Source organism: Gopherus flavomarginatus, chromosome 12, assembly GCF_025201925.1.
Source record: "Gopherus flavomarginatus isolate rGopFla2 chromosome 12, rGopFla2.mat.asm, whole genome shotgun sequence".
NCBI lineage: Eukaryota > Metazoa > Chordata > Testudines > Testudinidae > Gopherus > Gopherus flavomarginatus.
The window spans coordinates 29,553,227-29,675,122 of NC_066628.1; the positions used below are offsets into that span (position 1 = coordinate 29,553,227).

Here is a 121,896-nt window from a genome sequence, read left to right on the forward strand (position 1 = left end):
TCATTAAGCCAAGTGCATATCATTTTATTTACAGCTCTTTTATGAGTGCTGCTACTATTGCATGTTAAACGTGCCAAAATATTTAGTTTGCTTGCAGCTACCACTCTCATGGTTTGTAAAACTTTAAGCCTGAACTAGCAAACTATATTGAAACACCCACTAAGCATTAAACCCCATTCCTCTGAAAAGGAAGGAGGTAAACTTTTGAAAGATGGTATAACTACTACACTGACACTACACTCAACCTTAGCCTGAAGGGCAAAAAGACTCATGACCCATTTTTAGTTAGGTCTAATATGGACCTTTTGGTGAGGTCAGCCAAATCATTTTTATTTTGTAGGTGCCTATAAAGAAAACTATGCTGGAATTTGCATGCGTTTGAGATTATAAATTGGACAAATCTCGGGGGCTCTTTAAAGTTACTCATTTACCAGCCCCTGAGAAGTGCAGATACATTCCTGTCCAAATGCACTGAATAGTGTATTCTAAAAATACAGGTTGCCCAAACTTACCCCAATCAAAAGGGTGTAGAAAGTGCCATGTTTAACTTGCACAAAATAAAGAAGGTAGCAGCTATCTTTTGAAAGATATAAAAGATGGTGCTCTAGCCATCTCTATCCTTAATATGGAGATGCAGTCTGCACAAGTCCAGGTAGAGGAAGGATAGCACTGTGGTTTCAGCAGTGTCCTGGGACTTTGGAGATCTAGATTCAGCTCCGCCACAAACACCTTGTGTGACACTGGGCAAGTCATTCCATCTTTCTGTGCAGACGATGCTACTTCCCAACCTTACAAGGATGATTTACTAAAGTTTGTAATACTCCAGTGATGGGGACTATATGGGTGGGATTTTCAAATGCACTCAGCCTGGGCCTTAACTGTGCTCCCACAGAAGTCAATGATTCTATTGATTACAATGGAAGCAGTTCAGTCCAGTGCTAAGCATTTTTGTGAATACCATGCTACAAGTATACACACAGGTCACCTGCCTGCATTACTGCATACTGATCCAAGCAGAGGCTACTCAGATCAAGATGAAACAGATGGTCCTCAGAGGCCCAAGGACGCACTATGTCAAAGATAAGCCACATGATGCTTTGTTGAATTCAGTGAGCCAACATTTGGGGGTGTACTCCAGCCACCCTTTTAAAAATATTGACTATAAGGAAGCCCAGTTATTTGTCAACACTGTCTTCACAGTCACCTAAACAATTATACCCCTAGCTAAACAACCACCATAAATATCTAGCTCTTACAGGGGTTTTAATCCATAGACCTCAAAGCCCTTTACAAAGTATCATTTACGGACAGGGAAAACTGAGGTGCAGGAAGGGAAAGTGACTTGTCCAAAGTCATCCAGCAGGCCAGTGGCAGAGGAAGCCAAGTCTTCTGAGATCACCTAGTGCTCTATCCACTAGACTACACTGCCATCATAAACATGTGCAGTCTATGGCTGTGTCTACATTATGGACGTTATGTCGGCACAGCCTCCTAATGTAGATGCTGCCTACGCTAACAAAAGGGGTTTTTCTGTCCATGCAGGGACAGCACTTCCCCAAATATATTAGCTAGATCAACAGAAGCACTTCTGGTGACATAGCTGCATCCACACTAGGGGTTGTGTCGCCAGAGCTATCTTTTTTCACACCCCTGACCAACGTAGCTATGCCAATATAATTTTTCACTGCTGACCAAGCCTACAGCAAGACTGATTTTAGAGGTCAAACTAAAGCCAACAGGGTGTTTCTTTCATTAATAATCCTTATTTGTTGAAAACTGAGCCTGGGAGGGATGGTTTCTTACTGACTTTAGTGCACTGTAAATATTTAAAAATTGATTAGACTGTGCTAAGATACAGCTCCCACCGTCAGCTGCTATAGCTCTGAGAAATGTGCATCCAAATTCTGCCTTTGGATTAAAAACTAAATTGCAGTTATTTTAGCAAACGCACATCTCAAAAGGCCTTCCACTTGGATTTGGGAAACGTAATGATTAAGTTAAAAAATGCTACAAATATTTACTATAAATTAATCTTAAGAAAATAAAAGATTTATAAAACATAGTCTTGATACACAGCTTTCCAAGCAAATATGTACAGTCTATTCCATCACTTAGGAATTATTAGTCATTCCTGGGCATTTCTTTCCCTCCTGCCTAATAATTTCACCTTTGTACTCTGAATTTGTTCTACTGCAGAACAGCTGATCAAATATGATTGTGTTACCAATTCCTACTGAAGGTCTCATCTTTCATAGCTTTCACTAGCCAGTCCCTTTCCTTCTCCTCGTCAGAGTCACTCTCATCACTAGGATCTGCAGCCAGGAGACGAGAATAATTAATTTTTTTCTGCCGAGGCAACTTAGACTGGACAATCAGGAACAAGATTAACCACAGTGCCAAACTTATAGAGCATGCCCTATACAGAACTGCCAAGCCAAAGTGGCTCACAACAAATCCGCCTGCAAAGCTTCCCAGGCTAGCTCCACAACCATATGAGAGGCCCTGAAGGACGATGTGCAGAGCTCTCTCTGTCCCAGGACTGGCTACATCGTCAACCAACATATTAACTGCCCACCATAAGGCACCATTGCTGAAGGCACACAACATCTGAATAGGCAGTACTGACCATGCATTCCATAGGAATGAATAGTACAGAAGCTGTGCTGAAAGGCAGCTTAAACTCAGTGCGACAGTACCATTACTTGAGAGAGCCCTTAGTAACTTGCTTTTAAAGACATAAAGCACAATTTCAGCAATCAGTCCAATAGCCACTGAGACACCCATGTATAATTCACTGCTGCCTTGGTCCTGCATTTGCCAGAAGAGAAAATTCTGCACAGTAGATCCAATGACTCCTGTAAGGAAGACGGTGACAGCAGAAAGAATTGTTCGGCCATCACTTCCAATGAGGTTCAAAGCTTTGACAGTTTTGTTCACATGCTCTGTTTTCTTGGAAACATGGATAGGAAGAAAGACACTGATGAGCAATGTGAGTGTGATCAGTACAGCATAGCCATAGAAGTGCACAGCGAGACGAGAGATTTTAGCACTGAGGAAGCAGTTCAACTGATCTACAAATATGGTGATACCACAGGCTCCTCCAGATGCACCCAAATAACTCCAAATCCAAAGCTTCCCATATCGGTCAGTTGCATCAACAAAGTCAAGATATTCATAAAGACTGTCATCAACCATCCATTCGAGAGGTGCAGCCAACAGCTCCCAAAACACAACAGCACCTAGCACCATGAGAAAAATCTGGTGCTCACGGTCAAGAAAGTTAATATCTTGTAGAAGCTCAAAGTTGACATCCCGAACTTTCTCCCAGTGACTCGACAGATTTTCAAAAACATAAACAGCTCGATCAGCAGGGTGAGGGTTTGTTTGAAGTAAAGAAAATTCAGTACTTCCACCAATAGAAAGGTTTTTCTCAGGATTACTATTCACATTCAGCAGCCCAGCCTCTGGAGTTTTGGTTTCCTTCTCAAGCCTATGGATTGGTGTTTCATTTGAAGTGAGTGTCTCAAGTTCTTGTATCATCTCGTTAATTGCATTCATAGAAGAGGCTATCTTGCCAAAAGGCCTACTATTGTAATGGTCTGCAGTTATTTCCACTTCACCAGTTATTTTACCATTCTTCTTCTGTGCATCTGTAAAGTTAAACAACTCTTGGAAAGCTGAACTTGTTAGTGGTGGCTTTCCACTCGTCACCGAAACATCTGTAGCTGTTCTTAGTGTTTCTGCGGACACCATTTCTTTATTGGTAACTGTACTGGGATTTACAGCACTCAGATTGTTCAGACTCATGTCAGGCATCTCGACTGAATTCAATAAGCTACTTGATTGCTGGCTTATATTACAATATTTGTACACAACATCCTTACTCAAAGGTGGGACAACTGTAAGCAGCAAACCGGTTCCCACTGAACACAGCAATGATCCAGTAATGAGAACTTTCCTTTTCCTGTGGCTCTTTGCAAAGTAGGAGCATAGTGGAGCCCAGAGAGATGATATTAAGTGCTTAATTCCAATGATAATACCTACTAAAGGGGCAGTCAGCCCCAGCTGCCGGAAGTAAAGAGTTAAAAATGGAATCACACAGGCATTTCCTGCACTGGAAAAAAAATGGAAGAGGCTGGCAACAGCCAGCGCTTTGTTAACATCCCACTGTTTATTTGTACTCATGGCTTTGGTTGCATGCTTTCCGAAAGGGACCTGAAAATAAATAAGACAAAAACAAACCCTTTTTGAGTATTTTGTAAATAACAGGTAAGAAGTTAGAAGAGAAACAGACTTTTCATAAAGTGTCAAATATTTCACTACTTATAAGCCTGCCCGTTCAAATGCCAAGCTCCGAATGTTTAAATTGAAAAGTTTAAAAATGAAGTTCATTCACAAAGAGATTAGACTCATAGACTTTAAGGTCAGAAGGGACCAGCGTTATCATCTAGCTCTAGGGTGACCAGACAGCAAGTGTGAAAAATCGGGACCGGGGTGGGGGATAATAGAAGCCTATATAAGAAAGAACCAAAAATTGGGACTGTCCCTATAAAATCAGGACATCTGGTCCCCCTATCTAGCTCTAGTCTGACCTCCTGCACATTGCAGGCCACAGAACCTCCCCTCTCCCCTACTTAATAGACCCCTAGCCTCTGGCTGAGTTACTTAAGTCCTCAAATCATAGTATAAAAACTTCAAGTTACAGACATTAGAGATATTAGTCCAAATGAAAAGACTGAACATAAGAATGGCCATATTGGGTCCATCTAGCCTAGTATCCTGTCTTCCAACAATGGCCAATACCAGGTGCTTCAGAGGTGAACAAATAGAACAGGCAATCACTGAGTGATCCATCCCCTTGTCCACTCCCTGCTTCTGACAATCAGAGGCTAGGAACACCCAGAGCATGGGGCTGTATTCCTGACCATCTTATCAAATAGTTGGACCCCACCAAATCCACGGCTGTGAAAAATGAGTCACGGACCATGAAATCAAATCTCCTCCGTAAAATCTAGCTATTGGAGGAGAGGGGCAGGGCTGGGGGCACTGGGACTCCTACCAGGCTCTAGCTGCTAGTCCCAGCAGGGGTGGGGAGGGACAGGATTTCCTGTTCCCCTGCATGGCCGCTCTCAGGAGGAGACCAGACCCAGCTCTGGGTACCTCCCCCAGCTGCACGAAACTCCATGGTGCCTGCCTTCAGAGCCCAGCTCTGAAGGAAATGCAGAAGTGAGGGTGGCAATCCAGTGACCGAGCCCTACGACAGCTCTGCGACCCCCTATGGCCCCATTTTGGGTCAGGACTCCCATGGTTAAAACACAGTGGAATTTCAGATGTAAACATCTGAAACTATGAAATTGACTAATTTTAAAATCCTATGACTATGAAATTGACCAAAATGGACCTTGAATTTGGTAGTGCCCTATTGATAGCCATTGATAGACCTGTCTTCCATGAATTTATCTAATTATTTCTTGAACCTCATTGTAGTTTTGGCCTTCAGAACCTCCCCTGGCAATGAGTTTCACTGGTTGACTGTGTGTTGTGTGAAGAAGAAACTGCTTTTGTTAGTTAGTTATAAACCTGCTGCCTATTAATTTCATTGGGTGACTCCTGGTCCCTGTCGTATGTGAAGGAGTAAATAACACTTCCTTATTCACTTTCTCCACATCATTCATCATTTTATAAACCTCTATCACCTCTCCCCTTAGTTGTCTCTTTTCCAAGTTGAAAGTCCTAGTCTTTTTAATCTCTCTGTATATGGAAGCTCTTCCATACACTTAAATCATTTCTGTTGCCCTTCTCTGTACCTTATCCAATTCTAACAAAACAATTGGTAACAAAACAACACAAAGTTCAGGTGCTGTCCCCATTCCTCAGTTTACTGTAATAGAGCTAAAAGACACTTAAGAAATGCTATCAGCATATCTAGTATTTGTGATCTAGCCAGTTTTGCAGCTACACTTGAAAAAACTCCACGAACTGTACTTTGTTCTACATCAATGAGGAGGAAAATCATCTCAAATTCTTTGTATTTTGTGCCAGAAGTATTTTTCAAACTGTTTATAGATTTATGATACCTGGCGCTCCATGTAAACTCTGAAATTTCCTTTGACAAATCCTCACTGTACACTGTCCTGAATTTTCCTAAAAGAGGAGGCAACATATTTCTGTAGCTCTGCTGGGAATTAGATGCATCTGGAAATGTTTTAAAGTCTCCACACCCAGCAGCTAGCAGGGCAGAATGATACTGTAAAAGGATGTAAAAGATTTCAGAAAAAAGTACTCTTGTTCTTTGTGCGGATACAGACTAACACGGCTGCTACTCTGAAACCTTAGATTCCAGAGGATTATTAACATAGTATTTACTATTTGTTTAACAGTGGCAGCATGAAAGTTTCCAATGCAAAATGGTCAATGAATGGCACAAAGACTCTGTACTGGTAAGTGATAAGAACACATGTGAGTAAGCAACTTACACAATATTTCTATGGTGCTGGGATCAGGAAGCAGAGTGTGCATGACAGAGTCTGAATCTGGTGACACTTACATCACTGTGAATCAGAAATAATTCCATTAATCAAAGAGTTATACATTTGCATGCACGAGACCAGACTCAGGCCCAGACGTACTCCAAGACTATTGCTGCTGGATACTGGGAACACAAGTCCCTAATCTGTTTCCTGTTCTAAGGAGAATTATACAGGGATATGGCACACAGGTAAGCACTGGACCAGGGCTCCCTAGGAAGGTTGGGCAATCTCTGGAGATTTCTAAGAACAGGCTAGACAAATACCATCGGGGATGGTCCAGGGTCACGAGGTCCCGCCAGGCGTGCGGGGGCTAGACTAGACAACCTCTCAAGGCCCCTTCCAGCCCCCCATTCCCGATCGTGAGTTTCTGTGCGATGGCAGCTCTTCGACCCACCCCTGGGTCGGGGCAGGGCAGGGGCACCGCGACTGCCCCCCAATGCCCATCGTCAACCCGCCCACTGGGCCATGAGGTCACCAGGGAGAGCCCGCCAGCCAGCCAGGCCCTGCAGGGCCACCAGGGGCCTGCTCTGGGCTAGGAACAGGGGGCTCTGCCAGGCCCCACGGGGGGGGCGACTACGTGGGTGGAGGTGGGAAGGGGGGCTTCCCCCCGCCCGTTTCCTCATCCCTGGGTGACCTCCCCTCCCGCCGGGCAGCCGCCTAGAGACCAGCCCCCGCCGCTGGTCCTGTACCTGAGGGTTGGGGCCGGCTCCTCACGCGCTGCGCCGTACGGGCTCACCCCGGCCACGCACTGCGCACGCGTCACCTGCGCGGGCGTGGCCCCGCCTCCTGCACCTGTGGAGGGCGGGCCCTCGCTCGCGCCGCTTCTGACACCTGCCCAGGGGGCCGGGCCCGGCTGCTGCCCGACCCCGCGGACAACGCGCGGCGGCCGCGGCAGCGAGGAGGCTGCTGCTAGGAGACGGCCAGAGACCATCGAGCTGCTCGGCTCACGAGGGCTAGAGGGGCCGGCGGCGCGGGGGGCACGGGCAGAGCGCAGCGCCCCCTGCTGGAGGGGCGAGCGAACTGCAGCCCGGACCCGCTCCGACTTTTCTGCCCTCCCCTTCCCCTGCCCCTGCCCCACTTCCCTCTCACACCATCTCTCCCCCTTCCCTTCCCCCCTCACATCACCCGTCCTCCTTCCCCCACAGGACCTTCCCCCCCCATCACATCTCCCCTTCTCTTTCCCACCCCCACAGGCCTTCCCCCTCACACCACCCCTCCCCCTTCCTCCACAAGACCTTCCCTTCTCTATCACATCACCTGTCCCCCTACTCCTCCCCTTCAGGCCCTTCCCATCCCCATCACATCACGCATCCCCCTTCCCTTCCCCACAGGACCTTCCCCTCCCCCTCACATCACCCCTCCTCCTTTCTCCGCAGGCCCTTCCCCCCTCACATCACCCATCCCACTTCCCTTCACCCACAGGACCTTCCCCTCACATCACTCCTTCCCTTCCTCTCCCCCACAGGACTTTCCCCTCCCCATCACATCACTGTAGTAAGTGAAGGCCCTGATAAAGGCCCAGTATGAGGCCTGAGGCCTGAACTAAAGTAATGGTCAAGACTTAGCTAAAAAGCAAAGTCAAGCTGTGAGCTGGAAGCCGGCTCGGTTCACAGATGCTGGCAAGGAAAGGGCTGATGATGCATAAACATATATTCACCTAGCATATTGAAGTATAAACACGGTACCAGAACACCTTATACTGGAACATTCCACAGATAAGGAACAGGCCGACCCATCCCAGTGACAGGGGCAAAAGGGTAAAATGATGGATAGAGTTGTTTTGATCGAACCAACATGTACAAGGTGAGAGGCGGCACCTTACTACGTAGAGGGGTTGCACCTTACTGCATAAAGGGGTTGCACCTCAGTACGTCAGGTGTGATGTGTAACTTGTTTATACCTGTGTATAAGAGTACATCCCTGGGGCGGTGTCTTTGTCCAGCCTAGGGGGCAGTGGAAAGTCCCGCCACTGACTGAGCTGAGTCCATTGTCAAGGAGCACATATGTACTAGCTAGCTGTATCTTAGCAGCACCTTGGACTACGTTTGCCGGGGAGCTGGAGCCTGTGCTTTTCTTCGACAATAAACCTGGCCAACGTGCCTTTGCATCTTACTAGACTCTGTGGTCATTGCAGAGGCGTAGTGAGCACCCTCCATACCCTCCGACCGGAGGGGGCCCCGCAAGGAAAGGGGCCCCTAAAAGTGGCAAAATAAATGTAAGGTATAACTAGGTAAGTGACATTTATTGACGCTATTGCACAATCCATGTCAGTTTTACTGACAAAACCGTGAAGTCATTATGATACATCATAATGCTATTGGCTACATCAGTTGTCTGTCGGTCAGTTTCGAATTTTAGTTGGACCCATTCAAAGAATGTGTATTTGCATTCATAATGGCAGTCGGCGGATAAATGTTATTAATTTAGTTGTTTAGTTTTTTATCGTTTCCAATGCAGAAGCGTGCTTTGTGATGTCTAAGAGAATGTATAAGAGCGGAGCTAGTAAACGAAAGGCAGCAAAAGATGCCGAGAAGGAACTTGAGAAAATTCCAAAGTTGTCAATGTATTTTGCGCTGCAATCCAACATACAGGTACAGGCACATGAAACAGACAGCGCTAGCAGCGATGAATCGTATCCAGAAGTATCCAGAAGTGCTTCAAGTGAGGTCGAAGGTGAAGCCAGTTGTTCTACCAAACAAAATGTGACAGATATTCCAGCTGCTGCTGGGAAAGAAGTATCTGAATCTGAACCACTGACTGATAATCCAGGAGATTGGCCATCTATAATATCGGACAGGCAAGTGTGTGACATTGTTGCACGTGGCCCACCGCAGCAGAATGAAAGTTACGAATTACCATTTAACGAGGAAAGACGGAGGTTCACAAGTACTCATTTCTATCGAACCATGGCAAATGGCGAGAAAATAAGACATTCATGGTTAATGTACTCAGTTCAGAAAGATGCAATTTTTTGTTTTTGTTGTAAATTATTTGGCACTGGTGACATACCGCTACGTCATGGAACATCTGCTTGGAAAGCACTGTCAAAAAGACTTCAGCAGCATGAAACAGGCAAAGGTCATCAAGACTGTATGGTGAAATGGTTTGACCTTCGGTCAGGCATAGTAAACCATACATCTATTGACCAACTCGAATTGCAGGCTTTTCTGAAAGAAAGAGATTTCTGGAGAAATGTTGTCAAATGCATGGTTGATGTCATTATTTTCTTGTCCGAAAGAAACTTGGCATTTCGAAGAAGTAATGAAAAGCTCGGCGATCCTTTGAATGGCAACTTTTTAGGACTGTTTGAATTGCTTGCAAAGTATGATACTGTCCTCAGCGAACTTTTACAGAGGATTAAGAAGGCAGAGACACATGTTCAGTACCTCAGTCCACAGATCCAAAACGAGCTGATTCAACTTGTTGCCAGTAACATTCAAGAGGCCAACATAGCGCAGCTTAAAAAGCAAAATATTATTCAGTTATTTTGGACTGTACTCCCGACGTGTCACATGAAGAACAGATGTCTGTGGTGTTACGCTTTGTTGAATGCAACGGTGAAGATGGTGTCAATATTCGTGAAGCGTTTGTTGGTTTTCTTAATGTTCATGATACAACTGGCGAGGGCTTGTTGGAAGCGTTTCTTGAAAAGGCAAACAACTTAGGAATAGACATTGCTGACATGAGAGGCCAAGCTTATGATAACGGCGCAAATATGAGAGGAAAGAATAAAGGAGTTCAAGCCCACATGCTAGAAATAAATAACCGTGCCTTTTATGTACCATGTGGAGCTCACGCTTGGAATCTTGTGCTCTCAGATGCGGCAAAGTCATCGAAATATGCTGTTGACTTTTTCGGTCTGATTAACAGAATATACGTTATCTTTTCTTCTTCACCTTCACGTTGGGATATACTTCAAGAACATATGCCAATATCTGTTAAAGGGTTATCAGACACTCTTTGGGAGTCGAGAATTGATGCTGTTAAGCCATTGCGTTATCACCTTGAAGAATTGTGCAATGCTTTGTCATCTTTGCAAGAATATGCGCTCGAAAAGAAAGATGGCAATACAGCAACAGAAGCCGGTGCGCTTTTAGACCATGTTACTACGTGGCCTTTTGTTCTGACTGTGTACACGTGGTACGAAATACTATTTCACATCAATAAAACCAGCAAATTAATTCAGTCACCAGATGTGTCAATTGACGTACAGCAGGCAGAAGTCGGTGCTACAATGAAGGTTTTGGAAGACTATCGAAATACAGGATATAACTCTGTGGTCACAAATGCACGTGAAATAGCAGAGCATATGGGTATTGAGCAGGTGTTTCCAGAAACCAGGGTGCGACGTAAGAAGAGAATGTTTGATTATGAATGTGCTGATGATTCGAGTCGTCTTTCTGCCGAAGAAAAATTCAAATCGCAGTTCTTTCTTGTTCTCACTGATCAGGCCATATCTTCTGTTTCATCGCGATTTGACCAACTCGTGGAGTGGTATAAGTTGTTTGGATTTCTGTACAACGCTAACAGCCTGAAGCAGTGTCACAGAGAAAATGAACTGGAGAATCACTGCAAAAATTTTGAAAGAAAAATGGGAGACATTGATGCCAACGAACTCATAATGGAATTGAATTGTTTTATTTATGTCATCGAGAAAGAGAGAGGACTTGTCATGGCAAACAATTTTTTAACGTACATATACAAGAACAGCCTTCAGGAGATATATCCAAATCTTTGCATTTGCATCAGAATTCTTCTGACCACACCAGTTACTGTCGCTGGTGCTGAAAGGAGCTTCAGCAGAATGAAACTGATCAAGAATATCCTGTGCTCAACCATGACAGATGACAGGCTTTCTGCGCTTGCAGTTATCTCAGTCAAAAACAAGATTGCCAGATCTCTGGATGAGACCCATTGATTAACCAATTTGCAGAGAACAAGGCTCGAAAGAAGCGCTTTGCGTAAATACGGAATACATGTACACTGTAGGCCAAGGTATACATAATATGAACCCTGTATATTGTATAAAATAAATACCACATTCCAGTTTCTGCACTGTAAGGGGCCCCGGACATATGTTCGGAGGGGGCCACGTTCTTTGTTGCTACGGCCCTGGGTCATTGGGGGTTCTTTTCGGGTCTGCTGCATCAGCTATCTGCAGAGCTGGGGCAGCACACGGGGTGAGCACACGCACGCAGCCGAGTGATACCAACATTGGAGAGAGCAGAGCGCCACACCGGTGGCATCTAACAACACCTCTGACAACAATCACCTCTTCATCCACAGCCCTTCCCTCCCATCTCACACCTCCCCGTCCTTCCCTCAGTCCAGCTGGGGCCTGGCGCAGAAGGAGGTGTTGCAGGCCATCACCATACCATCCTAACCCCAAGCCAGATCAGAGAATGGTGTTTGCCCTCTCTCGGCTGGGTCACCTGTGTGTCCCATGGCTGCATGGAGGCGCTGGAAGGGGCAAGCACCAAGGGCAGGAGTGGTGCTATGGGCGGGCCAGTAGTGGCGTTAACCTCCTTTGAACTGGGACTGTCCCGCTAGCTTCAAGCAGGGGCAGGGCCAGGAGCTAGCCTGGCCTATGCTGAGGGATGACAGGGAACCATACCAAGCACAGGGGAGAGCAGCAGGCACCCACCTCTGGGGTATGGCAGGGTAGCCTGAGTGATGATAGGCCTAGCAGTCACTTGCAGCCTTTGTGTGAGGTCAGCGGGTGGCCCCTTTCCAGGGACAGAGATAACAGGCTCACCAATGCAGCGTGGTCAGTGATAAAAGTGTGATGCCTGTCAAAATCTAGGGAGCAGCAGCTTTGGTAAGATAATGCTTACAGTTCTACCGGCTCAGTTAAAAAATATTGTCACCTTTTGTGCCTCTTCCCTCCCATTCTACACATATATTAAGCACTGAGCGTGGCCTCTTCAGAGACAGCAGCTTTCTGTACTCCACAGAGACAACAGGTCCCAACACAACCTGAGACCTTGTGATCCATATATTACTATATATTTAATAAATGAGGGTAACCCATAGGTGACAGCACACAGACCATCATGTGCAAGGACCCGCTGTCTCTGCATAGATCAGCATGTATTCTTGCATGATGGGAACTAGCGGCTGCAGATTCTACTTCTGGGTTAAAGAGGAGGGGGTGAAGGGCATCTCTGTAGGGCCCTTTTGACAGCTTTCTTGACTATACGTTAGCCACCCCTACAATAGACAAACCCACAGAGGTGAAAGTAAGCAGGTACGGGCAGGTACGGAGGACTGGTAGGAAAAGGTGCAGTTACTACTGGCAAGAAAATGGAGCACTCTCTCCCTCTCTGACTCTTCCTCCTGGCTCCAGCAAAACTGAGGGTCCAGAAGTCCGGCTCCATGAATGTTCGTGGCTGGGTCTCCCCCCTGCTGCCCCCTCGCGCCTCCCCTGAGTGTGCCACGGTCCCCCTTTGCTGTGCCCATGCACCTCCCCAGGTCCTGGAGCAGAGCATTTGTCTCTCCCCATCCCTTGCAGCTCCATGCTGCCTGCCTGCATTAACTGCCACCAGAGGGTCCTAGTGGTCCCTTCCACTCCTGCAGGGTAGGCTGCCCTTCCCTCTCGGACCCTTTCATTTTCCAGTGGGACCCTCCACCAGTACAGCTGCCCCCATGCCTGCAATCACTGCTTTTGCCCCATGCTGGGCAAGGGGCAGCCCCAGTGAAGCTACAGTGAGGGGCAGCAGCACTGGAGGAGGTGCACATGTGATGGCAGACCCTCCCACCGGCATGGCACCCACCACAGGGGAGGCGAGGGGGATTCCTGGACAGAAGAGGGGCCCTAGGAGCATGTGCAGTGATGGGGGGGTGAGTGTGCTTCCAGGGGGGGGAGAAGGGGGTCCCTACCCCAGAGCTCGCTGCTGCCAGCAGGGAGAGGGCTGAGGGGAGTCCTTCTTTCTGGCTCCAGTCCCAGGGCAGCCTGCCTGCACCCCAAAGTCATCCCCAGCCCTGCCCCACCCCAGAGTCCACACCCCCAGCCAGAGCCCTCATCCCCCCCACACCCCAACCCTCTGGAGCCTAGCCCTGAGCCTCTCCAACATCCCAAACCCCTCATCTCCAGCCCCAGCCAGAGCCCTCATTCCTCTGCACCCTAACCTTCTGCCTCAGCCCTGAGTCCCCTCCCACACCCCAAACCCCTCATCCCCAGCCTCAGCCCACAGCCCTCACCCCTGCACCTCCTCCCTCCACACCCCCTCTTATCCCCAAACTCCCTCCCAGTATGTGCACCGCCTCCCTCCACACTCCTTCCCATCCCCAAACTCCCTCCCAGAGCCTGCACCCTGCACTCCTCCTGCACCCCAGTCCCCTGCCCAGCCCAGGACCTGCACCCCAGACCTCCTTCCTCACCCAAACTCCCTCCCAGTGTTGGACAGGTGGGGGAATAGAGTTTGGGGGGGGCAGAGTTTAGGCAGGGGCAAGTTCTGGGCACCATCAAAATTTCTACAAACCTACTACCCCTGCCGGCAAGAGCTGGTGCACCCCCCCCCCCGGGTAGCGGCTGCGGGGCTCAAGTGGCAATTTAAAGGGCCCAGGGCTCCTGCAACCACTACTGCCCCGGGCCCCACTGCTACTATCCCAGGGCTCCAGATACAATTTAAAGGGCCCCCAGAGCCTGCCAGAGCCCTGGGGTAGTGGCAGCAGGGCTCTGGTGGCTATTGAAAGGGTTCAGGGCTCCAGCTGCCTCTACCACTCCAGGTCCTTTAAATAGCCATAGGAGCCCTGCTGCCGCTGCCCCAGGGCTCTGGCAGCAGGGCTCCGGAGATGATTTAAAGGGCCCTAGAGGGTAGTGGCAGCTGGAGCCCCGGGACCTGCTGCTGGAGTCCTGGGGCTCAGTTGGCAATTTAAAGGGCTGGGGCTCTGCTGCGGTAGCAGCAGCTAGAGCCCTGGGTCCTTTAAATGGCCCCATTTAAATTGCCCCCAAACCCCAGGGCTCCCAGCCACCTCTGCAGCTGGGAGCTCAGGGTGCGATTTAAAGGGCCTGGGGCTTCCAGCTGCTGCTACCACAGCCCTAGCCCCGGGCCCTTTAAATCCTGATTTAAAGGGCCTGGAGATTTAAAGGCTCCACCTCTTCCGGTGGAGGCCATGCCCCTCCTCAGGATTCCGGAGTACCGGCAAGTCCTTTAAGTTACTTTCACCCCTGCAAACTCATCATGTTAGACAAGCAGCGCTGGGGGAGACCCTGCTACTCTTACTTCTTTACCTCCTTATCTTTTGATCTCTCCATTTTCCCATTGCTAGGATTAGCTCTAGTAAATTGTATTCTTATTTAGCAATACATGACCAATAAGTGGGATTCTAGTGGCATTAGGCTCTCTTTGGTTTGGGAACATTTTATCTAGAGCTAGTCAAAAAAATTCATTTAGAAAATGAACCTTTTTTTGCTTTTTAATTTTTTCATTTAAGATGAAAAGTTGATTTTCAAAAACAATCTTGAAGCTGAATTATTGAATAATACTTATAATTTTCTGACCATCTTTTTGAAGGCTGTATTTGGCTGGCTTGCTGGATAAGGCCCAGGACTGGTTAGAAAACTGGGTGGCCTTTAGCAAGTCACTTAATCTTTCTGTGCCTCAGTTTCCTGAACTGTATAAATGGGGATAATGACACTTATTCAATACAGTTAAACACATTAAGATCTTATTTGAGGCAGTGCAAATAGGGATGTCTATAGTTAAAGGTAGTTTGATGCATTTAATTATAAAACCCTGTTTTCGGTTGCTTATTAACTTTGCCCAACTTTAACCATTTAGCTGAACTTGTGAGCTGACTTTTTCCATGCTAAATGTCTGCCTAAGGCTAAAGATTTTTTGGAAATGTTTAGCAAAAATAGTTCACCTATTTCTCAGGAAGAATTTAAGGAAAAATATTATTTTGCCCATTTTGTAAAATTCTGAAAATTGTTTTGTTGAGAAATCCTGGTGCTTCTGTTCTTTGGAGCAGGGAGTTGGAATTTGTCCTGAGGGTCACCTTGGTGTCAGGGATATTCCTTTTGCTGTCCACCTGAAAAAAAACGCCCAAGGTCGGCAAGAAGCACACATGCACAAACATGTTCCAACAAGCAATTTTTTTTTTACTTTGGAACTTGGACTGAGGCGGATATGCTGTGCATGTTCATGTCAAGGCCAAAAAGCCCTAAAACCTCACATTTTATTTGTTGTGTGACTATGAACAAAACTACTCTGCTAGATCCTACAAGCCTGATTCTGGTCTCCCCTTATTTTTACACCAGAATAAGTAAATGACGTTACTTCTGATTTATGCCATTATGAGAGGAGAATCAGGATTTACATTCCCCCTCCCACATACCTTTTCACAAAACCATTGTAAAGTTCCAACACCCCCAGGTTTCCTTCCTCCACAGTGACTGAGATGCTTTGACACAGATATGTCTGCTGTACGCAGCAATCACAAATGGAGATTGCTGAACAGAACATAGAGTTTATCAGCTGTTGTGACGAACTGGGAATGTTCTTAATGTTTTCTCTGAATACTGTGTTGGTGCCTCAGTGTCCCCATGGCAGTTCTTAAGTATCTAGCAGAGCAAAGGGCCAGTGCACCTAAATGCCTGACCCTCTGTCTCCTAGCAACTGATGGCCTGGGCCCCTCCTCTGCAAAGGTGCCAACTGAAGGTGTTGGAGACAAAGGGATCAGGTGACCTCCTGGCCCGGGAAAGGAGCTGAGCAGAAAGGAGGGGCTGGAAGAGGTGGTTAGTCTGGAGCTGGCTGGGGTTGAGGAGTGAAGTGCAAATGTGAGAGGTCTGGCTCACTGCCCCCCAGAATGGACCCGGCTGAGGGGTCCGGTTCGCTGTATCTACAAGCTCTGTTTTAGACCCTGTTCCTGTCATCGAATAAACCTCTGTTTTACTGGCTGAGTCATGTCTGACTGCAAAGTGAGGGTGCAGGACCATGTGGCTTCCCCAGGACCCCGCTGGGGCAGGCTCGCTGTGGGAAGCGCACGGAGGGGCAGAGGATGCTGAATGCTCCAAGGAGAGACCCAGGAGGTGAAGACGTGTGAGCTTTTTGCCCTGAACAAGTCTGCTCCAAGGGAGAGAAGGCTCCCCAAAGTCCTAACTGGCTTGGTCGGGAGCAGTTCCAGAGCATCGCCCAGTGACTCCGTGACAACTGGTGGCAGCGGCGGGACATACTGCACCCCGTGAATGGCGCTGCTTGCAGTAAGTGACTGGGGAGCAGTAAAACAAAGGAGGGATAATGAGGACCAGGCATGCTGAAGGCTCAGAGAGGGACGGTTTCAGGGGGCGGTTAACCTCTGGGAGTGTGTGACCAGCGAGAAGGACTGTTGGAGTAACAGGGTCCCCCTGAGGACTGCAGCGAGCTGTCTCAGGGGCGGAGGAGCTTGCCGCTCGACCCTGGGAGAGAGAAGGAGTTTTGCAGTAGCAGGGTTCCCCTGGGGATTGCAGGAGCAGTCCCAGGGGCGGAGGAGTCTGCAGCTCGACCCTGGCAAAGAGGTGGTGATCACGAGAAGGGCTGGCACACCAGGAGTTCTTCCTGGAAACCATGGGGGAGCCAAGAGCACAAAGGCCTGTGAGTCCAGAGCCACTTGGGAACGGTGAAGTGATGGCCTATCACCATCTCCTTAAGAAGGACATTGTGATCCTGTGCACAAAGAGAGGGTTACGCATGGGGAAATTCACCAAGGCACAGTTAATCGTGCAGTTGGAGGAGAAGGACCGCTCTGAGGAGCAGATTCCTGGCCCAGATGAGGCTACAAGAGGATCTGAGAGCAGCTGGAGCATCAGCCAGGCATCCTCGGGAGTCTGGTCCCCAACCAGACGAGGGTCTTCACGATCGGGTTCCCCATCAGGGGATCGGAGACAGATGGGATGGGAGCAGAGCCCGAGAGAGCGAGAGCCTGAGGATAAACTGCAGGAGAAGCAGCAGCAGCATGGACTGTCGATGGTGGAGCAGAGAGACATAGGGGGCTGCCCAGGGGTCAGGGGGGAAACAAGCCTGCGGGGGCAAGACCCTGGGACAGAGAGAACTGTGGTGGTGCAGCCCCAGATGCTGAGGGACTGTGGGACCTGGGTGAAGTTCCCTGGGGTGAGGCCCCTCGCCCTGCCTATGGCCCAGATCCCTGTGCAGACCCAGGAGGCGTCGGGCTGGCTGGTGGTTGGGGTTCTCCAGGATATCGGCTGGGAGGCCCTGTTGGGGGGTGACTGTCTCCCCATGGGACAGGATCCAAGCCCCGCACCTGTGACGGCCAAGGGTTTGAATTCAAATCCAGGGAACCAATTGGCTAGGATGGAAATGGTCAGTGAAAATGCAAATAACCTGGCTGGCAGGGGGGAGGGGCTGCTGGGCTCAGGATACCTGCCTACCTGTAACCAGCCTCCTGGGGCTGAGTGGGAGGGAGAGATGCTCCCTGTCCCCCTGCACACCGGAGAGGGGGCTCACGCTGGTTCTGATGCTGTGACCAGAGCAGAGAGCTCACTGCCTGCCCCCACTGGGACAGCAAGGGCAGCGCTGAGCACGGGGGGAGCTGAGAACCCAATTGAGTGCAGGGACACCCAGGCAGGGCAGGTCAGCTGCCAAACAGGTTTGCCTGGTCCAGACGTGCTGCTGGGAAGTGATTCCACAGCAGAGAGGGAGCTACCAGGGACAGGGCTCAGGGGGGCTGTGACCCCAGGCCCTGCCAGCGAGAGGGAGCAGGTCCCACTCCCTGCCCCAGCAGCTGAATCCCAGACCAAGATGCAGAGGGATCCCTCCTTGGAGAAGCTGAGGGAACTTGCTGGCCACAGCGCTGCAAACCCCCTTGGGGAAGGCTGCAGGGACAGAGTCCTGCAGGAGAGGGGATTCCTGTACCGGGAATGGGCTCCCCAAGGGGAAGTAGAACTGGGGGGAATCGGGAGGAAGCTGGTGGTGCCCCAGGAATCCACAGGGTTCTTCCAGTTCAAGCTGCTGGATGGGAGGAGAGTGAGGGGATCCCTGGACCCGGAAAGGAAGGATTGGGAGGAGAAGGGGGAAGACCCCCTGGGGGATGTCTTCCCTGAGGTGGGAGCCAATCTCCCCATCAGGTGTTCCCCATTCAGAGTCACTGGGAAAGCAGCCCAGAACCTGGAGAGAGAGGTCAAGGACCTGCTGGCTTTAGATGTGATCCGGCCGTTTTACAGCCCATGGGCCTCACCCGTGAGGCTGATCCCCAAGGGAGACAGGATGATCTGGTTTTGTGGGGGCTATCGGAAGCTTAAAGCCATCACAGCGTCTGATACCGACCCCATGCCTAGGCCTGGGGAGACTCTAAAGAAGCAAAGGGCGATGGAGAACTTGGCCCTGGCAGACACTGAGAACATGTGCATCTTTAGCCAGACCTGGGAGGAACAGGTGTCCCAGGTGAAGAGGGGGCTGGGCTGCCTCAAGGAGGTGGGACTGACGGTAAAAACTGGAAAGTGTAAGGGGGGAAGGCAGAGGCGTTGTGTCTGGGGCACAAAGTGGGAAGCGGCTGCCCAAGCCCAGAGCTGGCAAAGGCCAAGATGGGGGCTCTTAACCAAGACAGCCCGAATTGCAGCCCAGAGTGCTGGGAGAAGACCTTGTCCCAGTTTGAACCCCAGGGGTATTGGGGATAGCAAAAGGGTTCAAGCCGCATAAACCTTCTCACCTGCGGCCTGCAAGTGCCATCAAGCACACCCGACCTAAGGGAGGGCGTGAGACTGTACTGTCCTGGTGTAACTCACACCAAGGAATGGGAGAGATTCTGGTGCATCCATGGGAACCTTGGTGGGTTCGAACTTCCCCAGGTCACTGGCTGAAGTGACCTCGCTCAGTTCGGTCTCGAAGGGGGGAGAGATGTGATGAACTGGGAATGTAAAACTTCTGTTTTATTGGCTGGCTGAGTCATGTCTGACTGCAAAGTGAGGGTGCAGGACCCTGTGGCTTCCCCAGGATCCTGCTGGGGCAGGCTCGCTGTGGGAAGCGCACGGAGGGGCAGAGGATGCTGAATGCTCCAAGGAGAGACCCAGGAGGTGAAGATGTGTGAGCTTCTTGCCCTGAACAAGTCTGCTCCAAGGGAGAGGAGGCTCCCCAAAGTCCTAACGGGCTTGGTGGGGAGCAGTTCCAGAGCATCGCCCGGTGACTCCGTGACAGCTATAGGCCAGAGATTCTGATCCTATAACAAGGCAGACTGGGCTTTGATCTTACCTGACTCCCTGAAAATTTCTCACACTCTAAATCTCTCCTCCTGGATGAGGATCAAAAAACCCACAAAAGCAAGTATTGCCTTGGCCAACAGAGGGTAATTCTGAAATCAAATTAAACATTTGGCTTAGGATAATTGTGGAAATCATATCACAGGTTGGCTGGATGTGCAGCAAACTTCTTTCAGCTTGAAGGTGTGGGTGGTGGGCTTCCATCAGAGCCACTTACCCCTCTACACGCTGATTCATGACTCACTCCCCCCCACACACACACAGTGTTTGCAATGTAAAGAAATCTCAGATAAATGGAATTATAATAAATTTCACCCAAAGACACTTGTATCTTTTTTTTTCAATTTGAGAGTGTATTTGCATCACTGGAAAATACTTTTCATGTAGGAGTCTTATTTTTGCTACTATACATTGCATATTAAGAAAGTGATCTTGCATTTTTACAGTGCTTTCCATCCAATTGGACCCCTAAGTGCTTTGCATATTGTGCTGTCTATACAAAACTGTATTTACAAGAGTAACTATACACTACTGAAATGCAGCTACCTCTAGGATAGAATTTCAGCTACTGTTAAAAAGCAAAAAACAACACAATCTAGCTGTTTAAGACAGGAAACAAGGAATAGCCTATCCAATTGAAATTACAGAGGGAATTAAGACAGACAGAATATGGCTAGTCCAAACTGAAATTTGGCCCGCATCCCAGGGTAGTGCTATGGAATTTTCAATTATCACAAAGAGTCACAGAACAGCTTTCTGTAAGAAGCTTGCCCTTGTTTTGGACCAGCACTGACTCAAAGGGAAGCACCTGTCACCTTCTTAAAAAGAAATCACACACCATCCCTCATCACTGACTTGTAGCTTAGAACCCAGCAGAACATCAGAATTGATTGAGTTGGAAATGAGGTTGTGGTGGCATTACACTTTCACTCATTTTGAGAGACCGTTATTATCTTCTGTTCTCTTTAGGGTCTTATGCTGAGCTCATCACCATAGTATCAGACTGTTCTTAAGTTGCCCGTTGAACGGATGGGCGCAAAATTGTCTGCTTTGGGTGGTGTATGTATGTAGCAAGTTCAGGCAGCTTCCCTGACATAGGAAGGAGAGTTCTGGCTGAGTAGGAGGAAGCTGAGAATCATTTCAGTGGGTGTATTAAATATTGATGGGGTTTTTTTAACATTGATGTCACTGATTTATTTAAGGAGCTCTGCAGCATGCTGCTGGTGATAAATCTTTCAGATGCCAAGCTCATCCAGCTGTAACTGTGTTCTGGAACTGAAAGTCTTTTACTACATGTATTTCTGCTGTTAAGTCCAGTTCACATGTGGAATGTCATAGCTGATGGAAAACACGGGGCATGCTTGAATTCTCCACCTCTGCTGTGAAAATGGTCTATGCAATAATTTATATTGCCTTATGTAATTTCTAACATGACTGCCTCAGTGATTAGTTTCTCTCAGGAGTGAGGCATTTTGGGGCAGGATGTTCTATGGGAAAGAGATGACTCTTTCATATGTTGTTTAATAATTCACCGTTGATGAGCCTGTGCTTTTTGTCTTTCAACCGACCAAATCTGTCCTGTCTTAAAGGCGGCGCAGGTGGGTTTTATGAAATAATTATAGGAGGAATATTCAGATTCCAGACTAGTTGTTCTGATGGACAGCAGGGGAATTACACTGGTGGGAGGTGAAAAAAAAGTCACAATACTGATATAACTGTTCTATTTATCAAATAATCCACTCAATGAATGATGAGGCGTACTTGTGGCACCTCAGAGACTAACAAATTTATTTGGGCATAAGCTTTCTTGGGATAAAACCCACTTCATCAGATGCATGGAGTGGAAAATACAGTAGGCAGGTATATATTCACAGTACATGAAAAGATGGGAGTTGCCTTACCAAGTGGGGGGTAGGTGCTAATGAGACAATTCAACTAAAGTGGAATTGGGCTATTCTCAACAGTAGAATATCAAGGGAGGAAAAATCACTTTGTAGTGTTAATGAGGCCAATGTAATCAGGGTGGCCCATTTCAAACTGTTGACAAGAAGGCGTGAGTAACAGTTGGGGGAGATGTCGGAGAACACTTCAATCTGCCTGGACACTCAATAACAGACCTAAAGTGGCAATTCAACCAAAACAAAACAAAACAAAACAAAACAAAACAAAACAAAACAAAACAAAACAAAACAAAAAAAAAGCAGACTCCAGTGAGAAACTGCAGAACTGGAATTAATTTGCAAACTGGACACCATCAAATTAGGCTTGACTAAAGACTGGGAGTGGATGGGTCTCTACAAAAACTTATTTCCCCCTACTGTTAGTCACACCTTCTTGTCAACTGTTTGAAATGGGCCACTCTGATTACAATGGCCTCATTAACACTATCAAGGGAGGGGAAAAAAAATCACTTTTGTATTCTACTGTTGAGAATAGCCACGAAGACTCCTCCTTGTTTTTGTTGATACAGACTACCACTCTGAAACCTGTCACTGCTCTGAATGGTGGATGTCAGGTTTCAAGATGCCATGTGGAGGTGCTGACTATCCAGACCAAATAGGGTTAATCATCTCTAGAGAAGATGTTCATGCACTGCAGTGGTGAATATGGTATAAAGTTCTAAAGAGGTAGGAGTAGAAAAGGCTGTTTCTCTCCCAGCTAGAATGAAGGAATGATAGGAACTCCTGCTAAGTGAAACTCTAGGATCAGCCATCTCAAGCAGTAATGCACGTTGAGGTTTATGTTTGTAAGTACAGGTCTGTCGCATCTTAGGCGTGTTTAACATGCGCGATTTCAGCTTTACGCAGTCAGCAAAAACAAGAAAAAAACAAAAAAAGAAAAACAATTTAAATACTGTTTCTGTAGTGCTGGCGATTCCGCCTGCCATTACACTCAATGTAATTTTGACTATAAGCGATTTTCGCTTTACATGCTGACTGCGGAACGTAACCCCAGCGTAAGATGAGACAGACCTGTACAAGCCTGCCTCAGGGCTTTGTTACATATCTGGTCCATTAACCAAGTGCGTGTATTCACCATTTGTTCCTGCTCACCTTCCAGTAATCTGGTCAGATTCCCATCTGCTACTAGAAGACAAGTAGTTGCAATAGCTAGGATTACTCTCTACTATGAGCCTTGCAACAGCCATCCATGCCTTTGTCACCATGCAACATGCTACATGTTGGTCTTCATCTTAACACTGAAGTTGGTTCAGAAGGCAGCAGCTTGCTTGCTAAGAGTATATTACCATAAGCATCTATGGTACTGATGCTCCAGGATCTGCACTGGCTGGCTGTGGTTTCCAGGCAAAAATTTAACCTAATACCCCCAAATGGATTAGGAGTAAAGGTGGTCAATAATCTTCTGACAGAACAGTTTTCCATTAGAAAATGTGGATTCAACAGAATTAAAACATTTTGTGGGAATGTATTAATTTCATTAACATTTTTATAGGAAATCATCAATACATGTCATTTATAAAAAAGTGAAAGTGACAAGATCAAAATGAAGTATTTTCTGTAAGGCGCTCAGTCTCACACACACACACACACATACACACACACACACACAGGCCCTCACACTCACATACACTCTGCCTCTCATGAGTCACAGTCCCCCCAACACAGATTGTCACACACACACAGTCACACACCACAACACAGTCACACAGTCCCGCAACACACAGTCACACTGTCTCTCTCTCTCTCTCTCTCTCTCACACACACACACACACACACACACACACACACTCGCTTGTATTATTGTTATTAATGATTGGTACTTCCTGTCAAAATGCTCTGGTGAGCCAGGAGTGCCGAGGGGCTGCAAGAGGGCCGTGGGCTCTGGCAAGATGCAGCCCTGCTGTGACAGCGTGAAGCCTGCCTTGAGCCACTGCTGCAGTGTTTGCTGCGTACAAAGCTCGATGTGTGTCAGCAATGGGGGTGGGGAGGGGGAGTTCTGGGGGTCCATGGGCAGGGATGGTGGCTGTGCCCCCTTAACACACCGGGGCAGTGGCGCCAGCTGCGGACCACGTTCAATGAAGCATAGGGGCACCAGTTTAATAATACTGTGTAGGGCCCCATAAATCCTAAGGACGGCCCTGCTCAGTATATTTTGTTTAGTGAAAAATACTGAGATTGACTTTTTGTTCTGATTTGGAACAAAACTTTTAAATCTCAGCATTTCCCACAGGACAGAAGTTCCATTTTTCATCCACCATTAATTAGGAGCTATGTACCAGAGAGTCGTTTCTTTCTCTCTGCGGAGTTACCACAGTTGAGATCAGCAGAGGCACTTGAGCTAAAACCTGTTGTTTGAATGAGAAGAGACTGCTAACAGGATGTTCTCTTGGGTTGCCCTGTGAATGTGTAAATAAGTTAAACATATGAGTGAGTTGGGACTATAATCCATTATATGTGTGTGCTGCATTGGGAGCAAGATAAGGACTCACTCATTTACATCTTTGTATTTCCAGGGCACCGGTCTCCAAGATATCCAGACATTATAGAAGGCTGTAAGATTGCAGAAGGGAAAATGTGAGCTTTATATATATTTCAAGGCCACTTGTACACAGACCCCTAAAACATAAATGAAACAGTCTTCATAGGCAGCCTGGTTCTTCTTTGGCAGTGTAGACATCGCTGCCTACATGTTGCAGAATTTGCAAGTAAAAATGTTGAGCAATATTTTCAAAACTACTGATGGGATAGTTTCACCAAAGGACATAGGTTCGTAACCCCCACCTTAGCTGCTGAAATCCCAGAGTCAGGCCCCACTGGAATTCACATACCACCACCCCCACCCCCCTCAGCTGCTGCCAAGTCTGTAGGTGCCTAAACTCGCTTGGTACCTACATTTATGCAGTAAAAGATCCCTAGGCACCTATGTTTGTGCCTCTGTGCATGCGCAGGCATCTGGATGTCTAAATCCTAGAGCAAAGCAAAACCCAGGGGAAAGATAGGCATTCCTCCGCCTAACTCGCTTGCAGGCCCCTAGCCAGTAAGCATGCTTAGAGCTCACCTACTGGATCAGCCCCCTATAGGCAAGAATACACAAAAAAGTGGGGTCCGGGAAGCTCTCTCATATCTTTTAGCCTAATGCAGTGCTTCTCAAACTTTTGTACTGGTGATCCCTTTCACACAGCAAGCCTCTGAGTGAGACACCCCCCCCCCCCCGTATACATTTAAATCACTTTTTTATATTTTTAACACTATTATAAATGCTGGAGGCAAAGCGGGGTTTGGGGTGGAGGCTGACAGCTCGTGACCCCCCTCCCCTCCATGTAATAGCCTCAGAACCCCCTGAGGGGTCCCAACCCCCAGTTTGAGAACCCCTTGCCTAGTGGTTAGAGTACTTACTTGGGATGTGGGAAGCATCCAGTTCTCCCTCCCTGTGGGGGAGAAGGTATTTGAACAGGAGTCTGCCACCTTTCAGGTGAGTGCCCAAGCCCCGTGGGCTATGGGATATTCTAGTGTGTGGTTCCTCAGCATCTCCTGTCGAAGCTTTGCATGCTGAATAAATTTCAGTAATTCATTGAAGCAAGGGGCCTGGATCCTGGGTTCCCAGTTGAGTGCTCTGACCATTACACTCCAGAATCACTCATGCTTGTGTTCTCTCTGTCCAAATCGTTCTTTCATTATTTACCCACAGGAGAGACTGAGGGAGCCCCACATTGGAATATCCTATAGCTCAGTGGTTCGGTCACCCTTCTCCTTCCCCTCCCCCTCAAGGCTTCTTGCAAAAACAGCCTAGGCACCTAGCCCCAAGAGAGGGTTGACAATCCCAAATAGAGGGAGGTGCCCCCCTTGCCGCCCAGATTTAAGTGCTGAACATCATGAGAGCAGCAGTGCTTAGCACACACCCCTTGGCTTGGCATCTCCCATTTAGGCAGGAAGCCACCTAGCTTTTGTGAATCTCTTTCTGAGGCACCTCCCTCTCCCCATTCATTGTATGGGGGAGGAGGTGCCGAACTCAGGCTTCGTGGATCCCTGTGAATTTCTGGGGACCTAAAAGGTAGGTGCGGCAAAGCTCAGCAACCCCAGGCCTACATTTCTTTGTGGATCTAGCCCTAAGCGATTTAGGGGGGTGAGTCACAATGAAGGTCAATAGACTCTTAAGTCACTTTTGAAAACAGCACTTAAGCTTCTCAGTCACTTAGGCATTTTTGAAAGGGTCACCTGTTAGCTTTGTTTATCCAGCCTCTATTAACAGCCAAAGTCTGCTCACTCTGACCCCTTGCCACTTCCCCGGACTTCTTCCTACCTTGGCTTGTGTCTAGGCCCTTTCCCCTAGCACCTTTCCAGGCTCTGTAGAATCCTTTCCATCTCTAGTAACAAGCAAACGCTTTCCTCATGGAGATCCAGCACCTGCCCTTTCAGCCAGGCTACTCCTTGGCTCCACCCCTGTGATCACTCCATGGCTCTCCTAGCACATTAGCAGAGTTCTCTCTCAGGAGACAATCCCAAGGCCAAGTAGCCTCTTTCCCTCGGCTTCTTTCCTCCTTCTGCCCTGAAACCCTTCCTGTATGTTAATTCGTCACCCAGTTCCTCCTCATGGGGTCTCATCCTTAACTGAGTCTGACACACCCTGGAGTTGCCACCAGGTGCCATAGCTGAGCTCTTCAGCTCCCCTTAACCCTTTCAGTGCCTATGTGGGTATGCACCCCATTATACCATCCCCAAACCCCGCCCCATCTCTCTACTTTGGAGATTTAACAGAGATGCCCAGAATTAGAGAGAAACTAGGTCCTGGGAGCTTCTGCACCCTGGCTTCTCACATACTGACGCACAGGGACTTATGCGTACTCCTCTAAGGGCGAACTGCTTGGAAATGGATTCCATCCCCTAATGCAGGGTGTTACAATCTCTCACAATAGGGACAGCAGAGGAAAGACATGGAGAACAAAACGTACTTGGCCACTTGGATAAGTGACCTCTTTCTACCCAGACCATCTCCCCCTGTACACACATGCGCGCACACACACACGCGCGCACACACACACACCCATTAGCACCCATTTGGGTTTCTTTAACGTCATGTAATCAAACAGGTAAAAAGATTGCACTTTCCAATATATATAATCCATGACGCCTGTACAAATAATTTATAATCTATCTACATCATATACAACTATACACAGTTAATACCTATATACATCACTACAAATTCAAAGCTACTGCACAAGTCTCTGGTTATGTCTAGAGTGCCAGGCAAGGTGAACTTATAGTTAAATCCCAAGACAGGAGGACATGTGAGGAGCTGTTTGTCAGCCTCTCAAATTACTGCCCTACATAGCAGCTCTTAGGAAGAGAAGTGCTGGCTTCATTCAGGCATTTCTTGACCTCCTTTGCCATCACTAGTCACAGGGTCTCCTTTGTATGTGTCTCCTGGGGCCAAATTCATCTTTTTTCCACATAAACTTTATGTTCTTGCTTGTCAATAATTTACAATAAACCATGAGTAAACTGAGGTTAAAGACAATGCTGTTTATGCTGAAGAAATGAAAGCCCTGTTGCTGAATGCTTCTGGCTTTGTTTATCTTGTATCCCCTCCCTACAGCTCAGGAGGCTGAGGTTAGCTGAACTTGGAATGAGGTGGCTAAATCTTCTAGCATAACAAAAATATTTCCTTCAGTGGCTCTGGTGAGATCCGAATACAAGGAAGTGCAGTGCAGTAGAGGTGAAAGAAAATTTCCTGGATTAAATTTTTGGATTATTTTTGTAACCCCAGTGATAATGGAACAACAATAGGGCTTGGCTTTTTTTTCCCCTGGAGGAAAAAGTCCAATATACAGTTTTCATAAGTAGAATAAAACACCTTGGGGAGTATAGCTTTTCGTGAAATCAGAGTACTTGAGTCACTTGGCAGTACAGTGAATACACACCCAAGCCATCAGTGTCTCATAATAAGTGAGGATGCCCCCATGGTGTGGGTGAGATTCTCATACACACGTTTACTTTTTTTTGTAATTAAATGATTCTGGGGGAGCTGCCAGGATCTCTTGTTGCTAGGGAGCCTCTCACCTGCCATCAGTTTTAAAAGTGATTTGCCAGCAGGCAGTTTATTTCAATAGAGCTTCCCAGGGAATTGTTTTTATGTTTATGTTTTATGCAATACGCTAAGCTGGGAGTTTGTAAAACTTTAGCTAGAAAGTAAAAGATAAAAACGCTTGCAGTGAGGGGAGAGAGTAAGTGGTTGTTTGATCTTAAAAATCGCAGAGCAGGCAGTGATGGGAGCTGCAGGAGGATTGAGACGATCTTTAAAGCTTACATGGGGGAAAATTTAACCCAAACTTCCCCCATGTCCACAGAGCCTAAATGTCCAAGAAATCCTAATGTTATCAAAATCTTTGGGCCTTAATCAAGGCAGTTCTGTGAAGGGTTATTTAGAGAGGCCTGATCTAAACATTGCAGCCCAACATTTCAAACTTGGATACCTAAAGTTTGGTTGGATACATTCTCATTCCACATGTAGGCACTAAATTAAGTAGCCCCTGATTGTCAGAGGAACAGTTCCCATTGGCCAGACAAAAGTCACATCCCAGCCTGGCCAGCTGTTCCATGATAGGAGTATGGAGTCCCCAGTGGGGGTAGGGGGATGTTGTTTTCCCTGCTATACTCCTGTAGGGATTCTGCTGGGGGGTGCAGCTTAAAATTCCACCAGCAGCTCTTGTGAGAGTCTTGCTGGCTTACCCCTCAGTTGGGATGCACTGACTCAGCACTCCCCTACGGTTATCTTCATCAGACAGCACCATCCCCTGTTCGGGCTGCTTTGGCTATGAGCAGAATCTCTTGGGGAGCACGTGCTGCACTTGAGACCTTATGGAACTGCAAATTAACCTGGCCCAGTACGCACTACATGACAACGCATTACCACCTGTAAATTGCCCTGGGCTCTCAGGCACTTCTCACCAAACAGAAAGCACATGAAGGCCAGGAAACTAGAGAAGCCACTGATGGATTCTTTGGGTAGCTGTTTCTGGTGACAAAGCAACACTGGCAATGAGGTGTGGGAGCAGAGAACAATTTGGGGTTTGTGTAACCCAGTGTTTAGGAGCAGACCCAGAGTCTCACGCAAGGAAGGTCTAATGATCACATCTATCGGGATGTAAGGGAAGCCATGTTAGCACTGTCCTGGACATTTTGGATTAGATCTGACAAGTTACTGAATCTACACTGGGTATCTGAAATGACTTCAGCTGGCAACGAGCAAGAATCAAGATAGGAACTTGTGCACCTGCTGCTGTGGGAGCTTTGTTTGATCCTAGCCAAAGTCACTAGCATGGAAGTCCCTGGCAGTTTTTCCCACAGATCTCAGTAGGAGCTCGACAGACCCTAGTGATGCACATGTTCTACCCAATTCCAATCAGCCCTTACAAGCTTTCTTCTTTGCTAAGTGAATGTTTGGAGCCAATTGCCTGTGTCCCCAAGGTGACTCAAATATATTGCTTTGGAACAGTGACCGTGGCTTCAGGTCTATCTGTGCAGCACCCAGCACAATGGGCCCTGATTAGGGGTTTCAGACACTATTGTAATATAAAATATTAAATAATAATAATTGCACCTTGTGCCCCACCTAAAGCAAGCAGAAGCCAAACTCTGCCAGCTTGTCTCCAATCCTTCTCCCGAAGAAACTCCTCCTCCCCTCTGACACACAAAGAGGAATAATGGTCTGACTCCTCTGTGCTCAGTTCCCCAGCCCAGCCTCACTCTCCAGCATTACAGGAATTCCCTGCTCTTCTACCTTCTCTCAGGCTCTGTTCCTTGGCTCCCACCTAAGCCACGGCATTATAACAGTTGGCCTGATTTTTACTTTCTTCTTTGAGCCCTAACTTCCCGTACAGTTGTAGCTTTACAACAGAAATTGTTGTGAAGTCACTGTAGGTGGCTTTTAGTGTGTTCTTCGGTCCTCGTTCTATTGTGACCCAACCAGGGATTCTTACAAATGCCTCTCATGTCAATTTTTTCTTATCTTCTTCACTGGATGATGCCTGCAAATGTGTTGATGGGCAACAGCAAAGATTTGGGCATGTATTTGGCCAGTCCCACATCCTCCGGCTCATGCAGGCTGAATTTCATTTTCCTTGTCTTGTGCAAGCAATAGCTGGGTTCCAGGCAAGGAGAAACTTCCACACTGAAAGAGAAGAAAGATACTTCTACTAAACATGCTGAATCATGGGCCAAATACTGATCTCAGTTACACCAGTGTATATCCAGAATAACTCTATTGGCTTTGGCTGTTGCTTTGGATTTACATCCATGTAACTAAGATTTATAATGTTTGCAATCTTGCACTGATTTTCTAGCAAAAAAGATTATCTAATTCATTGTTATTATTATTGTTATTACACAGTGCCTTAGGGTAGCCTTAGTTTGATTCAGGGGAATGCAAACTGTATGTACTACAGATAGGCCTGAATCAAAACTCCACCTTCAAACTCCCCAGATCTTGAAAGGCATTTGAAATCCAAACTCAGATCCAAATTTTGCATTTGACTCCAGTCACAATCCTTGAATCCAATTCCCTTGAACTTTGGGAGATTCAAATTCCAGATCCAAATGTTGAGGCTTGAGCCTGTCTAATATATAAACACTTCACTTCTCCATCACTGAAAGGCAGTCACTGCTTATGCAGGATGTGGCAGCATTTAATGGTGCATACAACACTGCCTAGTGGTTTTAGGACAGGAAACGAAGGAGAAAACTGCCTCAGTTTGAAACTGCTGGAGGAAATTTACTAATGCAGAATGTAATTACTCAGAGTGGACTTCTGCCATGACTCCAAAGCTAACACCCTGGTGTTTGCACAAAAAGTGCCACAGGACCTTTATGAAGACAAGAAGCAAGAACTTTGGTTTTACACTTCCTCCGAAGATGGCAGTCTCCCCAACACAAGCTTTTACCCAGAGGGGAGGAAAGCACCATCTCTGAACTGTGTTTCTCACAGCAACCAGTTTGCTCCCTCTCCAACTTCTTGAAGGCCTCATTTGTGGTCTCTGCAAACGTTTCACACACTGCACCATTATCTGTGAGCTTCACACAATGTTTCGCCTGGTGAGGTTTGTAAGAAACTGCTGTTGAGTCTTTTTTGCCTGCTGGGCCCCAAATCTTTGAGGTTACACTGTTGCCAGAGAGTAGTGGCTAGAGGTGAACTAGGCAGCTGTGTATGGCATCAGATTTCTGGGCACCTGCCTAAGGTGACCTATTTGGCCCAACCGCCCCTCCATTATGACGGAGGCGCGACTGGGCCAAATTTGAATGGAGTTGTGACTGAGAATACCAGGTCTCAATGCCACTCAATCAATCAGATTTGGCCCAGCCACCCCTCTGTCATGGAGGGGCAGCCAGCCAAATCTACTGCCCTAGGCTTACAGGGAGGAGAGGGCGGCACACTGAAGTTTTGCCTAGGGTGGCAGATTGTCTTTGGTGGCCTCTGGCTGTTGCCATGGGAAATCCCTTCCTCCAGGCTTGGAGGGAAGCACATCCCATCCACAGGGCTTTTTACAGATCACTAGCCTGTCTCTGACACCCAGCTGTTCCCCCTGATGGGCAACCCAGAATCACAAACAGCTTTCTTGGAAGGGAGTTCCCTCAAAATCCTCTTCAACGGCGGAAAAGAAACACAGATAGAAAGAAACAGAATAAGACTCGCTGTTGGCTATGTGTAATGAGGGAGAGAGAAAACAGGAGGAGAGGGCAAAAGAGGAGGGTAGCCAGAAACTAGGAAAATCAGAGATTTCAATAACCTTTGCCCTAAATAAGAAATAGAGCTTCACTTTCAGGCCTTACATCGTGAGCACCCAAACTGGCCTGTCTGCATGCCAACTGCCATCTCTATGCACTAATACTCATGCACAAATACCAGTTTGCACACCCGGCTATCAGAGCTGCATGTGCACACGCAGCATTTATGTGCACAGTTATGTGAGTATTTGTAATGCTCTGGTCTAGTGTATGATCACATCTCCTCCAAGTGGCTGATTTGTGACTGTACAGCCAACTTCTGTCACACAAAGGGCCAGTTTAAAAAAGGGACACATTTTCATACACAAAAAAGAATCTTCCTTTTCTTTGTCAAATAATTTTGACTGTTGACATTTTCCAACCAGCTCTACTCAAGTGGTAGCTTGCGTTTTTGGGCTTAGAGTCCTGGGTTCAAACCCCTGCAGATGACTTTGGTGGCTGCATATGAATTGGTTCATCATACGTTTTTGTTGGTGGTGCTACTTGGGGCAAAATTATGAAACTGTGGTTCTTAAAATACAAATCCAGCCTGCACAAATTCTTGAAAGAACCTCATTTTTTGCTGCTATATTATCAAAGTTGCTCACACAGACTACCCACTCCCACCTTCAGATTTCTACAGTGCCTTTTATCCTGAAGGATCTCCAATCACTCTATAAGCTGTAGAGAAGAATCATTTCCACCACCACAGAAATGCAGCCACTGCTGAGGTAGAACTCAAGAAACTCTTTAACAGTAAATAACATTCTACGACAGTTTCAAGCAAGAAATGAAGATTCCTGTATTCATATCCAGTGCATCATGTGCAAACACGCACTAGGATAATGCTTTCTATCCATGAATCTCAAAGAAGAGCTCTGTGGAGCTTGAAAGCTTGTCTCTTTCACCAACAGAAGTTGGTCCAATAAAAGATGTTAGCTCACCCGCTTTGTCTTTCACAAGCATTAATGAGTTAGACTTAAGAACCCCCCTATGGGAACTAGGAGAGTATAATCCGCACCTTACAAATGGGAAGGTGGGAATGCTGAGATATTGTGGAAGTCTGTGGCAGTGTTGGGAAATGAGCCAGATCTCCTAACCCCCAGCCATCTGCTCAAGCCACTCTCTTTTATTATTTAATATATATGATAAAATAGTTTGCATTGACTTAGTGTTTTCCAGGCAAAGATCTCAAAACACTTTACAAAGGAAGGTCAATATCACTGACTTCATTTTACTCTGGTGTTAGCAGGCACAGGGAGGCCATGTGATTCACCCAGGGCCTCTCACCAAGTTAGAAGCAGAGTTAAGACTAGAACCCGTATCTCCTGACTTCCAGGCCTGGGCACTAGCCAACATCACGTCCTCTGTAGTCTTAATAACCCTTGTGAAAAGACATGTTGTGTCTCCGGGGAAGTCAAACTTTAAATCGATAGCTTGATGCTTATTTAAAGCCTTGCAGCTAAGTCGCCTTACCCGACTACGTTCGTGTAGGTCCTTCTGAAGTTCTTGTCCAGGCACAGGTTGAAGGTCCTTTGTTCCATGCTCTGGATTTTGATATTACGTGTTCTGATCTTGTTTGTTGCTGACTGGAACAACAGGGAAGAAAAAGCCCTATTGAATTTTTCACTTGCCTTCTTAAGGCTGCACCAAGACAGATGGTGAATGTGTGTGTGTGCACACATCTATTTTTGAACCTTGGACCACAAGACACGACTGCTGGAATAGAGAGGGAACTGGCTCCTTCCTTTTATTTCCCCTGGCACAAATTGGCCAATATTTTCAAAAGCAGCCAGTGATTTGGGTGCCTACCTTGAGGCTCCTTAAAGGACACCCCATAGCCCCAACTGAAGTTTGTGAGAGATGCAGATGCTCAACAACTCTGAAATTCAGGCCCCTTTAAGGTGTCCCAAATTAGGTCTCCAAAATCACTGGCCAGAGTCCACAGTAACCGGGAAGGCCTGGTGCTCAAGCAGCCTTACAAGGGATCACTAGTGTTAGTGTCTTGGGGTGAGACCTCCCACCCCCAACTCTAAACCCTTTATGCCAGCGTGGGAAGGTTTCCCCGACACAGGCACTGCAAAACTGCTTTCTGAGGCTCCCTTTGCAAGCCCTGGTGTAGCCTGGGGTCATGCTGGGGGTGGGACAGGAAGGGTGAGTCGGGGCAGGGCTACAATGCTCAGTGCTGCAGAGATTCTAGGCAGCACTGTGACTTGGCGGAGATGGGGGAGGCTGCCACAACCTTGACAGGCCCCTAGGGCTGTTTAAGGTTCACTGAAGTCCCCAGAGCAGCCCAGGTTTAGGTGGGCAGAAAGGTGGCTTATAGCCCCCCTTCCCTTGGGCTGTGAGTCACTGAATCTCACCTGGGATGCCTGAAATATATGGAAATAGGTGATAAAGAACAGGCCCTTGGTCCATTTGGCCCTACAGGACCTGATTCTCAGGATATGTCTACACTGCAATTGGAGGTGTGATTGCCACTCATGTAGGCACACCCAGACTAGCTTTAAGCTAGCTAGTGAAGATCATGTGGCACTGGCTGTACGAGCCTGTGTTCCTAGCTCACAACAGGGTCTGTGCTGCTGCAGCTGCACTGCCAGATTAGAGCTAGCACCGGGGAGCCCACACAAGCTGCCCTCATACCTTCAGTTATACCAAGCCCTCTTTGCACCATTCCGGCGGGGCAAAGGGGCCTGTAAACAAGGATCAAACCCTATATCTAGTGGATGTTTGTCCTCTGGATCATAATATCTACTACACACCAAGACACGCTGCTCCAATGGCAGAGTCTTGCAGAGGAGAAATGCTAATACACCGTGTTCCATCTGGGCAGTACTGAGGGACAGTGACAGACCTGCTTGGGTTTCCAGCAAAAAGCTGAAATTTGACAGGGGAGAAAAACTGAAACCACTTTCTGAGCAGCTCTATGCAGTATCTCCTCCTCCTTTTGTAGAGCAACGAGGGATTTCCTTCTTCAGTCTTTGCAGTAGCAAGAAGTAAAATCTCTAATAAACATGCTTCTAATTACGTTTCTCCATCTACATCATTCATTCCAAAGGATCCTGAGCAATGGGCCAGATCCCGCAAACCCTGCTGAGCACACCATTTCCTACAGTGAGTAGCTTCCTGGCCAGTAGCAGGCTGTTCATGGTAGCAAGCAGTACCTCAGTAGCATCTGCGGGGTCAGGCACTCTAAGTGGACAGGTGGACCCATCACTGAGAGCACTGGGAGTCTAGGGTGCTGTCTTCCTTTTTTTAACACCCTTATTCTGCAATGTGGACAGGACCCTTACACCATGTCTGTGAAGCCAGGCTGGCTGGTCCTCCTTCCTCTGCAGCTGTCTGGGATTTCCTGGGAGACCTCTCATTCAAGCACTAGCTTGGCCCAACATTGCTCAGCTAGTGATTCTGAATCACCACCTCCAAGGGATGGGACACCAGGGGTCCTCCCACTTTTTACTGGCCATAAGGGCAAGCGATCGGTGGGAAGGGGCAGAGAGGAGTGAGTGGGAGGCAGGGTTACAGGGGGAAGGGGCAGTGTGAGGGGTGGGGCCATAGTTCAGGAGCCTGTGCCTCCCCCCCTCTTTTAGGATGCTTCCACCACTCCTGCCAGGGGCTCACAGCTACTTACAGAAAATGATCTTCCCGACAGGTTGGAGGTTTTGACGACTTCAGCAATATTTACATTCAAGCACGCCAGATCTGCAACAAAATCGGGGCATTAGACTGAGACTAGAGCACAGGTCAGCCCAGCCTGCTTTGTCTTGCCTGGGTGAGGTCTTCTGGAATTCTCCACTGCTAACTCTTCTTGGTGGGCTCCCCATTACCCCCAAAGGAACTATGTTAGAATGAGCTTCTCTCTGCTTGGAGTGCCTGGGTACAGCTCCTAGCATCAGCCCGAGGGGGCCCCGGAAAGCAACACAAGTTACTCCTGTCTTATTCCCTTGCACTACATAAGGCTGAGAGCACTGCCTGTGTAGTGACTCCATCCTCTGTCACCCCAAGGGGGTATCTCCATTGGGGTTCATAGGGCAGACACAAAGGAGGAGCTATGACAGCTGAAGGTCTATCCCCCAAAGACATCTCTTTCTCTCTTCCTCCCTTCCTCCTTGGTCACACAAATGCAGAAGAGGTGGGATATAATGGCACAAAGAAGCATAACTGAGTCCAATGATGCATCCTCAGTTACTGGGAGCTCCCTAAAAGTGAGGCATGAGACTCAACAGCCAGATACTTGACCATGAGCTGTAGTGATCATGTCTGCAGCACACGGATATGCATGCAGCAAGGACTCAGCTCCCGCAGCCCAGCCAAAGCATGCACTGAGCATTCTGAGATGGATTCTCTGGGGGTCAACCTCTTCTTTGGCTGTTCCAAGGTCCTGCTCAGGAGTCCTCAAAACCCTGAATTGCCTGAATAATTGGCAGCTCAGCAAACAGTGCCCCACCAGGAGAATCCTCACCTTCTGTTTCACTGGAGGGAATGGCTTTCATCACCAGGCCGGTAGATCGCAGCAAGACTTCTACCTCCTTCTTCCGATTACTCAGCAAAACCTGCACAAGAGACACATTTCACTCAGTTACATGTTAGGGATCAACATGTTAGGCCTGAATGAAACCAACTGGGTGCCTGATCCAGAGCACACTGGGACAGGCTAAATTTGTTTTTTCATTTGATTTCTCTCTCCCCTCCCCCTCCTCTCTGCTCCTACATTCACATTTTTCCTCTGTTTGTTTTTCACTTTGCTCCACTTTCTGCTCCACTTTTCACCCCACTGGATTTCCTCCCTCTGCAGCTTTTCTCACAGCCTCTCCTAAGCAAACCTGAGAGCATTCACGTTCCAGCTGAGCTTTCAAACCCGCAATATTTGGGTGGGTTCGAAACGAGGCAAGACACGGTCACTCAGCCCGTGGTTAAACCCCAAAAGACACCCTGCCAGCCCCTTTTAATGACAGAAAAAGCATAAGATTAGGAGTGGGGAAAACCCATCTAAATTGAGAGGAAAAAAGGTGGGAAAATTATAAATATAAAGGGCCATGTTAAAAAGAAACAGATTCTAAGCTGCTCAGGCAGAACAGGGAATCACCGAATCGTAGGACACAAAGGGACCTCGAAAGCTCTTCTAATCCAGCCCCCTGCACTCAAAGCAGGATTAACTATTATCTAGACCAGCCCTGACGGGTGTCTGTCTATCCTGCTTTTAAAAATCTCCGGTAACGGAGATTCCACAACCTCTCTGGGCAATTTATTCCAGAGCTTGCACATGTGTCTGCGTATTTAGCACCAGATTCTGTCTCTCTAATTCAGGCTCAAAAATGTCTTACTCAGTGAGTAGCATCACGGACTTCAGTGAGACTGGCCGCTGAGTAAAGCACTACGCAATCTAAATAAAGGTGGCAGAACTGGGCCCGTAGGCTTTGTCTAGACTAGGAAAAAGATGTGTGTTCTGAATAAAGTGTCAGCTAACATGATTTGAAACACTGCTTAGGGGCTAGTGTGGGGGGATGAACACCTTTACAAACACATTAGCTGGACACGGGCAACGCTCAGAGACTCAAAACAAAGGGAAACGATTACTACAATAGATAATAATAATGGAGATATCCCTATCTCCTGGAACTGGAAGGGACCCCAAAGGGTCATCGAGTCCAGCCCCCCGCCTTCACTACCAGGACCAAGTACTGATTTTGCCCCAGATCCCTGGGTGGCCCCCTCAAGGGCTGAACTCACAACCCTGGGTTTAGCAGGCCAAAGCTCAAACCACTGAGCTATCCCTCCAAGTGTTCATTGAAAAGTACCCCTCCTCTGTAGATGTGCAATAGGAGGGGAAAAAAGGGCCCATTAGACGTCATAATCCCATAGGCTAGACTTTACAGTTAACCAGTAAGGGGTCTTCTGTGTCCTAATCAATATTTCCAGGACAGGGGGGACTGGATGTCCCAGGAACAGCTGGCTCATTATTACAAAGGCTGATCCAGGAGCTGGCATCTCTTTTCAGGTAAGATGATGTCCAGGCACATTTAGCCCTCAAGCAATGCATGTGCTGAAAGGAGCATCTCACGGGCAACAACAAAGGCAGTTTTCCCTTGTTGCAGCGATCTGCCCCCGAGCCCCTGCACGCAGTGAGCTCCCAGATCCGCCAAAAGGAGTCCTGTGAGCAGTGAGGCCATGGGACAAAGAGTCGCATCTTACCTTGCTATACATTACTGCGAGATCTGCCCCAGGGACTTCCAGCGTTGTTTTCTTCTTCGTCTGCATATGGTCTGGAAGAGGGAAATCAATGGGAAGTGAGGGCCCAAATGGCAACATTGCTCATTCAGATGTGGCAAAGTACCTTCTTCTCCTCAGCAGGCTCAGGCCTTTTTAGCCTTGGAGAGACAGACTTGGGCAAAGCAAACCCTTCCAGGTAGCACAGGGTCTGGCTGATTCTTCCCTCAGTTAATCCCTTGTGCTTGTTTACTCCCCTTCTGGAGACGGAGTGCAGCCTTCCCTGCTGCAAAGGTTCAGAGCCTTGCGGCACCTAGCTTGCTGGCAGCTCCCCTGCTTCTCTCACCCTCCCTCCTGCTTCCATGCCAGGGAGGATTTAAAAAGGTCTCCAGCAGTTGGAGCCAGCTAAAGCTAATTAATTCCCTGATAACCCCTCTTCCAGCTGAACCTTATTTCCCTCTCATTATCTCTCCTCAGTGGATTGGGAGCAGACTTTTAATCCCCTGGGACTAATTACTACCCCTCCCTTTGTAGCCATTTGTCCTGGGTTTGCCACATATCTCCCCTGCCCCCGCTCAACACTATGGGGTTGGGCTACTTGGGTCGGAAAGCAGTGCACTCTTGACAGGCCATCCGCATTGCCATGTTGGGTTCCAGACCTATGTCGGACTTTGAAGTGCAAGGGCTGAAGCGACAGGAACCATCTTGTTACTCTCGCAATTTTGTCCTTGTTTTGGTGCATCCACTGCAAAGGGGCATGGTCCGTGACAAGGGTAAACCTCTGTCCAAGTAGATAGTAGCGGAGGCTTTCTATGGCCCATTTTACCGCCAGGCATTCCTTCTCCACTATGGCGTATTTCCGTTCCCTAGATAGGAGCTTCCTACTGAGGAAGAGGACAGGGTGTTCGTCATCTCCAACCATTTGTGAAAGCACTGCCCCAGCCCTACTTCGGAAGCGTCAGTTTGTAGGATAAACTCCTTCCCCCAGTCTGGGGCAACTAGTACGGGGTCTGTGCAGAGGGCCGTCCTCAGATCCGCAAAAGCACCTTCGGCTGCAGCAGACCGTTTTACTATGTCTGGGCCCCGAGCTTTTGTTAGGTCCGTTAATGGGCACGCTCTAGTGGTGAAGTGGGGAATGAACCGTCTATAGTATCCCACTAGTCCCAGGAATGCTCTGACCTGTTTTTTCCAGAATGGTCGGGGCCACTTCTGTATAGCTTCTAACTTGTTGAGCTGGGGCTTCACCACACCCCTCCCCACTATATACCCAAGGTACTTGGCCTCAGCTAACCCAGTCGAACATTTGGAGGGATATGCAGTCAGTCCTGCCTTCCTCAGGATGTCCAGGACTGCTTCCACCTTCTCCATGTGCGTCTTCCAGTTGGGGCTATATATGATGATGTCGTCGAGATAGGCTGCTGCGTACTTTCCATGGGGCCGCAACAGTTTGTCCATTAGCCGTTGGAAAGTAGCGGGGGCCCCATGCAACCCAAAGGGGAGAACAGTGTATTAATATAGCCCTTCTGGAGTTGCAAAGGCTGTCTTCTCCTTGTCGGCCTTGGCCAGGGGGATCTGCCAATAGCCCTTGGTAAGGTCAAGGGTAGACATAAACCGTGCCTTTCCCAATCTGTCAATCAGCTCATCTATCCTGGGTATAGGGTACGCGTCAAACTGGGACACCTCATTCAGCTTGTGGAAGTCGTTGCAGAACCTCATGCTGCCATCAGGCTTAGGCACTAAAACCACGGGACTGAACTATTGACTATGAGATTCTCAAATGACTCCTAAGGCCAGAATTTTCCTGACCTCTTTCCTAATCTCTTCTCTCTTGGCCTCCGGGATCCGGTATGGCTAGACGTTCACCTTCAGTCCAGGCTCTGTGAGGATGTGATGGTGAACCTCAGTAGTCCTGCCTGGCTTTTCCGAGAACACATCCTGGTTGCGTTTGATCAGGCTGATCACTTCTGATCGTTGTTCCGGAGTCAACTCCGGGGATATTCCCACCAGGTTGGGCTGGTTGCCTTTAGGGGATGGTGCCCCCAGCGCCACCACTGGAGCTTCTCTATCCTGCCAAGGTTTCAGCAGATTCATATGGTAGATCTGCTCCAGCTTCCGGCGACCCGGCTGTCGGACCTTATAGTCTTCTCCTATAGCTTCTATTTCTTCATACGGCCTCTGCCACCTGGCCAGGAGCTTGCTCTCCGCTGTGGGTACGAGCACCATCACCCAGTCCCCCACTTGGAACTTCCGGGTCGTTGCTTGGCGATTGTAATATGCCCGTTGTGCCCCTTGGGCTTTCTCCATGTGTTCGCGCACAAGGGGGGCAACTCGGGCTATTCTGTCTTTCATCTGTAGCACATGTTCAACAACGTTTTTCCCCAGGTTCAGCTGTTCTTCCCAGTCTTCTTTAGCCAGGTCCAGTATGCCCCTGGGGTGGCAACCATATAACAGCTCGAAGGGAGAGAATCCAGTTGAAGCCTGAGGAACCTCCCATACGGCAAACAGCACGTAAGGTAGCAGAGCATCCCAGTCTTTCCCGTCCCGACTCATCACTTTCCGTAACATGTTTTTCAATGTCCTATTAAAATGTTCAACAAGGCCATCGGTCTGGGGATGGTAGACCGATGTTCTAAGGGTCCGTATGTGGAGCATTGCACATAGGTCCTTCATCAGCTTAGACACAAAGGGGGTTCCTTGGTCCATCAGGATTTCCTTCGGTATTTCTACTCTGGAAAAAAACTGGACTAATTCTTTGGCTATGGTCTTGGACAGGGTATTCTGTAGGGGTACGGCCTCGGGGTATCGGGTGGCATAATCTAGGACTACCAGAATGTACTGATGGCCCCAGGCTGACTTCTCCAATGGCCCTACTATGTCCATAGCTATTCGCTCAAATGGGATCTCGATAATTGGCAGAGGTACCAGTGGAGCCCTTAAGTGTGGTTGGGGCCCATGTATCTGGCATTCCGGACAGGATGTATAATATCACCGGACCACTGCATAAATGCCAGGCCAAAAAAACCTCTGTAAAATCCGATCAAGGGTCTTATCTACCCCTAGATGGCCCCCGAACAGATGGCTGTGGGCCAGATCCATTATGGCCCTCTGATGCTTCCGGGGGACCAAGAGTTGTTCTACGACTTGCTCTTGCACCCTCACTACTCTGTATAGCAGATCATTCTTAATCATATAATACGGCCCTGGGCCCTTAACTCTCCCCTCCACGGGGACCCCATTTACCTCGACTACTTCTTTACGAATATTGTGGTATATGGGATCATTGGCCTGATCCTGACCAAAACTCCCGAGTGCAGTCCCCATTTGTCCAAATTCTGGGGGGGTCTATCTCTGTCTCCCCCTCAGGGAAAGCCCCTGGGGAACCAGGTCTAACAATAGGGTTGTTAATGACCAACTCCATCCCACTGTCGGTTAAGCCCCTTCTTTCCCCTACAAGTGTAGACTTTTGGTACTGGGTCAGGATCCTTGTCCTCCTCCTTTTATCTGCCCTCCATTCTCTCCGGGTCTTCCTGGACTTCCCCGGTGGGGAGAACAAATTCTGGCTAAACTCATGGAAGGCTGGGGGAGGGTTACCTATCTGGGCTACACCCTGGGTCCCCGGGTCATCATTTTCTTCTACCTCTTCCCCGGGGAGTAGGCTATCAAATCCCGGGAAGTCTCGTCCGATAAGGACAGGGTAGGGGAGTTTCGGAACTACTCCCACCGTCAACTTAGTGGGGTTTCCGAGAACTTCTATTTTTACGGGGATGGTTGGATAATAGTTGACATCCCCATGCACACAGGATATTCCCGAGGGTTTGGCCCAGGATAGTCGGTCCTGCATGACCAGCTTCCCTGAGACTAATGTGATTGCACTTCCCGAGTTATTAATGCTGTGGTCTTTATACCATTCATCTTAACAGGCCTAGTGTATCTATGAGGGACGATCGCAACCTCGACTAGACTTACTAGATCACGTGGTCCCCCCATATCTCCCAGTTCACATTGCATAGGCTCTCCTAGATTTGGGCATTGGGCAACAATATGTCTCAATTTGCTACAGGCATAACAATGGTACCCCGCTTGGGGCAGCCCCCTATTTTTCGGGCTGCTGGGCTTTATTCCCCGAGTATTCCTCCCCCAGTCCTCAAGTCTCTCCAGGACCACCGGCTGCTTTTCCACCTCCTTCCTCCCCTCTATTGTCTGGCCTGGCGCTAGGGCAAACTGGGGTCTTGGCGCAGAGACTGGTCTCCGATTCTGGCGCCTTCCTTCCCCAGTGGTCCGAGAAAGTTCTTGGGCTGCTAAGTGTCTCTCTATGAGGGCAACTAATTCATCATAAGAGGAAGGATCATTCTGGCGGACCCACCCTCGTATGTCCAGCGGCAACCCCCTCATGTACCTGTCCAACACCAGGATTTCCTCTACCTTCTCTGGCGCATGGGTCTCAGGGCGGAGCCACTTCCGGGCGAGATGGATCAGGTCAAATAGCTGGGACTTCGGTGCTTTGTCATCCCGGTACTTCCACTTGTGGAAGCGCTGGGCCCGAATGGCTGGCGTCACACCTGACCTTGCCAGGATTTCCGCCTTCAGCTGGGGGTAATCCATAGCTGCTTCTGTGGTCATGTCGAAGTAGGCCTTCTGGGCCTCCCCACACAGGAATGGAGCCAGGATGCCTGGCCACTGGTCTTGGAGCCAGGTCTCCTGTAGTGCCGTCCTCTCGAATGCAAGTAGATATGCCTCTACATCGTCATCCGTTGTCATCTTCTGTAAATAGCTGCTTGCTCGTAGGGGCTGGGTCTCCTGGGACCCGCAAGTCAGCATGGACAGGGCTTTCAACTGGTTCACCACTTCATTTAGGGCGGCTCGATCTTGGGCCGTCTGGTTCATCAGCAATTGGTTTGCCTCTTGTTGGACACGTACTGACACTTGCTGGGCTGCCATCTGTACCCTGATAGCCTCTTGTTGAGCCACAGTGGCCTGTATCAACATCTTCAGTACATCCTCAATTTTTTTTTGTTTTGGAGTTTTGTTTTGTTTTTTGCGATTTACCTTGCCCTGAGATGGCTTGCCACACAGCCTCACTCACTATGACATCCCACTCCTGACACCATGTGTGGCAAAGTACCTCCTTCTCCTCGGCAGGCTCAGGCCTTTTTAGCCTTGGAGAGACAGACTTGGGCAAAGCAAACTCTTCCAGGTAGCACAGGGTCTGGCTAATCCTTCCCTCAGTCAATCCCTTGTGCTTGTTTTCTCCCCTTCTGGGGACACAGCGCAGCCTTCCTTGCTGCAAAGGTTCAGAGCCTTGCGGCACCTAGCTTGCTGGCAGCTCCCCTGCTTCTCTCACCCTCCCCCCTGCTTCCATGCCAGGGAGGATTTAAAAAGGTCTCCAGCAGTTGGAGCCAGCTGAAGCTAATTAATTCCCTGGTAACCCCTCTTCCAGCTGAACCTTATTTCCTCCTCGTTATCTCTCCTCAATGGATTGGGAGCAGCCTTTTAACCCCTTGGGACTAATTACTACCCCTCCCTTTGTAGCCATTTGTCCTGGGTTTGCCACACAGGGTATACATCCAGCTGCAATGCAAAGGCACACATTGACTCCAATGGGAGCAGAACTGGGCTATATTGCTGTAGGTTAGTTCTAACAGCAGAATTAGGAGCTAGGAGGTTTCCTTTCCTGTTCTTTTACCAAGTGTCCCCAACCTACCAACAATACTTGGAGGCAGAACGTCTTGCAAATGTTTTTTTCAATTTCCCCCTCTCCCTACCCCCGCCCCCACACACTCTTGGGGCCTTGTGGCTTCAGTTACTGTGTGTGGAAGGACACAGAGGTGATGGAAGTGAGTGTGATTAAATAAGGAGAAAGCTTACTAAAGAGAGAGGGAATCAGGGATGAAGGGGAATTCCTGGTGGCAGAGGAGATGCTGAAACATGCTACACACCTTTGGGAGCTTTGCAATCTTGCACCTTGACACTCAGCTCGGTGAGGAACACGTCCTCTGCTGGCTCCTGAGCCTCGCTGCTGAAGAAAATCTGAAAATGGAAAAGACCTTCTCTGGGAGCAGCTTCTGATTGGTCCCCACAGAGCGACCCTCTGTGACATCACAGTCATCTCTGCAGCAACCAGTTGTGATATCACAAAGAGGCTGTGACTTCATATGTGAAACAAGCAACCAAAGGCAAGGTACACACCAGGAAAAACAAAGTGATTTCATGCACATCTCCTTCGTTACAGGGGAAAACTAAGCTCTGGGAGAAAGGACAGCCCTGCACAGTCTGAGAAAACCTCCCTAGAGTTGTTTGATTCCATATTTCCTCACAGAACCTAAACAAAGTATCAGGGAGCTCAAGAACTTCCAGAAAGAGAACACGGAAGTGGCCAGTAATGTAAACAAGGGAGATTTCCCCTGGGGCACTGTACACCTCACCACCAAGTGTCATCTTGACTGAAGTGTGGGCCCCCACACAAGACCCCCAGTCCCTGTACCAGTATGCTGATTAGCTCTGAGGTATGTAAATTCCTGTTTGTGACACCTGAGTGCTGATAGAAATGCCCAGAGAGTCATCTGGCCATGAGTCTGCAACATAGAGGAGAAAAACTGGGGAATAAAAATAATTTTAAAATAACAAGATCACCAGCTGTATGACATGAGGATCAAGTGAGGTGGGGGCAGGAACAATGCCAGAGTGATAGGAAGGAGATAAAGTTCTGTGAGGCACTGACAAGATGAGTTACTGGCCCCCTCTGGGGCTGATCCACAGAAGATAGCGAGACACCTGGTTCTGTTCCCAGCTGATGGATCTAGTCCTTGAGGTAAAGTGGTAAAGGCAGCTCAAGTGTTTGGAGCCAGAAGCCCTGAATTCAGTTCCTGCTAATGATCTAACCAGGTGGTCTCATTAAAGTCCTTTGCTAATTGTTTTGGTCTCATGTCAGGTCTGACATTAATTCTGTTTCAGAGAAGATGACAGGAAAAAATGAAACGTTTCAGGAAATCCAAAGACCTTGCAGCAATCAGGTAGAGTCTGGCAAAGCCTCTCATGAGTCACCTGATTCCATATTTCATCACTGAATCTAAACTAAGGGAAGTCGTGCCCCTCGCGAGCAAACTTGGGTCCAGTTAAACAGGAACCTGGGACCCATTTGTGGTTCAGTGCCAAAAATCACATGAAATTAGTTCTTCTGCGTGGCCCTGAGGTGACCCAGATGGAGTCCAATGCTCCAACTCAGCTTCCTTATGAGATTTGGAGGATCACTAGAACCAGGAGCTCAGAGGGAACACTGGGGACTGGAGAGCTTGGCCAGCAAGCCCTCCTCCACACTGGGGATGTGAACTAGGCTGTGGTTTGGGGCTGCTGCTGGTGTGTTACGTAAAAGGGTGACAGACAAGGCACTGACCTTAATGGCGTAGATCTGGAAATAGACTGGCTGGATGCCCAGGCGCACGTAGTAAGCGATCACATCAATAATGAATGGGTCGGACATGGGGTGCATGCTCAGGGAGGAGGGCTGTGTGGAAAGCACAGTTTGCATCACCTGCAGTCACTTCTCTGAAATCATCACTCAGATCCTTACTCCCTCTTGGTAAGTTACCACAATCAGGCACCTCCCCCCCTCACCCGTCCCTGCCACACACACACACAGAGCGCTCCATTTCTGCATGAAGATCAGTCAGAGCAAGACCACGGGGGAGGAGAGTCTTCTCCCTTCGACATCCCACCCAACTGCCCCGATCTGACAATGTTTTGAAAAAGCCAGGCAATGAGAGCTGCAAGTCCCTTACACAGGCAGGCTTTTCAGCAAATGCCTCATTTCATTATTTTGCTTCCCCCTCCCCAGTTACTAAGTTTGACCAAAGAAAATCTGCTGCAGTGAAGTGCCCCAGCATGGATACTACTCTTCATCCTTCCATCCTATCTGCTTCAGACCACAGAGTCTACCCACTGGGTGGAGGCAATGTGAGCCCATTTCCACCCCCTCCCCACCACCATGCAGCCATCCCGCACGACTCCTCTTGGAATATTCTTAGAGGAATAAAAATGATCAAAAACCTGAACAAATCATTAAATATTGGGAAATCACAGCCCTGCAGACCCACACAAGCACAACCGTGCATCCCAAAATGTGTGGCACTCCTGCTCCGTATTTTCCACATGACTGGGAAAGTACAGAACTCAGCGAGAAACACAAGGTGGGGGCTTTTAGCCTCTGAGAAGTTCACTCAGAGGCCCCACTGTGGTTTCTGAGCCACTCGGCCCAAGCAGTGCACAAAAGGAAGGGTTCCCCCTCGTACCATGGTGGCCAGCTTGGGGATCATGTGACACAGTGTGTTGATGTTGCTCTCATACCAAGGGTCAGCTTTGCCCAGATACACAGCCAACTCGCAGAGCTCCATCTGGCCAGGTGTAGTATCATCCTGGAGGGGGAGAAACACACAGCACAGGACAGTCAGCTCCTTGCACCTGCTTGTTATGCACAGAATAACATCCCTCAAGGAAAGGGTTAAAGACACCAGAAGCTAAGCAAACAACTGCTTTTACTGGGATGCAATCTTGCTATTAACCAAACCGTCTCCCTCTGTGTGTATGTCTACTCTGCAATCTGAGGTGTGACTGCAGCTATCGCAGTGTAGATGCAGTGGCTTCAGCAATGCTAGTACATACCCGATGTCCTCCGCATGTTTGCAGAGCCCGCATGGAAACCCATGCCACTGCATCTAAACTGCTATTTTTTGCTGTACCAGAGCAGTTAATGCAGGTGCAGGTACATGTGCTTCACACCTGGTGGAGGATATGTCTACACACTGCAATTGGAAAGTGTGCTTGCTGCACGTGTAGACATTCCCAAGCAAGCTCTGATCTGGCTGGGTCAAAGCTAGCTCAAGTCTATAGATCAAAGCTAGATCAGGAAACAATAGCAGTGAAGCCGTGCCAACACAGACAGCTTATTGAGCTAACCCTGCCCACACAGCACCCTGAGTACATAACCGAGTGGCTGCTGCCCGTACTGCCGCAGCTTTGCTGTTACTGTTACCCAAGCTAGCTTTGAACTAGCTAGATCAAAGCCCGCTCCAGGTACATCTACACATGCTGCAGTCACACCTTTCAAACACAGTGTAGACAGACCCTCAGTAACCTCCCGATCGTACCCCCTCTCCACTGTGCAGTCTCACTGGTCGGTTTATGACCCTCATGGAGTCGTGTCAAATTTTGATGGTCAGCTTTTGGGGGCAGGGGCTGCGTCTTTGCTTGCTTGTGTGGAGCAGCTCAAATATTTTCTGCAGCTCCAGGTGCTCCAGAATAAAGACAGTTCACTAATAATACGTGCACATGCTGTCAGGATATCCTGCCATTTCTAGGGCAAATTTAGACTGCCAAAAGCTGTAAATGTTTATTGGTTTCCAACGGGGACCATGATAGCATCGCAGCCTTGTGCTGATCCAAACAGTATCCTCCCTGTTTCCGGCTGTCCCAACTTCTAACCTCATTTAGACCTGATCCTGCCATGAGCTCCGTGCCAAAAGACTCTCGAGTCCCCATGAGACCACACTGATGTCAATGGCCTCTGTGGGGACACAGGGGTCCGATGCATGGAGCCTGTTGCAGGATCCGGCCTTCAGTAAATAATGCTGTTCACTTATAGCAATTTTCATCCAAAGAACTCAAAGCACTTCACAAGCATGGAGATCATTAGACTGACAGGTCTTTGGATAGAGACCACCTTTATGTTCTGTATTTGTGCAGCAGCTAGTGCAATGAGGTCCTGCTCCATGACTGGTGCTACAAATAATAATAGTATCACCGTTTTACAGATGGGGAAACTGAGGCACAGTGAAGGGAAGTGATTTGCCCATGGCCAGACAACATGTCAGTGGCAAAGCAAGAAACAGGTCCCATGTCTTTGATGCCACATATCCCCCCAGTACAGGCACAGACTCTCAGAAGGAAAATAGACTAATTTTCACTGCTGTAGCATTTGATTGGAAGCAGGGATCAGCCAAAACAAAAAACTGTGTTTCTCTGCAAAGACCCTATGCATGATCCTAAGCTCCTTCTACAGTCCCAGAGTAGCTGGATGCATCCGTTAAAATGCCAGCAACAAAATAGGTCATGTTGAGATTTTAAATATCATCACTAGGTTTCAGAGTCAACACCCCATTTGGACAAACTAAACCATTCATACCTTGCTCAGAGCTATGATTTCAGGCTGTCTGCAGACTCAGCCAGACAGCCCTGAATTGGGTCCCATTTGGCAGGTTTTTTCAGAGCCATAAGGGCTAAACACAAAATCTTAAATCCTATAGAAACCTGGTGGGACCCCAGAGAAATATTCCAACCAGCTCAATCCAAGCCCTGGCAGCCCCTCTGCAAGACTGTGAGCAGAAAGAAGGTATGGTCCCTGCTACGTGATTGCTCACCTGAGTGGGCGAGGTGTCTGTCTGCCCCTCCATAACAGGGACATAATAGAACTGCAGGTTCAGCCTTGGCGTCAGAAAAACACGTCTGGTTTCTCGTTTCCTTGAAGTACAAAAAATACATTCGTTTTTAAAGTTACAATGTTTGCTAAAGCCAACCACAGCTGACTACTTCAGGGGAATGGGAGCCCACAGCTGCATCCTGGTAGGGCCCCAAAGTTCAACAGCATTGCTCCCTCAGCATGGGGACACTTTCCACCTCTAATCTCCTCAGGGCTCTGTGCTCTCCACATTCCTTTCCTATCGCGTCTGGGCTACATTACTATAGCATCTGAGCAGGTCACAATCTCTATTTACCCTTTCAGCAGCCCTATGAGGCAGAGCAGTGCAGTCATCAACATACCGACCTGGAAGTGGGGTATCTTAGGTCCCTTAGGATGTCCCGGGGGGGTGGGGGGAGAATGGGAACAGGGTCATGAGTCCCGGGCAAGTGCCCTAACCATGGTACTATCCTTCCTCCCTCTCCTCCCACCAGCTCTGCTCTTTAGGCTCACCGACGGCTGGCATGTCGGGCCTTACCACATGTTAATACAGATCCACGCTCACCGTGCGGCGCTGTGGCCTTCTCTAGTGTGTGGGCATGGGGGGAGGTGGGGGGGTGTCACAGAGAGGTCTGTGGGCTGGAAAATGTTTGGTTTGTCCCAGGTGGAAAATTTCAACTTTTCATCAAAAAAATAAAAACGTCAGGAGTGAAAACTTTTCAGTTGTTGCTGCCTCAAAAATCTAATTTTCCATCGAAAAAGAAGTTCTCACATGGAAATGTTTGACCAGCCCCATTTACATTTTTTGCTGCAGCCTTTGAACTAACAGCACTAGGCCTGTCACCTCAGGTAGCTGCGGAGCCTGCTTTGAATGCCAATGGGTCAGTCCTGGCTCCTGTTAATGCCAGAATCCCACCACATCCCTTCCTGCTGCTCCCAGATCATCCTTCCCCTTTGAGGCTGTGGCCCACCACAGACATGGTGCCTCTGAGGCCTGAGCCTCTGGTGTTACCTAACAGGAGAGGCGAGTCCCATGAAGCTCTCATACTAGCCCACCCCCTACCCCTTCCATTCTGGGCTCCCTCTTTCCCTTCCTCTGTTAACAAGTGGTGGCGTGAGGTGGGAGCAGCCTGTACCTATCCCGCCCCTGTTGCAAAACCTGTACTGGACAATCCTCCTCAGTATTAGCCATCACTGCACCCTGCATAGAAACACCTCCCCTCCTAGGAGGCTGTAGCCTTACCTCAGTGAGTAATAGGCTTGGGCCAGTCGCCCCAAGACCCTGTCATCCCCCAGAACCACAATCCGGGCAGTGTACAGTCTGTGGAGGTGAGGCATGGGCACCATGCTGTCGTCAGATTTCCTGTGCAGCTTCCCAGATTGCTTTGCCCCTGGGCCATTGCAGCTGTTCTGCAGCAAGGCCATGCTTTCCAAAAGGCATGCCTTTTTCTTAATGCCGCCCTTCCTCTGGAGCCTGGCATGCTCCACGTCAGTGCTGCTGGGCGGCAGCAGCTCCTCGCCTACCACAGGAAGGTCCCGTTCAATTCCGCTGTCGGTGGAGAGCACGGAGAAGCGGGTCTGTTCGCAGCAGTCACAGTCAGACACAATGTCCTGGATCTCAAAGTTGTCCAGTTCCTGGCTCAGGCAGTCCTGCTCGCAAGTCCGCGACAATGGGCGGATGAACAGCACCAGCTCTTTCCCTGCGGGGGGGAGGAAAGCCCTTAGGTGATGAAGGCCAGGTGCACAGGTGGAAGTCATCCCCGGGCCAAGGCCAGTGGGATCCATGGGTGCTCAGGCCATTGGTGGATTTAGATGCCTAACTTTAGGCTCTGCATCCTCGATCCAAAGCCCAGTAATGTCTGTGGAGTATTTCCATTTGCCCCAGTGGGCTTTGGGCCAGGCCAAACGATCTGAACATTGGCCCCTCTGTCTGCTGAAATACCACTAGAACAAACGCTAACCCCATTGCCTCCCTGCTTTTCACACCTGGAGCACGTGCTTTCATTAGTCATGGAAGAGAGGCCAAAAGAAACGGGGGGAGCCCATACAGCACAGGCGGGCACTGGGCAAGTGGGGTTCACACCAGCTACCTCTATACAGGCATGACAATGCACCTCAGTCCTGATCCATAGCTGCCCCTGCTATTCCAGCCCTGGGCCCTGAGACACCTCTCCCAATAGAGCTAAGTCTGGCCCTGTGGATCCTCACTGCTATCCCACTTGTGGGCCTTTCCCAAACAGAATTGGCCAGTCAAATCAACGATCCAATAGCCTCTCACCAAATCCTCAAGAAGGAAAGAGAGCAAGGCCACCCCAAACCCAGCACAGGACTCTGCCTCTGCCTCATATGCAAACCAGCACACCCAGTGTGTCAGTGATGCTCCATCAGTGTCAATATTTCAGTCCCTTTCCCCAGCGATACGTTTACTGTTCATACACACACTTCAGCATCAATCAAAGCAGGTAAACCTGGCTCATCCTACTACCTACCCAGCCTGTACCTCCAGCCAGGTCTTCCACCTAGACCCTGCTTCTGCATCCTCCCTGACCCAGGCTCTTCTGCAGGAGCCTCTCTACTCCCGGCAGCCCTCACCTTAAGTGAGCTGCTTACTGGCCTCCTCTGCTCAGCCCACACACACACACACACACCCCATGACAGGAAAGCTTAGTGCATTAACCCAACAAACTGTGCTGCCAATCCCCTGCTCTGGAACCGGGAGAAATAAAACTTGCCTCCCAACCATCTGAGCCAATTTACAACCCGTTATTTGGCAAATGCTTCTCAGACTATTAGACATCATCAGGGTTTCATTTCAGTCACTTAAGGGCACTTACAAAGCTGGTCTTCATCAGTCCACAAGTGGAAGCTGATATTCGGGTTGGGCAGTGGGGTGCCGTGGAGCCCTCCTGGTGAACTGCCTCCTGCAGGAAGGGGAAGCACTCGGTTAACAAGGGTCCTTATCTGCATCTAGCACAGCCCAGCCAGCAATTTGGTAGATGAAAAGAAACTGCCCATTAAACATGAGGGAGCAGCCAATTTTCCCACACACCTGCACTGGAAAAACCCTCCAACAATTTGCTCAAGGTTGAGTTCTTCTAAGCCCCAATCAGTCCAGGGGCCCAACTCATAACTGGGAAGAACTGCTAAACCCTCTCACCAGTTCCATAAAACTTTAGACCAGGCTCAAAACAGCAGAGCGTCTCATAGCATCAGGGGCTTAAATAAGACTTTCTTTTAAAAAATATTACTCAGCGATGCATTGGAAATGCAGCACTGTGGGTGCACAACGATTAATCAACTGTCATTCAAATATATGCCCATGCAGTTCACCAGAGCCCCATGTACATCTTGGAATGCTTCATGTATGGCCTAATGGTATTAATGTGCCTTCTACCAGTATATTTTATTCCCTGTCCCATACAGGGGTAAGCTATATTAGTGCAAATGCCTTTATACCCGTAGAACTGCATCCACACTAGAAGGGCTGTAGGCTTTAACTGTACCAACATAGTTACAGCAGTGCCACTTGAGTGTGTATGCAAGGCCTTAGCATCCCAGTCACTCTGGAAATGGTGAACTTGCACTGCTAGGATTCAGGAAAGTTTAGTCCACCACAGACACTGTTCAGATTGCCATGAACTCGGTAGCCACAGCTGTTCCTGGGACTTGTGCCCTCAATGGACTTCCCAGCCCCTTGATTCCTATGCGTTTGGAGTAGACAGCATATTTACCTCCTGCTGAGGAGTTCAGCACCATGCTGTAGATTTTCTGCAGCCTCTCAGCGTGCCGGCCGCGGTCTGCATTCGTCTCACTTCCTGTACACTCAACGGCTGCCGCCACTTCCCGGAAACAGTGCTCTAGCTCAGCTGTGGGCTTATTCTGTCACAGAGAGATGCTATTAATAACCCGAGGGTGTGAACATGAGGCATATGGAAGGGGGAGACTAAAAAAACATCCACTTTGTTTTGCTAGACTGAAGCCCAACCCCATCATTGCACAGCCGCTGAAATAAAAGAGACCATTAAATAGCATTAAACTCTCAGGGTGCATCCACACCGCAAAAACAGACCTATGGCAGCAAATCTTAGAACCCGACTCAGCTGACTTGGGCTCACACCATGCGGCTAAAAATAGTAGTGTAGACAGGACTCTCTCCCCTTGCAGTGACCCAAGGCTGAGGCAGCTGCTGAAATTCATGCTGGAGGCCTTATTGAGGGCAAGATACTCAGCAGCAGAGCAAACGGGCTCTTGGGACACGAAGGGAAGAGGGTTCTGTAGGGGACGATGGTGCCCCAAAGCAAGAGACTTTCTCCAGGTTTATGTTAGATGGAGAGCTCCAAATAAACAGCGCTTGCCGGGCTCCACTAATGTGCCTGAACTGGTCACGCCTATCATGCTTGGTCTTCAGAGCTCCCTTAAAAAGGCTACTCTGGAGAGCGGGACCTTTTCCTGACGAGACATATTTTTCACCAAAAAAAATGGCGTTTCATCTCAAACAAAAAGTTGCAGGGAAAATTGTTGATTTCAACTCAATTGTCTGGTTTTTCAAGGCAAACCTGGAAATGGAAAATCAAACATTTTTAATGAAAAGTGAACGTTTTTTTAACCAAAACAGTTTTCAAAAACTGAAAAAAATTCAATTTGGGGTTTCAGTTTTTGTCAAATGTGGGAAATTTCAATGAAAATGAAAAAAAGACCCCCTAAAATTTATTTTTTTGCAAGTGTCCTGCAAAAATAATTAGTTTGTGTTTTGACCAACTCTATTGTCCGACTTTCAAATGCACAATGGAAGTGCTCACAGCTACCAAAGTACACTAAGCTGCGCACACACATATATCCATATGAAATCACGCATCGTCACTGGAACTACTTGAGCGGCAAGGTGCTGTTCAATGTGTGTAAAAGTAGCAAAATCTGCTTTCTATGTCAGTGTAAGCTAGTGGGGGCTGCATGCTTCTGAGAATCTATTCACTTCATTGAGTTGCCTAAATGAGAACAGAGCTCTTTTGAGAATCTGGCCCCACATAAACATGGGTCAAGTTCATGGTGATATTAAGCTGCAGCTAAGCCATTACCTGAAGAATCCTCTGGAAACTTTCAACATCGCAGTCCTCACCCAGAGCTGCCTGCACAGCACGTGTTATCACATAGCACATGCATGATCTGGGATTCTGATACATCTGAGCAGCTTTGGCTTCAGTGACTAGTGAATTGCATACAGCCTTGGAGAGCACATCTGCATCTGCAAATATGAAAACTCTGTGGAAATGAAGGGTTGAAAAAATAGATGCATAAAATAAATGAATATGGTTATCAAAGCAGAGTATGCAAAAAGGCAGGAGTCAATGAAGACTGGGAGGGCAGGTAAGGCATGCCATTATACATCTAAAAAGCAAGGTGGTGGCTGCCATGTTAATGCTTCAGGGCTTACGCTGTCAACCAGCCAGTGTCAGGAAGAAATTCATCCCGTGGTGTAACACTGCACAAAGAAAGGATTAAAACCTGCTGAAGAAGCCAGCATTGTTCTCCATCTGGAGCAGGGTACTAGACTAGGTGAGTCATTGGCTTTTTCTGGTATGGCTGGGTCTATTCCCATGTTGGGTCTAATCCTGCAGGCAGAGGTTCAGAGAAGAAGAAAATTGTCTGCCACTGGGCCAGGTTCAACTCTGGTATACATGGATACAACTCAGGTGAAATCAGTGGAGATGCACCCTCTTACCAAAGAGTTGAATTTGGCTCATAGTAATTATTTGCACTCTCAGACTGGAATGAATATTTTGGGTCAGCATCATTCTGCTTAATTAAACAGAGCTGCTGCAGATACTTCCTGTGCTTCTATACCTGTCCAGGGGAAGCTCCCTGCTCCTGGAAAGTCAGCTGGAATACTCAGTAAAACACCAGCTTCCTGACACCAAGCTTGTTTTAACAAACCTGAGATGCCACCGACTTTTATTGTATTCTGCTTTGTAATACCACTAGCAGGGCTTCGATTTTGCTCCAGTTCTGTGCTAGCAGCTGTTGGATTTTTGACAGTATTGCCCATTGCCATTAAATGCTGTGTCTAGTATGCAGTAAAGGCATAGATTTTGCTGCAAGATTAAAATGCCATTTAAAAGCCACACTAGAACAGGCATACATACCTTTCCTGATAAGGATATGGGTCGCTCTTCAGACTTTGTTCAGAAATAATCATTCTTTGGTATAACACCCCTAACAAATAAAAATATTCACATGCAACAGATAGTAACAAGAGAGTGGCCTGATCCTGCTCTCACCCCAGCATGAGTTAGGAGTAACGTTACTAAATCAGTGGAGCTACACGGCGATAAAGCAGGTGTGAGAGGAGAATCAAGCAGGCAGTTTCATATAGCCCAGAAAAAAGACAGTAAAATCTAAAGGGAATTCAGCTACAACACATGAAAACACCTTCTGTTTAGGGATAATCCCAGCTACACACTGCCTGTATTTCATGCACTTTGCTGACTAGATTACAAGTTATGGGGTGGACTCTGAAGCAGATGCAGGAGAAAGCGCTTGATTCTCTGCTGACTTTTACCTTGTGTCATCATTTGTGTCAACACAAAGTCAGTACAAACTGCTGCCACATCGGAATGGTGGTGCTTTCCACTCTTATTGCTGTGGTGTCCATGATGACCCAAGGCGCAAGGCAATGGAGAAACTGCCCCAGAGAGCCTAGTCCCATTCAACTGTTGTCAAGGGAGAATGGTCTTGTGGTTAAAGTAGTGCTCCGAGAGATCTGTGCTCTCTTCCCAGCTCTTCAGTGGAGACTGCGCCTCAGTTAAAATGGGAATAATACAGCTCCATGTGGTGGGAGGGCCTGTTTAGTGCTCTAATATATGGTGATGGAAGCCAAAAAACCATAAATGAGAAGAATTTTAACAAATAAGGCAGAGAAAATGGAAAATACAGGATTTCAGCAGTACTGTTTCTAAACACATCTATTCTCCAGAAGACACTAACTGGCTCTTCAGTATTTAGCACCCGTTTATCATAAAAACAGATGATGAGAGAGCAAACATTGGGAAGGCTGCAGGATTCAGTTTGATGGAGATTTCTCATGGCAGGATACAGATCTAAGGAGAATGGTTTTACTGTGTGGTTTAATAACAGTCTGTCACTAGTAACCGTTGTAGAGCACTGGACTGACCCTGCTGGGCCCATTGCATTGGCATTGCAGACCAATTTCCATTGTTAATTTCTGGTTTTAGGAGATGGGACTCAGAAGTTCTGGGTTCAGTTCCTGGCTCTGCTCCAGACTCCACGTGTGTGACCTCGCGGAAACCACTTTGTCTCCATCTTGTCTATTGGAATTGTGAGCTCTTTGGGGCAGGGACTGCCTTTTTGTTCTGGGTTTATACAACACCTAATGCAACTGGATCCTGGACCACGACTGGAACTCTCAGGCGCTATTGGTAATACAGATCGTAGTAAATAACTTAGCAAGATGCGGCTCTGATCTCAGTGTATGCCTCCGGGCAGAACTATAATCCCCAAAATGGTTATAGCACAGGGACGGTGAGTCTCCTTGAGATCTGGGTATGGAGGGTCTCTTCTAAGCACAATTCTCCTCCTTTCGATGAAGAAGGAACTTTTGCTTCCTCCCCCACATCACTCAAAGTGAGGCTGAGGTCTCCACAAAAAGAGAGCACAGTGTGAGGGTCTCCTGTGCTGCAGCCACTTTGAGAACAGAATGAGAGCACTCGCTGCCTACAAGAGGACCTCTTAAACATTTAAAGACACATGCACAGAAAATACTTTTCACCCTTCTGGGGACTTAAATAATTACTAAAGCAAAGGCATCACCATCTCATAGCTACACCCCCATGCCACAGGAGAAGCACCATGAATTCCACAAACCTGGTGTCACTCTTTCTATTTTTAACCGGAACGCATAGTCCAAGCCAATGGTACAGTAAGGCTTCGGCAGGGTTAGTAGCTTTTTACAGAAGTCATACGCTCTTTCATAGAGATCGTCTGAAATGTAGGGAGCCTAGAATGGGAAAGGAACAGTTAACAAGATCCCAGCGGAGATGGAGCAGCCTAAACTTAGGGTCCCTGTGGGGGAATCTCTTCACCATATGTGAGAGCCATAAGAAACAAGCTTCCCAGAGATACAAGGACTCAAAGTTAAGGACCAAATTCATCCTTGGTTTAAACGGCTGGAACTCTAGTTGATTTTGACAGGCCTGAATCTGACCCTAAGACTAGACAAAAGTAATGGAAATTCTGCAGAGATCTAGAAATACCCTTTTGCAAGGCTGCAGGGGCTGGATGTCTAAAGGCCTTTAGGTGCCTAAGCACATAAGAAAACCCCCTTTATACCTTTGCATCTAAATACCTTTAAAAATCTGGCCCAAAGTGACATTTATTTTTTTCACATCTCATGTTGTTAAAGCTGAGAATTCAAATGCATAAAATTGGGAAATTTAAGTTTCTTGCAGAAAACTGATCCGGCCATATTGCACAGGCAATGTTTTTGAAAATATATTCTATGTAGTTATACATGTATCTGAACACTATAAATAGGTACAACATGGCTAACTGAATGGTAGGCCTGATTTTAACGTCACCTAATAATAATATCTAGCTCTTATATAGTGCTTGTCATCTGCAGATGTCAAAGTGCTTTACAAAGGAGATCAGTATGATTATTCCCATTTTACAGGTAGAGAAACTGAGGAACAGAGAAGGAAATGACTTGCCCAAAGTCATCTACTAGCAGAGTCAGGAACTGAACCTAGGTTTCTTGGGCCCCCTACTAATACAGTGTCCATGAGGCCACACTACCTATTCTGCTATAAATTGGGTGCAAGTGATCTCAGGGCCAGGCCCCATAGCTTTGAATTTCCCTGGATTGTTAAATACCATCTGTAGATCTTACCTTTATTAGCGTGTACATTAATGTATGAAGCAGGGGGATGATGTAATGTCTATAATCTCCTTTTTCTGCCTGCAAAATCAAGCCAAACAGTTAACTAAAGCTCATGCTGTTTAACGACTTGCTGACTGGTGAAGCAATTGAGTGGTGTTTGCATCAGAGGAAGGAAATCCAAATGAAATGCTGAGCACACCCTAGTCTTTTAATGCACAAAGGCTGAATATCAGCAAGACAGAAATGCAGCAGCCTGCCAGCTTGGTCCAAGTTCTCAGTCCAAATAAATGTCACCATTTGCCTGCCAGTTTAACAGGAAGACTCTTAAAGCAGCGAGCTGGCCAACATTTTGAGTCTGGAATGATGCTAATGGTCACCAGATTTGTTTCTAGTTACTGGGAGGCCCAAGGATTTGTAGAGATTCATGTTTCTTTTATTAATGAGGAACTGAATTGTGCTCCCACCCCCAAGCACATTTCAATAGATTGACAAAGACAGGCTCTGTCTCAAGCTGACCCCTACATGCCACTGCTCAGTTGAGTGTAGATAATGTCTGAAGAGACACACAACACAGCGTGTGTGTTACAGTCTTTCCTATATTGTTTAAGGGGGTTTCAAGTGCCAGATCTGTAACTGCCCAGTGACAGAACTTTCTTTGTTTGTAACACAATACAGTAGCTCCTCACTTAACTTCATCCCAGTTAATGTTGCTGTTTCGTTGTTATGTTGCTGATCAATTAGAGAACATGCTCATTTAAAGTTATGCAATACTCCCATATAACATTGTTTGGCAACCACCTGGTTTGTCTACGGCTTGCAGAAAGAGCAGCCTGTTGGAGCTAGTTAGTGGGGGCTTGAAACCAGGGTTGACCAGCAGCCCCCCATCAGCTCTCTGCTCCCCTAAGTTCCCTGTGAGGTAGCCGCCCAGCAGGCTATCAATTGCCGGCAGTTCAGCTGTCCCTCCCCCCACTGCCATGTGCTGCTCCTGCCCTCTGCCTTGGAGCTGCTCCCAGGAGCCTCCTGCTTGCTGTGCGGGGGGAGTGGGGAAAGAAGGGTGCTAATATCAGTGTCTCCCTCCCCCCACACTCCTGCCGCACATCCCCCTGCTCCTTTACCCAATCTCCACAGAGCAGGGGATGGGGGAGACACACACAGGGCTCAGGACAGAGCAAGCTTGCTGGCGGCAGCCTCTGTCTCAACTTGCTGATCTACGTAAAAGGGCAATGTACTTAGAGTGGGCTCAGTGTACTTAAAGGGGAAATGTGCATCTCTCTCTCTCTCTCACACACACACACACACACACACACACACGGTGTGTGCCTCTGTATCTCTCTGCCATGCTGTCTCCCCTCCCTCCATTCCTGCTGCCTTGTAGCTTGTGAGGCTACATTAACAACATGTTAACCTTTGAGAGCTCAGCCAAGTGCTAGTTCATCATTTAGCAGTAAGGCATTCCCTGGGAAATATCCCACCCTCTTCCACCCTCTGACTCTACCACCTCAACCAAGCTTCACAAACATTGCTGTGTACAGTATTAAATTGTTTGTTTAAAACTTATACTCTCTCTGTGTGTGTGTGTGTGTGTGTGTGTGTTGTTAGGATATAGATATTCAGGTCTGTCTGCAAAGGCCTATACTTTAAGAATTTAGATGTATTCTTATCATTTAGCTAGTTATAGAAGTATAAAAGAAAGAATCAAAATCACTGTCTGTGTAATGGCCTTCTCTTACTGTGACAGGCTAAGGCCTTCAGCTAAAATGTACTTAGGCAGCCATAAGCTGGGAAGTGTGTGGTCACATCCTCACATTCCAAACTAGTCACATTGAAATAAGGTGCTATTGAGTTATTAGGAATACATTTCTGTCCTGATATTCCTATCACCGCCAGAGAAAGGGAAGAGCCTAGAAGATGTAAAAGGAAACAGTTTGATCGCATCCTGTCTGGCAAGAACTCACTTATCAATAGACACAGCTGGAGAACCCTTATGTCTGTATAGATGTAGTTGTGAAATCCTCACTTCTGTATTGTTTTGTATGTTTATTTGCATAGTCTCTGTCTGGTTCTGTAATTGTTTCTGTCTACTGTATAATTAATTTTCTTGGGTGTAAATCAATTAAGGTGGTGGGGTATAATTGGTTAAATAACCATGTTACAATATGTTAGGATTGGTTAGTTAAATTTCAGTAAAATGATTGGTTAAGGAATAGCTAAGCAACACTCAGGTTTTGCTATATAGTCTGAAGTCAATCAGGAAGTGGGGGGGGAATGGGAACAGGGACTGCAGATGGGGGAATTGGGATCACGTTTTGCTAAAGAGGCAAATGGGAACTGGATGAGAACAGGAACAGGGACACAGGCAAGGTTCTGTGGTGTCAGAGCTGGGAAAGGAGACACTAAGGAAGGAAACTGGAATTGTGCTTGTTGGAAGTTCACCCCAATAAACATCAAATTGTTTGCACCTTTGGAGTTCGGGTATTGTTGCTCTCTGTTCCTGCGAGAAGGACCAGGGAAGCAGGAGGGTGAAGGAATAAGCCCCCTAACGTACGTGTGTGTGTGTGTGTGTGTGTGTGTGTGTGTGTGTGTGTGTGTGTGTGTGTGTGTGTGTGTGTGTGTGTGTGTGTGTGTGTTGAACAAAAGGATTCGCTTAACATCGTTTTGCTTAAAGTAGCATTTTTCAGGAACATAACTACAATGTTAAGTGAGGAGTTACTGTTTTGGGGTTTAGGCAGCTTTGTGTGATAAGCCTGCTCCCCAAGAAGGGAGCAGGCAAGTGTTTCTAGCAGAGCCGGTCAGGATTTTTTTTCAAGTGAAAAATGGCTACAATGTAAAATTTCTGGTTAAAAAAAAAAAAAAGGGTTTTCAGCAACTGAAAACCAAAACACTTTGTTTTTAGCTTTTCAACCCCCTCTGCTCCATAACTTAATGCAAAATTGATATTTCCCATGGGAAGTTCTGTTTACACCAGAAAATAACCATTTCCCATTGAGAAAACTTCTTGATGGAAAATTTCCAGTTAGCTTTAGTTTCTGATCCTGCACAGCAGAAACAGAATACAGGTTGCTGCATCAACCCCTGCAAAGGGCCAGAGCAGTATGCAGCAGACCCACCATAGCTCTGAGCCCTGAATAGCGAATGCCCGGGCTGCCAACCCTTAGGGGTTCAAAAGAGAAAATTCCCCAGAAAAAAAAACAGATTTACTTCGTCTAGAAAGGCTCACGGACTCTAGTGTCTAATGCAAGTATAACACCCTGGCCTAGTGTGAGTGCTAATGTCTCTGGCTAATATCCTGTCACAGCAACCATCCAGTCTGCTGCTGTGGGCCAGGTACAAGAGTTCCGCCTTTGCTTAGACAGCAAGAGCTTGTGCTTTTCCTCACTGGAGAGCCCAGGTTTGATCCTTGCTGCGAACTCTGATAGCTGTGATTTGTAGCACTAGTACAAATGGCATAATAACCTGGAAGGAGCAGTGACTGTGTGTCAGCTAAGAAGCACGAAATCAGCTGCAGCCGCATCAACAATCAGGTATACGACAATTCCAGCTGACCCCTCTCACTTTACACCTCCCCAGCTCTCACACATTTCCACACCTTTTCATTCTCTGCTTTCCCCTGCCAGCCTTCCCTTGAGAGACCAACTCAGCAATGGTGGTGGAGGGGAACAGGAAGCACACCTAGCCTCTGCTAATGGAGAGGTCTCACTATATCTGCTCTGATCATTGAGGTAAGGTGCCTGCTGCATTCACTCTGGCAAGCAGCATGCGGTGGTTTCTGTTTCAGACTGAGACCTTTATTTTATAAGAAGAGCGCCAGAACCCAACCCTTGCTAAAGAGATGGCATCAAGTGTCAGCCAGCCAGCCTAAGGGCTGCAGCACTGGCAAATCAGATGCCAGTGCCACCGCAACATGACCATAGCATGGAAATCTGAGATTATACCCAGAGATAAACACCAGGAGCCAGGTGTGCGTGTGGGTGGGTGCAGACGGAAAAGCAGATGCAAAGGATTTCTGCTCCCTCCTCCCCCTGCCTAAGGCCTTATGGCTGTCAGAAGGGCAACAAAGAGAAGGGATCTATGGCCTCACTCCATCTCTGTAGCAGCCTGCAGAGCAGACAGAGAACACCATGGGGAGCAGCTTGCACTGCCCCCCAGCTCAGGGAGAATAGCCCCGCAGCCATGCCCCTAGCACCTTGGGGCCCCCAAGCCAGGTCCTGGGAGCAGCTCTGTACTGGCTGGGGAGAGCTCCATCAGGGAGAGTAACCTCAGGGGGCATTTCCGCCCACTTAAGGCCCCTTGACACTGGTCACACACATTTATTACCAGTATAGCTATTTCAATTGGGTGTGTGTGTGTGTGTGATTTTTTAGCAATACAGATTTTCTGGTACAGTCCCTAGTGCTGATGCAGTTATACTGCTATAAAGGTACCTTATATTGATATCGTTTATTGGTCTTCCCAACAGAAATAAGCTAGACCAGCATAAGGCACCTTTATAGCAGTATAGCTGCATCCGCACTGGGGTGAGTGGTACTGCTTTGACTGCCCCGGTCTAGTTAGAGCAGCACACCTTTTGTGTGTAGACTAGGCCTCAGTGTCACTGAGAATCTGGCCCAGAGGCTTCAGCACTGCACAGAGTGGGCAGGCGAAGGCCCTGGCGCTAGGGGTGGGGTATCTTAGTAACGTAAGGAGAGAGGATAATGGCCGCATGGTAGGGCAGCATTCCAGGCCCAGACAGTCCTGGGGAGGGCAGACAGGACAGACCGGGTTCGCTCTAGGGGTGCAGGAGGGTGTAGAGCAGTTAGATTATAAACAGGAGTCACAGTGTGAGATATTATAGGTATGCTGGGCTTTGGGCCAGAAGATGAATGTAAGAACATAAGAATGGCCCTGCTGGATCAGACCAAAGGTCCATGTAGCCCAGCATCCTGTCTTCCAATAGTGGCCAGTGCCAGATGCCCCAGAAGGAATGAACAGAACAGCTAATTATCAAGCGATCCATCCCCTGTTGTCCATTCCCAGCTTCTGGCAAACAGAGGCTAGGGTCACCGTTCCTGTCCACCTTGGCTAATGGCCATTGACGGACCTATCCTCCATGAATTTATCTAGTTCTTTTGAACCCAACAAAAACAGGTAAGGAAAAACAGGAGGTGAGATATTGGGGTTTCTCAGCCTCAATAGGATAGGGAACTGGCATACAGTCTGTGATCTGATCAGCAGCCTGCTTGTGGGGAGAGGTGGCGATGTGTAGGTCAGATGGGTGGAGGGGAAGGTCTATGGTGTAGGCATAGGTGGGCCTTGACACAGAGTAGCCATGCAGCTTCTTGTAGCACCTTAATTCTAAGATACCAGACATTCAGACATTTGTCCTTTAACCACAGCACTGTGTTTCCCAATTCAGGTGACACCAAACAAATCAGGTCCTTGTGATAAACCCGCTGAGCAGCTGGAAGCCAGGACGGGGCAGTGTGGTGAATCTGCTAAGGGTGACTCTCCCACTGCTCTCCTTCTCCAGCCACGGAGGGAGATAGGTCATGGGGGCTGGGGAAGAAGTTCCATGGCTATTGAGAGGGCAGCTGGGGTCCCTGGGAGAAGCGTGGTGGAAGGCAGTTGGTAGATTGGTATCTGGACCCACTCACCCAATTAAGTATTTTCAGGGCTTCTCCAAATTGTGGTGCTCACAGCATGCCACCAAATTACAGGAATGAGGCTGGTGACCACACACCCTCCCTGGTGACAGAGGAAACATTGCAGGGCAGAAACACAGATCAGCCCCCCCAGTAATTGCAGACCTCTACTGCCCCCTGGTTTGGCCATCCCAGGCACTGAGCTGTGCAGTTAACATCTCCGTGCTCAGAGTCAGAGCTCCAGAGACGGCTGGGATCTTCCTTCTCAGCAACATCCATAACAGCAGGAAGAGGCTGCTGCAGGCATAGAGCTGGCCTAGTAACCCAGTCAGAGATGCCATGCTAAGAAGGGCCATATAAAGCCATAGTGAGATGGCTATGCTAGACACGGACCAATTCGGTACCAGGCACCAATGGCAGACATTGTTCTCTCTTCTTACCCTTTCCAACTCTTTCACCAGGATTTTAACCAAGATGGCGCTGTTGAGGGGATTCCGATCAATTTTCTTATGCAAGGTCCAGCGCAACATCCCTGTGAGATCAAGAATAAGGGGAAAGGTCATCCAGCAGAAAACAGTGCTAAGGAGGGAGTGCACCATGGTAGCTAGGGGTAGGAACTAAGCCATGAGACCGGCATTCTAAGCCTGGCTCCACCACTGGGGCATGTGCATTCTTGGTCCTGCCACAGCGCAGGGGGCTGGAGTCGATTCCTTCTCAAGGCCCCTTCCAGGCAGCCCTATGTTTATATGATTCTGTGATTTTTGCTGGTATAAGCTGCATCTTTTCTAGGGGTTTTTGCCAGTTTACAGCTTGTAATTTATAACCAGCAAACCCTTTTAAGTGTAGACAGGGCCTCCATGGGGAAGTTTACTGGAATAAATATACTGGTACAAATATACCGCAATAGCTATACTGGTAGAACTCATCATGTGGACACTTATTCTGGAATAAGTTTCAGGGTGGTAGCCGTGTTAGTCTGTATCAGCAAAAAGAACGAGGAGTCCTTGTGACACTTTAGAGACTAACAAATTTATTTGGGCATAAGCTTTCGTGGGCTAAAACCCACTTGGGGGAGCTATACGGCTGTAATTATAGTGGTGAGTTTCCCCATGCAGATAAGAAACCTTTAGTTACAGCAGTGCAGTTTCTGTGCCTGGATAAGTCTTACCTCCCTGAGCACTCTGATGGGAAGTTATAGTCCCAGGGCTTCAACGGAAGCCTCCCACACTTAACACTGCACACATTTCTCAATGGTGAGAGAAGAGAGATGCTATCTCTGAGCCACTGCCTTAGCCTTGGTAGCGCTGCCAGTACATGTGCACATCAGAACCGGAGAGCTGGTAGCAATGCGGAGTCTCATGCCAAGGGCAGTATCATCAATCCCAAGCAATCAAAAATCATCAGAAAGTCGGATTGTTTTTAAACCACATGATTTTTCATCCAGGGATAAATAGTGGATTCTTTTGATTTGCTTGCTGGGTTTTGAGCCGTTAGCTCACAGTGGGGTTCCATTTTCACCCTTTTCTCTGCCACCGTAATGTCTGGAAGCTGACTTTTTTAAAACAATTGTAGCGAAGAGTCTCCTGGCTATTTCCTGATCCCGGGAGCTGGGGCTCTAATGAAAATGACAGATATCATGTGACTTGAAGCAGAATCATGGAAGTTGGCAACACTTAAGAGTGTAAGCGCCTGGGGCAGGGACGGTCATTTTTATTTCCCCTAGTTTGTGCAGCACCTAACATAATGGGGTGCTGGGCCATGATTACAGATGCACAAACAACACTACCACCACCACCGCAGTGATGAAGAGATGACTATGCACAAACACTTCACCATGGTTACAACTGGTCTGGTCTTGGTTTTTAAACCAGTCAGAGAAACCAAGAAACAGCAGGCTGCCTCCAGGCATTAATTCCAATCTCCGAGTGACCGGGGCCAAGGCACAAAGTGTGTGTGTGTGTGGGAGGAGGGAGGCGAGTCCTCATCTCACTGCTATACCTCTGGAGCTATGCGTGCCTTGCTTTGTAAAAATTGTAATTAAATCCCTGACATGGGATTGGATAAATCCATGAATATAAGAATGGCCACACTGGGTCAGACCAAAGGCCCATCTAGCCCAGTATCCTGTCTTCCAACAGTGACCAATGCCAAGTGCCCCTGAGGGAATGAACAGAACAGGTCATCATCAAGTGATCCATCCCCTGTCGCTCATTCCCAGCTTCTGGCCAATAGAGGCTGGGGACAACATCCCTGCCCATCCTGACTAATAGCCATTGATAGACCTATCCTCCATGAATTTGTCTACAAGGTTGCTGGAACAATTTGTATAGTGGGGGTACTGAGAGCCATTGAAACAAACTGTAAACCCCGGAGATAATGGAAACCACTTCAAACCAGGGGGTTTATCTAGTTCTTTTTTGAACCCTGTTATAGTCTTCGTCTTCATCAAACATGCTCCATGGGGCTGGCCAAACAAAACTGCATCCTCACGGCTTCAAGGCAGAAGCCACTGCATAGCAAAGATATGAGTTTGGTCAGCAACAATGGGCTAGCTCAACAGCAGCCTGCCCGCCAGGCTCTCCCCATAATGTTACAGAACACAGCAACCCCGGCAGTCCTGGTCTGTAACTGGCAGCAGCATCCAAGAAGACAAAAGGTCATGGCACATGAGGGCTCCATCTTGAGCCCAGCAGAATGCCACCTGGACCCAGCTGCGACACTGCATGCTGAGACCTGCGGTCTCCATTATAGAGATGAGGGCAATGGGAATGTGTAAGAAAATGAGGCTGCTGGAATATTATCAATAAGGCACCGGACAGGGCAGTGGTTGGGCCCCTCTGGCTCAGACTTCCAGCTTGAGATGTGACGGCATCCTTTGTGCACCTTCCCAAGCAGCAGCTGGGAATGTCTGCCCCATGCATCATCTAGTGGCAGAATTACATGGATCCATTTTGACTGACAAACACTAACAGACTCACTCCTGGGGTTACACTGTGAAAGCTGCACACGGAGATTGTAATGGTCTTCATTTTCCAAGCAGCTGGCAATGATTAGTCATGGAGCTAGATTCTACTCTCAGTCATGTTAGCACCAATCTGGAGTAACTGTGCTGGCTTCTGTTACTGACAGAGTAATAGATTAGACTTTGGCCCATGATACTGCCCTTGGCATAAGACTCCGCACTGCTGCCAGCTTTCCTGGGTTCTATACTTGATTCTGTCTCTTACAGCAAACAAGGTGCTCTGGCTCTAAGCTTCATTTTACCCTGGTATAAAACAGAGATGACAACGCAGGCCCATGTCCCAGAGGAGATGGGGTGTGTAATGATTTCATGGTAAAAAGCCCTTTGACATCTTTGAAAGGAAGGGGCTACAGAAGGGCAGAAGAGTATTATTATTATCATCATCAATTTCGTCACATCTCTATACAGATTCATTGTCTATCGAGCATTCAGATTACCGTGGTTACCGTCACACAGACTTTGAAATGCTAGCTGCTGATAACGTACAATAGCGACAAGGATAAAATCCATATATTTCAATTTTGCAGAGACTGAGGATTCATTCAGGATAAGCTCTAATTTTAATTAATGGTAACATAGTCTGTGTATTCCCAGCAAGATCTATTTTAATTTTAATTCAGGCTGACAAGGCTCTGGAACCCAGTTGTTTGACTGACAGCGTAGGGTTTCAACTCTCCATAACTGGGGCACATAAATAGCCCCATTCAGCTGAGGAGCCAAAAGCATTTTACAAAAAAGGGTTTTGTTCCCATGTTACAAATGGGGAAACTGAGGCACAGATAAGTTCCATGAGTTGCCCAAAGCCATGAAATGACTCAGCAATGTAGCTGGGAATCAAGTTTCAGAGGGGTGGCCGTGTTAGTCTGGATCTGTAAAAGCGGCAAAGAGTTTTGTGGCACCTTATAGACTAACAAACGTATTGGAGCATGAGCTTTCATGGGTGAATACCCACTTCGTCGGATGCATGTACATATGCATGTAGCTGGGAATGAAACCCATGGTATCTGTCGCTCAGTGTCCTGGTCTAATCATCCAGCCCTGCGGATTAATGAAGGTTATTGGAGACCTTGTGCTGAAGGAGAATGGAGGAGGTTGGCTAGAGCTGCTCTGGAAGCATCATACAGAGTAGCTACAGTGAAGGCATAAGGAGATTTCACCGTAGGAGAAATGAGTGTCCAAAACCAAAAGTTGGTTGAAAATTTTAGTCCCTCTGGGACCAGCCTCGCAAGCCAAGTGCACACAAGGAGGTGAGAACGATGTAGAGCATCAGCCAGTGATTCAGTCTGAGTGCGGTGGGAGAATACTTGGCCACCGATGCTCTGGGGCCTCTGAACCCAACAAAATCAGAATAAACAGCCAGGACAATCTCTGATACTGACCTTGTCTGAGGCACAGAGAACAGGAGAGAGACAGTGCTGGGAAGCTGAGAGAGGGCCTGTCTTACCTCGCTCACCCTGGAAGGCATGATGGTGTCCATCGAGTTCTCGAAGGAGGGCACGGATGCTACGCAGAATGTCCGACTCCACCTCTAGTGCAAAAGGAGGGAAAGGATATGAGCAACCAGCACCGCTCTGCTATACTTGGGTAAATACTGGCACATGGAACAGACCAGCTCGCTGCATAGGCATAAGGTGCTTACTTTGTATCGCCTTCATTTAGGGTAGGTAGGAAGTGCCACAATTTTACAAAGGTTACAGAACTGGGGAACTCCAGAGATGGTCTCAATAGACTACGGCCAAAATGTTCAGACATGGTTACTACAGCTAAACTGCTAAATCCACACTGTGAATTCCCTGAGCCATACAGCCGTATAAGCAGCAAAGGGTCTATACAGAGTTTTTGCAACAGAAATTCTTTGAAGAATTGTTGAGAGTTCGCAGGAAAAAAATGATTTGGACACAGACCATCTGTAAACGAAGAACAGAAACTCCTTCACATTCGGGTGCAGCAGTAGCTTCTACGGAGCAATGCCGTTTGGCACCAGCTGAGTAGCTGGCCAGCAATGGAAGTATGGTCATCATGATAACTGCTCAGAATTTGGGGGTGGGGTAGAACAAGCAAAAAAAAATGTTATTCAGACCGAGTTCAGGTTGTAATACGTTGTAGGAAACCTTGTCAGAACGGTGTCGTTAACCCATTTGATATTTGAAAGTCAGGAAATTTAGAGTTAAGGTTCTTTCGGAAATCTTAACTCTGTTCTCCTCACCCAACCTGTATGCCTATGTCCTTCAGGCACTGCGTAGCCACTACACTTCAGATAAAAGACATACACTCGTCACTTATATTGGACGCTTTCTGTAGGAAGGACTATCTTTCTCGCCTGTGTTTGCACAGCCCCTAAAACAACAGGGCTCTGCTCCATGACTGGCAAGCGCTGCTAGGCAATAATACAAATAATAACAACCACTGTACTGCCCCACTCTACTGAGTGAAGTACAAACTCTCTCGCCCACCATACAGGAGCCAGTGACATTCAGCATATTGCCTGTTTCCTTCCATTTATGAGCCAACCCGCAGACCCGCCTTCCGCCTGAGGTCAAAAAGCCTGTCACATATTACCCTCTGTGTACAAATAGCTCCCTCCCATGGTCACAATACCACAAAGCCTGTCTGAGTTGTTCAGTCACCATTCCATATAAACCACAAACTGCCTTCTGCTCAAAAAATGAGAAACAACGCTATCGCCATCCTAGTCGCCTTCCTGACACGGTTCTGAGACCACGACACTCAACGACAGCTATATGTTGTGCTCAGCCTGGCACCATGCACCCTGCACATACTGGTCTCAGACCTTCAGAGAGCCCTGTTTTCCTAGGCAGGTTATAAACACAGAGGAGCCATAGGGAAGCAATGAATTCCCCTTGGACATCTCTCTGACACATACGGAACTAAGGGCCATGATAGAGGGGGCTCTGTAGGGAGCAACCCACAAAACAGCTAAGTACAGGAGAAAGACTAGGCAGGAAATCTAGTAATCAAGTTAATAATCAAGGAACTTCCAGGAGGATAGTAAGTTTGGACCAGTTGTTCTGTCTAAGTGTGTAAAAGTAATAGGGTGGGCCAAGTGTCTGATTCAAAGCCCATTGGAGTTAATATGGAAAGATTCCCATTGATTTCAATGGGCTTTGGATCAGGCCCTACAGCAGCAAAAATTCAATCAAAACCCAAGCTCTCTGCTGTTTTAAAATCAGTATGTCAGTCTGACACCCACAGACTAGCTTCCAGGGACTTAGTGAGTGTCATTAATATCTAGATCCAATTTGCTGAGAGCTGGGAGAAGGCAGGCATGGCGAAAGAAGAGAAATAATCTTCAGATGAATCAATTAAAGCTGCTTTGTTCCATAGCTGTAAAAATCCTGCTCCAGGACCCCAGAGGCATCTTGTCTTTCTCTTCATTAAAATAATCCACTAATTAATTAAAAAGAGATAATGCATTAAGATAATTAAAGATAATTCAGATTTGCATTCATTCTTTGCAAAGGGCCTTTGTACTTTCTTTCTCTACAGGAAGATGCAGAAGGGAGTTTGCAAAACATTCCTTGACTCAGAATACAACAGTTTCATTCTCTTAACCTGGACCATAACTTGCATCCAGTTCCACTGATATGGACCAAACTGCAGCCTGTGATGATCCTGGAGGTCTATATTTTACATTATGGGACTGAAAGCAAGTAGCATTCCCACCTTCTTCCTAACAGAATTATACACACAACCTGGCCAAAATTTACCATCCTCTTGGGATTTCCTTTATTATTAATTGCATTACCAAATTTCCTGCCAAATGTGCAGAGTGGATTTTGGCAGGCTGAGCACAGTGTGCAGGTGTAGGTGTCACGGTCTCAGAACCACGCCAGGAAGGCGACTAAGATGACAGTGATAGTGGTGTTTCTAATTTTTAGAGCAGAAGGCGCTTTGTAGTTTATGTGGAATGAATGGTAACTGAGTGTCTGGGACAGGCTTTGTGAAAGAAGAGTCAGCATGGTGGAATTGTGAATGGGGAGGGAACTATTTGTGATTTGTACATATGTGAAAATGCTATGGTTTCCTGACCTCAGTTGGAAGGTGTGATGGCTCATAAATGGAAGGAATGAGGCAAAATGCTAAATGTAGCTGGCTCCTACGTGGTGGGGAAGAGAGTTTGTACTTCATTCAGCAGAGTGTGGTGCTGTACATCGAGGACTTCATCATAGGCCTTGTCTGCGCACAAACTGTCATCAGTTTAAGATATGTTTACACTACAGCACTGCAGCTATGCCGCTGTATGCTGTAGGGTAGACACTTGCTATAGTGATGAAGGATTTTTCCATCAATGTAGTAAATCCACCTCCTTGAGAGGTGGTAGCTAGGTCGAAGAAAGAAATCTTCTGTTCACCTAGCGGTGTCTGCACCAGGGCGTAGGTCAGCTTAACTACAACTCTCAAGGGGGAGAATTTTTCACCCTCATGAGTGGCATAACCAGTTCAACTAAACTAGGTTTCAGAGTGGTAGCCGTGTTAGTCTGTATCAGCAAAAAGAATGAGGAGTACTTGTAGCACCTTAGAGATTAACAAATGTATTTCGGCATAAGCTTTCGTGGGCTAAAACCCACTTCATCAGATGCATGTAGTGGAAAATACAGTAGAAATATATGTACACAGAGAGAGAGAGAGAGAGAGAGAACATGAAAAAATGGGGGTTGCCATACCAACTCTAACAAGACTAATCAATTAAGGTGGGCTATTATCAGCAGGAGAAAAAAAACTTTTCTAGCGATAATCAGGATGGCCCATGTCAAACAGTTGACAAGAAGGTGTGAGTAACTGTAAGGGAAAAATTGTTTTTAGTTTGTGTAATGACTCATCCACTCCCAGTCTTTATTCAAGCCTAACTTAATGGAGAGTCAGATCCCTGGACATGTCAAGCTGAGTTTTTCGAAAGCTCTCTAATGGGATCCAGGTGCCCGATTCCCATTGAAAATAAAATGCCTGAGAATCGGGTGTCCCAGTCCCATACTGGCAGCTGGCAAATATTCCCATTCTTCTTTCCCCATGCATTTACCCCAGAGTGGCTACAGGGCACCTCAGTTAAGGATGCTTCTGTGAATTAAGGCCTCTTGAATTAAGGACTTTGTTGATAAGGCCACTTGAGCTAAGAGAGATAACGTGGGTGAGGTAGTATCTGTTATTGGACCAACAAGAGCAAAGCTTGTCTCTTTCACTAACAGAAGTTGGCTTATTAAACATGTGATGTTATCTGATTAAAATATGACCATGTAGATCATTGTTACTACCACTGTTATATAACTGCAACAGATTTTGTACAAAGTATGTCATGTAAAGAGTCAATGAAAAGGTTATTGTTTGATTATCCTATTTGTATGCATGTATAATTTTTATATCTAAAGTTATGAATATTGCCTGTAGACCTGTATTTCAAATGTATTCGCTTCTGTCATCACACCCATAAGGCAGCTTACTTCTTGTCTGGCCAGCACATTGTGAAGGGACTATTCAAGTTGAATGGCCTTTCAAAGAGCACTTAACTCACAATGGACCATACAAGAGGCTTATCCCTACCTGATGGACTTTCCTGTGGATGTTCTAGCTAGAATTTTACCTCTCTCTCATATCCTGGGACCAACAGGGCTACAACAACACTGCAACCAACTTTAGCTAAGGATGTGTTTGCTAAGGAGTTCTGGATTAAGGACACCTCGATTAAGGAGGATGAGTAAGGTTGCTGCACCTCCTAGGATGACGTGGGGTGCACTCCTTCCTTTCCAGTTAATTATAAGTATGTGCCGATAATTAGCCAGCTGGCTCTAGGCAGTATTTTCCTTGTCCTAGCTACAGCACTGATGGATAGCTAAAAGCTAACTGCACTGTACCATGATACCGTAACTGAATTACAGGTATTGTGTGGAGTGACGCCTATCCGGGAATTCAAGTTGCATTTTCCATTCTAAAGGGCCTGTCCCAGATGCTTATAAATTTTCAAACATTTACCTCTCAGGCTGAAATTTTCCACATTTGGTCTTGGGCCCAAAGCAAATTTTCTCAGGAAGCCTGAGTGAAAATGGATGAGCCATTTCTGAGCACCCAGAGATTTTTGTCATTATAAACAAATATCCATGTTTGCAATCTTTGTGTGATCAGCTCTAGCACTGGGCGAACCAGCATCATAAAATCTGAATAGTGAATGTAAGCTGGAGGCTTAAACAGCCCTGTGCAGAGAGCCAGCAAAAGGCCCTTGAATTACTTAAGTCCCACGTACATCCTCAAAAGAGCATCTAAGTGGGACTTGTAAAGACACTGAGCTGGCCTCAGGAGACCTGCATTCAATCCCCTGCTCTGCCACAGGCTTCCTGCATGACCTTGGACAAGTCACTTAGTCTCTCTTTGCCTCGGTTCCCCCATCTGTACAATGGGGACAATAATCTTTCTTTTGTCTGTCTTGTCTATTTCACCTTGGGCTCTCAGGGCAGAGGCTCCTTCTCACTGTGTGTCTGCATGGTGTCTAGCACAATGGGGTCCTGATCTTGACTGGGGCCTCTAGGTGCTACAGCCACACAGATAGTAACAGCTTAGACAGTGTATTAATACCTGTGAGGTAGGTAGGTAAATGTCATCTCTACTTTACACAGGGGGAAACTGAGGTACAATGAAAGGAAAGGAAATGGGACTAGAACCCAGTCCTACAAGCAGCCTTTCTCCTAGACTGCCAACCCTGCACCTTAGCCATACCACCATCTGTCCTCCCTGGGCCCACAGCAGTACCAGCCCAACAGAGCAACCTCCTTAGTCATTAGATGGACTTATTTCTCACCCAGCCTCTCGCTGTGCTGAAGTGCCTAGGGCTGTCTTGGCCAGCTTGCCTTTCCCTGCTGCCTCAGCCCACCCACTCAAGGACATTGCTGATGATCACAGACCTGTGTTCTCCATGAATGGGCAGGGAGCAGACGTGTCTGTCTCAGAACTTCTTGAACAGTAGGGTGAGCAGGTGGCAGCTTCTCACTCAGCATTTGCATGGCCTTGCGTCCTGTGTCTCACCTGCAAAACAGAGAGACGCAGGTGAAATCTCAAGAGGAAGGTGGGATCAGACCAGCTCAGATGTGAAAATGAGAGAGGGACAGGGCACAAATAGGGAGATGCCACCAAAATGGGCAGCCACAATGGGTGACAGCCAGGTTCCCAGGAGAGCTCAGCGTCCACCAGGGAGCCCATGGGCCCTAATAGCCCTCTTTTTCCAGCCTCAGCAGGGGCCATGCATTGAGTGAGCCATGGAGGAGTCTGGCTGCTCATGCTGCCCCTGTTCTCAGGACAGAGAGAGGCCTTTAGTCTCTGGGGCATTCAATCTGCACTGCTCACCATGGGAGGTCTCATCTAGGCCCTTCTGAGCTGCTGGTCTCTTACTAGAATCTCCTCAGGACCTGCAAGCTTGTCTCTGTGACCAGGCCTGTGGCAGCCTCCCAGAGGGGACAGGAGAAGACCTGCTTACACCCCTGCTGCACAACCCCCAGCTCCCTGTGCAGGCACACCAGAGATTGGCTCTCGTTGGTGTCACCAGGACCAGAGACCTCCTAGGCCCCATCTGGAAGGACTGGCTGAACCCTGGGTGCTGCTCACACCATCTGCTCCATGAGGTGAGGGCTGCCTGCCCCTGCCTCTCTTACTTATCTTGAGCAGGCCTTGCAAGAGGGTGCACCCAACCTGTCCCTATCCCCTCACCCTCCAGAGCTCACCACTGGGCCCCTGCTCCACAAGCCCCAGCAGCCATGTCCAGTGCGCTACCTGAGCATGCTGAATGATATGCAGTCAGTCCATCTCTGAACCATGCCTAGGGAGTATCTCCATGTTCTCATGCCCCATACCATGCATTTCCTTACCCTCACGTCCCACCCCAACCCAGCTGCAGGATGTTCTACCATGGGACAGTCTTTATTCCACCCCAGTACCTCGGCCCACTGGGGATATTAGTTGGTAGCTCCTGCATGGAGCTGTGAACATGGGCATGGTTCGCAGGTGCCTGACATCTGTCCCTTCTGCCGTGAGATGCAAATGCCTACACCAGTGCACCAGGGTGCAGACCCTTTCCTGGCTCTCCAGAACCTCCTGCTGAAGTGCTGTCTGCACTTCTCCTCACATCTACTTCCATGCATGCAGCTCCCCCTCTGTGTCCCACAAAGGTATGAGAGCTCCTCGCTAGCCTCCTCCTGGGGCTGCCCATACTGGCCACTCACCAGCCCAGGACTAGGCGGTTCAGTGGGAGGAAGGTCTGCTCTGCAACCTCACGCCCTTTTCTCATTTCCTGGTCGTATCTAGGGTGACCAGATATCCCGATTTTATAGGGATTGTCCTGATTTTTGGGTCTTTTTCTTATATATGCTCCTATTACCCCCAGCTCCCATCCCGCTTTTTCACACTTGCTGTCTGGCCACCCCAGTTGTATCACACACACAGACAGAGTTCCTCTGGCCAACATCCATTGACTCCCTGGACTCTTTTCACCAAGCAGCAGTCGCTGTCTACAGCTCTCTGCTGGGTCCCCCTCTGCTACCCTGATTTTACACCTTTCATCTACACTCCCCTTCCCATGTTTTCAATTTTTGTTCCAAGCAACCAGTTGGCTCCTCGTTCCTCTGCCCCCTCCACCTGGGGGGGGGGCTTTTATCTTACCCCTCCCCACAGAATTCAAATAGGCTGCACAGCCCCCCAACAGGGCATCCACTGGAAACAAGCCAGGGGATCTGCAAGGAAGATTGGAAAAGGAGAAAGGGGACTCCCCAATAAAAGTGGGTAGGGATTTAACTCAGGCAAGCTAGCACCTGTCAGGGAAGCAGATTTGATGGGCACCGCAGGTGGATTTGCTAAGGCAGCAGCATAACTGCTGCAGCTGAAGCAGTCTCGACTAGGGGGAAAGCCCATGCCTAGCTTGAACTCCCTGCTGCCAGCACACAGCGAATGGAAGTGTAAAAGGTACACGCTGTCTCCTGCGCCCTCTTGCGGCCAGGCACTGCACTACAGGGAGACCCTGCCCTAATTTCCCTGATGCAGCCATCTGTAAGGTCAGCGAGGTTGATACATATTGAACCTCCTGAGGGTCTTGGTCATTAGCAGAAAATTCAGCAGCACCACAAGAAAGCCCCTCACCCAGGCTTCTTAGCAGGGAGGCAGACTCCAGCTGAGCATGTCAATCTCATGTTTATAAGGCCTTCCCAACTTGGATTCCCTCCTGGAGCCAGGGCTTTCCTGCCCTTTAATTGCAGGCTGGGCCTCCTGCAGCTCTCTGGAAGCTCCTTCCCCAAGGAGCACTGTTCCTGGGCAGCTCCCTCTCCCCACCAGCAACCCTGCCCCAGCTGAGCTCTGGCAGCCTTTCATCAGGCCCAGGTGCTCTTCAGCTAATTAGCTGCCAAGCAGCCACCTAGGCAGCTGCTCACAGGTGGGCTGAGATGGGCTTGTTCGCCTCAATGAAAACCATCACCCTGACTCTCCTCACAAGGGCCAGCCACCCCCTGGCAGGCCAACAAAGCAGAGACTGGTACCTAGTGCTTGTCATGTCTAAAGCAGCTTCACAGAGATGCTAATGGAAGAGCTTGCTCAGTGAGTAACTGACTTGCTGGTGCTGGGCTGTCCTGTGTTCTCCAACCAAACTGAAGGGAAGGTTGGGAGAGGGGTTCCCCTGCCTAGGATGACATGATGGCCTTCTTGTAGAAACACACTGCACAGCAGATCTGGGCCTTCGGAAGGGGCCTGGTGATACCAAGGGTCGGGGATTCTCCCAAAATAGCCCTTGGTAAATAGAACGCCCAGTCCCCACACAGCGTCTTTAAACCCCCCTCCATAACACACAAACACACACACACTCTGAATGGCACAAGCTGAGCTGTACATGGTCATCCAGATCTCAGCAATTATCCTGGTGTCAATCGAGCATCATGCCAGTGAAGTTCATGCGGCTGACTCTCTTTCAGCCTTCACCTTGCCAAGTCTTTTGCTCTAGTGCAAAGCGGGTGAGATGTTACCGCCCTGCTCTGCTAGGGCTTTCCAACCAGTTTGCACTGGTGCAAATGATGGTAGTTGCAATGGTGAGTGGGGCCCAGTGGGGCTATCCTGGGACACAAGCGTGTCTGGGTTAGAGGAAAATCTGTTCCATGCACATCTCAGAGGCACACTCACTTCAAGTCTGTTTGCCAGAGGGCTCTGCCTTGCTCCTTGACTGAGGGAGAAGAAATGGACAGATCCCCACTGTCCATTAGATTTCCCTCAGAGAAAGTGGTGGTGGGGTATTTCTGTAAGAACCCCAAGTTAAAATATTAGCAGCCCATCCCTGAGCTGAATATCGTTATTTCTGCTTTATATGTGGGGAAAAAGAAACCCAAGGAGATTAACTGCTCTCCCCAGGGCTGCCCAGGAAGTTAAGTGCTAGAGCCAGACATTGAACCCAGGTATCCAGTCACCCAGAGTCTGTTCTTCAGCTGACTTTGAAAAGTAGAGTAAGCTTTAACCTTCAGCTCCTCCTAGTGCTTCTCTCCTTCTGGATTTGGGCTCCTGCTGGATGCCCTGTCAGGGATCTAAATGACTTGATTTGAGGGATGAAACACACGCACACACACACACACGCTGCCTATGCTTTTCACCAAGACACGTGGTCCTGCAGCCAGCCAGGTGCGCAATGTACAAATCAGGTACATGACTGTCACAACACAGCAATGGGCAGCCTCACCTATACACAGTGATGAGTTCCCAAAATCCTAATAACCGGTTCCCTACCGGGTCCTCAGCGGCACTTCGGAGGCGGAGGGGGGGGCGCTGTGTGTCTTCACTTGCTCCGGGTTTTCGGTGGCATTTCGGCAGTGGGTCCTTCACCTGGAGCGAGTGAAGACCCCCTACCGCCGCCAAAGACCCGGTAGGGAACCACACAGTGAGTACAAGCCCCACGTGCCTGTCTCTCTGCCCATCCGACCCCAACCCAACCCAACGTCCTGCCCACAACTGCCCCCCTCAGAACCAGCAAACTCCCCCTCCCCCCCACTCCTTGTCCCCTGACCACCCCCTCCCGAGACCAGGAGTGAAAGTAGGTCCAGTGACTTACCCGTACGCAGGGGCCAACTCTGGCCCCCAGAAGGGGTGTGGCTGAGGGAGTCAGAGCCAGCCCCAGCCCACCCAATAAGGTAAGTGCCCCCCCACCAGGGTAGCAGCAGCCCAGGGCTCCAGGGGCTATTTAAAGGGCCCGGGGCTCCCCTGCTTCTATCGCCCCGACCCTGTAAATAGTCATGGGAGACCTGGGGAAGCAGCGGGGGCTCCAGTGGCTAATTAAAGGACCAGGGTAGCAGAGGCAGCTGGAGCCCCTGGCCCTTTAAATGACCCCTGTAGCCCTCCGCTACCGCTGGGCTCTGGGGGCTATTTAAAGGGCCCGGGGCTCCCCTGCTTCCACCGCCCTGGCCCTTTAAATAGCCGCCGGAGCCCTGGAGTAGTGGCGGTGGGGCTCCGGCGGCTATTTAAAGGGCCGGGGCAGTAGAAGCAGCCGGAACTCCAGACTTTTTAAATAGCCCCCAGAGCCCTGCAGCCCTACCCCAGGGCTCCAGCAGGGGGGCTCTGGTGGCAATTTAAAGGGCGTGGGACAGGACAGTCCCGCAGGCAGGATGTGGCCCGCAGACCGGAGTTTGCCCACCTGCTAGCCCCTTTAATAACTGGTTCTACATCGGCTTCTAAATTTAACAACCAGTTCTTGTGAACCAGTGCGAACCGGCTCCAGCTCACCACTGCCTATACAGGCCTCTGCTAGGGAAGACTTAACGCACTGGCTGTCCCGTTACGTAGGGAGAAGCAACACCACAGCCATCGCCACATCAAACCCCTCCTAATCACAGTCCAGTGGCTCAGAGAATCAGAGGCCATAAGGCAATCTCCCGCACAGCTCTGTCTGGGTCTTTGCAGGGCACCAAGAAAGAAGCCAGCCAGGAACCTGATGGCTTCCCCTGGCGCTGAGGCCTCATTGTTCTCTTCAGAGACAGGGAGAAAAACAAGAAGTGGAATAGGAAGGAAGGGAGATTTGTCTGCATCACACCACTATGCTCACTCTGGCATGCCTGGGACCTGGCCATCACTGCTCAGGAAGGCCAAGGACTGGGTTAGCGGTTCATGCTGCAGAGCACGGAGCACTGGCAGAGCTGTGTGCAGGAACAGGACTAGAGTAGCAAGGAGGCTGTGGGTTGGAACTGAGGGGCAACAAGACAGCTGGGTGTGGGGAGCCCAAGACTGGCATGGTGGGGGGTTCTGTGGGTCGAGAGTGAGGAGCATTGGCAGATCTATGTGAATGAGGAAGGTAAGCCCAGGAATGGATAGCAGGGGAGACTCGAGTCTGGCTTGAGGGACATCAGTAGAGCTGTATGGGGCCAGATCATGGTACGCTCAGCTTTAGCAAGTGCTGTCAGCCACTGACTTATAAGTGGACGTGCTCGGGTTGGCGGCAGGGAATGGGAGAAAAGAAGGAATTAATCTGGCAGCTTATCCACCAGCTAGCCAACCTGTCACAGGACAGTGAGTGACAGGGAGTGCCAAGGGAGGAGGAGGAGAAGTGGGGACCGGAGAAGGTACAGACGAGCATCGAGAGGGTTCTTTGTGCAGACACAAGCTCCAGAAACTTCCAAACTCTGCAGCAGCAAAGCCAGGCAGCATGGACAGTGACCAGATGAGCTCTGTCTGTGTCCGAGTAGGAAGGCTGTCTTGCTATATATGTGGAGCCTGCACACACTCAAAGACAGCCTGTTGTTCTGCCCTCCAGACAGCTGCCCTGCCCAGGAAAGGTCTGACATACCTCACTGAAGGACTAAGAACAATCCAGACCGCAGCCCGGGGCCAACCACTTCGATTGCCTCTCAACTACTGGCCCATACTCATGGAACAATGTGTTTCTCCACAGGGGCCCATGGGGGGAAGAAGCAAGCGTGACTGGTGGGTCTGTAGCTTCTTAGTCATGGCTCAGAGATGGGATCCTGGTCTGTGCTGGGGACCAGCCATTGCCACGGGGTCAGAGCAGGAGTGAGGGCAGGAGGAACTGGCCAGCCTGGGATGCTGGTGAACTACAGACTCCCAGATGGAGTGAAATCAGACCGGAGGATGGGGCATCTGAGGACCTTTGTTGTTTCCAAAGATCTGTAACTCTCAAGTACTTCAACAGTCAAGTTTCCGTGATTAGGAATCCCATTGCTAGGCCTGTGTCCCTTGTTCTTCTGCCTTGCTGTCCCTATAGGGGATAGTTAACGAGAAGGCCAGAGTGCCCACAGCCCTGGCAGAGCTCTGGGGTGCAGGTGTCACTGGGGGGCTCATGATGCCTGAGCCACTGGTTTCAGGGTCTAAGATGGTAAGGTGGCAGTGCCTCTGGACTAATGTCAGACAAGAGTGTGCCCTACAGATCCTAGACTCTGCCCAAACCCAGTTGACTTGGAAGCATATGGGACCCAGTGTTTGGGTGGACTCACAACAGACTGGTGACGGCACAGGGAGGGACTGTGCCAGGCTATAACGCCTATCACTAGCAATGGTTAAGAACTTGCTGGTGAAACAATTTTTTGACAAAAAATGCAGTTTCTGAAAAAATCAAAATTTTCCATGGGAAAATTTCAAATTTGCAATATGTATTCAAACCAAAATATTTCATCTTGGGTTGGTCCGACATTGAACTATATCTGCCTTGGGTGCTGCAATGCCTCATGGGAGCTGTATTCAAGGTGTATCATGCTTCCATTTTCCCATGGGCTCTTGGTCCAGACTACATCTCCCATAATGCAATGCAGTCACCCCTCTACCTGAGCCATGTGCTGTATTATGGAAGTCTCATGACTGTGGGGAGAGATGATTGGTTCCTGCTGAGAGTGGAAGGAGCATAATTTAAAGGTTTGCCCCCTCCATCAGCTTGAGTTACTCCCCCCCATGGCATGTCTGTGACGAACTGGGAATGTTCTTAATGTTTTCTCTGAATACTGTGTTGGTGCCTCAGTGTCCCCATGGCAGTTCTTAAGTATCAGTCTGGCTCACTGACCCCCAGAATGGACCCGGCCGAGGGGTCCGGTTCTCTGTATCTACAAGCTCTGTTTTAGACCCTGTTCCTGTCATCGAATAAACCTCTGTTTTACTGGCTGGCTAAGAGTCATGTCTGACTGCGAAGTGGGGGTGCAGGACCCGGTGGCTTCCCCAGGACCCCACTGAGGCGGGCTCGCTGTGGGAAGCGCCCGGAGGGGCAGAAGATGCTGAATGCTCCAAGGAGAGACCCAAGAGGTGAAGCCGTGTGAGCTTCTTGCCCTGAACAAGTCTGCTCCAAGGGAGAGGAGGCTCCCCAAAGTCCTGCCTGGCTTGGTGGGGAGCAGTTCCAGAGCATCGCCCGGTGACTCCGTGACAACGTGGAAGGAGCATAATTTAAAGGTTTGCCCCCTCCATCAGCTTGAGTTACTCCCCCCCATGGCACGTCTCCCCCCTCTTACCCTTAATGGCCCCTCCCTGCAGCTCCCAGCTGTTTGCTGCTGCCTCTCCCCAGGACCGCAGCTTGCAGCTCAACGGCTCCAGGAGCTGCCACACATGGAGGGGCCCAGTCGGCAAACTGTGGCAAAAATCGGGGGGGGGGGCACGTGACCCAACGTGTCTGCCATGTGTCACCTCTGACTGTGAGTGCAGGTGATTTAACAGCAAATAGACCTGACCCAAAATGTTTCAACATTTCCAAATCTAAATGTTACCGAAATATTGGGCTTGCCTAGCTGAGAGCCAATAACAGCCTGACAGGGATAACGAAAGATGCTTTTTACCCAAAAGACAAGAATAAGCTGTTCCTCCCAAAGTTAAACGGACCTGGGGGTTTGTGGAGGAACAAACATAAGTGGTAAAGTTATTTGAATAGGTAACAAGTGGACCCCCAGGTTGCCGTTATTTTTTACTATTGACAGCGTCTGTTTTTTTCACAGCCATCTCGTGTTGAGGTTGGGGCTGTTGTCCGGCACGTTGGTTTGGGCACTCTCTTTTCCAGTGACCAAGCTGCTTACAGTAATGACATTTTATTAGCGCGGCTTGGGCTCCCCCCCCACAACCCCGTGATTCGCTTTTGGTTGCCACTTGGGGGGTCACCGCCTTCCTTCTTGTTTTTTTACTTTCAGCGTTTACAAGGGCTGCTAGCATTCTCACCTGTTTGGTCTTTTGAACTTTATTTTTTGTGTGATACACACGGGTGGCCACGCTTACCAGTTTTTTTAGGAACTTTTCCTCAGCGCCCTCGAGCTGCTGCAATCACCTCTTAATGTCCGGGGCTGACTGAGAGATAAAAATAAGCCTGACCGTGGACTGTGTGTCCGTAGCCTTGGGGTTTATGTTAGTATAAGTACAAAATGCTTTACAAACTCTCTCATAAAAGTCAGACGGGAGTTTTTCTTTTCCTTGCACAGTATTATGGACCTTAGACCAATCTAGAGTTCTTTTTTTTGCTTGTTTTATACCTGTCAAAATATAGTTTAGGAATTTTTTTAGAATTGCTTGGTGGGCTGAATTATTCAGGTTTTATTGAGTAGGGTTAGTGAGAGCTATAATATTGCCCCCATTACCGGCAGCCTTCGCAGCCTCCCGGGCCCCCCTTAGGACCCACTCTTTCTCCTCCTTGCGCAGTAGGCAATCTAAGAGTTGGCCCATGTCTTGCCAATCAGGATTATGAGCTGGATTTGTACCTTCTTCAAGCGACGATGAGCCTCATCGTCCCACAAAAACCGATACTCCATTTGACCTGGCGCCTGATTCTCCAATATCAGGCGCAAAGGGGTTAAATGAGTCGGAATATTAATGGAGCCAAACTCAGGCCATGCAGTTCCCAGGGCTGGCCAATCCTGGGTGCAAAGTTGTAAAAAGCGCTTCCTTGACATCCCTTTTTGAACACCGGGCAGGGGCCATTTATTTAACATATAATTCAAAGGGCTATTTTTAGAGGGTTTACCCAGAGACCCACCCATCTGTCTCCTGACACTCAAACAGAGAATTACACAGAGAGCAGAGGGAATTATGGTCTAATCCAGAATTTTCTACCTCTATTACACTGACCGCTACAGGGGACGAGACAGAAGGATCCCAATTCAACCTCAGAGCTTCATCGCACGCTATGGCTTCCACCCTGAGGAATTACGAACAAGAGGCTCAGTTCCGCCCACACACCTAACGCCCAAATGTATACAGCAGAAAAACAGTAACCGGTTAACCAAAACAGAACAGAACCAGAACCAGATAGCAAACCAGAACCAGATAGCATTTCCTTATCCTATTAGGGCTCACCTTATCGGAACACGAACCCCAGGGGCCGCGGTGAAGTGAGGAAGAGGGGCTAAACACCCTGGTGGCGCCGCTCCTAGTTTGCCGCAGCCGTCCGGAGTCCGATGTCCGAGCTAGGAGAGTCCTGTCTGGGGTCACCAGAAACTGTTACCAAAATATTGGGTTTGCCTAGCTGAGAGCCAATAACAGCCTGACAGGGATAAGGAAAGATGCTTTATTCTGCCGAAGAAAGGAGAGCCCTGTACCTTGGTACAAAGAGTTTGTTTTATACAAATTTTACAAGCCTTTTATACACTTATAGACAAAGACCCTTGCGTGTTAACACTTGATTGGTAGGTGTTAAAGCCCGCACTCTGTTATCTGGTTAGTAAAAACTGGTTTGAAGCAAGTTTTTTTTTTGCTTTGAGGCAGAAGAGAAAAGATAGTTTAAAAGTTCAGGTTACTGTGTACATGAGGCTTCTGCTTCCCCCTACTGGCTGCTTGTAAGCTGTTAAGGGGGCTACCAGTAACTTTTACATAAATTTTTCTAAAATTTTCACTCTGCCAAAAATTTGGACTTTTTGTCCTGCTTCAGGATGAAAACAAATGTCAAAATGTCAGATTTTTCCACAGGATGGAAACTCTGATTTTCACTTAACTCAACTGATGACGCTTTAAGTGGCACAATAACCAGGTGGCAGGTGGGCACTGCAGATTGTGTCTTCTAGTGCTGAATGGTACAGCAAGGTGTGGAGAAGGAACGTGTGTCTCACGTCAGTGGTTCCCAGCTTGTTCCATACTGGGACCATGCGTCCTCCTAGCAATATAGGAAAGGCAGCATGCCTGCAGCCCCCTGACACCTGTCTGCGACTCCCGGGCAGAGAACCTCTGTTCTACAGCCTTGCACATTCATCTACAGTGTTTTGCATTTAGGCACATGAAATATAATATGCCATGCAGTGTTGGAATCAGGGAAATAACAGCAGGCAGCTACCCAGCTGGAACGCTTGGGCTAAGGAGAGAGAGCCTTAGTGGCTGGTCATTGAAATATGGTGGTTTAAGAGCCCACTGTCCAAGGGGAGAAAGAGAGAAACAACCATAGTATCCTGGAGGCAGTGGTGTATATCACCAAGGGGGTTACAGCTGTCATTAGAGCAGGAGGAGGATGACTTGAACCTGATCTCAGGTTGATAACCTTGGGGGAATAAATAGAGCCCTGCAAATCTGCGGATATCTGCTTCATATCTGCGAACAAGTTTTAGGGTGACCAGACAGCAAATGTGAAAAATTGGGACAGGCTGGGGGGTAATAGGAGCCTATATAAGAAAAAGACCCCAAAATCGGGACTGTCCCTATCAAATTGAGACATCTGGTCACCCTAACCATTTTTGCAGATGGTAGATTGGATGCAGATAGAACCCGTGCATGGCTCTACTCACTGGCAGTGCCTGACCTACAGCATCCAGCTCAGGCAGCCCGGTGGGTGCAGCGCCCTCAGGGCTAGCGGCCAGCAGCCACTGGCTGGGGCTGGGCGGCATGTCGGAATCAGGGGCTGTCCAGCAGCTCAGGCCCCTCTGGCAGCTCCAGTGTCCCCATCATGGCCCAGTCCGGCAGCACTGGCCATGCTCCCAGTCCTGGGCCCAGCCCGTTGGCTCCTGGGCAGCAGGACCTGCCCCCAGCCACAGGGATTGGAGCGGGCAGGCCCCTTCTGCCCCACCCCTCTGCCTCATTGTGATGCAACAGGCACTGTTGCTGAAGCCCTCAGGAGCAGCACGGGATGCAAGTCCCTTCCTCCTAGTCCCCCCTCCTCACCGCCCCTTCTCCTTGAGACTTCACCTCCGTGCTGCCCCTTACCCAGTCCCAACCGTCGCACTGCCTCTTCACTGCAAAACCCCGTCCCCCCACTCGCTCCCCGCCTTCCCCCCAGGTCGCTAGTCCTCGTGAGACAGCTGGGGCTACTGCAGATGTGGATACAGGTAAAAGACGGCTAGCAGACCGCGGGTTGATCCTGGCAGATGCAGATTCACATTTTTGCATCCGCTCAATACATTCACAGCATTTGCTCTCCGGAGACTGTGATAACTGCTCAGTTCTCAATGGAGGGTCACCGTTGGACTTGGGAGGGGGACAAAGGGGAAGACAGACAGACAGACTGAACGACATCACCAAGAGATTGAACTTGGAGAGATCCAGCCAGCCAAGGGAATTGGGGAGGGGGAGAATTATAGTATAAGGTCCAATCCTGTGAACAATTCCTGCCAAGCCAAGTGCTTACTGCCATTGTGGGATTGCCCATGTAGTGTGAGCCCCATGCAGGACAAGGCCCTTCTAGATCAACGTGCATGACTCAGTGAGAGTGTGCTGCGGTTCAATTCATAAAATGTTTCCTGCAAAATCTGCAGGTTGCAAAATCTCCCTCTCCCCCTCTAGTATTTATTTCTGGCTCCAAACACTGGGAACCAGACCTGGCTGTCTGCCATTCGTGCTGACTTCCACTGCTCTCTGGGCAGCAGCCTGCTCCCAGTTAGCATCGCTTTGGAAGCACACTGCACTGGGGTGGGGGAGGTTCCAATCCTGATGGCAGCATCATGCACTGTTCCAGCAGCAGACGGAAGAGCAGAGGCAAGAGCCAGAGAAAATGAGAGGCAAAAGCTCCACATAACCTTCCTGGGATTAGTTTCTAAGAAGCCTCATCCCTCTCCGTGCAGCCTGGGTGGTAGCTTGATGTAGGAACTACAGCCGGGAATGGATTCTGTCCTTGACTTGGCATTGACACAGTGTCACTTTGCTTTTATGTGCCTCAGTTTCCCAATCAACAAAGTGGAGAACAACACTATTCCCCCACCATATGGGGAGTTGCTTGGCTTAATTAATGCATGTCTGGAAAGTGCTTTCAGATCCTCAGAGGGAAGGCAAATGGCCAAGCGTTATCATTAAGTGAGTCAAACCCTTGCCTCTCCTGAGTGCTGAGTGAGAGGAGGGCTGCAACTACAGCAGCGCTTCCTGAGAGCGCACAGCGCTGCTCTGTTCAGATTTCTCGAGAGCATTGCCACACACCCACTCAGCCTCCTTATCTCACTCAGGCTGGCGTTCACCTTGACGGCAGCACAGCGCACTTCGCTTTTTCTACTTCTCTCTTTCCTTCTTTGGCCAGTGTGATCAGGCAACGTGAGAGTGACCCCTTGCCGAAAGATTACACAGCAGCCTTGCAAACCGTGTTACTGAAGACATTTGGTAATAAATAACTCAGCAATTGGAGACACCCCCTACAAGCCACACACGGGAGTCCTGCAATCCGGTCGTGAGCTCACCCCGGGTGTGTGCAGACCCCATGACACAGGTCAAGCTAATGGCCTGCACTTAATCCTCAAAACGGGCAAAAGCTCATAGGGGCATTTTCAGAGTCACTTCCCTGCTATATCGGTGTCTCAGAGTTCAAAATAAATGACCAATGAGTCAGTCATTAACCAGGAGGCACGTGGGCTTACACCAATGACAAGTGCTCAGGTACTCTCGCTCTTTTGACATTTTCCTCTGTTCTATTTTTAAGGTGTACATCAAGTACCTACCGTGAATACAGCCGTCTCCACTTCCTCTTTGCTGCCTCTTATTTTGACCACGGAGGCAATAAATATCCCCAGCCTCCTGAGCTCATGCTGCTCAGCTCTGTCTAGAAAACTGCAGCTCATAGACTAAATATCCACTGGCTTCACACTTCTCTCTCTCCCCCCAATACACATTAATATTGTACAGGAAAGCAGCAAACTTCCTTTGGGCCCATCCCATGGAAGCCACCTTGAGGCCTAAAACCATCCCTTCTTCTCCACTGCCTGGAAACAGTCAGAGGCCTCTTGGGGGAACCAGCTAGCTGTAAAAACTGTTCTACTTGCCCTGGTCACACAAAGATCCGTCTTCTATAGCCTAGCTCCCAAGTTTGTGGGGCTGCCTTGCAGGGGTAGACACCCCAATGCCAGGAGAGACTCACAAAATCTGTCCAAAGAACAAGTTCCCATTTCTTATTAACTACATGGTTCTGCGTCTAGGCACATGGATGGGACCTGGCTCTAGAGGCCCTGGACTCTGGACAGTAGTGGAAGAATCTTATATAGTGCTTTCAATATCACCAAATCTTAGCCTTCCAAAATCACTTGGGTCACATTTTCAGGCTTTTCTGTGCAACCATGAGCACTAGAAACTTACTCACTTTCTTTATTTTTAAGTGGAGATTCTCCTATAGTCACATGACTCCAGGAACTGGAGCTTCAGGAAAAACACCAGACATTGCAGGATTTCTGAGAAAATACCCGGAGTTAGCAACACCACTCGTCCTGTCGATTTCTGTATGATTCTATTTTTAAAAAGTGAATTTACTGCTGGAAAAGGTGCCAGCCCACCAGCCCCAGAGACTGGAATGCTCTCGTTATCTACAGAACAGGTACAGAGTAGGGAAGCCTCCTTCAGAGTGCTACAATGATGGACTGCACCACTGATCTCTACCTCCTCTAACTCCTGGAGGTTTTTCCAGGCCAGGGGATGCTCATGGACAGTGTCTCTTAAGAATGACAATTACTGTTAATGCAGCAAAGAATCCTCTGGCACCTTATAGACTAACAGACGTTTTGGAGCATGAGCTTTCGTGGGTGAATACCCACTTCTTCAGATGCATGTGGTGGAAATTTCCAGGGGCAGGTATATATATGCTAGCGAGCAAGCTAGAGATAACGAGGTCAGTTCAATCAGGGAGGATGAGGCCCTGTTCTAGCAGTTGAGGTGTGAAAACCAAGAGAGGAGAAACTGGTTCTGTAGTTGGCAAGCCATTCACAGTCTTTGTTCAATCCTGAGCTGATGGTGTCAAATTTGCAGATGAACTGAAGCTCAGCAGTTTCTCTTTGAAGTCTGGTCCTGAAGTTTTTTTGCTGCAGGATGGCCACCTTAAGGTCTGCAATAGTGTGGCCAGGGAGGTTGAAGTGCTCTCCTACAGGTTTTTGTATATTGCCATTCCTAATGTCTGATTTGTGTCCATTTATCCTTTTCCGTAGAGACTGTCCAGTTTGGCCGATGTACATAGCAGAGGGGAATTGCTGGCATATGATGGCGTATATTACATTGGTGGATGTGCAGGTGAATGAACCAGTGATGGTGTGGCTGATCTGGTTAGGTCCTGTGATGGTGTCGCTGGTGTAGATATGTGGGCAGAGTTGGCATCGAGGTTTGTTGCATGGATTGGTTCCTGAGCTAGAATTATTATGGTGTGGTGTGCAGTTACTGGTGAGAATATGTTTCAGGTTGGCAGGTTGTCTGTGGGCAAGGACTGGCCTGCCACCCAAGGCCTGTGAAAGTGTAGGATCATTGTCCAGGATGGATTGTAGATCCTTGATGATGCGTTGGAGGGATTTTAGCTGGGGGCTGTATGTGATGGCCAGTGGAGTCCTGTTGGTTTCTTTCTTGGGTTTGTCTTGCAGTAGGAGGCTTCTGGGTACACGTCTGGCTCTGTTGATCTGTTTCTTTATTTCCTCGTGCGGGTATTGTAGTTTTGAGAATGCTTGGTGGAGATTTTGTAGGTGTTGGTCTCTGTCTGAAGGGTTAGAGCAGATGCGGTTGTAGCATCTGCTAGAACAGGGCCTCATCCTCCCTGATTGAACTGACCTCGTTATCTCTAGCTTGCTTGCTAGCATATATATACCTGCCCCTGGAAATTTCCACCACATGCATCTGAAGAAGTGGGTATTCACCCACAAAAGCTCATGCTCCAAAACGTCTGTTAGTCTATAAGGTGCCACAGGATTCTTTGCTGCTTTTACAGATCCAGACTAACACGGCTACCCCTCTAATTACTGTTAATGTTGCTGGTGGTTTTACACATTCAAATCTCACTTCCAGAGGTTGGACGGGTGAGCTTGTTTGGCCAAATTTAGAACCCAATCACAAATCAAGGGCTTTTAGATTTAGAAAATAGCTCCAAGAAACTTTATAGATAGGAATTCCCCTTCGTTCTGAGCAAATGCACTAATTTAAAACTTTGGACTCCCCCGGCTGTTGTAGAAGCAAGAACAAGAATCTTTAGCCTTTGCACAGCAGAAGCTGAAATTTAGTTAGCAATCCTGTTTCTTCTAAAGTAAAGCATTATTTTTTCCAAAGGAAATGTAACTTAAAGTGCAACTCCACTCTGAAAGATACTCCCCCCACATATATTTATTTGTACATTAATTTAGACAGATTAGACACACAAGGTGGACCACTCTACCTTAAATGGCCTCTTACAATATGTGCTAACTACTTATGCTAAGCAATCTGCCCCACCTGGCATTTTGCTGTGACACTGAACTTTTCCCAGACCCGAATAAGAGCTTTGTTGTGATTCCAAAGCTTGTGTCTCTCACCAACAGAAGTTGGTCCAGTAAAAGATATTACCTCATCCACCTTGTCTCTCTAATATCCTGGGAGCGACAAGGCTACAACTACACTGCACACAACAGTTTAGTCAGATATTAGTCACATTGCACAATGATCTATGGGAAGGTGCTCAGATAATACAGTGATGAGGGTAGCATAAACAGGCCAGAATCTATGTAGAATAGAATAAGAGCCTATACAGAACAGGATTGACTTCAGTGAGTTAAATAAGTCTGTACTACTTTCTCCTTCTGTTAGCTCCACAGAACCAACCAAGATCTAGGAGAGTAAGATGGATTCTGTTCCTTCTTGTGCAGCATCAAGACTTGTTTAACTTCAGTAAGCACCAATCACTTACACTGGTGCAAACCCAAAGAGAGCAATGCATTTGCACCGCAGGTATTGCTGAGGGCAGATTTTAAGACAAAGGGGCTTAGGACCCAGTTTGGCCTGCAGAGTCGTTATTAAAGCCCGGACGCATAAGAATAGAGTCCAGCTTTGCTTTACTTCCAGGGCGGAGGCTGAGTCTGCAGGCTTGCAATTAGCACAAAACTCTACGGACACTGTAAACTGATCACACTTGATATGAACACACCCAGAGCCAGCAAACATGGAACTCTCCAACACCCTTTGGACACCATCACTTTTTGGTGGACCCACTTTTAAAAGGGAAAGATTCTTTGGAAAAGCATCAAAACGTGTGGAACTCAAGCCCGCATCCAGCTTACCTGATCTTCCTTATTATAGATGTGGGGCCATATCCTTAGCTGGGATGAGCCTCACTGACATCAATGAAGCTGCGCTGATTTACACCAGCTCAGGATCTGGTGGCTAGCTGGTGAAACAGAACATTGCAGGAGACAGAGAACCAACCCACAGGGTTGCTGTGCTTAGCCTTAGAAAGCAAAAACCAGCATACGCCCTGATCCTGCAGATCAGATACATGCTCCACTTTCTGCCCTGTAAGGGAATCCCAGTGAAGCAAATGGGACCGCTCAGCTGCACAAAATCATAAAGGTTTGTAGCATGGGAGCCTAGGGCCTGGTCCACACTAAGGGCTTCTGTTGGCACAGCTCGGTTGGCCAGGGGTGTGAGGAAGAGTGATCCTTGCCTGATATAGCTGTGCTGCCAAAAGCCCCTAGTTTAGAGGCAGCTATTCTGGTAAAACTGTGCTTTCATTGGTGTCGCTTATTTTGCAGGTATAATAAGCTATACCAACAAAATCGCAGTTTTGCCAGTATCAGCGAAGTCCACACGAGGAGCACTTTGTTCCTACAGCAGATGTAGCCTCAGAATCTTGTTCCCTCAGGCAGCCACTGGGTAACAGCCCCAATGGGAAAGCAAGTCACTACAGGAATACAACAATCATCGACAGTTTGCTATTGCCTCCCATAACAATCCAATGAAAGCCACTGACGTGGGCCACATCTACAAAACAACTTATGCCGGTCAAAGCTCAGCTTTGCTGGGTATAACTGCATCTGCATTAGGGGCTCTGATGGGTCAGGGATCACATCTCATCACAACCCCTGACCAACAGAGCTCTGGTGGCAAAAGTCTATAGTGTAGACGTGGTCTTGGTATAGGCAGTTTAAAAACAAATGGAGCTAAACCATAGCATGAAACAAAGAGACATGCCAGCAGCAGCCCTTGACAGCTAAGGATTCAGGCTCTGTTCTGTTTTTTCATAACAAAGGCCTGTTTTGGCAGGGTTGATAACTCGTGCTGGACTGGAACCAGGCACATTATGGAAGCTGGGTCTTCACAGGCTAGACTAGTACTAATAAAAAATAAATTCTACAGGAAAAATAGCTCAGGAGGGGAAAAAAAGGAATTATTTCCAAAAAGAGACAAGTCTGAGGAATAATTCCTAAAAGCACCATCTCAAATGTCTCCAGGGCAATAAATATCATCAGAGTCCAAAAGGATGGAGACTCTGAGACATGCCAAATGCGCTGTCTGAATATTAACGAACAGAGTGATGGATGGAGAGGTGGAAACGGTCAACCGCAGAAACAGAGAACTCTAGAGACTAATGAGATCCAAAGAGTGAATGACAGCAGCTATGTATAATGCTAATTTCCAGAAGTGGACTGGGGTGCACTATCTGGAATTAATAGCTTTGAGTATTCCAGTATCTTTCTCACCAATGCCATACACAGAGGTAAAATCATCATCTCCCTCCTCCTACACCCCAGCATCACACCGGGTGCTCAGGTTGGGTTGTTTGTCCAATATGACCCTTAGATCCTTTTTCAGAGTCACTGTTGTCCAGGATACACTCCTCCATTCTGTGTCTATGGCCTGCATTCCTGGTTTCTAGAGGCCTAGCTCTATTTGGCTGTATTGAAAAGGCAGTTGGTTTCAAAGGTCCCAGCTTCCTAAGCGATCCAGATTGCTCTGGGTGACTGCCATGTCCTCATCATTATTTCCTGCCCTGCCAATCTTTGTTTCCATTTGCTGCTGCTTAGAGGACAATTAGTGGCTTGGTGTCATGCGGTATTTCCATTTCCACCACAATGCCCACGTGCATTGTCTGCTTTGCTGTGGGCGCAGTTCTCGTCATAGGGATATCTGAGAGTGAAGCTGGCCAGTGGGCTCAGAATGGGCACAATGAATCCAAACCAGGCATTACATTCTCTGACTGGTGTATGAGACATCTGCCTCATCCCTTGCCTAGTCCTGCCTAGGGTCTGAGAGGGATTACCCTGACTCCAAATCACTGGGTCAGGACCCTACATAATGCTGCATCCACACCGCTGTGTGGGTCAACAGCAGCAGAAATGGAATCTGGGACCTCTGGATTTGAAACCAGGAGTGTCTGCAGCGTGAGCTAAACGACACAGCTCAAGATGTGGCGCAGTCACCACTAGATGGGGACAGCGTGCTACCTGGTGTGGGGTGACACATACAGGTGCCCAATCTTACCACCCCATCGTTGCTCTCCTGCAGCTTGAGGTCTCCTTCAACAGGGGCCAAAGCAAATGTCCTTCTCTCTTGGGCTCATCTGATCTGATCAACAGGCTCCTCATCCTATCAGGAAGCAGACACTCTGCCCCACCCTAGGGAGGTCAGGTGCAGCACATGGGGACAGAGGGAAGTTGGAGCTTTCTCCCCAAACCAACTGCAGCAGAGAGGCCATCACCAAGTGCTTCTGAAATCAGAGGGTGAGCCCGCGCCTGCCCGAGAGAGGATGGAGGCAGAGATGCTCTCCTAGCAGAAGAATAAGGGAAGCAGCAGCAGGGCAGGGTCCATCCCCACCTGACTTCTCCTGTCCCCTTCCCTGATTCAGTCTGTCCCTGGCGAGGTGTGATGGTTTATTTTCAGTTAGAGGCTGGTACCCAAGCAACTGCCAGTCCAAGAGCTACAGCAGGTTGGAAGTTTCTCATCCAAACTGTTTTCGTCCAGAAAATGCCATTTTGACCTTAGTCCAATTTTCAAGCAATCATGTTGGTTTGGATGAAATGTCACACAAAAAGACTTCGTTTTTGAAACAGAACGGTTTCCGAATTTCCATTTCATGGGAAATTTTGCCAATATTTGGTTTTGTTCCAATTGGAATGAAAACAATTTTTGAAATGTTGAAACAGAAATTCTGCATTTCCACCAGCTCTTCCAAGGGTGCTAGTTCCAGCAGCATCTCAACTCCCTCTGTAGAGGACCTGCCCCAGCCTGTCCATTCATCACATGCGCCCGGGTAGAGCCCTGCACAGGACTATATTTTTAATCCCGCTCCCATCTCGGCCCGCAATACTCACTCCTAGTCCCACCCACTCCCCGCATTGTTTTTTCACTTTTTAATCTCGCTCCCACCTGCAAAAATCTTAGATCCTGCAAATCCCACAAGAGGGACAGGTTCCCTCATGCTGCTAAAAAAACCCAACAAAAATGGTTGGTTAATATATTGTATACATATGGGAAAGAGAAGCTCAAAGAAAATAATTTCTTGAATAGGCTACTCTTGATAAATTGATGAGAGAGTTAGTGTTTTTCCACAAATTACTGCAGTCTGGTTTTTTTTCCCATCTAATCCCACCCACAACAAAGTACATTTTACCTGCTCCCGCGATTATATCAGCGGGTCCTGCGGGATCCACGGGACCCCAGTCCCGCTGCAGGGCTCTGACCCTGGGTGCTGTTTGCTAGGAGTGACTCTTCTCTTTGAGCTGGAGGCAGACGCCTTCCCTTTCCACTGAATTGGGGACTACAGGGCTGCTCTTGTTTACTAGTTACTCATTCATTAACTCATAGGTTGCTTTTGTGCAGTAGTTTTCAAACTGCAGGTTGCAGCCCAGTACTGGGTCTCGGAATGTAAGGTACTGGGTCATGGCAATTCTGGTCAGCACCGCTGACTGGGCTGGTAAAAGTCCCATTAGTGCTGCTGCCCAGCTAAGGCATTCTAGTCCCTACCCATTCTGAGACCGCACTGTGCCCCAGAAGCAGCCAGCAGCCAGTCCGGCTCCTAGCCGGAAGGGCCACTCGCATGCTTCCCCCACCCTGAACCCCGACTTCACACTCTCATTGACCTGGTTCCCAGCCAATGAGAACTGGAGGGGCAGTGCCTGCAGGTGAGAGCCACACGGAGCTGCTTGCACGCCTCTGTCTAGGAGCCGGACCTGCTGCTGGCCACTTCCGGGGCACAGCGCAGTCCGCGGTGGCAGGACAGGCAGGAAGCCTGCCTTAACACCCCCGCTGCACCACTGACCAGGAGCCACCCGAGGTAAGCCCATGCTCCAATCCCTATCCCAGCCCTGAGCCCCACAAACCCGGAACCCATTCCTGCACCCAAACCCCTCATCCCCAGCCCCACTCCAGAGCCTGCACCCCCAGCCCAGAGCTCTGACCCCCTCCTGCACCCTAAACTCCTGCCCCAGCCCAGAGCCCTGTCCCACACCCTGAACCTCTCATTCCCACCCCTACCCTACAGCCCTCACCCCCACACCCCAACCCTCTGCCCCAGCCCTGAGCCCCTCCCACATCCCAAACCCCTTATCCCCAGCTCCGCTGGGTCATGGGCATCAACAATTTTCTTCAACCGGGTCACCAGAAAAAAAGTTTGAAAACCACTGTGTCAGGGCATGTCTTCACTGGCAACGTTAAAGCCATGTTAAAACTTTTAAAAAAACACCCTCACCAATAGAATAGCTATCAGTGCTGGGAGCACGGCTCCCAGCACTGGTGCACTGTCTACACTGGCACTTTACAGCATTGAAACTTGCAGTACTTACAGCACTGATGGGCCATGTGCCAAAGGTTGCCGATCCCTGCCTTAGTTTATGTGAGTATGTGCTTGTCGATGTGTGTGTGTGTGTATGAGTGCGCATGTATGCATGTCTATATGTGTGCATGTATGATTGTGTATATTCATATGCATGCATGTTCATATGTGCACACTTGTGCATATGCATGCACATATGTGTATACATATGCACATATGCATGTTCATGTGTGCATGTGTGAGTGTGCAAGCATGTATGAGTGTGTACTGCCTCACCCATGGTTTGCTAGTGACACTACTGGTTACTCTGTTCTTCTTGCTGTTTAATTAAACTCATGCGGAGGAATGTGCAAACTGCAACCCAGTTTCCATCACTCAGGGAGCAAAATAGCACACTAGGCTCTCCCCACTGGCCCCAACCAAACACAGCACTCAGCCGTGCACTGCATGTCTCTGGATGGGGCAACAGCTCCAGAGTCTGACCAAAGGAACATAACTGTGTCCCCTGTACCAGGCCCTTATAAATAACTTTCTCAAACTGTCTCTGAGCACCAAGTGCTCTCGTGGGAGGATCTAAAGCAGGGAAGGCCCTGCTCATTCTCCAGAGCCCGAAGAGAAGCAGCAGAATTTACTACAGGGTAATACACCAGACAGGGAGGCAGAGTTGCTGACAGACCGCCACTGCACAATCACAAGCAAAAGCCAACAAGAGAGCAGGGGAATCCAGCAGGGCCAGGACCACCCAGAGGATTCAGGGGGTCTGGGGTAAAGCGGGGCAGCTGCAGCACTTGTACTCACCCGGCAGCGGTCCGGGTCTTTGGCGGCATTTCGGAGGCATTGGGTCCTTCAGTCGCTCCGTGTCTTTGGCAGCACTGAAGGGCCTCCCGCCGCTGAAATGCCGCCGAAGACCTGGACCGCCGCTTGGCCAGGGCTCGCGGGGGCCCTGCAGGGCCTGGGGCTTGGGACAAATTGCCGCACTTGCCCCCTGCCTCTGGGCGGCCCTGAGCAGGGCTCATGTATTCCTCCTTCCCACCAAGGCACTTATGCATGGGGATTCTTTGGGGGTGTGAGGGGGAGGAGGCGGTTCCCCATAATTCTGGAGGTGAACCCAAGTTGTCCCTAGGGGCTGCTGCACTCTCTAGGGGCCAGTCCATTTCTTGGAGCTCCCACATTCTGCCAAATGCAACCAGTGTCCCACATCTTGGGGGGTAAAATCTCTCTCCCCTCTGTCCTGTCCCCTCCACATGAGACTGCCCTTACCTTCCCTTGGATTCTTCTGGCTTGTAAGTGCAAAGCTCTCCCCAGAGCACAGAGCTCCCCCAGCATGTGCATCGCAGGGAAAATAAAGAAGAGCAGGAGTCTGTGGCTGAGGCAGACCTCAGCAATGTATGGTGTGCAGGCCACGGCCCATGTTAGTCCAGAGATCAAGCATAGGAGGAATGGGCTATGCTGAAGAGCCGCAAGTCCCCTCTGGCCTTTGCATCGGCAGCCAAGTGAAAAGCGTTGCAGAGCCTGAAAGGGTTTCGCTTCTGGATTTTCTGTCTGTGAGCTCTAAACTCACTGCTCACTGTGACCACAAGCCTTCCGTCCGAGAGCAGGAAGGGCTCACAGACCCCCGGGAGAGCACATGACTTATGGGGAAGTGACTACTGAGTCGATGGGGAAAATGTGACACACAACAGCCGAGGCAGAGCTGGTGCCCCCAAATATCAGGACAGTCTCATTCCCATCTCTCCCACCAGTGAGATTCTTGCCCCAAGCACCTTGCTTGTCACTCATACCCCGGTTCAATTAGTAAATCCTCTTTTAGTAACCAGATGGGAGCCACATTTCTAAATGTTGTAGCTAATTTTTTTTTAACTTGGTGATTCTCCTTTGTGATACGAATGGGGATTAGATTTTCTTCTCCGTTACACTGGAGTTTCCCTTTTCTGCCAGGAGGGCAACGTTCTGTGACTCACCAGCTGGGCAGGTGCAAGGTCCCTTGAAGAGAGCCTCTGGGGGGAATGCAGTTGAGAACTGCTTGAAAAAATGACAGGTTTTCTTGAGAGCAGGGATAGAGAGGGGGCCATTGCAGGAAACTTTGGTGAAAAAATATTTTTTCTTCAATTTTCAGTAAATATGCTGGATTTTCACTGATAAAAAAAACCCCTCTATTTTAGAAAACTGAAAGCCAACTTTCCCAGCAATTGCAGGCATATTTATGAGTCCATTTGGCAGTTCAGAAGGCAGTGCAATTAATGCAGATCATCATGGGTTTATGGAAAACATCCTGTCAAACTAACAAAATCTTTTTTTAAGGACATGCCAAGTTTGACTGCTAAAAGTAATACTGTTGACAGGGCCCTCCCTGGGGCAGGAGCAAGACCCTGGACATAGGCACCGAGTTTCTAATCTGCTGGGGGGAGTGCTCCCCCCCAGCTCCGCCCAGGCCCTGCCCCCACTTCACCTCTTCCCCCAAGGCTCCACCCCTGCCCAGCTTCTTCCTGTCCTGCCCCACTTCTTCCCCCCCTCTTCCTGCCCCCAATCCCATCTGTTCCCCGCCCAGTTCTGCCCCTCTCCCGAGCACACTGTACTCTCGCTCCTCTTCCCTCCCCCACATCACCAAAAGAAATCTGATGAGGTTCAACAAGGACAAGTGCAGAGTCCAGCATTTAGGAAGGAAGAATCCCATGCACAGCAACAGGCTGGGGACTGACTGGCTAAGTGGCAGTTCTGCAAAAAAGGACCTGGGGATTACAGTGGATGAGAAGCTGGATATGAGTCAACAAAAACCTGATCCCCATCAGTTGGCTAGTGCCTGGAACTGAAGATGACCAGCCCTTACCAGCTCTCCTGTGTGTCAGGGCGCCTCTCGCGCCTAACCAGCCACACCTATTGATGTGGCACCTTAGAGACCAATGAATTTCAAGAGAGGGAAAATTACTTTTGTAGTGCTAACAAGGCCAATGCAATCAAGGTGGAGGTTGGCCATTTCTGAAACCTTTCTCTCTCTTGATATTCACCCCTTCTTGTCAGCTCTTGAGAATAGGCCACTTCCACCTTAACTGAATTGGGCTCATTAGCACTGACCCCCCCCCACTTGGTAAGACAACTCCCATCTTTTATATATACACATACATATATAAATATATATACACTGCTTACTGTATTTTTCACTCCATGCATCTGAAAGCTTATGCCCAAATAAATCTGTTAGTCTCTAAGGTGCCACAAGGACTCCTCATTGTTTTTGCTGATACAGACTAACACAGCTACCCCTCTGAAACCTGTCACCTATTGATGTGTGGCAGAAGAACTGCTTTTTGGTTGCTATGTTCCCCTGGGAGTTGTGGAATGTATTCCTCTCCCATTGGAGCTTTGCAGACACACAGCACCCTGCAGGAGGCACTCAGCCCTTTGCAGGATTGAGCCCCCTGCCACTACCACTACGTTACATAAATGTCAAAATGATCACAGTGTGTGTTTTATGGTACCAGACAAGTCTTCTAAGGGAGGTTGTGGAATCCCCGTCATTGGAGTTTTTTTAAGAACAGGTTAGACAAACACCCATCAGGGATGGTCTAGGTTTCTTTGGTCCGGCATCAGCACAGATTCTATGATTCTAAAACTAGTGCACTAAACAAAGAACAGACCAAGACACCTCTGGACCTGGAGCAGAGCTTCCTTAAAGTGTGGCTCTACGGTTTTGGATGAATCTCTTCTGTGTAAAGAAATTATGCTCTCTCCGGTTCATGGTGCTGAGTTGGTGCCTTCCTCTCTGTTCAAGCTGTGTCGTAGTAAGAGTGAGCGATACAGAGCCGCACCGTTCAGTGACAAGGCACAAGAGCCTGTTATCAGCTTTTCCCATTTATACAAGTAGGTAAAAGGCACGTTCCTTTTGGATTGCTTCTAAATGGATTTACAGAGAAGAGCCTGAAAATCTAATAGGGGCTACCTAGGCATAAGGAGCAGGCTGAGAAGTATGTTTGTGCCATGATGTCTTGGCAAGCACACACTGGCTTTAGAGAAGTCTGCACACAGAATATTAAACACCAGCGGAAGAATTACTTCTCGTCTTGTTTACAAAACGCGTGCTAATACATCCCAGAATTATGTTTGCTTTTTTTTGCAAGAGTGTTACACTGTTGACTCACATTTAGTTTGTGATCCACTAAGACCTCCAGATTCCTTTCCGCAGTACTCCTGCCTAAGCAGTTGTTTCCCATTTTGTGTGTGTGCAACTGATTGCTCCTTCCGAAGTGGAGTACTTCGCATTTGTCCTTATTGGATTTCACCCTATTTACTTCAGACCATTTCTCCAGTTTGTCCAGATCATTTTGAGTTTTAATCCTATCCTCCAAAGCACTTGCAACCCCTCCCAGCTAGGTCTCGTCCGCAAAGTTTATGTGTACTCTCCATACCATTATCTAACTCATTGATGAAGATATTGAACAGAACTGCCCTCTTAGAAGTCAGTGGCAAAACCCCCCACTGGCTTCTATCTAGCAAGAATTTCATCCTCAGAACTGCAGTCGTTACTCCCCCAAAGTCCCTGGTATCACTGTCGGTATTACAGCTGTGAATTTGGGGATTTCTTCCAGAGTGTGGCCTTCACTGTCTCACCCTTCAACTCGCTAACTCAAGCAATTGCCTTTTTTTCCCCAGCCACAGTCTAGTCTGTGAAACAGACCTGTGATAAGAAAAGTTTTCCCACCATTTAGTGTCAAATTATGAGTCAAAAACTACGCATCCTGGAGGGTTCCTGGAACAGTCAAGTGCCAAAAACCTAAAGAAGATAATGACAAAACAAGAAAATATTCTCGCTCCTAAAACCCCCTCTATTAACCAACGTTTAAAAGTCCCAGAGCTGGGTCATGCACTGCCATGAAATGCTCACACATGTTTTAGGAGAGTTATATATAGTCCGGCTCAAGTCTTGGACATTGGTGTATTTACACAAATTCAGTCGGCTAAGTACATTCCATTTATCTTGATTATCAGCACAAGCGGCTATATTTGCAAAGGAAATGTAATTGGGAACAGAATGTGAAAGATACCCTTCCCCCCGCCCCCCAACCCTGCTTCCTCCCTGTCAATCACTGCTCCGGTCCAAAAGCACTAATCACATTGCAGAAATCAAAACCCTGGCTTGCTACCAATGTGAAGAATGAATTCATACAAATACCGTCACAGGTGATTGGTCCCGAGCCGTCCTGCATGGTGAGGCTGTGAGTCCACAGATCTGGGGCAACATGCAGGAGCATGTGTGTCCGTTCTGGCTCGCCACACTATGACAGGTGTCCCTGGGAGCAGATCAGACTTCACACACACACCCCCGCACTGCAGTGCTGCACCCTGCTCTCTCACAGCCACTTCACAGTGAGACCAGTTCTGAAAGTAACACATGAAGCACTGCAGTCTAACCTTACAGAGCTCCCACTTGGTGCTTGCCCAGCTGGCGTTTCCTTTTAGCTCCAGTGAAAGTTGCAGGAGCAGAAAGTATCAAATGTGACCCTTGTTTACTGGAAGGGAGCAGGGCAGCTGTGGAAAGGCAGATCCACCCCCCACGCCAGGTTTCAGAGCTTGGTTCCAGCCCCAGTCCAAACATCTAGACTGGGTCAGTTGATCTGGGCTCCGAGACTGGCTGCCACGGGGGTCTTCTTTTGCAGCAACCCCCCGCCCCCCCCCGACCTTAGCCATTCCATGCCAGTCACTGCTGCTGCTTTACAGCCCCTTGTGATTCTGTGCTGTGTGCATGGGGCTCTGCCAGCTGCAAACAGGAATCTGATTCTACACACTGCAACTTGTGCCATCAGTTACCCCTGTGCAAAGGGTAGATAAAATACTGCATCGGCATTCCCCACTCACTGACACCAGTGGTAGCATTTCATGCCCACTTTGCACTCACTGGGCAGAGTCTCCTCTCACACCTGTTTTACACTCATTGATTCCAATGGAGTTACTCCTGATTTAGGGCCAGATCCTGAGGTCTGGTCGAACTGTATGCAGCAGAGGTTGGGGTGTGTGTACAAAGGTGGCATAAAGCATACATTGTATTCTCCAATCCAGGAGCCACTGTGTGCAGTTTTGCTTTCCATGCAATAATTTATAGCAGCCCAAGGGCTGCTCTAATGTCTGCTTGCTGCTAACAGTCCCAAGGATCAAAACCACAGCCAGGGATAAAGACTGTATAAGGCCTTGCCCCATTTGGCTGCAGCAGGAAGAAGGTGACATAAAAACCCAAAGATACTGAACAAAAGTTCAGGAAAAGGAGGCTGCAGAGAGACATTGGTGAGGTGCTGCCATGACCCGTGAGCCCTTTATGTCCATTGTTGCTTGAGTCTGAAGTCACAACTAAAACTGAGTGAAACTTTCATTATGAAACCCCAAAACCACATAAAATTCAGCTAGGTCCAGGTTTCATTTTACAGATTCAAACAGGCTACTGACGTGCAGGAGACTCTAAAGAAAAGGAGAGAGAGCCTGGGTCCAGTTTGGAGCAAGTCTGGGCTGATTTATGGTTTCACCTCAAACCGGGCTGAACTTGTGGTTTTGGCTGGTTCTGATATAAAACCAGGTGCCCTCACTCTGGCACCGCTCCTAGAGATGTAGATAACAAGCTCAGACTTTGCTTGCCGGCAGTAGGCTGCAGTATCTGCATCACGTTCACTGTTCTTGTGAGGATCATTCCCGCCAGGAGACTTATATTTGCAGAAAGCAAATACGAAGGGAACTCAAACACAGAGGAAGCCAATTCATTACTGAATTCTAAGGGACTCATTCACAGCATTCACTCCACTCCCATTAGCAGCTTCCACTGTGTCTGTCTGTGTCTCTGAGTCCAATAGGCTCTAAACTCTTTTGCTAAATCTGGAGTGGGAAGTGCAGGCTAGTTCCTGGATACTAATGACTCTTTGGAGAATTTCTCATTCACGTCACCTTCAATTACTTCTGGGGGAAGAAAATGATTTTCAGGAAGCATCAGGTCTTTAAATTTAGCATCTCTACTTCCATTCCCAAAGTCAGCTTCAGAAAAACAATCCGGGGGGAAAAAATAAAATAATTCCCAAATTCACTGCCAAATGTACTCCAAAAAAAACCGCCAAGCAAAGCCCTTCCACCTGATGTGGGAGTCAGAGCAACTGGTGCCCAGTTCTGCATAGCAGTCTTGGATGATCCCGGAAAGGGGAAAACCTTGCCTGGAAAATACAGACCTATTTCTGGGCTGGAAAGAGCTCTGCAACAGGCTGATTGCAGGGATTATCCATACGGAGTGTGCAATGCAGTGACTTGCTTTAAGGGATTTCCGGAGGGGGAAAGCAACATTTCACAGATTTAAGGTTTTATAGTTCAAGCCACACAGGGATTATAAAATACCTTTCCACAGACAGAATTAAAAATGGTACAGTCTCCCCTCCCTATTAATTATTAACTTGCAATAATAGTTGTGTGGTAGGGGTGGGTGAACGCCACCAAAGAAATTCAGGGTCAGCATTTAGGGTCAAATTTGGGAACCTCTAACTGTTCATGACAGAGGACATTATACTATGATAGTGTACTTATGTATAGGATAACCTCTCAGAACTCAGAGCCCTTGACTGTCAGAAAATGCTTGATGAAAGAGAACAGTACATGTGGTGAAAGGAATAAAAGCTGAATGTTGCACTTTCTTAGCTCTCTGTTTTGTTACATTTGAACACCGAACACAGACCCTTCTCAGTTTTCTATCCCAGAAGGACTGCACTGATTTTCTTCGATCCATCTCTTTATCATTATCATCATTACTTATTAATTGTGCTATCCCTTATTTGCAGGCCCTCATTCAGGGATCGGGGCCCCAGCAGGCGAGGCGCTGCACACACTGCAGAGTGAGATACACTGCCAAGACCTGACAGACAGAAATTAAGAGGAGACACAATCAGTGGGCTGAGTTGGGGAAGAGAGGATGATGGCAGTGGTGATGAGGGCATGTGACCCTTTCAACTCGCTGAGAGCAGAAGGTGCAGGTTTGGAGTCAGTTTTATAAATGAACAAGAGATGTGGATGAGATACCAGAAACATCATGGTGAGAATAATTTCACTGGAATTCACTGATCATACTCCAGCCGTGGTGGGAAGAATTCGAAAGTGGTTACTCTGTTAGCTGTTTCGGGGGCCTGCGTGCAATGAGCTGGTGGGTCTCATAGCAGCAGTGTGCATCCGCAGCACAAAAATTACCAGCTGTCCCTCTCGTTGGCAGTTATAGCAGAGACCACTGAATGGGCTGCACAGACTGAAATAGGCACTGGCCCAAGGGGCAGTCACTTCAGGTCATGGCTCACGCGCACTGACTGGGACGTGTGGGGGAAGCTCACACTGCTGCTGCCTGTGATGTTCCAGCTCTGTGGATAAGCAGGGAGTTTCATTCTCCAGGGCTGGCAGTCCTCTACCTAGCCCCAGCATGAAATTTACTTAGAAAAAGGAAACCATGTATATCCTGTTAGGACAATTTCCAGGGCCTTTTTCTACCAGGAACAGAGTTTTCTCTCCCTCCCGCCTCCCCCCCTCCACTGATTTCAAATTTCTACAATCTGCAACACTCCCAAATGTGACAAGCACATTAGCGACACAATATCATTTTTGTGCATCTCCCCCGACCCCTTTCAATAAAAGTTTCCAGTCAAGGACCTGATAGGAGAACCACCTATTGAGTGATGCATTGATCTAAGTGGCAGATCCCCTCTGAAAGAGCCGAGAAAACAACAGGAATATGACAAGACTGGCATTTCAGTGCACCCAAAGCTATGCATTCAGCAGCAGCCTGCTATATGATAGAAGAATGCTACCTACTTCTTTTAGAACAGCCACTGGGGCAATCTGCCAGTCTCATGTGCACCTGAGGTCCCATCCCAAATGAAGGCAGCAGGGCGCAGTTGACAAGCCATCTCCTTGCCTGCTCTGATGGTGCAGCAGGGCAGCCTGTGCAACCTAACGAATCCAGCTGCTGCCTTTCTAGGGGCTGTGCTGCATGTTTCAAAGTCTGCAAAAGTCTCAGTAAAAAGGGGAGTGCCTGTGTTATTTCAAGATGACTTCCTCTTTCATGCAAGATGTCTCCCAAGGAGAAAGCCTTGTTGTTCGCTATCTCCCTGGTAAGCTCACAGGGCCCGGAGCGGGAGAGGAAGGGCTGAGCATTGCTAGACTTTGCTACGCTTCAGAAAACAAACTAACATTCAGGTCAGGTGGAGACTTATAAAACTTGAGGTGAGCCAAAACTAACAGTAGGTGTGGCATGACTCACTTAGCTGGCATTACCACCTCAGCCCCCGCGGTGTGGCATGTGTCGGCTCACCCCACCAAGAAACTGTGCATGGAACTTCTGTCATGATGCCAGCCTGCTAAGAAAGAGGCAGTGTCTCAGAAAAACAAGCCTTGCTAAACAGTGCACACACATACACAATGTTGCTAAGAGTGACAGGGAGGCATCTGGCTAATGCATGGCTACTTTTCCAGCTCTCCAGTCTAGCTTTGCATTCCTTCTGATAACAATGACACTGTGCATTTCTATAGGGCCTTTCATCCCTGGCAGGTCTCAGAACACTTCACAAGCATTCTTTTTCAAAGGAAGATCAGTACTGCCCCCATTTCACAGACAGAGGAACTGAGGCACCAGGAAGGGAAGTGATGTGCCCACGGTCACACAGCAAATCAGTGGCAAAGCTAGGAACAGAATCCGCAAATCCTGACTCTCAGTCACATTGTCTCACCATGGGAGAACGCTCAAGCCTGAGATACAGTTACTTGACTGTCAGTCCTCTCCTGCTTATATTGCGATGTCAGAAGGAACCATTCCCTGTATAGCTCACTCTTCACCCAGCATGTAGGGTGACCAGATGTCCTGATTTTATAGGGACAGTCCTGATTTTGGGGGCTTTTTCTTATATAGGCTCCTATTACCCCCCCACACACACACCTCCTGTCCTGATTTTTCACACTTGCTATCTGGTCATCCTACCAGCATGTGAACCAGGGACTGGGTGTTGTAGCTGTGTAGTTGTATTATATGAAATCCATCTCACTGTACTGCATGAAGTCCAGCTCCAGGCTTCCTGGGCTTCCCTGGGATTTTATGACTGGGTTAGAATGGTGCAGGGCGGGTGAGATGCTCTTTGTGGTCTGTCCACAAGGTTTTTATTCAAGAACCTGTCTGCAGCTGTTGCCTTCATCTGATAGCCACGCAGGTAGGACAACACTTCTGTACGCTGGGGAGCTGGTGCCTGGTTGTGGGAATGTGGGTCCTTTGGGTACTGGGCAAAGGCAAATAAAGCAGGAAATTCCAAGGGGCCTTTAGGACTTTTGGTTGGTAGAAGCCAAGCCCAAATTTTGGTTCCATGGGGTTGGCTGGGTAATTCCCAGGAACACTGGCTGCAGGCAGACAGCAGTCCTGATCAGTGGTGAGTCAAGCTATCGCCATCCATGATTTGTACATGCAAAATCAGGGTACTTGCCCCTTCATGCTTCGGACACCATTCCAGAGGACATACTTCCATGCTGATGATGCTCATTAAAAAAATAATGACTTAATTAAATTTGCAAATGAACTCCTTGAGAACTGTATGCCTTCTGCTCTGTTTTGCCTGCATTCTACCATACTTTCCATGTTATAGCAGTTTTGGATGGTGACCCAGCATGTGTTCATTTTAAGAACAGTTTCACTGCAAATTTGACAAAACACAAAGAAGATACCAATGTGAGATTTCTAAGGATAGAGACAGCACTTGACCCAAGATTTAAGAATCTCACGTGCCTTCCAAAATCTGAGGGGGACAAGGTGTAGCATATGCTTTCAGATGTCTTAAAAGAGCAACACTCTAATGCAGAACCTACAGAACCTGAACAACCAAAAAAGAAAATCAGCCTTCTGCTGGTGGCATCTGACTCAGATGTTGAAAATGAACATGCGTTGAGCTGCACTGTTTTGAATCATTAGCGAGCAGAACCCATCATCAGCATTGACACACGTCCTCTGGAATGGTGTCCGAAGCATGAAGGGGCATATGAATGTTTAGCATACCTGGCATGTACATACCTTGCAATGCCAGCTACAAAAGTACCACACAAACGCCTGTTCTCATTTTCAGGTGACATTGTAAATAAGAAACAGGCAGCATTATATCCCGTAAATGTAAACAAACTTGTTTGACTGAGCAGCTGGCTGAGTGGGCTTGTAAGCTCTAAAGTTTTACACTGTTTTGTTTTTGAGTGTAGCTATGTAACAAAAAAAATCGACATTTGTAAATTGCACTTTCATGATAGATTGCACTACAGTACTTGTATGAGGTGAATTGAAAAATACTATTTCTTTTGTTTATCTTTTTTACAGTGAAAATATTTGTAATAAAAAATTAATATAAAGTGAGCACTGTGCACTTTGTATTCTGTGCTGTAATTGAAATCAATATATTTGAAAATGTAGAAAACATCCAAAAATATATGGCACTCTATTATTGTTTAACAGCACAATTAATTGTGTGATTCATTTTTTTAACCACGCAATTAATTGCAATTAATTTTTTTTGTTGCTTGACAGTCCTACTGAAAACACATGGCACCAGAGTTCTGTGAGTTAAACTGTCTGGAGTTTGTTGTTTTAACCCATGTAAGCATTATAGCACGAAGTTACTTAACATTCAGGTTGATGGAAACAGGACTTGCTTTATCTATCAACAGTCTTACTGATCAGTGGTTTGGTGCCAAGTACAATGAAATGCGTGGGTGGAGCAGTTCATTACATGATGTCTGTGCGGGCTATAAACATGTATGATATGAATTTGACATTTTGTAAGAGTTCCCAAGAGCATGGGATGGTTGTTGCTAGGTGACACATCTAAACAAATAAATAAAAAATAGTTTCTACTAGATCTGGTTCAATTCTTTGTAGCTAATAGTTTATCTGGTTAATTTAGCACATTCTTCTGCTTGCCAGTAACCACAAAAAAGGACACAGCTTTCATGGTCGTTATTCATGATTATTCACTGACTCATTTATACAATAGATTCCTGCCTTGTGAAATAAGAAACATAATTATTTGCTGATCAGGATTCATGGTTGGAGATGAATGATTGTTCTCTTAACTCACACGGTATTTTTGTTGTTCTTTGACTGGATGACTTACGTGACCAAACCAGCTACTGAAGCTTTGATTTTCGCAGGGAGAGGATGGAATGGGGAAAGAAGGCAGAGCTGTCAGGTACAAGCAGGTCAATGGAACAGCCTTCCATGTTACGTGTTGTTCTGTCCTCATTTGGTCTAGAGAGTGTGATATATTTGGTTACATATGTGGGCTCCAGGGTTAAAAATAGATGGTTTCCTTCCTGACTGAGGGAGGAAGACAAAGGTGAGGTTTAAGGGCTGTCTTACACACTAGCTTGTCAAATTAATACCAAGTAATTGTGTGTGGCTGGGCATGGTCCAGTTTATAAAACTGTTCTGATTCTTGCCTAGTTCATTTAATTGTCTGAGTGCCAGTGACTTAGGCAGGGATGTTTAGGAGAAAATTACTTATACAGCCACACAAACTATCTGTCAAGGGCGTGGATTGAATTTACTGCTATCATTTTTTGACCATGCTTTCATTTCCAATCTATTCTCTATGTGTACCTGTGCATTGCTGTTTGCAAACTGTGCTTTCATGTACCTCAACCCTTCTCGATGTATTACCTGCCTTAGTGCCAAGTCGCTGTCATCTTTTTCACTTCTGTCACTGACAGTCCCTCAGCCAGTTTTAATTAATGCATATGCCTTTGCGCTCCTGTCTGCAAAGGGTAAAGTCATGCACTCTGGCAAGTGTCGTAGGAATAACTATATTTAGGATGGCAGGTCTCTGGCTTCATGTTTTGGGAACTCCTGTGTCACTGTTTAACTATCCCCTCATCTTTCCATAAATCCAGGAATATTTCATAAAGTATCTGTCTCCACTAAGACTTACACTGTTTGCAAACACTTTAGTGAATAAATCATTTGCTGGTGCAAAACAGAGCTGAGAAGCAGACTCACTGGCTTTATTTTTGATGTGTTAGCCCCAGCGCTGGTTGATTCAAAGCCAGCAACCTATTCTTTTCACAGAAACATCCAAAACACAAGGCCTAGTAGTAATGGGGGACTCTTAACTATGCAAACTTCTGTTGCAAAAGTAATACAGTGAAATATAAAATTCCCAGTAAGTTTTGGAATGTGTTGGGGACAACTTTTTTGTTTCAGAAAATGGAGGAAGTAAGCGAAAGGGCAGCCATTTTACACTTGATTCTGACCAACAGGAGGAACTGGTTGCAAAAATGTGAAGATGGAAGGCAATTTGGGTGAAAGTAATTATGAAATGAGAGATTGCATGATTCTAAGGAAAGGAAGGAGTGAGAGCAGACAAGGCACATAAAAAAAGCAAACTTTAACTAACTCAGAGAGCTGGCAGGCAAGGTCCCATGGGAAGAAAATCGACAGGATAAAGGAGTTCAGGAGAGTTGGCAGTTTCTCAAGGAAACAATATTAAAGACACAACTCTAAGCTATCCTGATGTAAAGGAAAGATGGGAAGAACAGCAAAAGGCCAATGTGGCTCCATTAAGGGCTCTTTAGTGACCTGAAAATCAAAAAGCACAAACATGGACAAATTGTTAAGGATAAATACAAAAGAATAGTGCAAAACAGATGGGGTCAAATGAGAAAGGCTAAGATACAAAGCAAGGGACATAAAAGGTAATAAGAAGAGGTTTTGTAAATACATTAGGAACAAGAGAAAGATGAAAGTGCACATGCTCTACTTAGGTGGAAGGAGAGCTAGTAACTGATGATATCAAGAAGGTTGAGATGTTTAATGCCTATTTTGCTTCATTGTATTCGCTAAAACAGTTAACGATGGCCAGATCTCAGCACAATTAATATTAGCGGCAAGGTGGAAGGAACAAAAATAGAGAACAAGCTGGTTAAAGAATATTTAGATAAATTGGATGCAGTCAAGTCAGCAGGATGTGATGAAATTTGCCCTAGGGTACTTAAGGAACTAGCTGAAGCAATCTCGGAACTGTTAGCAATTGTCTTTGTGAATTCATGAAGGACGGGTGAGGTCCCACAGAACAGGAGAAGGGCAAACCTAGTACCTATCTTTAAAAAGTGGGGAAAGGAGGACCTGGCCAGTTATAGGCCAGCCAGCCTAACTTTGATACCTGGAAAGATACTGGGACAATCAATTCGTAAGCACCTGGAGGATAACTGGTTTATAAAGAATAGCCAGCATGGATTTGTCAAGAATAAATCATGCCAAACTAATCTCCTTCTTTCACAGGCTTATTGGCCTAGTGGACTGGTGGCGGAGAGGAGCTGTAGAAATTATATATCTTGATTTTAATAAGGCTTTTGACACAGTCCCACATGACATTCTCATAAACAAATTAGGGAAATGTGGTCTAGATTAAATTACTATACAGTGGGTGCACAACTGTTGAAAGACCATTCTCAAATAGTAATTTTCAATGGTTTGATGTCCACCTAGGAGGGTTGAGGGGCCCTGCAGGGGTCAGTCTTGGGTCCATTATTCTTCAATATTTTCATTAATCAGTTGGATAATGAAGTGGGAGTATGCTCATCAAATTTGCAGGTGATAACAGGCTGGGAGGGATTGCAAGAATTTTGGAGGACAGGATTAAAATTCAAAACCACCTGGACAAATTAGACAATTGGTTTGGAATCAATAAGATGAAATTCAAAAAAGAGAAGTGCAAAATATAACACTTACGAAGGAAAACTCAAATTCACACCTACAAAATTGGGAATAACTGGCTAGGCAGTAGAAGTGCTGAAAAGGATCTGTGGATTATAGTGGATTACCAATGGAGTATGATTCAACAGCACGAGGCTGTTGCAAAAACGACTAATATTGTTCTAGGGGATATTAACGGGAGGATTGTATGTATGACACGGGAAGTAAATGTCCACTCTACTCAGCACTAGTGAGTTGTCAACTTGAGTGTTGTGTCCAGTTCTGAGCAGCACACTTCAGGAAAGATGTGGATACATTGGAGAGCATCCAGAGGAGAACAACAAAAGGGATAAAAGGTTCAGAAAACCTGACCTGTGAGGAAAGGTTAAAACAACTGGGCATGTTTAGTCTTGAAAAAAGAACACTGAGGTGGGACGTGAAAACAGTCTTCAAATATGCAAAGAACAGTTATAAAGAGGATGGTGCTCAATTGTTCTCCATGTCCACTGAAGGTCAGACAAGTAGTAATGGGCTTAATCTGCAGCAAGGGAGATTTTGGTTAAATGCTTGGAATATTTTTCTAATGCTAAGGATAGTTATACTCTGGAATAGGCTGCAAGGGAGGTTGTGGAGTCCCCATCATTGGAGGTTGTGAGGACAAACCCCTGTCAGGGATGGTCTAGGGCTACTTGGTCCTGCCTCAGTGCAGGGGACTGGACTTGATGACCTCTTGAGGTCCCTGCTAACGCTACATTTCTATGAGTCCTTCAAATGTACCTGCTGATTCATTACATCTCACTTAGCAGATGTCAATGCTCGAGCTTCTGACAAGACATACCCTGGCCACTCTCATTCCTTCCGATACCTTCAGAGTTCCCTTTTCACCCACAATTTCCAGTTTCTGAACTTTCATCCTCCCCATTATTCACTGCCCAAGGGTCAATTGGCTGCTCAAGGAGGACACTGAGTCATCTCACCAGTTTCCTGTGTTAATGACACAGCAGCTCCATTCCATGTGTCCATTTCTGACTCATTTTTGCTGACCCTTTAGTTACATGTTATAGCTTAGCACGCTATGGAGCTGGAGACTGCTGCTGGCTCAGAATGCAGAAGCAGAGCTTATCACTTGAGCTAACCTGCTGGCAGATTTCCCCCTTGCTGAAGGGTTCAAATCAGCTTCCTCATGAGCAGCGGAGGTCAGGTCTGCATTTCTTCCTTACAGATCTGAAGTGGTAAATTTTGACATTTTACAGTTTTAAGGAACTCTGCCTTCCCTATCTGCCTGCTCATACTCTGACACTGACAACCCTGGCTTGCAGATCATTCCTGTGGAACAGTGCAGGACCTATATATGTTGGTGTAGCCATCAGATGTTCTGGTCTGTGACTCTTCTCCCACCCTGAATTTTACCATCCCTATTCTTGTCAATCTCCAAACTTCTTCCACTATGAAATCCACTCAGATTAAGGAAGCCATGTATCTCTTGCCTAGGAGCCTTTCCTGGAAGAGGATGACGTCTCTGCATACCACAGATTTCTATTCACTAAAACTAATGGATTTCAGTTCGAGCCTCCACATTATCTCCTTAGCATAATATATTTTTCTACGGCAGGTGACACACAGCACCAAGGGGAAGGAACTAGCCCCTCCCTGGCCTCTCCGATAAGACTGCCCATTGGCGCCAGTTGCATGCTGGGTTTTAAGATATGGACATTTATCTCCTGAGAATTGGGCTGAGGGTCATCAAAATCATTTCATACAGTCCACCAAACAGCTCCTAGACAACTCGGACTCACTCTCCACCTGAGATGAATTTGAACTGGCAACCCAGAGGTGAAAGGCTTTGCTATGACACAAAGCAAAAACAGTCTGAATTACCTTTAGTTTAGATTAAGAAAGCAAGAAAGAACAAAAGTCAAGTCTCCCTGCCTGAGGGCAGAGCCATCCCTTGGGTAGGGCAAATCGGAGCGACAGTTCCAGGCTCCACGCTTTGGGGGGGGTCCTGTGCTTCGATATCATGGTGTCAGATGCAATACTTAGCATGCACCTATCAGAGTGTGTGTATGTGTTGCTCAGGGGGGTTCGGGGATCCCAAGGGCCGATTGGGGATGGGGGATCCTGGGGGACTGGTATTGATCCATGGGGGGATCCTGGCAGTGGTTCTTGGGTTCGCCCCACAGCACTGGAGGCAGCAGCGATTGTCTCTCCATGGGCCTCATGGTCAGTTGCCCCAGAGACAGTGGGGCAGGAGCCAGCATCGGGGAGAACCAGGGGGTGAGTGCGGGGCCGGAGGGGGGTGGTGAATGCAGCCAGGTGGCAGTGTCCCATGGGCTGGGACCTCTCAACCCCATCTCATGGGGGTCAGTGCTGCCCTCCCGGGATTCCCACAGCAGGGTTGTGGGGAGGCCCCAGCTCTGGGAGCCTGTGAGAGGTCCCTTTGTGGCTGATTATTTCTGTGCGGGGCAGGGGGCTGGTCTGGCCTGCTGGGTCCTGGCCCACGAGCTCCCTGCAGAGGTGCAGAGCAGCTCGGACACTGGCCTCCAGCTAGCGGACCCATGCACAGCTTAGTCCTGGGGCAGGGCTGCCTCAAAGGGAGTTTTTTTAAATTATCTAAACTTCATTATAATTATACATAAGAACTACAATATAATATAAATCCATTATAATTATACAGCTGGGTGCTATCAATATTTAACCTGCAGCCGCCCTTGAAGGTCACTGCAACCAGATTTCACCTGTATAAAAAATGATAAGAGGGTCCCACAGAGGCTGATTTATCCTGGGCCCTGCACCTCCCTAGGGATGGCCCTGACTGCGGGAACACACAGTGCTGATCCTCTGTGGCAGTATGTCTGAAAGTGAGCTCAGAATGGCACTTTGTCGCTGCAGACAACAGAGTCCTTTGAGATTTAAAGGTTCTATTATATGGAAAATAAAGGCATCGTGGTTGCATCTTTAAAGACATGGCACCTTCCCAGTCCTGCTACCTGTCCCTGGTGCCATTTTGTCCCGTTTTATTTAACCTTATTTGTTAGAAATAGCTCCCCACAGATCAGGCACAGGTGAAGGGCTCTCCTCTGACATTAGTTCAAACCAAAGGGGAATATATCAAACAGAAAAGGGATTTCCTGCTCTAGAGCGCCTGCTGTGTTTTTTCTCCTATGATAGACATTGAAGACATGAGGCGCTATGATTTTGCCAACACCACCACCTCTCCTGACAGCGCGCACTCTACAGTTTTGCTAGATCCTGCCCTGCTTAGAAACCAGCCTTGCTGTTCCAGTTCCCTGGTTCCCAGCTATGCTGATAGCAGATTGTTTGCTGTAAGGTGCACACCCTGTTCCTCCTCCCCGTCAGCCCTTAACAGAGTGCCCTTAGCTGCTGACTCAGAGTCTCCCTTAGCAGCAGCATTACACTAGGAGTGTTTACGGCTACGCTGGGACTTGCAGCAACCAGGATCTGTTGTCAAAAGCCCTAAATAGAAAATGAGACGAGAAGCCAAAGTGAAGCCCACTAAACCTTCCTTTCCTACTGCTTGTAGGAGTTCAGTTCCTGTTTTGGTCACAGCCACACTCACGTGCACCCACCCCCACACCACCCATGCCACCCCACACCCTTCCCACACACAGTAAAATAAGAAGGGCTCCTGTCCCAGGGAAATTCTTCCTGGAATCACATTTCTACTTTGGCTGCCACATGGAGAGTTTTGTTTCCCCCACCTGCATGTTGTCACTAAGTGATTACTTTACTAACAGGCCCCCCAGGTCACTAACTTTGCGATGAGAGCTGAAGGAGGAAAAGATGCTGCATGAACAGTGCTTCCTGGAAGACATGGGCTGCGTCCAGTCCAGAACCAGAAAACAGCCTAGCCCAAAGCTTTCATCTTGCACTGGTCAAGTCAATGGGAGTTTTTCTACTGACTTGAAGGGAAGCTGGGTAAAGCCCTAAGACCTCAGCAGCCATTTTGAAGCCAGGGATTTGTTCGTCCCTTGCCCACCTGAAATTCAAGGAGATTTGAGTTAAGATGCTTGGTTTTGTCCCATCTCTGGGAAATATGGGCTTGGGAGAGGTGTGGGGGAGGGGAAGCTGGGTAAAGGGATGATTTTGCAGCCAGGAAAATGGATGAATTTTTCTGGTCTGCCCTGTACTGAGGGAAATGATCCTCCTATGCAGGGGTGAAAGTAACTTAAAGGACTTACTGGAACACAGGGCAGCCAGCCTCCTGGGCAAGGTGGGGGCATGGCTCTGGGCTCCCAGAAGGGGTGGGGCCTTGGGCAGAAGAGATGGGGGCGGGGCGAGACTCCTCCAGCCAGCTTTTCAGCACTGCCCAGCCTGCGCCACCCAGGGCTCCAGCGGTGATATAAAGGAACAGCTGCCCATTTGGCCCCCCACCCCTATCAGTGGCCTGCTGGTATGGTGCTTAAAGAGCAGCCACTTTCTTACCGGTACGCCGTACCAGCCTGTGCTGGCCGCTTTCACCTCTGCTCCTATCCACAGCGGGCTGGTCCAGAGCACCAGAGCTCTGCTCACAGGATCCTTAAATAGTGCGGGGGTTGTCAATGAGGTTTGCATTTCCCCTCACACCAAGTCTCCCCGTCACAGGTCCCTGGCCAGCTCTTTGAGGCGAAGCTAATGGCTCATGGCAAATATTAAAGGTGCTAGCAACTGCATGCCAACCTGTCTCACATTATATTAATCTGCCAGCTCATTGGGATATGTGTCTCCCTTACCCCCAGTGCTTCATCTGACCACATGGAAGCCCTTCTCCAAGTGCTCTGTGGGAATCAGGCTCTGTGGTGTTTTGGAGAGAAAGGAGAGGAGTGGCTCTCCATGGCATTCTCACGTTCTCCTCAGCCCCAAGAGGCTGCACAGATCCCTCCGGATCACTTGGTAAACTGGGTGCAAGCAAACAATACGTGTTTTAATATGGCTAAATGTAAATGTGTATCTCTAGGAACAGAGAGTGCAGGCCATGCTAACAGGATGGGGGAGTTTTGGGGGATTGTGGCGGATAGTCAGCTGAACATGAGCTCCCAGTGCGACACTGTGATGAAAAGAGCTGGGATGTATAAGCATGGGAATCTCATGTAGGAGTAGAGACATTAATTTACATCTGTATTTGGCACTGTTGTGACCAGCTGCAGGAATCCCATATCCAGTTAGGGGCCCACAATTCAGGAAGGAGGTTGATAAACTGGAGAGGGTTCAGAGAAAAGCTGGGAAAGATTAAAGGATTAGAAAACCTGCCTTATAATGATAGGGTTAATCTAATTAAAGTTTAACAAAGAGAAGCTTAAGGCATGACAATTACAGTCTAGAAGTATCTACAGCGGGAACAAGTATTTGACAATGGGCCCATCAATCCAGCTGAGAAGGGTTTGGCAGGAAGCTGAAGCCGGACAAATTCAAACTGGAAATAAGATGTTCATTTTTAATGGCGACAGTAATTAACCACTGGGACAATTTACCAGGGGTCTTAGTGAATCTCTTATCACTGACAAATTTTAAATCAAGACAATGTTTCTCTGAAAGCTCTGCTCTAGAAATTATTTTAAGGAAGTTCACTGGCCTGTGTGATGCAGGAACTCAGACTAGATGATCACAGTGGTCCCTTCTGGCCTGAGAATCTATGAAACCCTTTGGAGAACCATATTCTACATCAGGCATTAACTTACACTCTGCATTTGCACCCCCTCAGAGAGGAGCTTTGCACAGGTGGATCCTGTGGGGCTGTTGGATGAAATGAGGAGGTGGTTCTCCATCACAACCACCACCACTGCAGATGGCAGTGATATAACCGGCTTTTTATTGGCAGCATCAGCAGAGAAGCCAATGAGTGAAAAGCAAATGGAGATTCTTCCCCTGTGAGGTTGTCCTTCTGGGGCAAGGAGGAAGGAGCTGTGCTGGACCTGGTCAGGTGAAGAGCTAAAGAATATGGGTCTTCAGGGCTGTTAATCAGGCCATTCCATCGGAGATGGGCAAAAACAAGGATTTGGAGTCCCTTTTCCCTGAGGAAGCCATATGTTAGATGCTGTGAAGAGGGTACTCGCTAGTCCTTGTGCCCTGAAGTGTAGAAAACTCCTCTGACTGCTACATCTTCCATCTTGACAGCGGTATCCAAGCAAATAGATTGTAGCTGCACATTATTGTGATATCATTTATGTCTCAAGTGAAACATGGGTACAGAAGAAGGCTGAAGAGCAGTAGATTGATGTTTGCAATTCCCATCGTCTTCATCAGCTGCTCCATATTAAGTGGTAGGACAAGATCAGCCACATGGATATTCATAGCCAAAGCACCCTCCAAACAGTGTGCCCTCCACAAAAAATGACGCCCTCCACATGGTGACCTCACATATACGGTGGTCACATGTGAGGTCTCACCATACATGCAAGTGTAGAATTGCATGTCTTACTAAAAATGTCATGGCTCATCAGTCTTAAAGCAGACATCCAGCCTGGTTTCTTGTATACGAGTGCGGATAGGCCAAGATAGGAGAAACAATTCTGAGCAGAGCAGATTGAAAATTTTACAGAAGAACATAAGAATGGCCATACTGGGTCAAACCAATGGTCCAGGTAACCCAGTATCCTGTCTTCTGGCAGTGGCCAATGCCAGAGGCTTCAGAGGGAATGAACAAAACAGGGCAATTATCAAGTGATCTGTCCTCTGTTATCCACTCCCAGCTTCTGGCAGTCTCCACTGTAACATTTTTTCAACAGAAAATTACTTTCAATACAATGGAATTTTTCAGGAAAAATGTCCAATTTGATCAAAACCCAAAAATGTTGTTTCATTTACTGAAAAATGAAACATTTCTGGAGTGTGAGAGGTTGTGTTTCTTTTAAAAAAGCCCCACCCCAAAAAGTAAAATAAATGAATGAAAACAACAAACAGTGAAAAATGTTCTGCTGAAAATCTTATTCAGGCAAAAAAAAAAATCCTACTTAGTGCTAGCTCTGAGCAGAGCGTGGGACTCCAGTCACATCACTCACACTGCTGTGAGTGAAAATGTCATGTTCATTGAAAACTGGATGTACAAAAATTAAAAGCAGGAAATATGACTGCTCACCTACAGGCCAATCAAAAGAGGGGCAATCCAAATGAATTGATAGGAATTGTTCCAAAGAGGAAGATATTAGGAAGAATTGCTGGTAAAGGAATGAGCAAGGCCTTTAAAGCAAAGGTGGGGAATCTGCAGACAACCCTGTCTCAGCTCTGAGCCTGCTCCCACGCTCCAAGCTCCTTGGCTCCAGCCTGGACCCCCCTCCTGTACCCCAAACCCCTCATCCCAAGCCCCACCCACATCCCCAGCCGAAGCCCTCACCCCCTCCAGTACCCAAACGCCCTGCCCCAGTCTGCAACCCCCTCCTGAACCCTTCATTTCTGGCCCCACCCCAGAGCCTAGGGGAAGCTCTGAGCATCTGTGCCACCCATGGGGCTGTGTGTGGTCCACGACTGATTTTTTTCTGTGGATCAATGGCCCCTGAAAAAAGGTGCCCCACACCTGCTTTAAAGCTTTTCACTCTAATCTTCAATCTTCCCAGTCCTGGTGAATTCAATCATGTTTGATAACACACAATCACCTCCAGTTAACAAGCCACAAATGAAAGGAGATTAAGTAGCTCAAAGAGGGAGAGTACAGGTCTTCGCAATAACTTCCTTAAAGTGGGAGCTTTCGACCGAGAGCAGAAAGAACCTTGTGCGGTTCTTGGGTCTGCTCTCCAGATATGCTTACATAAATCAAGAACTATATTTTTCAAGTGCCCTCATTGCAAACTCCACCTAGGATCCTTTTCATTGGGAATAAAGACTCTGCTCATGGTACTTACGTGATGATTATGGAGAGGAGCCGGATCCAACTTGCTCTGCAACTGGTTCTGCAAGAGAAAAATATGCAAAAAACTTGTTCTTTTAAAGTAAGTCAGCTCAAGAGACACCCAGCGAGCAGCTTACCTGTGTTGGAAGGGCCATTTTACAGTCTTTTTTCAGATTCTGAGTCACCAGCACTTTAGAGACATTGCATGAGTTTCCATCCTGATGTATAAGACAGAGAAAGCTTAAGTTCGTTGTTTAAACATAGAGAGATACCTGCACGTGCATGATTCGTCAGGCAAATTGCATCCACAATGCTGTCCCTTGTGCCAGTTACATCCCATAAAGATTGGTGCCTGCTGCGTTTTACAAGCAGGGCCGGCTTTAGGTCGATTCGCCCAATTCCCTGGAATCGGGCCCCGCACCTAAGAGGGTCCCGCTCCTTAGGCACCTTTTTAATTTTATTTTTTTTAACTCACCTGGTGGCTCCGGGGGTCTTCGGCGGCATTTCGATGGTGGGAGGTCCACTCCGGGGGTCTTCGGTGGCATTTCGATGGCGGGAGGGCCACTCCGGGGGTCTTTGGCGGCGGGAGGTCCACTCCGGGGGTCTACGGCGACATTTCAGCGGTGGGGGGTCCTTCGGTGCCACAGAAGACCCAGAGTGGAGCCCCCGCCACCGAAGCCCTGGACTGCCTCCAGGCAGGGTCGGTGCAAGGATGTTTTGCGCATTAGGCGAAACTTCCACCTTGCGTCCCCCACCCCCACCACCTCCGCCCTGAGGCTGCCCCCCACGGCAGCTCCCTCCCTGCCCTGAGGTGCCCCCCCTGCGGCAGTTGCCCCCCTGCACCCTGAGGCGCCCCCCTTGCAGCAGCTCACCCCCTCTGCCCTCCGTTCTGAGGCACCCCCCTGCCCCAGCTCACCCCTGCTCCACGCACGAGCATGAGCACGAGCACCCTGAGCACGCCATCGCTGCTTCACTTCTCCTGCCTCCCAGGCTTGCGGCGCCTAAGCTGATTGGCGCCGCAAGCCTGGGGGGGGGCGAGAGAAGTGAAGCAGCCACAGCATGCTCGGGGAGGAGGCGGGGCAGGTATGAGCTGGGGCGGGGAGTTCCCCTGCATGCCGCCCCAGCTCCCTCCGCCTAAATGCTGGTGGCAACCACGGTGGCCAAAGATCTGGCTGCCACGGTCGCTGCCGAAGAAAATGGCACCTCCCAAATCCCAGTGCCCTAGGCGACCGCCTAGGTCACCTAAATGGTTGCACCGGCCCTGCCTCTGGGTATTTCAATGGGGCCCCGCAGTTAATAAAGCCGTCCCTGTTTACAATACACAATTATACCTAGCTCTTATATAGTGTTTTTAATCAGTAGATCTCAAAGCACTTTACAAAGGCAGTCAATATTATTATCCCCATTTTACAAATGGGGAAACTGCGTTACAGTGCAGTGAAATGACTTGCCCAAGATCGCCCAACAGGCCAGTGGCAAAGACAGGAATAGCTCCCAGATCTACTTTAAAATGATTTGATCTACCTCTCTTCGGGTCAAATCCTTCTCCAATTGGAATCAGAGGGTGTTCTGTTGTATCAGCTGAAAGGGCTCTAATGTAAGTGATGGTGGAACATACAATGCAGGGCCCAAAGTCACTCGCAGTCGAGGCAAGAGTATAGGCTCGCACATAACCTGGGGAAATCTCCCATACGTTTTTTGTCTACATTCATACCAGTGTTGTGAAGAATCCTCTTCTGACACATTTCCCATCAATGACCATGGCTGAAGGAGCTCACTCCAATATGTCACTGGGCGACCCACTCAACATTTTTCAGATACATTTTTGTCAAATTATGGCTATAAAAAAAACTAATTTTTTTGCAAAAATTAGTTTTTAAGATATTTTGCAAAATGTTTTGTAATTTATTTGAACTTTTTTATATACCGGTTTTTCTTTTTATTCCCCCTCTTTCCTAGTTTCTCAGTCATTTGCTAGCATGAGGGGGAGAGAGAATTAATGATGAGAGAAGGAAAAAAGAAAAGATAACAGTGGAAAGTAAAAAAAGGTGAAATGAAAAAAAATATTTTTAAAAATTCACTCAAAAAAAAAATCAGGAAGTCAATGACAAAAGGTTCTTTTCAAGCCCCGTGCAACAAAATCAACTTTGAAATCTTTTTTTTTTTTTTTTTTAATTTTTCAACCAGCTTCACTCACTGGCTATCAATGGCATCTCCTCACCACTAGTAATATGGGACAAACCAACATGCATAGCAGGACGTACTAATTCTTTGCTGACGTCTCTCTCACAGAGGTGTAGCGTGCTGCACATACAGCTGCACCGGGTCGGTCTGTGAGGATGTGCTGAGTGGGCGTTCAGCCTCACATCACACACCTCCGTAACATCCTGTGATGTTTACAAATTCTCTCCCTCCTCAAAAACACAGAAAACTGGGGGTAGTGTGTGGAAAGGGTGAAGGGTCTCAAAAATTAAAGCGTCTCACTAGCTGTATTTAAAAGGAGCTAATGATGTTAAAGAACCAGATTTCTGAAACTGAATGAAAGCAGCTTACAAGGCTGTTTGGATTTTTATTTGTTGATTTTTTTTCCTTAGTGATTCAGGTCATTTGCTTTTCTGACTTTTCCTGTTTTGTGGAGGATGAGGGTGTGAGCAAAGGGAATGTGGATCACACTTTAATAAAGGTACGTTTATAAATAGTGCCCAAAGGGCTAATAAAAGACAGATAGAGATTTGGATCAATAGTTACAGAGTCCAACAGGTTGCTTATGTTATAACCATCTTTATCACCTACTACTCTATGTTTGTGGCATGCTTCTAAACATCAATTAATCTTTTCAACTATTGGTAAATGTACCCATAATATAAAGTGGGAAGAGGATGGGAATGAAGTGTGAAAGGGAGAGCTGACCTGTTTGGAACGGCAAAGGCAGCCTACTGGCCGAGGTGTGTTATATATCAGCCTCCACTCCCAATCCATGTATCTGAATTACAGAGTGAGGGGAGGAGGGACTTGAACCCAACTCTCCCACATCAGTACCCTAACCACTGAGCTATAGAATCTCTCTTGCTCCACCCTCGCCCCCCAATGAATATTTATTTATACAAAGCGGCACAGCTTCACCAGGCGAGACAGAGAGACCCGGCCAATTGGTTCGGGCCCTCACCTGCGAAGTAGGAGACGTTAATTCAAAATTCTGCCCCACATGAGGCCAAACAGGGCTTTGAATCTGGGATTCCCATGTCCCTGGTGAGTGCCTTAAGCACTGGGCTAGGGAGCACGGGGGAGGGATCCTTCACTCTCACTCCAGGAAAGGGTTCATGCTTGAGACTCCTGGACAGAGATAGACACCTGCCTCTTGCCTGTCAGCCAGGTGCCTACCTTCCTTCCACCATCTAGGACTGCGCTCCACCCTTTTCCTCTATATTTCACTCCTGGCCAGCCCAGGCAGCTCCCCGCTCAGCATGCTGACTTCTGAGAATCCCTGTTGTAGGCACCTCTCTCTCCCACGCCTTGGGTGCCTCACTCAGGGCTGAGGACTCCAGATAGCATGGCTCCTAGGAGCTAGGCATTGTGATGCCTGAGTCCCTTTGTTGATCTCGCCCTACAGGGCAGGCACTCTCTTGCTATATGCTTGCAGTGGAGCCTCGGGGACTACTGGAATACAAGTAGTAAAGCAGTTACACAAGGGCTGTCTGAAGTGGGACTATCACCTCTTTTCACTGTGACGTGATGTCTCTGCATACACCGTCCAAAGTTACACAGCAGATAAAGTTCATGAGAGTTTTTCAGTTCTCATGACTAATGCTACGTTTTAGTCACAGGTAGTTTTTGTAAGAGTCATGGACAGGTCACGGTCAGTTAACAAAAATTCACAGCCCGTGACCTGTCCATGACTTGTATTAGATACAACTGACTAAATCATGGGTGCTCTGGGGCAGGGGCCGTGGGTGCTTGGGGGGGAATGGTGGCCTGCAGCCCGGGACCCCCACTGCTCTGTGTGTGTGTGGGTGGCACGTGGCCCAGGACCTCTGCTGCTGTGTGTGGGGGGTGCATGGCCTGGGACCCCCTCTGTTGCTGGGGAGGGGGCCTGGAGGCCCGAGACAACTGCTGCTGCTGGGGAGGGAGGGAGCGCAGTGGCCTGAGACTGCCCTAGCAGCGGCCGGTGCAGCTAGCTGCTGCAGAAGTCACAGAGGTCCCGGAAAGTCACAGAATCCATGACTTCTGTGACCTCCGTGACAGACTCGCAGCCTTGATCATGAGGATATGCCAGTCAAAGGCAGAGGTTCCAGTGGATTCTTTTAATGCTGCAGCAACCTGTAGATTGTTTACAACAGGAATGGATGCCACAAGCTATGACTCCTGACCAGGTCCACAATTACAATCGGGCTAGTCTAGTAGTAGCCAAAATATCATTCCCTCTGAGGACTGTTTGATGGTCTATGTGAAAAAGATTGGTAGCATCAGTCCACCCTCATCAGGGAGAGTCCTACTATGCCAAGTGCTAGTCTGGGCTCATTCCAAACCTGGGCAAATATTCATAAAGTGTTCCATGATAGTGTGAACGCTGAAATGATTTTGTTCCATCTGTGCTCCCATCCTGTGCTTTTCACATAGATTTCCAGTCAGCGTATTTACCGAGTGGCACAGCGAATCTCTGAGAATATTTGGGGAAAGCAAATGCTGAATTTCTAATCACGAGTATGCACACAGGAAACCTAATTCGAGAGTTATGTTCTTCCAGAACCAAGCACGGCTCGAATCCTTCCATTGGGTCCATCAATATGGGGTTTGCCATTGCAAGGTCAGGCCCCTCACGAGCAGTAGGCCCCATCAGAACAGCTCCAGCTTCACCTGTTGAATGCTCACCACTGCAAAGAGGTTGCAAATGGGTGATGGAGAGATCTGGGTGAACAATGGACTTTTTGGGTCTTTCTGAAAAATGTAAAACGATTTTAATTTTGAGCCTTTTGGTACTGTTATTTTTTAAACAAAATTAAAGGAAATTTCAAAACTAAGGCATTTAAAACAAAATAAATCTAAAGCTTTCATCACAACAGTGTCAAAATGCAATGTTTAATTTGGGGGGGGGTTGTTTTGTTTTTCAACCAAAACAATTCAGTTAATTCAGTTTAACTGAATTCACAAAATGTTTCAGTGTTGCCAAATCTGCATTTTTTTAAATAATTTGTTTTTGTTCCACCCAGCTCTAGTTATGGATCAGAATTATTCCCAGGAATTTCTCAGTATCTTAATTTCAAACAAATAATTTGAGAAAATGACAAATTGAGCACACAGCAAAAAGGTGAAGTTATGTCACGGGTTTATGAATTATTTGTACCAATTATGCATTAAGATCTAGCTAATTCTAATCCTGTAAACAAAAACAATTAAACATTTAACATGGCTGGAAGTGCTGGGTCGTTCTTCTGCTAATGGGCCTTACAGTTTAGAGCTGATTAAATATCTGCAAACAATTCCAGTACATTATTCCATGAAAAGCAGCAAAGCTCAGCTCCATAAAACTTAATCCTGCAGATTAGCCCTGTCAAATTAACACCATGGCTGGGGCACCATCTCTTGCGCTCTCTCTAATAGGCAGAATTTACTTGAATGTTGCCCATTGTATCTTAAAACCACAAACCACCATGTCTACAAGAAAGCAGAAAGAAAGTACAGAGGATATTTTGACCTTGTCACTTACGAGAACAACTTACCTAGCAAGAGGAAGTGATGGGAAACAATACATTGAACAAACAGGTGGGCAACAAGAACCACCCACCAACAAGCCAATTCTCATTAACCTGGATGGCAGAAAACCCTGACATCCTTTTATGCATGTTGCTCTGCCACCCAAATGACATGACAAAC

At 47.9% G+C, this 121,896-nt stretch overlaps 2 protein-coding genes across 10 annotated transcripts in view; both read right to left on the reverse strand.

The window, feature by feature from the left end:
- The window catches only part of MFSD6L (major facilitator superfamily domain containing 6 like), a 12,790-nt gene extending 5,501 nt beyond the window's left edge, over window positions 1–7,289 (reverse strand). The window contains exons 1-3 of one of the 2 annotated variants that reach the window (XM_050919324.1): window positions 7,220–7,289; window positions 6,477–6,551; window positions 1–4,215 (exon numbers count right to left, since the gene is read on the reverse strand). The exon at window positions 1–4,215 is cut by the window's left edge and continues 5,501 nt beyond it. In XM_050919324.1, the coding sequence (XP_050775281.1) occupies window positions 2,221–4,185 (1,965 nt within the window). In that variant the 5' untranslated portion in view covers window positions 4,186–4,215; window positions 6,477–6,551; window positions 7,220–7,289 and the 3' untranslated portion in view covers window positions 1–2,220. The remainder of the gene's footprint in view (window positions 4,216–6,476; window positions 6,552–7,219) is intronic. The other variant, XM_050919325.1, reaches the window with a different exon arrangement.
- A 19,434-nt stretch (window positions 7,290–26,723) lies between these two features.
- Window positions 26,724–102,486, reverse strand: PIK3R6 (phosphoinositide-3-kinase regulatory subunit 6). 8 transcript variants are annotated; one of them, XM_050919264.1, is made up of 21 exons: window positions 98,664–98,808; window positions 81,910–82,096; window positions 72,537–72,657; window positions 67,074–67,157; window positions 63,048–63,139; window positions 56,999–57,067; window positions 55,975–56,107; window positions 54,237–54,306; window positions 53,172–53,355; window positions 51,828–51,975; window positions 50,931–51,017; window positions 49,340–49,796; window positions 48,059–48,158; window positions 45,935–46,057; window positions 45,040–45,150; window positions 43,586–43,676; window positions 37,635–37,705; window positions 35,905–35,995; window positions 35,074–35,144; window positions 32,919–33,031; window positions 26,724–29,853 (listed from the first exon to the last, which is right to left on the reverse strand). In XM_050919264.1, exons 3-21 carry the CDS (start codon window positions 72,547–72,549, stop codon window positions 29,697–29,699), a joined length of 2,265 nt encoding a protein of 754 aa, XP_050775221.1. In that variant the 5' UTR covers window positions 72,550–72,657; window positions 81,910–82,096; window positions 98,664–98,808; the 3' UTR covers window positions 26,724–29,696. The 8 variants fall into 8 exon arrangements, with proteins under 8 accessions (XP_050775221.1, XP_050775220.1, XP_050775218.1 ...); XM_050919263.1 differs by lacking the exon at window positions 98,664–98,808 and adding an exon at window positions 94,757–95,028; XM_050919261.1 differs by lacking the exons at window positions 81,910–82,096; window positions 98,664–98,808 and adding an exon at window positions 102,308–102,486.
- Between the last annotated feature and the right edge of the window lie 19,410 nt (window positions 102,487–121,896).

Excerpts from the sequence above, each read along its gene's own strand:
- PIK3R6 (XM_050919258.1), bottom strand. The coding sequence starts at position 98,742 with ATGCTCCTGCATGTTGCCCCAGATCTGTGGACTCACAGCCTCACCATG. Across the intron at positions 63,140-67,073 it reads TGCCTTCCAGGGTGAGCGAG|GGATGTTGCGCTGGACCTTG; the intron begins GTAAGACAGGCC and ends TTGATCTCACAG. Across the intron at positions 54,307-55,974 it reads AATAGAAAGAGTGACACCAG|GGGTGTTATACCAAAGAATG; the intron begins GTTTGTGGAATT and ends TTTATTTGTTAG.